Source organism: Acomys russatus, chromosome 16 (assembly GCF_903995435.1).
Source record: "Acomys russatus chromosome 16, mAcoRus1.1, whole genome shotgun sequence".
Lineage (NCBI taxonomy): Eukaryota > Metazoa > Chordata > Mammalia > Rodentia > Muridae > Acomys > Acomys russatus.
The window spans coordinates 24542594-24686772 of NC_067152.1; the positions used below are offsets into that span (position 1 = coordinate 24542594).

Consider the following 144179-nt stretch of genomic DNA (forward strand, 5'->3'; position numbering starts at 1 on the left):
TTGATTATGCCGCAGTACTGCTTCTGATTGTATATTCAACGCAGTTATTCATTTGTATGAGTTTGTCCTCACATTCTTTATAATTAGTTTCCATCAGAATCTGACCAACATGAACATTTAAGAGCAAAAAGTGCTGCAAACCTTGTGTATTGCCCTTAAAAGTACTTTCAATACAACCCCCCCCCCCATTTTGTGACAGGGTTTACATAGTCCCAGCTGTCCTGAAACTCTGGCTGGCCTCGAACTCAAGAGATACCCTTGCCTCTGCCTCCCCAGTTCTAGCATTAAAGACATTTGTATTATGTCTGGCCAAACTTTCTTTTTTTCCCTTAGAGGCAGCCCTAAACACACTAGAAGTTAGTTCTTGGACACACAAAAACGTAGGCCCACGTGTTACATCCTCTTTTGATTCTCACATGCTCTTAAGCATTTACCTCAACCTCTTAGAAAACAGCCAAGTTTAGTGGCATCCAAAAGCTGTTTTCTCCCCATCAAGAATTAATGAATTTGTAACAACTGCAAAAATCCAGGGAAGAGTGAGAAATCTGGCACACAGGGACAAATAAAATATGGAAAGGCAAAAGCAAAACCCACTGGCATGCGCCTACCAACTGTGCATTCCTGTGGACCCATTTAGAATAGTGCCCAGGGAAACTACTGTTTCTAATTAACTTGGCTTTTTGAGAAGCTTAACAAATAAAAACATCCAAAGGTTTTATGGTGTTGATTCATCCTGTAATCCTAACACTTAGGAGGCTGGGGCAGTATGGCTTACTTGAGTTCAGGATCATCCCGGGCTAGAGATACTGTCTCAAAGATACAAACCACAAACCAAAGCCCATAACCCCAGCACTTGGGAAGGGAAGGTAGGAAGACAAAGTTCAAGACCTAGTCTCAAAAATCAGGACAGCCATGTCTACACAGTGAGTTCCAGGACAACCAGGGCTGCACAGTGAGATCCTGTCTTAAACCAAAATGACAACAAAAACCTACACAGAGGCATATTACTTTTTATCAAAGAAGTTTATTTGCGTGTAAAGAAAGTTTTATTTTGTATTGTTTTAGGGGGGAAATCCCACAGATTTTTGTCCACTTTCAAAAAATGAAAAGAAAAATAAAAACAACCCAAAATATTTACAGAACAGTCATACATACAGAAAATCAAATTAAAAATACTTTTAGGAAAAGACCCTTCCCACTGCTCCTGATGTACATTTTTAGACTCAAACTTTAATTTCTCAGCTCTACAGTTGAGCATGTTTCCCAAACTAGTCTCTTAAGATAATACTTCCTGTCCCTCCAAAAGTTAACTTCAAGACACATAACTGAGGGGCAGGCTAAAGATGAATATAAAACAGAATATAAGATTACCAGGGATTGTAAATGTTGTCTATACTGATATCTGCTGTGATCAATGTGGATACTATGTGACTCACTGGCTCTTCTGAAAATTCATGAAATCGCTGTTCTAGATTTTCAGATCTTGGCCTGACAAAAGGAAAATCCGATTCAAAAGTTACCAACCTCAAGCTGGCTTTGGCAATTACATCAGGTCCCCTTCCTCACCTGGAAAACACTTGTTTTAAGATACTCTGAATGAGATTCTGAAATATTCTTGTACATCAGAGCAGACTTTGTCCAGAGACCCTTAACATGAAGCCGAAAGACGGACGAATCAGGTCAGACTAAAAATACATCAGCTCCAGCAGCAGCAGTGGGTAGCCGTTGACTTCATGTCCTTGCAGTCTTTTCAAACAGGAGAGTGAGTACACCTGGAGGGAAGGAGGTGTCCCAGGCGTGGTTTATGCTGCCTCTTCTCCTCCACCCTGTGGAGAAATGCAGTGCTCCCCGGTTCCCAGGCAGGGTGAAGCAGTTTAGCCCCGGCTCCCTGTTAAGCAAGTTCAGATGCTGGGTCATTGTGTGGGGTGTGCCCATCGACAATTCAGGGGCTTATCCTTCATCCAGATCCTAACTCGGGATTCTTTGATCTGGGATGAAGACAGAAAGAGAGAAAAAGCTTCCCAGTTTACTCATTTTGGTATTTGTTGGCTCTGCTTGGGGGGACTGAGCCCCTTATACTATGCAGTACATTTCCCCATGAGATCATCCCCGCCCAGAACAAACTCAAACACCATATAACTTTAATTTTCCTGCAGAAACTAAGAGGATTGGATTCAGAACCAGGTGGCAAACTTCTGAGAAAGCCAACCTGGCTGCATATCTGAGACAACGCACGGCTACTGTGTCAGCACCACAAGAGAAAGCACTCCATTGTCACCCTGCCTGTGTCCTCGATGGTGTCACCCAAGACACTGGGCTCTGATAGGGTAACAGATACTTTGCAATGTTTTGTTTCCTATTTATTGCCTTGGGACATGGAAATAGCAGAGTTGTTGAGAACCAATGACCAGAGAAGGGAGAACGCCAAAGGAAATGAGAAACAGTCAGGAAAGAAAGCCACAGTAGATTTTCCAAGTCTATGCTAACTCCAACGTGCAGTGTTGGATATAGAAATTGTCCATATCTGATGAAGTCATCCACTTGTAACACATACAAACATGAATCACCTGGCTTTTTTTTCTTTTTCTTTTTGTAATCCAGAAGAGTTGTGCTGGGGATTATGCCCCATCCCGCTGATACAGATCCTAAACGGAAGTGTCAGGAATGGCACAGTGCAGGTGGCAAAATCAAAGTAAGGCCGCGGATTTTTGAGAGGACCCTCCAAACACTGAGAACTTCTGTTGCACTCAAAATGGTCTCCTGGATTTCTGTATTTATGAGAAGGGCTCCTTTTGATGTCCCTCCGAATCCAGACTCAGACCTGTTTCTCCAAAAAGGTCCAATTGTGTGCTACATGGTAGCAAGGCTCATCTTCATGCTCACTTAGCAGTCCAGGCCCCTAATTACCTCAAGTGAGCTTGAAATTGTTTTAAGTGAACTATGGCTGCTTTTTCTTTTTAAACTATTTATCTTGGGGACACACAGTGGAGTGATTTAAGTCTGAACTCCTCCTCCTTGTGATGAAGAGAAACAAAGAGTCCAGCTCTTAGGAATGGCATCAGCTTTCCTGCAAACAAAATGCTGGGATGTAGACTTTTGGCACATTGTGGAACTAGGAGAACTATTAATTCTGTAATGGTTTTTGTACCATAGGGTATAGATTCTGAAATATATATATATACACCCCAAAGCCACCCTTCCTTTTTAATGAAAAAAGATACGTCTTTTAACTGCATAGGGAGGTTACTCCTAATAGTCCTATCACGTCTGAACCCTGTGAAAAACCTCCAAAGATAATAGTTTTGGTTTTTCTATTTAACTCCAAAGCTCTGATCAGTGCCTGTCGGCTTGATGCTACAGCATCAGCAAGAGCTGCAAGCTTCCCACCACCACACAAACCTTGCCCTTCCTGCCTCCTATCATTCTGAACATAACCTTCATAGATTTAGGAACAAACATTGCATAAAAACAAACATTAAGGATTAAAATATTACAAATAAATAGCTAAAATAATTTTCCCTCCCCCAATCACTCCTATGAAACAGACACCAAACATTGCTTTAAGTGTCCAAAACTGCCAAAGTCCTTCCCTTGCCCATGCTTCAAATGGACAACTACCAAAGGTGAACAACCTTCATGCGAACGCATCAAGGAATGTATTGCTTTTTTCATTTCTGCCCAGCCCTTCAAATACATGCACTAAAATGAGTTTAAAGCATGTCCTGAAAATGGAAGAAGGGAGAAAAAATATATATGAATATTTCCCACAACAGTTTCCCCACCCTTCCCTCTCTATACCCTCTCCCACCACCCCCTCCCTTTCTTAAGCAAGTATTTTTAAACATTTCTTTCTGGCAAAGAAATATGACTTGTTGGTGAACCACCAAGCCCATGGTCCCTGTAGCAGGGTCTAGATATACTTTTATAGATGTACCCAGCTTGGTGTAGAGGCCATGCCTGTTGGGTTCTTAAGCACAGATCAGGCCTGTCTGACTCACCCCTTTTGTTGGTTTACATGTAAATGTATCAATTTCTTCTGTGGACATGTCTGTTTGGAAAATAAGGTTAATTGCCAATCAGGGCCACATCCATAAGATCATCATCTTCCTCCCCAATCATAAAGTCAGGGCTGAGCCTGGAAGGCCTGTCTCCAGGTAAGATCGGGTTATTTGTCATAGACATTGTCTGGTCTGACGAAATGGGTGATTTAGACCAATTCTCTGGCTTGATATTGTGAGATTTTTTCTTGTCTCTGTCTTTGTCTCTGTCCCGGTCTCTGTCTTTGTCTTTGACTTTCTTCTTTTCCTTTTTGTGCTTCTTATGCTTCTCTGTGCTGTATTCTGGAAGTGGTCGGACGCCGTCATCTGAGCTAGGACTGTTCTGGTAGGATTTCTCTGCTATGGAGGATCCTGACTCACTTTCACTGTCCACATTCTGGGGTGTATATGCTGGTGACTTACTGTGGCTAGGAGAACCCCGTTCATGCTTTGGAGTGGAGCCACTTATCAGTGGAGACCCATAACTTTTTGAGGAGGCGATCTGCGGCCTGAGGCCTTCTGAGCTGTTTTCCCCAGGCTTCTGCAGGGTCACTTTGGCTTTGATGCTAGGGGAGCCCCCGTCATGCTTGCTGATGATAATTTTGGCCACACCCGTGCTCCCCACACTTTTTGACTCTGAGGTCTTCTTAGAGGACTCCACTGATCCTCCCGAAGTGGAGACCTTGGATTTGTCTTTATCGCTTTTCTCACGCTTGCTCTGGAATTCCCCCGACAGGTTATGTTTGGAGGACATGGGATGGCTAGAGGAGTTTGTGCTCACCCCCATCTGACTGTCTACTGCATCCTCACCCCCAGGCCCACTGGTAACAACCCCATGCTTTAGCTTATCTATGACCGCTGTCAAGGAAGGCTTCTTATTCCTACTGGGAGATTTTCCTTTGGAACTCCCATGCTGATTCTGAGAAGATGACATGGAAGAACCACTTGAGGAAAATGAGGAAGAGGATGGTGTACAAGAATTAGATGCTGGGGGAGTTTTCTGAGACAATGAGCCTGAGGATCCTGACCCTGAAGATGACTTCATACCAGAGCTTGAACTAGTTCCTGACATATGGGAACCACCAGAACCTGAACTGATAGGGGACTTAGCTTTTGAGGATGGGGGGGTGCCAGGAACAGGCTTCATTGGGGAGGCAAGCTTATCTGAGCCTCCAGGAGGCCTTGAATGAGAAGGGGATATGTTTGGTTTACTTATAGAAGGGTTCATAAGTGATGATGGCTTGCCTTGAGGCTTCATCTTGGTGCTACTAGAACCACTGCTCAGTCCATGTTTGGTAATGGGAGAGGAGCCTGGCTTCCCCCCGGTCTGAGATGAATTTTTGGACTGGCTGGATCCAGAAGACCCTTGGCTGGAATACATACTGCCACTTAGCTTGGAACTTGATGACCCTTCTGATTTACTGCTTTTCATCTTACCTGAGGTGGAAGCAGAAGATGAGGAAGAGGAAGAGGAAGAATGACTATGGTGGCTTTTGCTGCCAGAGGAAGACACAGAACCACTGCTGGTATACTGACTATGAGAGGAAGGCTTGCCCACCATTACTGTTCCTTTAGGAATCTGAATAGTGATTTTGGGGATGGGTGGTGTGGCAACACCTGGGGGAGTCTGAGATCTTCCTGAACTGCCTGGAGATTTGGACCCACCTGTACTGGTAGGTGGGGTGAAAGGCCTATTAGAACTGTGAGATGGGGACTTTCCCTCAGTGTCTGCCTTCTTTCGCTTTGGAGGCTTATCTTTGCTCTTCCCATCATTGGAAGGGGTACGGCTGCGCTTGCCTGGTTTGCTGTCTGACCCCGGGCCTGGTACACTGCCAGCACCAGTACCGTTGCCTTCCTTTAGCCTCTTTTGAGTTTTTTCTTTCCCTAATTCTCCAGTGGTCAGTAAAGGGCTCTGACTGCCGCTGTGACGCTCTATAAGATCTGTAGGACCCAAAGCCTTGCCAGCTACTGATATAATACTGAAGTCAACTGTGTCAGCTTGGCTGCTGCCTTTAAATTTTGACTCCCCATTATCACCTCCAAGCATTGGCATCCCCAAAGTATTTAATGCCTGAGATGCAAATCCTTTGAAATCATCATTATCCCCACTTTGACTACTTTCATCAAAGTATTCTTCTCCAAAACCACTTTGGCTTTGGCTGTTCAATAAATCAGGATTGAAATCTACTCCATCGGGGAAAAAATGATTGGTAGGAGAATCACTACTGGGGCTTCCAGCAGCATCTGCAATAAGGTCAGCTGGATCAGTATATGGATTTTCATTATTATTAGTTTGAAAGACATCAGAGTCAAAGAGGGCACTCTGAGAGTGCCCAGAACTTGAAGAATCTCGAACAGGGGTGCCAATGGGTGGGCAATCATCGCTAGTGCTGGGAAGCTTGGAGGCTTCTTCTGCAATGTCTGAAAGGATATCAGTTACATCTGGGCCAATGCTGTCTGAGCTGGATAGTCGGACCATCCTTTGAATACTGGGTTGGGGGTGAGGTACTGGTTGTGGATAAGTTGTTGGGGGAGTACTACACTGGCTGGGAGCTGGAGTGATATGAGGTGTATCCAGCGCGTCAGCTGTCATGCTGACATCAAACATGGGGTTCTGTGAGTCGACATCCATTGAAAAGAGCTCCCTCTGAAAATCGTCTTCGGTTTGGTGCTTGGGTTTGTCAGGTGGTACTCTTGATGACTTCTTCTTCTTGGTCTTGTTGCTTCCTGAGCACATTTCCATCCGGGGTGATCCGGAAGAGGAGTTCTGCCTTTCTAAAGGGCTGCTTCCATAAAGGGTTGAGAAATCCTGGGCAGGGTTATCTTTAAGAAGGTTCATGAGCATCGGGTGGTTCTTGGTGTTGCCGGCCATCGAAGAGACAGGTGGCGGCGTGTGATGAGGAGGGGTCGGACTCGAGCCAATGGTAGACCCCCCGTTCCCTGTGATTTGCAACAAACTGGTAAGAATTGGGTTCTGAGACACCTTGCTGAAGTCCTCCCCATGGCCCACCGACTCATGCCGATCTTTGATGCTCATGCTCATATTAAACAAGGTGGTAATGGGACCCCCCGGAAAGGTGTTGGTTGGTGTAGTGGTACCACTCATTGGGTTGTTGCCTGTGCTCATGCCATACCCTGGGCTGCTAGCCGGGGGCAGGTTCTTTTTCACCATGTCTTCAACTGTCTCTGCAATGAGGGACAGTGCTGGGGTGTCAGCCTGTATGGTTTCAGCCTTCCTCCGAATAGCCCTCATCGTCACAGGGATGGACATACATCTGTAAAAAAGTGGGAAAAAAAGCTAAGTTAACACTGCATTTACTTGGAACAAAGGGCTCTACTTTTTTCTGTGACTTAGCTAAGCTTTACAAGCTTGCAGTTAGCAGTTATCACATAAGGCAAGCAATCTGTAAGACAAGAGTAATTTACCAAATGCCAATGCTTTCTGAATACTGATTCTAAAATGAATTGTGATCCAACAGGTAATTAATAATTGCTTATGAATCACACAGAAACCAAATCAGAGTCCAAAAACATTTTACTCTGAACTAGAAGAAAGTCCTCAGGCTCAGGTGGCACAAAAACTATGAGTTTGGACTACAACAACCAGACCCTGTCTCCAAAACAAGGAACTTGGAAGAAACAAGGAAAGAAATGTAGTAATAATGGAACTTAGTAAGAAAACATATTGCTGGGTGTGGTGGCGCACGCCTTTAATCCCAGCACTCGGGAGGCAGAGGCAGGTGGATCAATGTGAGTTTGAGGCCAGCCTGGTCTACAAAGTGAGTCCAGGACAGCCAGGGCTACACAGAGAAACCCCATCTCAAAAAACAAACACACAGACACACACACACACACACAAATAAAAAATAAATAAAAAAAGAAAGAAAAGAAAACAAACTATAAACATACTTTTGAAAACATTTTGCTTTACTATGTATGCCAGCAAATTTTGTTCTTGGCCAAACAATTGCATTTTGGGCATGATCAACTGTTAAGTGTTCTATCTTAAAGACATTTTTACTTGGAAGCTGTCAGAGACTGTAAAATGAACAGAGTGCTCAATGAAATGAATGTGACTACATTAACAGCTACTTTGAGGCTCAGGATGTGATTCAGTTGTTACAGTGCTTGCCTACCACGCACTCCGCCCTGGGGTTCATCTCTAGCACCCATGAAGTTGAGGCAGAGTGAGTGTAAATTAAAGGTTATTCTTGGTTACATTATCAAGGCCAGCTTTGAATATACAAGGCCAGGTCTCAAAACTTAAACAAGGGGCCAGTCCCTCGAAATCAAAGCTTCAGGGGCTCCATGACACAGAGCAACAGCAGGCTATCTGAGAGGAGCACCAGTGAGGATCCAGTATTGATGGTGCAGCCAAAGACAGAGAGGCCTCAAACCAGACCAAGGACTCCTGGCAATGAACATTTTCAAGTGAAGCTGTTTGTGTAAAAGGGCATACATACTGTGTGACACGCCCGAATGTCACACAGTGACATGCTTTTTTTCCCCCTTAATATTATTTTTCTTTTTCTCTTTGTTTTTGTTTTACTTTTGGGGAGTAGGTTACAAGGGCAGACGGTGGGTGTCGAGGGATAGGGAGATGAGTAGGGTTGGGGTACATGATTTAAAGTCACAAAGAATCAATCAAAAGTTTTAAAATTTTCAAATAAATAAAATCTACTTTTTAGAAATAGGCTGTGAGCTCCCTACTTTAGAAAGAAAAATTTCAAAATTACATGTTAATGTTTACAGGAAGCTTCCTGGTTCAAATTTTAACTTCCCACATAGTACACATGAAGAGGACAGGCCAAAGAAAATAATAATTTAGGCAAGGCATGGTGAGGCTCACCCTCTCATCAGCACTCACAGGCAGAGGCAGGCCAGTCTCTGAATTCAAGGCTGACCTGGTCTAAACAGCGAGTTCTATGTCAGCAATAAAATTTGGATTTATCTATTTATTATGTATACAAGTGATCTGCTTGCATGTGTGCCTGCACACCGGAAGAGGACGCCAGATCTCATTATAGATGGCTGTGAGCCACCATGTGGTTGCTGGGAACTGAACTTGGGAACCTCTGGAAGAGCAGCCAGTGCTGCTCTCCCCCATGAGATCCCATCTTAAAAAAAAATAAATAAATAAAGTGCATTTTTCCAGCTCTCTCACATCTTAAAGTATAAAAAGGCTTAGAATTACCAGCCTAATCCCTATTGCTTTCATAGTGATATTTAAATAACAACTAATGTTCACATCTTTTTCTTTTTAACCCAAACCATAATGCAGAGAATTCAGATAAATGGCAATGTTTCTATTTTACTTTTAATTCATGTTAAAAATGAAAGCATATAACCGGGCATAGAGATGCACATGGCCAGCCTGATCTACAGTTAGTTCCAGGACAGCCAGAGAAATCTTGTCTTGAAAATAAACAAACAAGCAAACAAATAAATAAAAAGCATCCACACTTTGTACAAATCTTATGAGAAAAAGGTCACTACTACCTTTGAACAACTTTAGCAATGAAGTCATCTGTACAGATTAGTGCATCTGACAGCCCCTTGTAGAGTTTACAGCTCACATGTGTTGAGTCCTGTACATCCATCACCACTGAAAGACAAGATGTAGAAGAGACAGCTGTGAAACACTCAGGGTCTCATCTTAAAAAACAAAGATACACAGCCAGGTGCAGTAGTGCACGGCTATAATCCCAGCACTCGGGAGGCAGAGGCAGTCGGATCTCTGTGAGTTCAAGGCCATCCTGGTCTACAAAGTGAGTTCAGAACAGTCACAGCTACACAGAGAAATCCTATCTTGAAAAACAAACGAAAACCCAAGAGATGTTTGCCAGTCATACAACTCACCACACACAAGGGAGTCATTCACAGGGTGCTGAAAAGATACACTGAATCGAGATTCTGACAGAGGACACACTTCAAACTGGAGGAGTCCAGGAGAATCTAAAAAAACAAGAGAAAAGATCATAACCATGTTTAAGACATTAAACAAATAAACAATTGCCTTTATATAGACAGTGAAATAGCCAGTTAGGCACCAGGCACACACAAGTTACACATACACGAAGGCAGGCTAAACATTTGTGTATATAACATAAATAAAATGCAAAAAAAACTTAAACAAAAACAATAATAAACATACTACTTTGAGAGTCAAACCTGAATACAAAATTGGCCAAGAAAAGATTTTTGCTTTTTGCTTCATTCTGTAACTTATGATATGGTCTTGTTGCGTAGCTCAGGCTATCCTTGAACCCATAATCCTCCCATCGGAGCCTCTCTAGTACTGAGTCCAGGTACTCAACACCAGGCCCAGCTTTCAAGAAGAGTACCTTTTTTCTTTTCTTTTCTTTTTTTTTTTTTTTTAAAGACTTACTTATTATGTGTAAGGGGACATTAGATCACATTATAGATGGTTGTGAGCCATCATGTGGTTGCTAGGACTTGAACTCAGGACCTCTGGAAGAGCCATCAGTGCTCTTAACTGCTGAGCCATCTCCCCAGCCCAAGAAGAGTACTTTCAATCCATCTGAGAAGTAGCTACCGAGCACTACTACCATAAACTTTACTTTTTTTGGTTGGTTGTTTTTGGTTCTTTTTTTTTTTTTTTTTGAGAGTTTCACCACAATGCCCTGGCTGACCCCAAACTCAATCTGTAGATCTATATCTGCCTGTCTTTGCCTCCTAGTTCTAGGATTAAAGTAACACAAAACCTTAGCCAGAATAAAACCTACGTTCTTTTTTTGTTTTTTTTTGTTTTGTTTTGTTTTTCGAGACAGGGTTTCTCTGTGTAGCCTTGGTTGTCCTAGATTCACCTTGTAGACCAGGCTGGCCTCGGACTAACAGCAATCTGCCTGCTTCCACCTCCCAAATGCTGGGATTAAAGGCATGCGCTACCACGCTTGGCTAAAACCTACTTTCTTTTCTTTTTTTCTTTGTGACAGGGTTTCTCTGTTTAACAGCTCTGGCTGTCCTGGAATTCCGTCTGTAGTCCAGGTTGGCCTCGAACTCATGAAGATCCACCTGCCTCTGTCTCCCAAGTGCTGGGATTAAAGGCATGCGCCACCACTGCCCAGCTTAAAACCTATTTTCTATCAAGGTATTTAGCTGTCAGTTATGTAGCATTTTATGTAGTAAGCAGAGAGGGAAGGGCTACAATCTAAAATGATAAATTTAATTGGGCATGGTGACACACACTTTTAATTTCAGCACCTGGGAGGCAGACCTCTGTGAGTCTGAGACCAGCCTAGTCTATATAGCAAGTTCTGGGTCAACCAAGGATATACAGTAAGACCTTTTCTCAAACTAACAGCACACACGCACAAACACACACATATACTAGATACATGAAATCCTGCCATTAGAGGTTTTAGATTTTTTTTTTCTCTTTGTTTTTTTAACAGGGCTGACAACTGAACCCATGACCTTACCAATGGTAGGCAAGAACTACACCTACAAGATATCGCTTTAGCCTATTTTATCTTTATTTCTTTTGAGACAGGGTTTTACTGTGTAGCTCAGAGTTCCACCTACGTCTGCCTCCCAAGTGCTGTTAAAGGCATGTACCCCCCACCAGGCAACCTAGTTCTTAAGTCAAATATTCTAATGGTACAGGCCCAAATACCCCGCCCCCCCTCCAAACACATAGTAGTTTTTTATTTCCTTCTAATTCTCATTTTTAAATGGAAATGGTAGTACATACCCATTATCCCAGCATGTGAGACTTGGAGGCAGGAGGATGAGAAGTTTAAGAGCAGCTTTAACTGCATACTCAGCTCAAGCATGTCTGGGGCACCTGAGGGCCTGTCAGTAGCTCTCTATATTGAGCATGCCCATTTCTCGTTACCACAGCCTCCACTGACACCAGTCTAACACTAGACAGCTGTCACTAGAGTGCTGTGTGACCAAGGTGAAAAATGAACCGATCAACTGCAGTAACCAAAAGTGGCATCAAAGCGTCAAGTAGCCAATTATGTTTAAAAAAAACATTCTTTTAGGATCCAGGAAGAAAAAGAAAGGGTCACAGGTCTTAGATTTTTATAGTTATATGACTAAACTCTCCAAAGAATGGGGTGGGGTGGTATTTAAGGACTAGATCTAGCACTGATAACAGGGTGAATTTCAGTATCAAGAAACCATCTATCTCAGTGCAGCCAAACAGAAAGTAGAGACCACCGTGCAGTTATGTCTCTATTTAGAACAAGTGGACAGATGTAGTGGTACAGACTTTAATCTTACACATGAGAGGCTGAAGCAGGAGGATAACCTCAATTTCAAGGCTAGCCTGGAGAACATAGTGAGTTCAAGGCAAGCCTGGGCTACAAAATGTGCTCAATAAAAACAAAAGAAAAAATATTTTAAAAATATAGAAAATGCTAAGTCCGTCTGTCTCTGTGTCTCTCTCTCTTTCACACACACACAGAACGAGACAGTGAATTTTATTTTAAATGCCCATTATAACAAATTATTTTCCAAGTATTCCCTATTGTTTACATTGACACTAATTCTTTTTATGTGGGTTTGGAAAGCAAACATCTGTAGTCTTTAAAGCTACATGGGTATTTCAATGAACTACCAAATTCAAAAGAAGTTAGCAGCAATCTTTAAGTACGTTTATCACAAGGAGAGAGAGTACCTTCTTCTAAAATAGTTCTCTTGACACAGCTTCCAATTAAGGTGTTGTAGGCTACTTGATGTCTGATAATATTCAAGATAAGAGGAACCCGGCCAGGGTGCTGAAAGGTGATCTTGCTGACCAGTGTTCCCTGCAGGCTGTGGCCATCTGGAAGAGGAGCATCCTTATTGAGGAAATAGCAGTGCTGCTGACCTGGAAGAGCCTAGGCAAAGAAAAGAACATAAGTGAGTGATATTTGCTTACTCACTGTCCCAAGTCACACACTACCCTGGAGGGGCAGGAGGAACACTAAGGGGGAGAAAAGGGAAGTGGTAAACATCACCTAGATATAGACACATGGAACTCCTTCAGTAACTGATATTAGAATGCCAACTATTTCTCATTTAGCTAAAAGCTATCTGTTTCTAAGGGTACTGTTAAGGTGGATTCCTGAGGTACCTAACACAAAATTATCCCAAAAATTTACATCAGTGGTTCCTAAGAATTATAGAAACTGTATTTTAAATAAGGCATTCTATCTAGTAACAATCCAGCTAGAATTGAAGAGCTTCTATGTTGTATTAACTTAAAACATTCATATGAAAGCCAAGCCCAGATGAGGATCGGAGCCTTTCATAACTTACGTGTGTCAGCATTTGTTCTCCATATGTATTTAAAAGATCCTTTTCTCATTCTAGCACTTAAATGAGCAGGAGCTGAAGAGACAGCTCAGCAGTTAAAGCTCTTGCTGCTCTGACAACTGAGGTTTGGGTCACAGCACCCATTCAAATGACAGTTTACACAATCTGTAACTTGAATTCTAGAGGAAGCTAATACCCTCTTCTGGCCTTCATGGGTGCACAAATGTAGTACACTTAACACACGTGCAGGGGAAACACTCACAGACATAAAAATGGTGTGAGATAAGGTCTCTGTCTTCACACTTGGCCCAAGAAACAAGTCTTTTTAAAATTTTTTTATTTTCTGAGACAGGGTTTCTCTGTGTAGTCCTGGCTGTCCTGGAACTCACTCTGTAGACCAGGCCGGCCTAGAACTCAGAGATTCCCTGTCTCTGCTTCCTGAGTGCCAAGATCAAAGGTGTGTGGCACCATGCCCTCAAAAAACAATTCTTAACATCTTTTAACCTTCTAAAAGCTCAAGATAGCATTTTCAATTCTGATTAAAGCTTTAGTGGGTTTTTTTTTTCCTTTTTCTTTTTCCCGAGACACAGTTCTCTGTATAGACTTGGTTGTCCTAGACTCAATTTGTAGAACATGCTGGCCGCACAGAGATCTGGCTGCCTCTGCCTCCCTCAGTGCTGGGATTAAAGGTGTGCACTGTGGCCGAGCCCAGCTCAAGCTTGGTTGGTTGGTTTTTCCTTTTATTTTTTTGAGAAAAGGTTTTGCTAAATACACAGCCCAAGTTGGCCTCTTAAGTCAAGGGAATCCCTAAGCCTGTGCCACCAGTCCTGGCTTTCTCTGAAGACATCTCAGCATGCATAGTCATGGCAGTCTAAGAGGACTGGTTTAAGATGATGCTCTGCTAAGTTCAATATCAGCCTGGGTCACATGAGAATGTACCTAGAGAAAAAAGGAAGGAGGACAAAAGAGAATGCTCTTGGGCAACAGCCACTTGCTTCTCTTCCAGAGGACCCAGGTTCAGTTCCCAGCACCCACATGGCCACTTACAAGTGCCTACAACTCCAGTTCAGATGACTTCTTCAGCCACCAGGCATGCATGTGGTGCATATACTTACATACAGGCAAAACACTGGTGCACATAAACATAAATAAATAGGTATACACCGAAATGTACATGGTTGCATCTTAACGCAAAAGCTCATTCCCTTTTACTTTAGTATGTTTCAGGTGACTTTTTCCTCCAACTGAGGATGATTAAACAATCTGAAACCAAGTTATCAGACCTCACTAATGCTCTTAAGTGGCCAACATTGTTCTGATCCACGGGGCCTACTTACAGCATAAAATCGCATGTTGTGATTCAAGGGTAGTGGGTCAGGATCCTTTGACAGCTCAAATTGAGTGATGAGTTCATAGAGGGGTATATAAGTTGGTGGAGTCTCAAACACAGGGATTCCTAAAAATACAAAGACTGATTATAACGATCATGTTGAGTTCAAAATAGTGACAGCTCGCTTCTCCTTTTATGGTTTTTCTATTTATCCACCCACATATTCTAAAAGTACTTACAAAGTACTTAATAGTATTTACCTAGTATCTCTATTCATCTATACTTCTTTGAGGCCTAAAAGACTGCAAGTTGTTTAAGATAATCTGAAGTTTCTCAATCACATTTATTACAAGTAAGTTCTATCTTAGTGGCTAACACCTACCTTTATTACAGTTTATTACAAGTAAGTTTTATCTTCGTGGCTAACACCTACCTTTATTACAGTTTGGCAAACATTTTTAAAAAACAGAGCTTACCTGTGCAGTTCTGCAGTTTCTGAACAAATGCTTTAGACACTGGTATTGGCTGGGGAAATTTCAAGAAGAAACAAGCGGGAAGATCAACACTGTTGGCACTAGTGACTGCAGAGAAAGAAGGGGTCCTTAAAAAAAAGGAGGGGGGGGAAATTTTCTAAATTTTCTATTTTGAAAACTATGAACATCTTTTCTTAGGCATGTATATATTACATAGACCCATAAAGTCTATTAAAAGCTCATTTTTCTACTATGCTTATCACAATTTCAATATACATCATCTTGTTAATTATGAAGTACTTAATAAAATATCTGTAATCGGGCTCAGGGTCTAGGTCAGCATGAGGTTGCTTCTCGTGTGCAGCTCTAGGTTTAATCCCCAGTACCAAAGCCAGAAGCAAAATCCAGTTAGTTTATTAAGAGCAAAGAATGTGATTTATAGGAGATGCTGACACAGCTTGGTGGTTAGGAACACTATCTGGTATTCTAAAGGACCAGTATTTGACTCCCAGTACACACATGGCAGCTTATACCACTGTAACTTTAGCTCCAGGGGATCTGATGGGCTCTTCTAGTCTCCAAGGGCCCCAGGCACAAAGATGGTACACAGGCACACATGCAGGCAAAACACATGTATGCAGAATTTAAAAAGTAAATTAATTAAAAACAAGCTTATAAAAGTATGTGTTCTGTGAGCAGATGCTAAATAGACGATAAAAGAGGAATGAGTGGATAGAAGCAAAAGGACAATATAGAGAAACCCAAGTAAGAGGAAAAAGCCAAGCATGTTTCATACTGAGTTTGAGGCTAAACAACGAGCTTTGCTACTTTAAAACTATGCTTGACTTACCACTTGTTGTCAGCTGGGTGTGACCCCATAATTAATGGGGCAATTGGGAGTTTGTGCATAGCAGAGGTTCCTTCAATTGTTACTGATGCATTCATGCCCAAAGATCGAGGAACTGGGAATAGAGAAAAAAAACATTCTTCCTCATAATGCAGATGATAAGATTGCAACACTAAAGAACAAACAATAGACAGGAATGGTGGTCCTGTGTCTGTAAACCCAGCATTCTGGAGAAAGAGGAAAGAAAATGAATCTAAATTAGAGGCCTCTCTGAACTACTAGGTTAGACCTAGTCTCAAAAACAGAACAAAACACAAGGGGAAAGAGGCCAGCCAGAAGGCCGAGGGAAGATCACAAGTTCAGGACCAACAAGGGCTACAGGGTGAGTTAGACACCTGCCTGAGGAGCAAGACCTTACTACTTTTCAGAAGAACCAAAATAACACAACAACCAACAACTACAATGTTAAAACAAAACTAAATGAAACAAAAGAAAAGCCCTGTATTATCAATCACAGTTAATCCAGATATTCTAAATTCCACAAAATTTAGAAAGTCTGCAAGCTTGAGCTCAAGAGGGCCAGGGTTCAATTCCCAGCACCCACATAGCAGATAACAGCTGTTTGTAACTACAGTTCTAGGAGATGTGACAGGCTCATATAGACACACATGCAGGCAAAACATCAATGCACATGGAAAAAAAAGGAAAAAAGGCAGGTTGAGTAAACCATGAAGAGCAAGCCAGCAAGCATTCCTCCATGGTCACTGCATCAGTTCCTGAGCTCCCCAAAGAAAACCAATTAACAACCCCCCCCCCAATCCAAAAACACTATGTTCTACAGGCAATCAGCATTACTTTCTGCTAATGATTGAACCAATGTAGCAACCAATGTAGCCCAAGGTTTTGGGGGGCGGGGGGCTTAAAGAGCTCACTATCAATATTCACTTTCACTCACAACTTCACAATATATTTAAATGGCTTATAATTACAGGATAAAGACTATAACTGAAGTTATATGAGGTCAAATAAAGTGCTGGGCTAGTTCCTCTGCTCTTGGCTGTATTAGTCCAAACACAAGTCAAGCGTGGTGGTCCACACCCAGGAACCAAGAGGAACAGAAGTCCCAAGTCCACCATAGGTTACATAACAGGTCTGAGGCCAGTTGACTCCTCACCCCACCCAACCCCTGCCACCCCCCCGCTGGGGCTACATGACATCCTGTCTCAAAATAACAAAAACAACAAGTTAAACACAAAGTGCCATTTATTGCCACAGTTTTAGCCACATTTATTTATTTGTTTGTTGTTTTTTCATTTATTTATTTGATCACTGGGAGACTGTCACAACATAGCTTAAATTAGCCTTCAGGTAATAAGGAAATCTGGTTACTTTGTCTATAATCTGTATTTCATCATTAACTCACTTACTAAGCTACTATTGTGCACACACACACACACAGAGGCTTAAGTACATACACATGTATATATGTGAGGAACACACACATACACATATATGGATATGGGAATATGATATATGTTTGTGTTATATCTGGTACACAATATAAAAGAAAGGAAAATCATTTAAAAGTACCAAATTATGAATATTAGTGAAGGTGGTTGGGCACTCAAATTTTACAAATATTCTTAACACATTGGAGAAAGCTGAGCATAGCGATGAATACCTATAACACCAGCACTTAAAGAGGTTGAGGTCACCCTGTCACAACTCAACACAACTAGCTGAGTATGGCAGCTCACACCTATAACCTCCATTCTTGGAAGGCTGAAGTGGCGTGTATGCTCGAGCACTATGCTATAGGTTTGAGAGCCAGCCTGCCTTACATGACGAGTTCCCAGACAGCTAGGTGACAGAAAGAGAGCTGTCTCAAAGTAGAAGAAAAACAACAACAAACACTTACCATTCTTTTCATGCAAAATAATAGGAGATGCAGTCTTATCATCCAGCAGGTCAGAAGGAGAGGCATAGTATTTCAGATTCATTAAATGACCTACCATAAATGAAACTTATTAATTAATGCATCCTTATTAATAAATTCACATTTAAATAAACATTCACACAAGTTGTAGTGGTGCTCACCTATACTCTTGGCACTTGGAAGGGACAAAAAACAGCTAAGAGTCTTGACTATATGAAACTTTATCTCAAACTAACAAAAGGCTGGAGGTAGCTCAGTGGAGCGTGCTTAAATCCCTAATAACTCTCCCACAACTCACACCCAAACACACACACACAGTGTTTGGTAGCTCACACTAGCCTGGGATTACAGGAGGAATTCCAGGCTGTGTTATATAGTAAGTTCAAAACCACCTTGGGAGACAGTGAAACACTGACTCAACCGTAAAAAAAAAAAAAAAAAAAAAAGTGGGAGCCCAGTGTATTAGCGCACACCTTTAATCCCAGCACTTGGGAGGCAGAGGCAGGTGGATTGAGGCCAGCCTGGTCTACAAAGCCAAGGCTACACAGAGAAACCCTGTCTCAAAAAACCAAAAAAACCAAAAAGTGGGTAGAAATGTAATTCAGTCGATAGCGCATTTGCTGAGCACACCGGAGACCCTGGGTTTGAGCCCAACCACTGCAAAAAACCCAGAACATGGGGCTGGAGAGAAGGCTCAACAGTTAAAAGCACAGGCTATTTTCCAAGAGGACACAGGTTCAACTCCCAGCATCCATCAGGTGGCTCACAATCAAGTGCAATTCAAGCTCCAGGGGATGGAATGCCCTCTCCTGGCCTCTATGAAGACAGTATAACAGACATCCTATACAAAAAAAAAAAAAAAAAAAGCCCATACACATTTAAAAAAAAAGAAGAAAAGGCAGAAATGGTAGCCCACATCCATAAACCCTATGAGGTGGAGGCAAGAGAACCGGAAGTTCAGGACCACATGCACATAATGAGATTGAGATCAGCCTCAGCTACAGGAGAGTTCTTTTCTTTTTTTTTTTTTTTTAGACAGGGTTTCTCTTGTAGCCCTGGCCTCACTTTGTAGACCAGGCTGGCCTCAAACTTACAGAAATCGGCCAGCCTCTGCCTCCCAAGTGCTGAGATTACAGGTGTGCATCACTGTGCCCGACTGAGACTTTGTCTTTAAAAATCATGGGCTAGAGAGATGGCTCAGAGGTTAAGAGCACTACTGCTCTTTCAGAGAACTTGAGTTCAATTCCCAGCAACCACATGGTGGTTCAGAACCTTCTATAATGGGATCTGATGCCCTTCCGGGCATGCATGAGTACATGCAGACAAAGCACTCAAAAATAATTAAATTTTTTAAGTCACATTTTTAGGGGGTATGGTGGCACATACTTTTAATCCCAGCACACAGGAGGCAGAAGGCAGATCTCTGTGAGCTGAAGGCCAGCCTGGTCTACAAAGAAAGTTCCAGCACAGCCAGAACTGTCTGGAAAAACCAAAAAGGGAAGGGTGTTACATTTCTATAAGCCTATACGCAAGGAAAAAAAAAAATCAATAGGGCCAGTGAGCTAACTTAGCAGATAAGGACATTTGCCCCCAAGTCTGACAACTTGAGTTCTCAGGGACCTATTATCTCTAAGGACAGAACTGATTCCCATGAAGTGTCCTCTGAGGTCCCCATACTTAGCATACACAGATGTGCACCCATACCCACACACAAGTAAATGTAATAAAATAAATAAAAAAGAACTGCATAGGGGCTGGAGAGATGGCTCAGCAGTTAAGAGCACTGACTGCTCTTCCAGAGGTCATGAGTTCAATTTCCAGCAACCACATGGTGGCTCACAACCATCTATAATGTGATCTAATATCCTCTTCTGGTCTGCAGGTGTACATGCAGGCAGAGCTCTGTATACATAATAATAAATAAATAAATCTTAAAAAAAAAGAACTGCATAGATGTAAAAAGTCATGTTCTAAGCCAATTTATGAAATATGACAAATTGATTCTGGAATATTGATTCTGGAAACATATTTCACAAAAATAAAGGGAGAAAGCAAGTATTAACATCTTAGAAATCATTACACACTAATGGTAATTTTCTCATTGAGCTTATGTCTTCATAATGAATTCAAATGAATTCAAAATCAATTCCCTCGTGGCTGGGCAGGTGGTTCAGTGGTGGAATGCCTGGTCTAGCATGCACAAAGCTCTGGTTTTGATGCCCAGCACTATATAAGAACAACAAAAAGGCAGTAAGAGTGTGGGAGGGATGGGTGAGTGGGTGAGAGTATTTGCCATGCAAGCACAAACACCTGAGTTGGGATCCCATCACTCAGGTAAAAGTCAGGCATGGCACTGCACACAAGCACTCTCAGCACTGCGTAGGGTAGGAACTGGAAGGTGACTGGCACTTACTAGCTGCCAGTCCAGGTCCAAGAATAAGGCAGAGTGGGGAACAGGACACCTGTCATCCTCTGACCTCTACATAAAAAGTGCACACCACGCTCACATAGATCTTAAAAGTGACCTTTAAACTCAGTCTAGATGTTTTCTAAATAATAAAGATAGGATGACATACCCCCACTCCGAGGAGTAAGATAGCCAACACTTCCATGAAGAATCTTATCCAAGGGAGTAGCGTTAGTTGCTTTCCTACAAGACAAATATATGATCTGTGTGTGACTGAACTCAGCACCTGACAGTTGCAGTCAACCGTTTGATACTAAGTTAAGCTCACACAAGTTTTATAATACTATCAAAACGACTACCTTGTAATTGCACATGTGAAGTGCATTTCATCTTCAATAAAAGGGCTATTTTCCAGAAAACATCAGTATGTAATGTAGTAAAAAGTAAAGCTAACCCAGGTATGTACATTCCCATAATTCTGTATAGCCGGAAGGGTTGACAATGGTGCATCCCACATGTCAGCTAGCCTGGGTGTCCTAGAGACACTCTATTCCAAATTAATAAAAAAACACACTGTTTATCAGATAATGAATCCACATTTGAAAATATTTCAGATAAAGTCTATGGAATAACAACCAACAACTCAGTGATATTTGAGTTATCTTTCAATTATCAATGAATTTCTGAATAAACATACTCAGAAAAAGCATGTAATAATCATCTGGGAAGCAACAGCAAATGACAGGTGTGTATAATACAGACATACACTGCACAGTTATATGCAGACATACGTAATCACATGTACCCATAGCACACCTGTAAATGTAAAAATCAAGATGGTAAAAATGCCCTGGATGAGAAACTAAAGAGAGCACGGAATGGCTTCTTCAGCCAGTCTTACCAGTACATAATTGCCATTTTAGAAAGGTCCTGTTCTAAGGATTGGAGAGCCAAATACATTTTAGTCTTCAGTTTGCTAGAGTAGAAGAGGAGAAAATGAGCTAAACAGCTGAAAAATTAAGTACATACAAGTACTGCTAAGGGCCAGGCATGGTGGCGCACACCTTTAATCCCAGCACATGAGAAGCAGAGGAGGCAGATCTCTCTGAGGTCAGGGCAGCCTGAGATTACTCAGTGAGACCCTGTCTCAAAACAACAACAAAACCAGAAGGTATGACATAGAAGCCCTCAAGGGTTGGAAGCAAATAAAATGGTTTACACCTTTAAAAAAAGTTAAAAATCACAAAGCCACACCAGGCCTCTAGCAATCAGGAGGCAGATCTCTGTGAATTTGAGGCCAGCCTGTTTGGTCTACACAGTGAGTTCCAGGATAGCCAGGGCTACACAGTGAGACCCTGTTATAAAAAGCAAAACTAACTAAATAAAATAATACAGACAAACACACACACAGCTGGGCATTGCATCATATGCCTATTGTAATCATTCCATGTAGGATAAAACAATTCAGGTCTATCCTCAACTACATATTGAGGTCAAGGCTGGGCTACTATACTTTTTTCCCTCTTAAAAGCAAAGTTTATTTTAGAACTGCCATAGCTCATATTTATTTCCTTTTAAAAGGACCAAGCAGTTTAGTAGAATCCCAGGTAGGTTAAAATGAAAACGGGAAGCCAGCCCCATATCCTGGAAATCAACACAATGAAACTTCTCAATAATTGTATTCTGTCTTCTCAAATTTTAAGTCATTAAAAGCAGACAATGTACATTTCAGATGTATACCTTAGGAAATAGAAAAAATAAAATACTTTAGGGACTAGAGAGATGACTCCATGGAAAGAGTACTAACTGCTCTCCCAGAAAACACAAGTTCATTCCCAGCACCTACAAGGTCGCTCACAACCACCTGTTACTCCAATTCTAAGATATCTGGCCTATTTTGGCCTCCACAGGCACAGAGCTGATACATAGAAATACATATGGGTCAAAACAAACAAAAAGACAAAAATAACAAAAAAATCCATATACAAAAATTTAAAAATAAAAAATACTTAAAGTCAGAAGCTAAACTATAGATTATAGTATGAATGGAAACCAGGAGTAAACATACAGCAGAAAAATAAGAAAATGACTTATACTTTTTTCCAAAATGGAAAATATAAATGAATAAATGGTAAAATTACTTACTTGTCTCCTGGAAGGTTATACAGATTAACAAGACCCTTAAGGTGCTTAGAAAATTCATCAAAATTCTTGTCTCTATAGGAAGTTCAATAAGATGGGGGGAAATACAACAAGAAATTATTATTTTAATCTACAATAACAACAACAACAACAAAGATGGCTATATTAAACTGATTTTAATATTCCCATAAGTTTAGGGTTTTCTGGGGGGGGGGGCGGCGGCGGGGTTATGACAGGGTTTCTCTGTAGCTTTGGCTGTCCTAGAATTCGCTCTATAGACCAGGCTTGGCTTCAAACTCATAAAGCTCGGCCTGCCTCTGCCTCCCAAGTGCTGGGATTAAAGGTCTGTGCCACCACTGCTCAGCTCCCCTTTAGTTTTATAGTCAATTAAGAATAGAAAAAAGACAGGGAGGCAGACGCAAGTGGATCACTGTGAGTTCAAGGCCAGCCTGATTTACAAAGCCGGTGCAGAACAGCCAAGCCTACACAGAGAAACCCAGTCTCAGGGGGAAAAAAAAGAATAGACAAAAGAAAATGGGGCAGGAGAGATGGCTCAACAATTAAGAGTGTTGGCTGCTTGACCTGAGTTCTTAGCACTCCATCCTACAACTGTATGTAATTCTAGTTACAAGGCACCTGATACCCATCTTTTTTTTTTTTTGGTTTGGTTTTTCAAGATAGGATTTCTCTGTGTAGCCCTGGCTGTCCTGATGTGCTGGACTCATTTTGTAGACCTGGCTGGCCTCACGGATTAAAGGTGTGTGCCCTGATACCGTTTTTTGGACTCCACAAGCACTACCTGCTTATGGTGCAGACAAAACATGCACATGGTCCAGACAAATTCATACACATAAAATTTAAAGACTGAAAACAAGAGAGCTCAGTAGTTAAGAGCACTCGCTGATCTTCCAGAGACCTAAGTCCAATTCCCAGCACCCACATGATGCCTCACAACCATCTATAATGGAACCCAACGCCCTCTTCTGGCATGCAGGCATATATATATGCAGAAAGAGCACCCCTACACATAAAATACATAAATAAATCATTTCCTCAGGAAACAAACAAGTAGATCTCTCTGGATTTGAGGCTAAGCTGGTCTAGAGTGTGAGTTCCAGGACAAAGAAGCCAGGCGGTGGTGGCGCACGCCTTTAATCTCAGCACTCGGGAGGCAGAGGCAGGTGGATCTCTGTGAGTTTGAGGCCAGCCTGGTCTACAAAGTTAGTCCAGGATGGCCAAGGCTACACAGAGAAACCCTGTCTTGAAAAAACAAACAAACAAACAAACAAACAAACAGAAAAACCCAAAAGCAAATAAATAAATAAATAAATAAAATTTTAAAAAAAGAAAGAAAAAAAGAAAAAAGAAAAAGATGGAAACAAAAATTGTAAGTCAAAAGGCAGTGGAGTTTCGTGGTATATTCCTATCAACACTCTAGAACCTGAGGCAGGGGGACTGTGAGAGGAGGAAGCTGAGGCAGGGGACTGTGAGAGGAGGAATCAGCAAGAGGATTGAGGAGTGTGAGTCCATGACCAACCTGAGCTGTGGAGCAAAACATGGTGTCAAAGATAAAGAGGGAGTCGAAGGACGGAACCATGAACCTAATTTAAATGAATCATGGTTTTCTTTTTATCTTCCCCTCTTTTTAATATGTGACTAAGACTAGGTCCACATAAAACATATCTGATTAAAAATGTAATAATGAGAGTTACATGAACTGGAAAGACAGACGGCAGTCATATGCAACCTACAAGCAAGATGACAATACTGGTTATTCTAGAAGCTAATCACATACTACAAAATATTCCTGTGTTCAGCTATACCACAGAATAATGAATATATCAGTGTGTTGTTTGGTTGTTTCTTTAATCCCAATATTCAGGCTTAAAATTGCATCCAAATGAACTTTTGTGGATTAGAACTCAGAATGCAACACATGGTAAGAGCAGAAAGGAAAAAGGAATCGTCACATTTAACAACTCTCTGTTTTCCAACCTTATTTTGTTCGATTGTTTATTTTGTTTTTTGAGACAAGGTTTCTCTGTGTAGCCCTCGCTGCTTTTCAGTCTTAAAAGAAAATGGACCTATAACAAACTAAACATCACAGTGATGCTAGATACTTTATCCTCCTTGCTGTAAGCATTTAAGCTCAACAGCCCAGGGCCAGTAAAAATAAAGAAACAGGAATAGGAGCAAGATATATTCCTTAACGTGCCTCTTTTTTTTTTTTTTTTTTTTTTTTTTTTGGTTTTTCGAGCCAGGGTTTCTCTGTGTAGCCTTGGCCATCCTGGACTCACTTTGTACACCAGGCTGGCCTCAAACTCACAGCGATCCACCTGCCTCTGCCTCCCGAGTGCTAGGATTAAAGGCGTGAGCCACCACGCCCGGCTAAGATTTATTTATTATGTATACAGTATGCATCAGATCACATTATAGATGGTTGTGAGCCACCATGTGGTTGCTGGGAATTGAACTCAGGACCTCTGGAAGCACAGTCAGTGCTCTTAACCGCTGAGCCATCTCTCCAGCCCCTCTTTTTTTTTTTTTTTTAAAGATTTATTTATTAGCTGGGCATGGTGGCTCACGCCTTTAATCCCAGCCCTCGGGAGGCAGAGGCAGGCAGATTGCTGTGAGTTCGAGACCAGCCTGGTCTACAAAGCAAGTCTTGCTAACACAGAGAAACCCTGTCTCGAAAAACCAAAAAAGATTTATTTATTATTTATACAGTTTTCTGCCCGCCACAAGAAGGCACCAGATCTCATTACAGGTAGTTGTGAGCCACCATGTGGTTTCTGGGAATTGAACTCAGGATCTTTAGAAGAGCAGATAGTACTTTAACTTCTGAACCATCTGGCCAGCCTCTTTAACATGCTATTTTCCTTCTTTCTTTCTTTCTTTCTTTTTTAAAGATTTATTTATTTATTTATTAAGTATACAGTGTTTTTCCTGCATGTACACCTGCAGGCCAGAAGAGGGCACCAGATGTCATTATAGATGGTCGTGAGCCACCATGTGGTTGCTGGGAATTGAACTCAGGACCTCTGGGAGAACAGCCAGTGCTCTTAATCTCTGAGCCAGCTGTCCAGCCCCTAACATGCTATTTTCATGTGTACTGTGACTAAAAATATGAGGTAAAGGTAGCTTTCATTCTAAATTTAATGCTTCCAAACAGTTTACAAATTAACGCTAGAATACCACCAAGTCCTAAGTTAATACCATCTTCTACTCCAGGTGACAGCTGGAGATACTCTTTCATTCTGGAGTGTTTTGATTACACATTTTTTATTACAAATTCAGCGAAATCGTTACCTGTAATGAGAGTTGTGTAATTTTGTTTTCCTTAAAAACACAGTACTATTATGGGAATATGTTTTAGTTTTAATCCCAGGTATGAGGATAAAGGGCTGCCTTATGACAGCTGACTATGATTTGCCTCACACTCTAGCAGCAGGTTTTGCCAGCTGCAGATAGTTTCTGCAAGTGACATTTGGGACTCTGGAACTCTTCAGAGGGTATGAAAATGGTAGGGCCCTGAGAAAAGGGGTTGCTGTTGGTGGCTGGCTGATGGTTGGATGCTGTTGGTTGCAGTGTGTCAAGAAGAAATTAGATACCCTGACAGCAGAGATCAAACTTGCCCCAAGGAACTTGATGCCCCTAACCAGCAGGAAGCAGGCTAACGATACATTTGCCACTTTTCCCTCTATCCTTTCATCTAGTGCTGGGGAGTTGAAAGGGAAGAAGTAAAAGAGTGGGGAAGGGAGGAAGAGAGAAAGTAACCCACAAAGTAGCAAACAGCGATTACAGTTACATGCTATATTTTATATTACCACCTTTTGTTTTATTTAGTTATGTATTTACTTTTATTTTATTGCATTGGTATTTTGCTTGCATACATGTCTGTCTCTGTGAAGGTGTCAGATCCCCTAAAACTGGAATAACAAACAGCTGTGAGCTGCCATGTAGGTACTGGGAATTGAACCTTGTCTTCTGGAAGAGCAGCCAGTGCTCTTAACCATTCAACTGAGCCACCTCTCCAGCCCCGCAGTTTGTTTGAGATAGGGCAGTACTATGTAGCTCAGGCTAGTCTGATATCATGTAGCCCAAAGCTTAACTTGCAGCAATTCCCCAACATTGGTTGCTGGGAAGCTGGGAATGACTACAGATATATACTACCAACATGTCTGACCGTATTACAGGGTTTTTTTTTTTTTTTTGGTTTGGTTTGGTTTTGGTTTCTCAAGCAGAGTTTCTCTGGAAAGTCCTGGCTGCCCTGGAATTCGATCTGTAGACCAGGCTGGTCTCAAACACAGAGATCCACCTGCCTCTACCTCCCAAGTGCTGGGAATAAAGGTAAGCACAACTTCCCCCAAGGCTGCATTAGCTTTTAAAAGATGAGTGCAGACCTGGCTCAGCAGGTGAAAGCACTGGCTGTTCTTTTTTGTTGTTGGTTGGTTTGTTTTTTCAAGACAGGGTTTCCCTGTGTAACCATGGTTGTCTCGGACTCACTTTATAGACTATGCTAGCCTCGAACTCACGGAGATCCATCCGATTGCCTCTGCCTCCCAGAGTGCTAGGATTACAGGTGTGCACCCCAGTACTAGGTGACTGTTCTTATAGAGAACCCAGGTTTACTTCCCAGTACCTACATGGTGGCTCACAGACACATAGGTGGTGAACATTCATACATGTAGGCAAAAATACTCAAATACCTAAGATAAAATAAATCTAAAAAACAAACATTTCAAAAGTTGAAATTTGATATATTTAGCCATAAGTACAATAAACTGCTAATAGAGAGGCCTAAATATAAAACCTATTTCCTCAAAGTGAAAAATCTAATACATCCACAGGTAGCATCCATTATGTTCAGTGTTCAAAACAAAACTGAACTCCCACAAATTACCAGAAAGTCTTAAATCTGGGTTTAAATTTAAACATGTGAATCACACTCAATTCAAAGGGAAAAATCAAGATAGTAGGAAAGGCAACCAATGGATAAGACTGTCATCAAGCCTACTACTTTAATCTTAATTCTTTTTTTTTTTTTTTTAAGATTTATTTACTTGTTTTATGTATATAAGTACAATGTCTTCATGCACACCAGAAGAGGGCATCAGACCCTATTACAGATGGCTGTGAGCCACTATGTGGGTGCTGGGAATTGAACTCAGGACCTCTCCAAGAGCAGCCAGTGCTCTCAACCCCTGAGCCATCTCTCCAGCCATGTCTTAATTCTTAACTTGATGGGATATAGAATCACCACGGAGACAGTCTCTAGGCATATCTGTATGGGATTATCTAAGTTAGATCAACTGAAGTGGCAAGACCCATTCTAAGATATGGGTGGTACCATAGGGGGAAAAAAAAGAAAAGAAAAACCAAAGAAAGAAAAGAAAAAAGAAAGAATTACAAAGCAAAAGAGGGACTGTGGCGCAAATACCTTTAATGTCAACACTGGGGGAACAGAGACAAGGTTTCTCTGTATAGCCCTGGCTGTCCTCAAACTCCCTGCTCTGTAGATCAGGCTGGCAGCAAACTCAAGAGCTCTATTGGCTTCCTTAGTGACGGAATTAAAGCCAGGTGCTATATACCATGCCTAAAGTTCTATTTACTTTTGATCCACAAAGAATCCCTATTAGTACTTCTTTTTTCTGTTTCTGTTTTTGTTTTTCAAGACAGGGTTTTTCTGTGTAGCCTTGGCTGTCATGGACTCACTTTGTAGACCAGGCTGGCCTTGAACTCACAGCAATCCTCCTGCCTCTGCCTCCGGAGTGCTGGGATTAAAGGCGTGCGCCCCTGCCTATTAGTACTTCTAACCCAGTTGTGATTTTGTCCTGCAGGACATTTGACAATGTGTGTATGCATATGAATGTGTATGTGTGTATACACCTGCATATACACATAGATACATATATACAAAAATACACAATTATATATATGTGTGTGTATACAGTTTTCTTTGGTTTTTGTGGTGCTGGAAGAAACTGAACCCCAAGGTCTTAGACACTAGGCTCATGCCCCACTGCTAAGCTACTTCTCCAGTTCCTATACATAATACACAATTGAGTGGATACTACTGGCAACTACAAAGGGAGAGGCCAGGAATGCTGTTAAATATCCTACATTTAGCAAAGAAATGCCAGTAAGGATGGGCAAGTGATGCACACCTGTGATCTTAGTACTTAGGAGGAGGAGGAGGAGGCATGAGATCAGGAGTTCAAGATTATCTGAGCTACATAGTGAGTATGTGCCCAACATAGACTGCGTGAGACAGTCTCAAAAAGATCTCACACACACACACACACACACACACACACACACACACACACACACGGCATGGGTATTGGTACACGCCTATAATCATAACATTCCAGAGGCAGAGGCAGGTGGATCTATGTGTGAGTTTGAGGCCAGCCTGATCTAGCCAGCCTAGGCTACATGAAGCCATATCGCAAGTTACAAACAAACAAACAAAAAGCCATATGAACACAAACAGAAACAGACAGAAAAAGGCTAGTCAAGAAAATAAATTCATAACCGGGCAGTTGGCAGTATATGCCTTTAACCCCAGCACTCTAAAGGCAGAAGCAGGCAGAGCTCCGAATTTGAGGCCAGCCTGGTCTACAGAGTGAATTCCAGACAGCCAAGGCTACACAGAGAAAACTTGTCTCGGGGGAAAAAAAGATTCACAAGTGCACGTTATAAAGAACAGCAATGGCATATACCTTTAGGCTGAACTACTTAGGAAGCTGAAACACGATGATGCAGATTTCTGAGCCAGACTAGACTCTAAAACAAGACCCTCCACCCACTTCCCTCCAAAGAAAAACAGGTTATCTGTCAGTGCCAAGAAACATCAATATTATCTGCTTACCTTAACTGCTGTACAAGCTCTGGACAGCTCTGAAATCAAAGAATTTATGTTAAAGCATTAGACTAATGAACAGAATTGAAAACATCGAAAGTTTTGTATTAATAGCACATGCTTTAAAACAAAAACAGTAAAGCTACAGAAAGCCCTTATATGGAGATACTAAAAGCTGAGTGTGTACGTTCCTGGAGGCCATTTTGTCTTCCTCTATCACTCCCCTTCACATGTTCTAAGACAAGGTTGCTGTTGAACCTGGAGCTTAGTCTGGGACTTGGTTTCCGGAGGCTAGCTAGCCAGCAAGCACCCAGGGCCTGCCTGGCCCCGTCCCAGCAGCCTCTACCCAGTCCTGGGTTAGAAACACCCTTTACATGGAGCTAAGGGTCTGAACTGAGGTCCTGATGCTTGTACCGCAAGTACTTTACTCAGAGTCATAGTGCTAGCCGCTCAAAAAGCCCTTTTCTGTTTGTGAACCATGCACGTGAGTGAGATACTAAAAAATCAAAGCAAGTGAAACCATTTACAAAGGAGTCATTAGTAGTTTGTTTAAACATTAGGATCTCTCTTCAGCATCATCCCTGGAATCTATATGGAACTGCTTAGTTATACTTCACATCCATTTCTATTATAGGATTTTTCATATTATCTGTCTTGTTTATAATCACCTTTGATGGGAAGTCAAAGAGTGTTTCTGTGTCCTGAGCATTTATTGTTTAACCCAAGGTCTAGTTTGTCGGTATGAAATGAAAAGGGTTCCTATGGTGCTTCCACCCAACAAAACCCTTGCATGATGTCAGAGAAGAAGGACCCGTTCCTCTAACTGTATTCTAAAACTACCAAATGTAGGCCATCACATCACCTCTACAGTGGCTCACGAAAAAAACCTATAAGCCAAGCTATACAGACTCCAGTAATTCATGTTTAACCATGCTCCTATGTAAAGCCCAGAGACCCCAGTGAAACAGACACGTACCACAGGATTCTCCCCATGGTGAGCCACTTTTACATCACAAAGCTGTCCTGCAGGGTCTAACTGTGCTTCCACATAGAACATATCTGACGTGATGTAACATTCAGTGCCACTGGCACTGAGATGAGAGCCCAGTCTAGCAAGAACAAATCAAAACAAAAATTAATAAAAGACACATAATAAAGCTACCCAAAATTAGCACTGTATTGCACATTTCTGCCCATAGATAAGATTACATACCCATTCTGTCTGGCTATTGATTCCAAACGATCAGTCATTGCTGGCAAAGATGTTACTATGAAAAGATAGAGGGAGGAGGAGAAAAGAAATTCATAAAGAATATTCTAAATAAATGAGTGTATCTATCCTTCCAAATCCATAAACATATTAAATAGTTCAGATGCTTACAACCCACAGCAAGGTTGTTCTTAAGGCTTTCCTCTGACCTGGTGATCGGGTGAGGGACATGGTAACACGGTGCCAGGGTAAATAAGCAGTAAGAGCACAGGGAGACTGTGATGCTTACTCTTCATTGTCAGCTGGACTAGACTTACAAGCACTTGGGAGACGTGCTTTTGTGCATGTCTTTGAGGGTGTCTCTAAAGAGGGCTAACTGAGGAAGTAAGACACACTCTAGATATGGGTAATTAGGAGTCCTGGACTGAGCCAGGCCCTCTGGGTGCACGGCTAAAATCCCAGCACTTAGGGAGGCAGAGGCAGGAAGATCACTGTGAGTTCGAGGCCAGCCTGATTTACAAAGTGAGTCCTGACAACCAAGGCTACACATGGAAACTCTGTCTGGAAAAACCAAAATAATAATAACAAAATAATAATAATAATAATAACAACAACAATAATGGGGGGGGGGGCCGGCTAGAGAGATGGCTCAGAGGTTAAGAGCACTGGCTGGTCTTCCAGAGGTCCTGAGTTCAATTCCCAGCAAGCACATAGTAGCTCACAACCATCGATAATAGGATCTGATGCCCTCTTCTGATATGCATGTGATCTAGTGCCCTCTTCTGATCTTCTGGTATGCTGGCACACACGCAGGCAGAACACTGTTTACATCATCAATCAATCAATCATTTAAAAAAGAAAAAAAAGTCCTGGACTGAATACAAAGACAAAAGAGAGGTGAGCTGAACACCAGCACTCATCATGGAATCTGACTGCAGGCACAATGTGACCTGACCAGCTGCCTCACCTCTGACTGCCATGCCTTCACTCAAACTGTAAGGCAAAAACCAAACCTTCTTTCCTCCCTTGAATTGCTTTTACTGAGTATTTGATCACAGAAGTAAGAAAATCAGCCAATATAAACATCTACTTGAAAAATTATGCTGCCTGCTGTGGTAGCACCTGTTTTTAATCCCAGCATTCAGGAGGCAGAGGCAGACCTGAATCTGAACCCAAGAGTTTGAAGCCAGCCTGGTATACAGAGTGAGTTCTGGGACAGCAGGAACTATATAGAGAAACTGTCTCAAAACATAATAAACAAATAAAATAGAAAGAAAGAAATATTATGGGGCCAAGCCAGTTTTTCTAGCACACACCTATGAGGATCATTAACTAACACTTGGGGAACAGAGGCAGGAAGAACAAGAAGATTTCAAGGCTTTTGCTACATAGTGAAATCCTGTCTCAAAGCCCACACAAGGGGCGGGGGGCGGGGAATATAAACACCAGCCATGGCAATGCAGACCTACTAAGCCAGCTCTGGCCTTCATTATGTAATTTCCAAGTCAGACTCAAGCAAAAAACAAAACCAAAACCAACAAACCATCAAACATAAACCACAAAAAGCCCCATAAAAACTTAGAATAGCAACACTACTGACCTATGTTTTTCTCCTTTTTATTACTTATTAGGGACATTTTGGTCTGCCTGGATTATATGCAGCCCTGTCTCAAAAGGGGGATGGGGAGTAGCTAGAGAAATGACTCAGCAAGACTATCAGTTGCAAAAGGACCCAGGTTAAGTTCCCAGCACCCCCCCAGTTCCAGGGGATCTGACTCTCGTCTGACCTCCACTGGCACTGTACTCATACAGGCCACATACATACATGCAGGCAAAACATTCACACACATACAATAAAAAACTAAAACAATAGTATTATTCATCCGCTCTCCCCCAGTACTGATGGCCTTGCACATATCAAACATTATTATTTAATGTTTAAAAATAAGTTATAGTCCTATATAACAGCATACACTTGTAATACCAGAACTCAAAGATGAGACAAGAAAATCTTCAAACCAAATGAGACCCTATCTCAAGCCCAAAGTAAAAATAAATATATAAATGTGTCAAACCAGGCCTGGTGGCACTTATCTTTTTAATCTCATGGGTAGGGAGACAGAGGCAGGCAGCTCTCTGTGAGTTCAAGGTCTGCAAAGTGAGTTCCAGGCCAGCCAGGGCTACATAAATAAATACATAATAAATGCTTCCCAAAAAATGAGATAATTTAGCCAGGAGTGGTGGCATATGCCTTTAATCCCAGCACTCAGGAGGCAGAGCCTGTTCTATAGAGTGAGTCCAGGACAGCCAGGGTTCTGTTACACAGAGAAACCCTGTCTCAAAAAACAAACAAACAAGAGAGATAATTTTTGAATTGGAAAAAACACTTACCTTGCAGGCCTGACAAACTGAGCTCAATTCCCAGAACCCACAGCAGAAAGAAGAAACCAATTCATTAATGATTTCTGACCTCTATGAGCATTTTTCCCTATGCACATTTGCACCCCTCCATCCTCCCCCAGACACACACACACACACACACACACACACACACACACACACAAACACAAGACAAGAAGTCAATAAAAAATTTAAAAACACAGAACAAGCTCATTTCAACTCCATAAATGAAAACAAAAGGAACATCTACCATAGAAAGTTATCTGCCTTAATTTATATTTCTACTTAAGTTTGGAACTTGGCCTTTCAGCAAGAAATGCTCCTTCATGTGAATTCTAAGATCAACATATTGCAGGGCATGATGGCGCACTCGGGAGGCAGAGGCAGGAGGATCGCTGTGAGTTGGAGGACAGCCTGGTCTACAAAGTGAGTCCAGGACAGCCAAGGCTACACCTACACACACACACACACAGACACACACACACACAGACACACACACACACACAAAATCCACATATTTCACCTGGGCTACACACGAAAAAGCCCTGTCTGGGCGGTTGAGGGGGAATCAACATTTTTCACCTGGGCTCAGTGGTGCAGAGGCAGGTAGATTCCTATGAGTTCAAGACCAGCCTGGTCTACAAAGTGAGTCCAGGACAGCCAAGGCTACACAGAGAAACCCTGTCTCAAAAAATAAACAAATAAACAAAACCAACATATTTCAAAGGCGTGTACAAACCTTTGAGAGCCTTCTGTAGTGTCTCCAAACAGCTGACCAAATGCTGATGCCCTCCAGAACTCATGACGACCCTCTTCTCCTGTGTCAAATCAAAAATGATCGATGTTAAAACATGAACCATGCCAATGTTTCAGGTAAACATAAATGTAGTAAAATATATTAGTAGTAAAATTAAACTGCAAATCGACTACAGGTTGTTTTTTTTTCTTTTGAGACAAGGTCTCTAGCCCAGGCTGTAGTAAAGGTCTTCCTAGTTCTACCTCCCGAGAACTGTTTGTTTGTTTGTTTGTTTGTTTTGGAGGGGGAAGCATTTTCTAACATTTACTTATTTGCAGGCATAAGACAAAAAGGTGTGTGGACACTTGGAGGTCAGAATAAAATATCTAGGTTGAGTCTGTCCTTCCACTATGTAGGTTCTGGATATCAAATTCAGGCACTACTTTTGAGAACAAGTCTTTACCCGGTGGGCCATCCTACCAGCCCAAAGTATTTTAGCTTTCTTAGACAGGGTCTGGAACTTCTCGAATAGCCTAAAACGGCCATCGTGCTCCGGTTAGAGGTGTACACCACAAAGCCCAGCTAGTCTACAGACTCTTAACTGTTACCCTGCCCATCTACCTAAAGGAAGAAAAGTTCAAAAAGATGAATACATCTATGTGTGTGTGGTAGTTTTAAAAAAAAAAAAAGGTATTCTAGTATCTAATACAAGCTAAACTTTGGGGGGAAATTATTATTTTAATATTTTATTTATTTATTTTGGTTTTTGAGACAGGGTTTCTCTGTGTAGCCTTGACTGTCCTGGACTCACTTTGTAGATCAGGCTGGCCTTGAACTCACAGAGATCTGCTTGCCTCTGCCTCCCGAGTGCTGGGATTACAGGTGTGCGCCACCACACCTGGCTAGAGAGGGAAACTTAAGAATATAAATGTCACTGGTGAGTTCTACCTCCTACAGAAACGACAGCACCCACAGCTGTGGTGTCGCATTCCTTAAGCACAAGAGGATGGCAGCTATGAGTTTAATGCCAGACTGGTCTTCAGAATGAGCTCAAGGACAGCCAGCGCTACAGAGAAACCCTGCCTCAAAACAGTACATAGAAAAATGTGACAGCACCTTATAATATATCCCAGCAGAGAGCAAGAAGAGGGCCCAGAGCAAGACAACTCAAATATAATTTTTATCTAACTTCACCAGGGAGGAAGGTTCTCCAAATGTACCAGTCCCAAGAAATGTCAATGCTTTTAAGGTACAACTATAGTTTTAAAAGATTTTTTTCTATGCCTTACATAAAATCTAATACCTGGCCCTGCACTCCTGGCAATCCTCCTGTCTCTCCCAGTGAGTGCTGGGATTGCAAGTATGAGCCACCACACCCAGCAATTACTGATGAACCATATTTATAGGCCCAAATTTAGGTATCTGAATCTGCATATCTGGTGAAATACACACAGGAAGTCAAGGTAACCAAACTTCAAGATATTACCGTCCCGAGTAAAATAGCAGTGTAATGGCTACCCAACATTGCCCATCGTCACAGCTTGTCCCTAAGGACAGTGCATCTATGTGCAGTACTGAGAACTGAACATAGGGGCTCGTGTACAGTAAACTAGCACTCCGTGGCTGAGCTCTATTCCTAGCCTGACAACACCTACAGAACTTTCCACTAGGAGTGTGGTGCACGCCTTTAATCCCAGAGTTTGGGAGGCAGAGGCAGGATTTTGATTTTGTGGCCAGCCTGGTCTACAAAGAGTCCCAGTACAACCAGAACTGTTACAAGAGAAACTCTGTCTTGAAAAAAACGTCAAAACAACCAAATGAACACTTTTCAAATTAGATATGGTTTCTTTGGAGTGTCAAATGACCACCTTTGAATTTTCAGACTAGAAAAAAATGCCACATTCACTTCACATTTAAAAGACATGTTATTTACACCAGACGTGGTTGAGCACGCCTTTAATCCCAGCACTCGGGAGGCAGAGGCAGGTGGATCACTGTGAGTTTGAGGCCAGCCTGGTCTACAAAGTGGAGTCCAGGACAGCCAAGGCTGCCTCAAATAAATAAATAAGTCTCTTTTTGGTAACCTGCTATCCTTCCTCTGAGTGCCATCAGGTCTGAGCATATACAGGGGGAGGAAATCCCCCTCAGGAACAGTCATAGGGGAAGGGAATAAGGGGAAAATGGGAGGGAGGGAAGAATGGGAAGATACAAGGGATGGGATAACCTTGAGATGTAACAAGAATAAATTAATAAAAAAAAATTTTAAAATATTTAATAAATAAATAAATAATAGTTATTTACATGTTGGTATATACCTTTATGAATGTATACCATGTGTAAATGCCCAGAGAGTCCAGAAGAGGGCAGTGAACTTACAAGCATCAAGAGACAGAGATGTAAATATGTATTTTGTTTTGTTTTTCTTTTTAAATAGTTTTTTGAGATATGGTTTCTCTGTGTGTAGCCCTGGCTATCCTGGAATCACTCTGTAGACCAGGCTGGCCTCGAACTCACAGAGATCCACTTGCTTCTGCCTCTGGAGTCCTGGGATTAAAGGCGTGAGCCACCATCACCACCTGGCTTGTTTTGTTTTTCAAGACAGGGTTTCTCTGTGTAGTCCTGGCTGTCCTGGAGCTTGCTCTATAGACCAGGCTAGCCTTAAACTCAGAGATTTGTCTGCCTCTGTCTCCCAAGTGCTAGGATTATATGGGTGCACCACCCCTGCCTGGTTTAAAATCACTTTGAAGAGAGGGTTCAGTGGTTAAAAGCACTTGCTCTACTTGCAGAGGACCAGGGTTTAGTTCCTAGCACCCACATGGTAGTTCAAATCCTGTGACTGGTACCAGGATTTCCAACACAAAGACCAACACTCAGAAACAGAAATAATAACAAATAAATGCACAAGGCATGGTGGCACAAACCTTCAATCCCAGCATTTGGGAGGCAGAGGCAGGTGAATCATTTTAAGTTCAAAGCCAGCCTGGCCTACATATTACATTCCAGGCCAGCAAGGCAACATAGTGAGACCGTCTCAAAAACAAAAACAAAAACAGGCTGGAGGGGCTGAGAGCAATGGCTCGGTAACTAAGAGTACTTGCTCCTTTTTCAGAGGACCCGAGTTTGGTCCCCAGCACCCCAACGCCTCTCACAAGAGGACCCGAGTTTGGTCCCCAGCACCCCAAGGCCTCTCACAAGCATCTGTAACTTCAGTTCCAGGAGACCCAACAGTTTCCCTCTTCTGACCTCTGTGGCAACCAGGGGTGGTTCAGCCAGTGAACAAAGAAACAAAACACACCCATACGTTTAATAAGTAAGCCTAAAAAATAAAATAAAACAAAATAAAAATAGGGCTGGAGAGATGGCGCAGAGGTTAAGAGCACTGACTGTTCTTCCAAAGGTTCTGAGCTCAATTCCCAGCAACCACATGGTAATGTGATCTGATGCCTCTTCTGGCCTGAAGGTATATGTGCAGGCAGAGCACTGTATACATAATAAATAAGTAAATCTTTAAAAATAAATAAATAAATAAATATAGATAACCAAGCTGTGGTGGCAAACACCTTTAATGCCAGCACTCAAGAGGCAGAAGTAGGTACATTTCTGTAAGTTCAAGGACAGCCTAGTCTACAGAGATAGTTCAAGGAACATCAAGAACAGCTATACAGAGAAACCCTGTCTCAAAAAAGCAATCAATATATAGATAAACAGATATGAATTTAAAAAAAAAAAAAAAAAAAAACTTTTTTTTTTAAAGGAGGGGGTGGGCTAGAGAGATGGATCAGCACTTATGAGTCTGCTGTTCTTGTAGAAGACCTGAGTTTAGTTCCTACCAACCACATAAGGCTACACGGTAAGCCTGTCTTTTTGTTGTTGTTGTTTTTTGAGACAGGGTTTTCTCTGTGTAGCCTTGGCTGTCCTGCACTCTCTTTATAGACCTGGCTGGCTTCGAATTCACTGAGGTTCGTCTGCCTCTGCCTCCAGAGTGCTGGGATTAAAGGTGTGCGCCACCATACCCAGCTTAGTAAGCCGTCTTGAAAGTAAATAAATGTTTTTAAAATGGAACAAAAAAACAACTTAAAGGCAGGAGGCTTATAAAGTAGAGACCAGTTTTGGATATATGAGACCCTGTATCAAAACAGCAAATTATAAAACAAAAAGAAAAAAGATAAAACTAAAAAAAATTTTTTAAGATAATTTATTTACGGGGCTGGAGAGATGGCTCAAAGGTTAAGATCACTGGCAGCTTTTCCATAGGTTCGTGGTTCAATTCTAGGCAACCACATGGCAGTTCACAATTGTCTGTAACTCCTGCTCCAAGAGATCCAATGCCCTCACACAGACATACATGCAGGCAAGACACCAATGTACATAAAATACAAATTAATTAATTTTTAAAACAATAATTTATTTTCTATTTTATGTGCATTAGTGTGAGGCTGTCAGATCTCTCGGAATTGGAGTTACAGACAACTGTGAGCTGCCATGTAGGTGCTGGGAATCGAACTCAGGTCCTTTGGAAGAACAGAGAGTGCTCTTAATCACTAAGCCATCTCTCCAGCCCCTAAAAATATTTTTTAGTGAAAACTAAATGAGGTTGCACATGCATTCATCTATTGAATTATAGTTTCAGAGACCTTTTTACCAGGATGGAGATACAGCTCAGTTTGGAAAACAAACTAGAATGTACAAAGCCCTGGCTCCACTCTCCAGGAAGGTAGTGGCCAGTCATGGTGTTGTTCCAGGGAGCCCTAAGACCCTAACCAGCTGGAAGTAGTCAAAGAGAACACCACTCTCTCCCCACTAACCTTTCTCTCCTACCTAGTGTTTGGGAGTTGGTGGAAGGGAGGCAGAGGTAGAGGAAACCTAAATTAAAACAGATATTAAAAGTACACCAACACTACGCTTCCATGATGGAACAGAGATTCAGAGATTTCATAAGTTGCTCAAAGTCATACAGGTAGCAAGTAATGCAATGGAGCCTAAAATACCGCAGTTCTGGTTTCTTTTTCCTCTGTTGCTAATGAGTATATTGTATACCTTATACACGCTAGGCCAACACTCTACCACTGCAATAATTATATCCCTTGTCACTAAAATACGTTCTTTATTAATGAACTTAGTTCTACTAGTGATAGTCTGATGATTGATCAGATAAATGGTAGTAAGGATGTTGAACTAGACTTACCTTGAAACTAAAGTAAACTTTTGTGGGGAGAACAAAATATTTTTTTTAAAGCATAATTTATATATATATATATAAAGTTAAAACATGAGTGAAACAATCACGACATGACTCACTGTTCTCTGGCTATTCCTGAGGGGTGAGAATGAACAGTTAGCACATAGCTACCATGCTTTCCTAGTGTCCCGCCTCCCACTTAAGTAGCTCTGTATCACCACATTGGTCTACCACTCAGGGGGAAGTAACAGTACTACAGGCAAGGACATTAACAGTAAATGGGAAACAAATCAGAGTTAAGAAAAACAAAAAAAAAAAAACAAAACAAAACAAAACCTGGGCTAGAGAGATAGCTCAGTGGCTAAGAGCACCAACTGCTCTTCCAGAGGACTCAGGTTCAATTTCCAGCAAACACATGGCAGATCAGAACTGTCTGTAACTCCAGGATCCATCACCCTCACACAGACATACATGCAAGCAAAAGCAAAACAAAACAAAAAACAATAAATAAACAAATAAATGCGACCTTATTTCAAACAGACCAAAGAAAAACTGACTAGAGCAGGGGGCGGTGGCACACAGCCATAATCTCAGCCCCCGGGAAGCTAAGGTAGGATCTGGCTCTGACACACAGCACGGTCCAGGCCAACCTAAGCTACACAGAAGACCCTGACTAAATGGAGCATGTGATTCAGGTTACTTGGGAAGCTGAAGCAGAAGGGTGAGCTCTGGAAGCCTGCCTGAACCACAGAACAAATCCAATGCCAGCCTCACCAGATGGTGTTCAAGGCCGGAGAAGAATACTCTAGACTGCTTCTGAAACAGAAAACTATTGTTCTGTACTGACAGTGAGCACCACAGCATAACAAATATGTATGTGTTATTTGTGTTGGTTACGTATTGTAAGCAATGTAAAGATCAGATTAAAGTATACAGGGAAATGTTCATAAATAGAGTGCAAAAACAGTGGCTTTTTTTGTTTGTTTGTTTGTTTGTTTGAGACAAGGTGTCTCTGTGGATCACTGGCTTTCCTAGAATTCACTCTGTAGATCAGGCTAGTCTTGAACTCAAGAGACCTGCCTGTCTCAGACCTATGAGGAGTCCTGGAATGAATTCCCCATGGATATGGGAATTCAAGCTATTACCTCCGTAAGTTGGTCTCTGAAATCAATGCCCACCAGGTATTCAGCTGTTTTATGAGTAAAAATGAGGACATATCATTGTAACTACTAACAATACTTTTAAGGCAAGTGTGGTGGCACACACCTTTAATCCCAGCACTCTGGAGGCAATCACTCTAAGTTCAAGCTCAGCCTGGTCTACAAAGCCAGTCCAGGACAGCTATGACTAGACAGAGAAACCCTGTCTCGAAACACACAGACACACACAAAAACAACTAATTTAGAAAAGGGCTGGAGGGATAGCTCAGAAGTTAAGAGCACTGCTCTTCCAGAGATTCTGAGTTCAGTTCCCAGGAACCACATGGTGGCTCACAACCATCTATACTGGAATCTGATGCCCTCTTCTGGCCTGTAGATGTATACACATGCAGATAGAACACTCATGCATAAAATAAATAAATACACACACACAAAAAAATCTTTGGGCTGAAGAGATGGCTCAGTGGTTAAGAGCACTGTCTGCTCTTCCAAAGGACCTGGGTTCAATTCCCAGCACCCACATGGCAGCTCACAACTGTCTGTAATTCCAGTTCCAATGGCTCTGAGATCCTCACACCAATGCATATAAATTAAATAAATTAAAAAAAAAAAATTAAAAGCATTAGGTGCTATTTCAGAGGATCTACATTCAAGTCCTAGATCACACATGAGGAAGCTTGTTTATTAAACAATCCTCTTAGCCACAAGACTCACCATGACTTGACGCACAAGCTTGATGGTTTCACTCCAAGGTCTATTTTGGTTAAATTTTGCGTGGAGCCGTTCCAAGAGGGAACTCATCTTACTCAACTTTTCTGACTCTGCAACGTAAAGCAGAAAACATCATTAGACACTGACATCAGGCTTTACACCACAGCTCTTACTAAAGAAACCCCTGTGTTTCACTTACGAACTGTCAAAGTATTTTTTATATCATTTACTCCAAAACATAAGGAAAGGTAGGCACTACAACTGCCCACACCTTCAATCCCTACAATGGAGACACTGAGGTAGAAGGTCTGTGAATCCAGGGCCAGCCTGGGCTACAGAGGAAGACTATGTCTCAGACACATACAACAACACACAAAGCTTTCTAACAATTTTCTAAGAAACAGGATCTTACTATGCTGTCCATTTGGCTGGTCCTGAACTCTTAGGTCCCAACAATCCTCCTGCCCTAGTCTGCTGAGTAGCTGTGACTACATGTATACACTGTGTCCAGTTTAGACGATCGCCTTTACATTTTATTTTTATGCCAGGCATGGTGATGTACACCTTTCATCCCAGCACTGAGGAGGCAGAAGCAGTGGATCTGAGACGTCGAGACCAACCTAGTCTATATGATAAGATCCTGATCTCAAAACAAACAACAATACAAACAAGGAAGAGGTGGCTCAGTGGCTAAGAGCACTTGTCTCTCTTCTAGGGTACCTGGGTTAGTTTCTTAGCAGCTTACAAGCATCCCTAACTTTAGTTCCAGGGCATTAACAAGCAACGAAAACAAAACAGTTTTTATTATTTGTGTGTGGATATCTGTGTATGGCATATATGAGTGAATACAGGCATGAACCTACCACATTGCCTATGGAGATCAGAATCAATTTATCCAGGCTTTTCTTGCCTTTCACCCTGAGTCCATGGGATGTTCCAAGCCCAGATGTGTTTTGTGGTTTTGTTTGATTTTAGACAGGTTCTAAACAGTCTGACTTTGAACATATAGAGATCCACCTGCCTCTTCAGTACTGGGATCAAAGCAGTGTTCTACAATGCCCAACCTAGCCTTTTAAGAGCACTAGCTGCTCTTTAAGAGGATCTTGGTTCAAGTCCCAGCACCCACATATCAGCTCCCAGCCACATCTAACTCTAGTCTTAGGAGATCTACTGTCCTCTTCTGGCACCTCAGGACACCAGGAATGTACTTGATACACAGAAATATATGAAGAAAAAAGCCACCATACACATGAAATACATATTCTTTATTTTAAAAATTATGCTATATGTGAGAATTTTTGTTTTGATTCATGTATGTACGCCCTGTCTGTGCAGTACTCATGGATGCCAGAAGGCACTGGGACTCCTGGACCTAAAGTTACAAATAGTTGTGAGCTGCCATGTGGGCATGTGTTTTCTAGAAGCTTAACCCTGAACCTGTGCCAAGAGCAGTGAGGGCTCTTAACCACTCAGCCATGTTTTTAACCCTTCCCCATTCTTTTCTTCCATTTTGTCACAAAGCCCAGGTGTCTTCCAAGTCCATATGGCTGAGGATGACCTTAGAGGCTGACAAGACTGCTCAGTGAGTGTAAGTACCTGCTGCCAAACGTGACAACCTGAGTTCAACACCCAGCACCCACATAGCGGATGAAGATAATTGACTCCTACAAGTTGTCCTCTCACCACACTCGAATGCTGTTGTAGCTGGCCCACAAATAAATAAAAATAAAAAACAACCTCCTGAGGCTCCTACCTTTACCTCCAATGTGGTAGGATTATAAACACGAGCCAACTCCCAGGCTTGAGTTATAACTGTCTATAACTCCAAGATCTGGCATTGTCACATGGACATACCTGCAGGAATACCACCAGTGCACATAAAGGTAAAAAAAATTTTTTTAGCCAGGCGTGATGGCACACACCTTTAATCCCAGCACTAGGGAGGCAGAGGCAGGTGGATCGCTGTGAGTTCCAGGCCAGCCTGGTCTACAAAGCAAATCCAGGACAGCCAAGGGCACACAGAGAAACTCTGTCTCAAAAAATAAAATTTTTAAAATTGATTTCTTTAATTTTATTTTATGTGCATTGGTGTGAGCAAGTCAGATCCTCTGGAACTGGAATTACACACAGTTATGACTTACCATGTAGGTGCTGGGAATTGAATTCCGGGTCCTCTAAAAGAGCAGCCAGAGTGGGGCGGAGGTGGCGCATGCCTTTAATCCCAGCACTCGGGAGGCAGAGGTCAGCAGATTGCTTTGAGTTCAAGGCCAGCCTGGTCTACAAAGCAAGTCCAGGGCAGCCAAGGCTAAACAGAGAGATTCTGTCTCAAAAAACCAAAATAAATAAATAAATAAAATTTAAAAAGAAAAAGAAAAAGAAAGAAAGAAATCTTCTGGGGGCTGGAGAGATGGCTCAGAGGTTAAGAGCACTGGCTGCTCTTCCAAAGGTCCCTAAATTCCCAGCAACCACATGGTGGCTCACAACCATCTACAATGAGATCTGGTGCCTTCTTCTGGCCTGCAAGTGTACATGCAAGCAGAGCACTGTATACATAATAATAAATAAATAAGTATTTTTTAAAAACTTAGCAGCCAACTGTGTTCTTTAAGAAAAAAAAATATCTTCTCACATGGGCCTATATTTTCACATCCAACAAACACACAAATACATAAGTCTAGATTCTTCGTAAGAGAAAATGTGGCTATTTGTCTAAATATGGCTTACTTTGCTTATCATCCATTTTCCTACAAATTTCAAGACTTCACTTTAATAAGCCAGTCTATATGAGTTAAGGTACTGAGGGGGTGGTGGAGGTGTAAACCAAGTACCAAACTCTTAGCTGACCCAGATGGTGAAAGCAGGCACTTCGGAGGCTGAGCCTGAGTTGAAGGCTAAGTTGGGCTATACATGAAGACCTTGTCTCAAAACAAAACAAAAACATTCCATTTCTTCCTTTTTCTTCCCTCATTTGGGAAACTGGGTTTGGGGATTGTTCCTGCCAGCTTACAGTTCTGAACACCTTTCTGCCAATCTCGCTTTAAAGCCATTATTCAAGTGCCACGGAATAAGCAGTTTTTAAATACACAGGCCAGAATTTGAACTAGACATTCCAAGAAATTTCTGGCTTTTATTATAATAAAGACCTAACTATGTCACTCCCGCTGAAACACCCTCCATTGTTTGACACTTTGTTCTGTCCCTGTCTCTAGCGTTACATTCAGATATGTCTCTGAGAACAAAGCGTAAACAAGTTTCCGTTCTGCTGTCCCACCAGGCTAAGCTGCAAAGTACTCCGGGGTTCAACTAGTCGTTTCCAGTCCTGCAGAAACCCTTTCACCAAAGTGTAATGCCCTATATGTGTAAGAATGCCAAAATGACACCCACTACCTTGTATGTTAATTTAAAAACATAATTTAAAACAATTTAGTAGTTGGAACATCCGTGTTAGATGCACCAGTCAGCATCTAAAACACACATCCCACCAGGTTCCAGTTCCGTGCACAGAGGCCCGGGAGGGGCGTGGGTCCCCACCTCCACTCACAGATTGGCTCCCACCGCTGTGCCCCGCCCCTCCTTCCCCCTCAGTCACTCACCCTCGGTTTCCCCCTGAGCCTTCATCCTGACAGCGGTGAGGTCTTGGGTCGGCCACAAGAAGGTAAACCTTTCCCCGTCACTAAGAAGGGAACCAAGTAAGCTTGAGCTCCGGAAAGCAGCACGCTAGCGGCCCCGACTCTTCCGGGGAAGGCTCAGTCTGAGGTGCCCGGCGGCAAGAAGAGAAGGGCGCTCGCGGCCGCCGCCATCTTCCCCAACGGAACTTCCCAAAGATCGCGAGATTAATCGTGTTCCTGCGAGACAGAGGAAGAAGGGAGGGGGGGGGGGGAAGCACCAAAATCTCGCGAAAATTGGCTGATTCGTTCTTCCCGCGGGATTTCTAACAGGCTTCTCGCCAAGTGGCTCAGTGCTTTGCATTTTAAGGTGTTTGCTGGTAGAGTTGGCGTCTCTTAGAAACTTCATGCTTTCGTCTTGACAGATAAACAATTTGTAAATTAAAAGCCTTAGCTCTTCCGCTGGATGGTTGGTGGCGTTAGTCCCAGAACTGGGGAGGGAAAAGGATCTCAGTGAGTTCGAGGACAGCCTGGGCTACACAGAGCTATCCTGTTTCAAAAAGCAAATAAACAAACAGAATTTAGCCAGGCGTGGTGGCGCACGCCTTTAATCCCAGCACTCGGGAGGCAGAGACAGGTGGATCGCTGTGAGTTTGAGGCCAGCCTGGTCCACAAAGTGAGTCCAGGTCAGAAAAGGCTACACAGAGAAACCCTGTCTCGAAAAACCAAACAAAAAACCCCAGAACTTAAGCTCTTTAAACGCCCAGAGAGGTGACATCTTCCTACAGCCCCAGCATTCGAACGCTGAGGGAGGATCGCAAATTCATGGTCTGCTCGAGCTGCATAGTGAAAGCCTATCCTAAAAATAAATAAATTAAATATATATATTATAAAAGATAAGGTGCTGCCACATGTCTTTAATCCTAGCACTCGGGTGGCATAGGCAGGAGGATCTCTGAGGTCGAGGCCTGCCTGGTCTACAAAGCTAGTCTAGGACAGCCAAGGCTACACAACCCAGTCTCAATAAACCAAAAAAGTGCTGCTAGGAGCGTATACATAACAGAGTTGATAGGCTGCTTGCTTTGCAATGCAAAAACTGGGGTTGATCCTCAGGACAGCAGAAAACAAGCTTGGTGGCTTGTGCCTGTAACTCTACCAGAGAGGTTAGGCAGAAAGACCACAAATTCCAGGTCACTCACAGCTACATAGCAAGTCAAAACCTGCCTGAACTACAAGACGTTCCCAAAAAGGGGTAACAGGCTGCCAAGATGGTTCAGGAAGTAGAGGACCAGCTGCGAAGTGACCCGAATGTCACACCTGGGGCACACTGGGTGAGAGGTGAGAACTTGCTCCTGAAAGTTTTCTTCTGATAGCCACACGTGTGCCATAGCAAAGGCACTCAAAATAAGGACAATAGCTGGGCAGTGGTGGCACTCACCTTTAATCCCAGCACTCGGGAGGCAGAGGCAGGTGGATCGCTGTGAGTTTGAGGCCAGCCTGGTCTATAGAGTAAGTTCCAGGACAGCCAGAGTTGTAGGGCTGTTACACAGATAAACCCTGTCTCAAAAACAAACAAACAAAAAAAGATAGAATTGTTAAATGAAAGCTGGGCGTGGTGGCGCACGCCTTTAATCCCAGCACTCGGGAGGCAGAGGCAAGCGGATCGCTGTGAGTTCGAGGCCAGCCTGGTCTACAAAGTGAGTCCAGGATGGCCAAGGCTACACAGAGAAACCCTGTCTCGAAAAACCAAAAAAAAAAAAAAAAAAAAAAAAAAAAAAAAGAATTGTTAAATGAATCATTCTTTGGCTACATAGAAAGTCCAAGCAAACCAGGAGAGTAGCAAACATGAAACTCAGTCATCTTTCCTTAAAGTGGCTGACCTGAAGAGTGCTGTGCTGTTTGTTTTCATACACTGCTAACTGCCAGTGAAATGAAATGCATTACCATTTTGCCATTATCAAATTTTGCCCGTTAGCTACAATTGTCCCAGTTCCTTTTTGCCTGGAAGGCTGATTCCTTGTGATCATAAATGTTTGAGTGTTTCAATAATGTTTGGTGGTTTCTGATATTAGAGAATGATTTAAAATACCATAAATCTAAACTATTAAAAAATTAAGAAAGAAAACCACATGCCTTTAATCCCAGCACTTGGGAGGAAGAGGCAGGTGGAACGCTGTGAGGCAGCCTGGTCTACAAGCGAGTGAAGTGAGTCTAGGACAGCCAAGGCTACACAGAGAAACCCTGTCTCGAAAAAGCACAAAATAAAAGAATAATAATAATAATTAAAAAAAAAAGAAAGAAAGAAAAAGACATTTCAGGGCCAGCCTGAATATGTGAGACCTTTTCTCTTCCCAATTTTAGTGTGTGTGCTGCTGAAGCAGTGAGACCCTTCTCAAAAAAGTAAAAAAAGAAGAGGTTCAAGGTTGCTGGAGAGATGGGCAGCTACTGAAGAGCGCTTGTTCTTGAAGAAGGCCTGGGCTAGATTTCCAGCACCCACAAGGAGCTCACAGTCCCCCGTAGCTCCAGGCCTAAGCATTCAGCACCTTCTTCTGATCTCTGTGGGCACAGCTCTGGGGCCACATGCATACAGGCAGGCAAAACAGACATATAAACTTTTTAAATTTCATTAAAGGAGAAAGGAAGGGATATTGGTGCTATATCACTGATTTTTGTTTATTAATTTGGAGGTTGTGGGTGTGGGTTTTGTTTTATTGTTTGCAACATCTCCCCTTGTAGATTGAATCTTTAAGGCTACCACTGTTTGCCTATGCAACTTTTTTTCCCCATTTGGAGACAGGGTCTCTCTGTTAGCCTTGGCTGTCTTGGAACTCACAGTGATCCGCCTGCCTCTGCCTCCTGAGTGCTGGGATTAAAAGCGTGCGCCACCACGCCCAGCTCCTATACAACTTTTTATTTCTGTGATGTACCTAATACACTGTAGACATGTAAAGAATGACTTCACACACATGAAAAGATAACTTTGAAAAACAGTATTACTCCTGCTGGGCTTGGTGGCCCACCCCTATAATCCCAGCACTCGGGAGGCAGAGGCAGGCAGATCACTGTGAGCTTGAGGTCAGCCTGGTCTACAAAGTGAGTTGAGGACAGCCAGGATAACATGAAGAATGCTGGTTTTGAAAAATAAAAAAAAAAAAAAAAAGAAAGAAAGAAAGAAAGAAAAAGAAAAACTATTATTCCTGCCAGACAATGGTAGTGCACACTTTTAATCCCAGTACTCAGAAGGCAGAGTTTGGCAGATTGTTGTGAGTTCCAGGCCAGCCTGGTCTACAAGTAAGGCGAGTACAGCCAAGGCTACACAGCAAAACCCTGTCACCAAAAACCAAAAACCAAAAAAAAACAAAAACAAAAACAAAACCCACAAAAACAACAAACAAAAAAACCCAAAAAACCAAAATGAAACACACACACACACACAAATCACACTACACTATTCATAGTCATAAATTCATCCTCAGTATATGTTTACTTTTTTAAAGATTTATTTATTATTATGTCTACAGTGCTCTGCCTGCATGTCCATCTGCAGGCTAGAGGAGGGCATCAGATCTCATTATAGATGGCTGTGAGCCACCATGTGGGTGCTGGGAATTGAACTCAGGAGCTCTGGAAGAGCAGACAGTGCTCTTAACCGCTGAGCCATCTCTCCAGCCCCAGTATGTGTCCTTTCATGTTCTGAAAGACTATTGCAAAGTCTAAAGGCTTCCCACATTGTTAAGGCTCTAAAGGTTTTACACCTGAATTCTTTCACCTACTAGATGGCAATGTTTGCACACACAGTCTTTATCACATCATTAACATTGACATAGTTTGTCTCCAGTTTTATTTGGTTTTTGAGGACGACTGAGACATGCAAAGGCTTGTCTTTGATAACTTTCAAACAGTTTCTGGTTGTCATATTTCATACTATAAATATGAATCTAAGCCAGGTGTGGTGGTGCACGCCTTTGATCCTAGCACTCCAGAGGCAGAGGCAGAGGCGGCAGAGGCAGGCGCAGGTGGAGCTCTGTGAGTTCAAGGCCAGCCTCATCTACAGGTCTACACCAGTCTCTTGGTCTCCTAGCTATACCCTGGACTCTTGGCCTTTGGTTTCTCTCCTACTCCCCTCCCCTCATGGCCAGGTTCACTCTGAACTCTTCCAGATGTCTTTGCCTCCACCTATGTTTTCAAAAGTGAACATAAGCAGCCGACTGAACGGGCCATGTGAGGAGAGGGAGGAGGGGGGAGGGATAAGCCAGAGCCAGGAGGCCAGCAATGTGGGACCAAGAGTGGGCAGCCAAGAGGCAGAGACAAGAACTGTTGCCAAATGGAGAGGTTACATGGCAAGGAAGAGCTGGGAGACAGGCGGCGAAGCTCAAGGGCTGGAGGCGGTGAGCGAAAGGGGCGGGGTGAGACGTGCTTAGGAGCCAGGGCTCTGAGAGAGGTAGGCATTGAGGGAGAGGCCAGAGTCCCCTTCCACATATTAAATAGGCACCTCAGTTAGTTGTTTGTCCTTGGGTTTTCAACCTACCACTTTCTCTTGGAAAGTTTCTACACAAACAAAAACTAATGTCTATACCAAGAGTAGCTAGGAAAATGTATTTCTACTTTGTTTTCTTCATCCTTTGAAAGTGGGTGAAGACAGGCTGGAGAGATGGCTCGGAGGTTAAGAGCACTGGCTGCTGTTCCAAAAGACCCGGGTTCAATCCCCAGCACCCACATGGCAGCTTACACCTGTCCGTAACTCCAGTCCCAAGGGATCTGACACATTCATACTAATGCACATTAAAAAAGAAAGAAAGAAAGAAGGAAGGAAAGAAAGAAAAAGAAAGGAAGAAAGTGGGTGAAGAAAGGTTGGAAAGATGGCACAGAGGTTAAGAGCACTGGCTGCTGTTCCAAAAGACCTGGGTTCAATCCCAGCACCCACACACAGCTTCAGTTGTAGGAAATCCAGTGTCCCCTTCTGGCCTCCATGGTCACCAGGCACACAAGTGATGTACGTACATCCACCCAGGTAAAATATTCATATTCTTTAAAACAAAAAAAAAAAATGTATAAAAGCTACTGAGGAAAAAAAAAAGGAAACAGGCCTGGAGAGACGGCTCAGAGGTTAAGAGCACTGTGCTCTTCCAAAGGTCCTGAGTTCAATTCCCAACAACCACATGGTGGCTCAGAAGCATCTATGATTAGATCTGATGCCCTCTTCTGGTGTGCAGGTGTACATGCAGTCAGAGCACTGTATACATAAATAAATAAATAAATCTTTAAAAAAAAAAAAAAAAAAAAAAAAACCCAAAGCCTATAAACCTGTAAGTTTGAGGCCAGCTTCAGTAATATGGGACTTTGTGCAAGAATCTAAAATTTAGCTGGCTGCAATAGCACAAACCTTTCCATTCTACCACTTGAGAGGCAAAGGCAGGCAACTCTCTGTAGTTCTACATATATCCAATCTGCTTATTTATTGAATTCCAGCCTAGCCACGGTCCCATAGTAAGACTCTGTCTCAAAAAAAAAAAAAAAAGAAAAAGAAAAGCCCTCTAGAAAGAAATATAAACGTAGCAGGGCATGGTGGCACACGCCTTTAATCCCAGCACTTGAGAGGCAGAGGCAGGCGGATCACTATGAATTCCAGGCCAGCCTAGTCCAAAAAGCGAGTCCAGGACAGCTAAGATAACAATGAGAAAGCCTGCTTCGAAGGAAAATAAATACTTTAAAAAAATAAAAAAAAGATTTACTTATTTATTATTATGTATACAGTGCTCTGCCTGCAAGTACATCTACACTCCAGAAGAGGGCACCAGATCTCATTATAAATGGTTGTGAGCCACCATGTGGTTACTGGGAAATGAACTCAGGACCTCCAGAAGAACAGTCAGTGTGCTTAACCTCCAACCCGAAAACGTATACGTTTAATGTCACTGGAATAGAAAAGTATTCAAGCTGTAGAGAAAAAGTATGTTTTGCTGGCTTGGTTGTGTACACCTGTTATCTTAGCAGGTGGCAGAGGGAGACAAGAATGAGGAATGCCAAGGCCAGGCACTGCTGCGAGGCCGGGCGCTGCTACTTGAGATACTGTCCCCAAATGAAAACAAAGTAAGAGCTCGTGTGGTGGCAGGTCTTTAATCCCAGAACTGGGGAGGCAGAGGCAGGTGGATCTCTGAGTTCCTGTGCCACCCCACCAGGCTGAAGGGAACACTTTGAACCTAAAGTAATTGAGGCATGCTGACTCAGACCGGCAGTGCCAATCACTTTCAGAGAGCAGAGGACTTCCAGGAGGCTGCAGCCAGCCTTAGCGACTCAGGAAGCAGAGGCAGGCCAGCCTGGCCCACGGAGAGTTCTGTTGCAGGGTATTTGATCCCATTGTGATCCCTGAGACTGTGAACTGTCAAAACCTGTCTTTAGTTTGGCTGGTTGAGCCCTAACACACCTTTAATCCAAGAGCTTTCTGTACACAGGATTTAATAAAGTCTAGGTCAAGAGGTGGAGCAAGAAACCAGCTGACAGTGATTAAAGAATAGGAGAGACTTTAAGTTGAAAGGTATTTAAGACCACATGTAGCTGGGCGTGTTGGTGGACACCTTTAATTTCAACAACAAAAAGATTGTAGACAATTTAAAATAATGTAGAAATGCAGATGTAACTTCAAGGATTCAAGGCGCCGGGGGGGGGGGGCAGGGGGGGGGGAGATCTCCTGAAATGCCAGAAAATAGGCTGAGGCCGAATAGCCACAACTTTGAGGTCAGCCTGGGCTACAGAGAACCTGTTGCAAAACAGTTTGACTCTTGCTTGTAAAATCAGTGACGATAGTGTCCCGTGGTGAGGTCAGAGAAAATGGATGGAAAAGCCTAACCGTTGGTATATACCATTAGTAGCAAGATTTGTTTAAACATTCAGACTTGAGGGGGCTGGAGAGATGGTTCAGTGGTTAGGAGCACTGTCTATTCTTCCAGAAGTCCTGAGTTCAATTCCCAGCAACCACATAATGGCTTACAACCATCTACAATGTGACCTGATGCCCTCCTCTGGCCTGCAGGGGTACGGGCAGATAGAGCACTCATCTATCTACATTAAATAAATAAAATCTTTAGGAAACAAAAACAAAAAACCATTCAGACTTGAAGCCAGGATGTGGTGGCCTATGCATTTAATCCCAGCACCCGGGAGGCAGAAACAGGTGGATGTCTACATTAGAGAGCAGCCTGGTCCACAGAGTGAGTTCTAGGACAGTCAGGGCTACACAGAGAAATTGTTTCAAAAAGCCAGCCCACCCAGCTGGGCACATATTACAAGAGAGATTTTGAAAATGGCTAGTCTTAACAAGCTAAGTCAACAGTGCTGTGTTAAAAATAACTCAACAAGACAGGAGGTGCTGGCGCACGCCTTTAACCCCAGCACTCAGGAGGCAGAGACAGGTGGGTTGATGTGAGTTCGAGGCCAGCCTGGTCTACAAAGTGAGTCCAGGACAGCCAAGGCTACACAGAGAAACCCTGTCTTGAAAAACCAAAACCAACCAAACAAAATCCCCCAAACAAGACAACATTCAAACTTGGCTTGTAGTGTTCGCAATGTTCCTCTGTCCCCTGTTTTGTTTTGAATTGTGAGGCCCGGCGCTTGGTGGCGCACGCCTGCAATCCCAGCACTTGGGAGGCAGAGAAGGCAGGAGGATCTCCGTGAGTTCGAGGCCAGCCAGGAATACAAGAGGAAACCCTGTCTCAAAAAAAACCAAACAGGGCCGGGCGTGGTGGCGCACGCCTTTAATCCCAGCACTTGGGAGGCAGAGGCAGGCAGATCGCTGTGAGTTCGAGGCCAGCCTGGTCTACAGAGTGAGTCCAGGATGGCCAAGGCTACACAGAGAAACCCTGTCTCGAAAAACCAAAAAAAAAACAAAAAACAAAAAAAAAAATTGTGATAATCAAAAGACTTCTTACATGCTGTGCTAAATGAGCCTCCACCGGAACCTGGGATTATTTACTCAGACTTTTCAGTTAAGTTTAAGTTTTAAAGGTAATCTCCGCAACTTCCGGCTCTACAGAGCTCTCAGAAAGGGAGTTGGAAACTTATCGCGAGAGTCTAACGGGACGCGTTTGTGGCTTTGGGTCCCGTTCTCGCGTTGTCTCGTGGAAGTTAATGGGCAGAGGCGAAAAAGGAAGCACGAAGTATCGCGGGAGTCCGGCGACATCTCGCGATACTTTTGGAGTTCGCCCCTCCCCCCTCCTCCCCTCAAGTGCCGTTTCGGTTTAATCTAGTGTGTGACTGAGTCTGTGTGAGGGAGCGAAAATGTGTATGTGAGGTATTGGGGTGAGGCGGAGGCTAGAGAAAGGGCTCTCTCTGGAACCAGGGACAAAGGGGGGGAGGTGAGGCCACCTAGGCCGCGGAGCCCCGGCGACAGAAAGCCTCCCCGAGCCGGGCTACCGGGTAGGGGTAGGGCCCGCGCAGTTCTCCCAGGGCCCCAGAGCCGGAGTCGGCCCCACAGGCTCGGGCGGGCGGCTTCCTACTTCCTTGACCTCCGGGGCTCGCGGGCCTGAAGACTGGTTCAGCGAGGGGGGGCGGCCGTGAGGGACAGACTCGAGCAGCCGCCGGCGTCTCGCTACTCCACCGCTGAGGAACTCTCATTTCTTCCCTCGCTCCGTCAACCCCCCCACCTCATGTAGGAGGGTGCTGAGGAGGCGAGAGGGAGGAGGAGCCTGGCCTACGGGTCCCTTCCCTACCCACCCCCTTTTTAGGGGCGCTTCGGTGGGCGTGGAGTTGGGGCTGGGGGGGAGGGTGGGGCTTTTTGGAGTGCTGGGGAACTTTCTCCCCGTCTTCAGGCTCGGGGAAAGGGAATGCCAAATTCAGAGAGACATGGGGGCAAGAAGGACGGGAGTGGAGGAGCTTCTGGAACTTCGCAGCCGTCATCGGGAGGTGGCAGCTCCAACAGCAGGGAGCGTCACCGCTTGGTGTCGAAGCACAAGCGGCATAAATCCAAGCACTCCAAAGACATGGGGCCGGTAACCCCCGAAGCAGCATCTTTGGGTACAATGATCAAACCTTTGGTGGAGTACGATGACATCAGCTCTGATTCAGACACCTTCTCAGATGACATGGCCTTCAAATTAGACAGGAGGGAGAATGATGAACGTCGTGGAACGGATCGGAGCGACCGCCTGCACAGACATCGTCACCACCAGCACCGGCGGTCCCGAGACTTGCTAAAAACTAAACAGACCGAAAAAGAAAAAAGCCAGGAAGTCTCCAAATCTGCATCTATGAAGGACCGGATATCAGGAAGTTCAAAACGTTCAATGGAGGGGAGTGATGATTATGGGAAGACACAAATATCCAAAAGCAGCAGCAAGGAATCCAGGTCGTCCAAACTCCACAAGGAGAAGACCCGGAAAGAACGTGAGTTAAAGTCTGGACATAAAGACCGGAGTAAAAGTCATCGGAAAAGGGAAACACCCAAAAGTTACAAAACGGTGGATAGTCCTAAACGGAGATCCAGGAGTCCCCACAGGAAATGGTCTGACAGTTCCAAGCAAGATGACAGCCCTTCAGGAGCTTCTTATGGCCAAGACTATGACCTTAGCCCCCCAAGGTCTCACACTTCGAGCAATTATGACTCCTACAAGAAGAGTCCTGGAAGTACCTCAAGAAGGCAGTCAATCAGCCCACCTTACAAAGAGCCTTCTGCTTACCAGTCCAGCACTCGGTCACCCAGTCCGTACAGCAGGCGACAGAGGTCCATGAGTCCATATAGCCGGAGACGGTCATCCAGCTATGAAAGGAGTGGCTCTTACAGTGGGAGATCACCCAGCCCCTATGGTCGAAGGCGATCTAGCAGCCCTTTCTTGAGCAAGAGGTCTCTGAGTCGGAGTCCAATCCCCAGGTGAGCTGTGGTCTGTCCTTCCTAAGGTCGGGTGGGTTAGGAGGAATTGGCAATTAAATCCTTATAAAAACATTTTTTGTTAAAGCTTGCAGTGTTCGTCATTGACTAGGTTGGCTAGTCTTTTAGGTAAGTAAGTCTGGCTTTCCCCTAACCCAAAATTGAGAAGGAAAGATATCACGTGCCCAGCTGCTCAAGCAAGGTAGGTAGGTACTTTTCAATAATGGGGAATCTTCAGTTGTGAGAAATCATGTTTCTGCCTAGGGAATGCATAATCTCCCCAGCTTGTTCAGTTATTTGTTGGGCTGTCCTAAAAATTTGCAAGTCATATTGTTTCCAGTGCTTAACCCTTATTGGAACTCACAAGAGAAGTGAGAAATTACAAATTTTCGTTTTTGTTTGAGTCTTTTTACCAAAGTTATCTTACCAATTTTGCCTATTATGTCCCCAAATCTATAGTTATCCAGGACTCACTTTGTAGACCAGGCTGGCCTCGACCTCACCGTGAATCACCTGCCTGTGCCTCCCGAGTGCTGGGATTAAAGGCATGGGCCACTCCGCCCGGGTCATTGTTTTAATTTACAGAAAAGTCCTATCTTGTAACTGTTGAGTGACATTGAGCTAATGAAATGTCTTTTTGACATATAGCCTAACAAAAAGCAGTTACAAGGACAGTTTGTCAGTTTGTTGAGGTTTTTTGTTGTTGTTGTTTTTCGAGACAGGTTTCTCTGTGTAGCCTTGGGCCGTCCTGGACTCATTTTGTAGACCAGGCTGGCCTCAAACTCACATCAGTCTGCCCGCCTCTGCCTCCCGAGTGCTGGATTGCAGGCGTGCGCTGCCACCTCCTCCTGGCTTGCTGAGGTTTTGTTTTGTTTGCAGACATCACGGTTGACTTGTCTTGTTAACACGAGCCATTTTCAAATCTCCCTTGTAATATGTGCTAACAATGCCTTCAGTTTCATGCTTCTGTAAGAAGTACCTATTAATTTAAAATTATGGAAAATTGTGTTCTTTCCTGTGTGGACCCACAAAACCAGAACAGGAGCTTTAGTTTTTTCTGAGTGGAATCTTAGTATTTCTTTGTGACCTTTGGCAAATGATTTAATTTGTCCACACCTGAGTTTCTTTATGTGGAAAATACTGATAAAAATTACCTACTTCAAGGCTATTGTGAAGATTAATAAATATTAAGCATGTTACTGTGCCTTGAACATAATATGACCCACTTGTAGAGAAATTAACTCATGCATGTGCTTTATAAGTCATTGTATATTTCACTGACTTAAAGTTACTTACAACTAAAGTGTATTTACCTAACGGCAGTGCTTTAAGTTTCCTTAGTGTTTTCTCATTATAGTAATTAAAAAAAATTCAGACTTAGGTTGAATTATAATGAACATGCATGTACTAACACCTAAGTTCTGTAATTGTGGTGTATTTTTTGTTTATCTCCATTAGTTCATCTTTAGAGTTATCTCAAAGTTGTAGCAATCAGCATACTTTTGTAAACATTTAGCATGTATACCATTTCTTTTTTTAAAGATTTTTTTTTTTTACTATGTGTACAGTATTCTGCCTGCATGTATGGCTACAGGCCAGAAGGGGGCATCAGATCTCAGTATAGATGGTTATGAGCCACCATGTGGTTGCTGGGAATTGAACTCAGGACCTCTGGAAGAGCAGCCAGTGCTTTTAACCTATGAGCCATCTCTCTGGCCTATATACCATTTCTTAAGAGTTCAATATTCTAGCTGGGCGTGGTGGCAAGAGGCAGGTGGATCGCTGTGAGTTCGAGGCCGGCTTGGTCTACAAAGCAAGCCCAGGATAGCCAAGACTACACAGAGAGACCCTGTCTTGAAAAACCAAAAAAAGAAAAGAGAAAGTTCAGTATTCTTAGCAGAGGTAAGATTTATGTATAGTGGAATGCATAATTCATAAATATGTCAATTATAATGTACAGTTTTAAAGAGAATCAAAGAAGTATTCTCAGAATTTTATTTGTGTTTTTTAGACTATAATGAGAAAACACTAAGAAACTTAAAGCGCTATTGTTAGGTAAATACACTTTAGTTGTAAGTAACCTAGGGAGGCCTGAAATTTACTATGTAGCCTATGCTGGCCTCAGACTGCCTTGAAATTTCCAGCAATCCTCCCTTAACCTCTTGACTGCTGGGATTACAGACATGACCTATCAGGCAGAATATTTGTTTTCTTACGAGTATCAACATTGAGCCATAATCCCAGCACTGAGGAAGCAGAGGCCGGTGGATCTCTGTGAGTTTAAGGCCACCCTGGTCTACAAAGTAAGTCCAGGATAGCCAAGAGAAAAAAAACCTGTCTCAAAGCCAAAAATTAAAAGAAAAGAAAAGAAAAAAAAAAGTTTCAACATTAAGATTATTTGAAAATGTTTACTGTTAAGTTTAGAAATATAAAAGGCTAAAACTGAATTTTCAGTGAGAACTTTTATTATTTTGTTTTGTTTTTTGAGACAGGGTTTCTCGGTGTAGCCTTGGCTGTCCTGGACTCAGACCAGGCTGGCCTTGAACTCACAGAGAGCCCCCTGCCTCTGCCTCCTGAGTGCTGGGATTAAAGGGAGAACTTTTAGTTTGAAATGATTCTTTTTAATAGCAGATATTTCGCTTAAGTGAATTGAAAATTTGTGTTCCTTAGTTGAAATTAGTCCAGTAATGGCAGATATAAACACTAGGGGACAATATGGTAGTGGGGATACAAATATAAACATAAATATTATTGGAAAAAATGAACATTTTTGTTGGCTTGTAGAGAGCATTATTTATATGTGTACATTGCATATTTTTATTTATTGGACTTCTCAACAGTAAATAACATGAGCAACATGGTACACACGTAAGCCCAGTGTTTGAAAAACTGTAGCAAGTGGATTTTGATTTTTGAGGCCAGCCGTGGCTGCTTGAAACCTTCAAAAAGGCCAAAATAATGGACCTTAGTTTGATCTGAGTTCTGAGGAAGTCGTGTAAAGTGGAAGGAGAAAGCTGACTTCAGAGTTATCCTCTAACCTCCATAGATCATATAAATGCACAGAAAGAACAAAAATTATCTTTTATTTATCATCCATCCATCCATCTATCTGCGTTTCTCCAGACAAGTTTCTCTGTGTAGCCCTGGCTGTCCTGGAACTCACTCAGTAGGTAGACCAGGCTTGCCTTAAACTCAGATCTGCCTGCTGCTGCCACCCTAGTGCTGGATTAAAAGCATTCACCACCACCTGATGAAATTTATTAATGAAAGAAGGTCTCCCTAGCCATGGGTCTCCATGTTGAGAGAGAACTCTGTATGTAGACCGTGCTGGCAGAACTCACAGATTCAACTGTCTTCTGCCTCTCAAGTGCTGGAATTAAAGGTGTTTGCTACCATACCCAGGTCCAGACAGGTCCAGTACCTTTTCTTCTTTTTTTCCTTCTTTTTTTTTTTTTTTTTTTTTGAGACAGGGTCTCATTGTACAGCCCTGGCTGTCCTAAAACTCACTATGTAGACTAGATTGGCTCAAATGCAGTTGCCTATCTCTTCTTCCCAATTGTTGAAATTAAAGGCATGGAGTACCCCATCATGCATGGCTCTAGTCAGAGTTTTAATGGTTTGGATTGTTGTTTGTTTGCTTTTTGCTTTTTTTTAATTTTTGTTTTTTGTTTGTTTGTTTGCTTTGAGACAGGGTTTCTCAGTGTAACCTTGGCTTTCCTGGACTCTTTCTGTAGACCAGAGAGATTACGTAGACCAGGCTGGCCTCGAATTCATGGTGATCCACCTGCCTTTGCCTACTGAGTGCTGGGCTTAAAAGCTTGCGCCACCGCTGCCTGGCTGGATTGTTGGTTTTTTACACACTGATTCTTAAGCAGGGCTATAGTAAAAAAGTAATCAATTAATGAGACTTTAGAATTATCTGTTCTATTGATTCCCAGATTTTGTGTCACAGTCATTCCTCATGAAAATTTTATTTGTTGGACTGAAAAAATGGCTCAGCAGTTAAGAAGTTGACTAAAGCCAGGCATAGTTTGAGGCCAGCCTGGTCTACATATCAATTTCAGGCCAGCCAGAGCCACCGATCCCTTTACAAAGTAAGATCCCACTTCAAAACCAAAACAAGTTTATTTGTGAAGTAATTTTTGTCCTATGTGTCCTAAAAAGTTGATTTGAAATCATTTTTCTTTTAAAGGAGCTGAGTAAGACCTTTAATATCAACACTCAGTAGACTTAAGACTATTAGGACAGCTTAGTCTATGTAGTAAGACTAAAAAAATAAAGATATGAAGTATCAGGGCAGGTAATATAGATCAGTAGTAGGCTGTTCCTTTAGCAAATCGAAGGTTCAGCCCTCAGTACCTAAAAATTAAAAAGATACCAAGAATTGTTTAAATTTTTGTAATTTTAATATAAAAAGTTTATGTGCTTATAAATTCTAAATTTTGTATATGGGCATTTGTTTACTATAAGCACAGCTTTATGGTAAGCTGATGCTGTAAAGTAGTACCCTAGTTAAAAAGTTCGAAGTTGAGCTGAAGGATTGGTTAAGTGGTTATGACTTCTGGAGGAAGATTTCCAGCACAGTGACTCATAAACATCTCTAAATCCAGTCCCAGGGATTCCAATGCCTCTCCTGACTTCTGTGGACACTGGGCACAGACATGATACACTTACATAAATGCATGTATGCAAAGCATCCTTCACATAAAATTATACATCTTAAAGAAAAGAGTAAAAATAAGTTATTGAGGCATATTCCTTCCTGATGCTTTCAAATTATCAAATATAAAAGTTTCTCAAAGTAATCATTATGAATGTGGCTACATTCTGATTTTGCCTTCTTCCTTTTAAATAAGTAGTGGGCAAGCTGGGTGGTGGTGTTGCACAACTTTAATTCCATCACTCAAGAGGCAGAGGCAGGTACATCTCTGAGTTCAAGGCCAGCCTGTTCTACAGTGAGTTCCAGGACAGCCAGGGCAGAGAAACCCTGTCTGGAAAAACAACAACAAAAACCAACTAAAGAAAACATAAATAAGTAGTGGACAATTTTTGGTGCTTTTCTGTTTTTGTTTGGTTATTTCCCCTAGAGAGTTGTGCTCCCTCTTCCCCTCCCCCCTGTTTCTCTGTGTAACAACCCTGGCTGTCCAAGACTTTCTTGTAGACCAGGCTGGCTTCCAGCTCACAGAGATCTGCCTGCCCCTGCCCCTGCCCCTGCCCTCCAAGTGCTAGGATTAAAGGCATGCACCACCACCTGGCTTCCAAGAGAGTTTGTGTAGCCTTGGCTGTCCTAGAACTTCATCTGTAGACCAGGCTGGCCTCAGATTTAGAGATCTGCCTGCCAAGTGTTGGGATTAAAGGTGTGTGTCACCACAGCCCAGCTTATTTTTATTTTAATTTTCTTAATTACAACAATTCTGCCTCTGCCTCCTTACTTAATACTGTGATCACAAGTAGTGCTGTTACCATGCCAGCTCTGTTTTTTGTTTGCTTTTTTTCTTTTCTTTCTTTCTTTCTTTTTTTTTTTTTTTTTTGGTGTGTGTGTGTCATCCTTGTGCAGGGGCCATGCTAATCTTCTCTGTATCATTCCAATTTTAGTATATGTGCTGCCGAAGCAAACACTTTTAGTTTTTGGAGACAGAATCTTAGGCTGGTTTGGAATTTCCTTTGTAGAGCAAACAGAATTCAGGAAGATCCTAAAGGCATGCATGATCTTACCACACCAAGATGGGTAGTTCTTTTTTCTTTTTTTTAAGATTTATTTTTATGGGGCTGGAGAGATGGCTCAGCGGTAAAGAGAACTGACTGCTCTTCTAGAGGTCCTGAGTTCAATTTCCAGCAACCACATGGTGGCTCACAACCATCTATAATGTGATCTGATGCCCTGTTCTGGCCTGCAGGTGTACATGCAAATGGAACACTGTATACATAATAATAAATAAATAAATCTTTTTTTAAAAGGATTTATTTTTATCATTTTAAATTATGTATGTATGGGGCTGGACAGATGGCTCAGAGGTTAAGAGCACTGTCTGCTCTTCCAGAGATCCTGAGTTCAATTCCCAGCAACCACATGGTAGCTCACAACCATCTATAATAGGATTTGATGCCCTCTTCTGTCATACATGCAAAAAGAATACACATATAAATAAATAAAAATTTAAAAATTATGTATGTATTTGTGTGCATACATGTACATGAATGCAGGTGCCTCTGAAGACCAGAGGTTCTAGATCCTCAGATTTGGAGTTACAGGTGGATGTGCCCACTGTGGATGCTGGGAAATAAACGTGAACCTTTTGTTAGATCAGTTCACAGTCAACCACTGAGCCATCTCTTCAACCCCTTATTTTTTTTTCTTTTTTATTGTTTGGTTTTGAACAAGGTCTGAATATAGCCCAAGCTAGCAGGAACTTAATGGCTTCTCAGGCTAAGTAATCCCTTTGCCTTGGTTCCTAAATGCTGGGATTATAAACAGGATTGATAACTCAAAATAGAATTAAATTTGAGCCGGGTGTGGTGGCGCAAGCCTTTAATCCCAGCACTGGGGAGGCAGGGGCAGGCGGATGGCTGTGAGTTCAAGACCAGCCTGGTCTACAAAGTGAGTCCAGGACAGCCAAGGCTACACAGAGAAACCCTGTCTCGAAAAACCAAACCAAAACAAAAAATGGAATTAAATTTGCAGTTCTAGATTCTGTTTGTTGACCAATTTCGTTTTTCGTATCTCTGTATATTATGTATTTTAAACTGACTTTTTTTTTTTTTTTTAGTAGGAAATCCATGAAGTCCAGAAGTAGAAGTCCTGCATATTCAAGACACTCATCTTCTCATAGTAAAAAGAAGCGATCCGGGTCACGCAGCCGACATTCCAGTATCTCACCTGTCAGGCTTCCATTGAATTCTAGCCTGGGAGCTGAACTCAGTAGAAAAAAGAAGGAAAGAGCAGCAGCTGCTGCAGCAGCAAAAATGGATGGAAAAGAATCCAAGAGTTCACCTATAATTTTGCCTAAAAAAGAAAAACTTGAGATGAAGGAGTCAGGGTTAGAGTCTAAAAAATTACCCAAAAGTATAAAGTCAGAAAAATCTACCCGAGACCCTGAACTGGTAAATACAGCACATTCAAATACAGAGGTGAAAAATTGTTTAGATGCAGGGAAAGCAAAGCTGGATGAGACCTTGCAGAAGCACCCTGCTGTTAAGGATTTGAAAACACAGGGAACCAAGGACGCTAACCCTGTAGCACTGAAGGAGGTGATTGTTACTTCCAAGGAAACAGAGACATCAGAAAAGGAGGCCCTTCCGCCTCTCCCCACAGTTACATCCCCACCCCCTTTACCATCTGCTACCCCTCCACCTCAGACACCCCCTTTACCACCTTTGCCTCCACTACCAGCTGTTCCACTGCAGCCACCTCTACCTCCTCCCCAACCACTCTTTAGTCAAGTTCCTGTTTCCAGTACTTCAACTTTGCCCTCTTCCCCTCACCTAAGGACATCTACTCTGTCCTCTCAGACAAATCCTCAGCCCCCTGTACAGGTTTCTGTGAAGACTCAAGTGTCCGTAGCAGCTGCTATCCCACACCTGAAAACTTCAACATTGCCTCCTCTGCCTCTCCCTCCCCTGTTACCTGGAGATGATGACATGGATAGGTAAGTTCCATAATAGGACGAAAGAGGTCAGTCTTCCTGATAGATAGTTTCTTTTTAAGTCTCTTGAAACCATTAGAATACCTTTTAATTATGTGTTTATGATTAAGATATGCTTTTTGTTTTTTAGTGGAAAACTCTATTCTTGGAGTCCTTGAGAATAGAGATTAGAACTTTGTGGGGTTTTCTTTTCTTCATTTTTTAAGATTACATTTGTTTGTATATTTTTTAGTTGTATTTATTTTGTCTTAGTTTGGAGGCCAGATGAGAATTTGTAGAAGTGAAATCTCTTCTGTACTGTGGATCTCAGATAACAGTCATCAGGCTTGGTGGCAAGTGCCTTGACTTGCTGGATGGTGATGATGATGGTGATGATGATGATGACTATTATTAATGTATGTGAGTGCTCTAGCTGCTTGTACACCTGCAGGCCAGAAGAGAGCATCAGATCTAATTATAGGTGGTTGTGAGCCGCCATGTGGTGCTGAGAATTGAACTCAAGACCTCTTGAAGAGCAGTCAGTGCTCTTAGACTCTCAGCCATCTCTCCAGCCCCTAACTGTTAGATTATCTTGATGGCCACCTTTTTAGGGTCTGACCATGGATAGGGTCTTGGTAATACTCACTATATCATCTCAGGTAGTGTTAAGCTCACAGCAGTCCTGACTCAGTATCCTGGATGCTGGGATTATAGACATGTACCACTATGCCTGACAGGAATTAAAATGTATAGCTTGTTAAAATGTTTTTGATGTAAATTTAATTTTTAGTCTTTTTAGGTAGGTTTTGAGACAGAGTTTCATCTTGTAGTCCTGGCTATCCTGGAACTCACCCTGTAGACCAGGCTGTCCTCGAACTCAGTGATTAAAGGCATACACCACCACTGCCTAACCTAGATTTATTTTTTTTGTGTGTTGTGCATGTATGACTATTTTGCCTGCACATATGTATGTGTACCATGTAAGGTCAGAAGGTGGTGATGGATTTCATGGGATAAGAAAATGAATGGTGCACGCCTTTAATCCCAGCACTCGGGAGGCAGGTGGATCACTGTGAGTTCAAGTCCAGCCTGGTCTACAAAGTGAGTCCAGAACAGTCAAGGTTACACAGAGAAACCCTGTCTCAAACAAACAAAAAGAATATGATGGTTCAAGCCAGGTGTGGTGGCACACATCTGTGATCCCAGCACTCAGAGAGGCAGAGGTAGGTGGATCTCTTGAGTTTGAGGCCAGCCTCGTCTACAAAGCAAATCCAGGACAGCCAAGGCTACACAGAGAAACCCTGTCCTGAAACAAAAACAAAAACAAAAACAAACATCTGAGCTATCATGTGAGTTTTGGAACTCGCTAGAAGAGTAGCAAGTGTTCTTAATTACTCAGCCATCTCTCCAGCCCCAACTTTACTGTATTTGAATATTTTTTATATATGTGCATGTGTGTGAGCATACATGAACATATGTGTACCACATGAATGCCAGAGATTTTTAGAGTCCCCTGAAAATAGAGTTACAGTGTTTGTGAGCTGCTATGTGAGTACTAAGAACCAAACCAGGTTCTCTGGAAGAGCAATTAGCACTCTCAAACTTCTGATCCCAGTGTACTAATTTTGTGTGTGTGTGTGTGCGCGCGCGCACGCACACATGTGTTTAGTGGAGCCCAGAGGGCACTCTCATACTTCAGGTTTTAGATAACTACATGTTGCCCCGTGTCTTTATTTTAATTTTAATGTTTATGGTACGCGTGCGCATACTATGTTGTACTTGTGGAAATCGGGGCCATTTTGTTGAGTTGGTTTTTGTTTTGCATAGTTGCAAATGGTAGTCAGGTCAACAAGGTTTCATGGCAAGCATCTTTACAAACTAAGCCCATTTGTCAGCTGTTTTCTTTTCTAATATTTTAATATCTATAGAGAATTTGTAGAGTGATATAATTTTTAAAAATCACTTATCCTGCTGGGTTACAGTGGCACACGCCTCTAATCCTATCACTTGGGAGGCAGAGAGAGGCAGGTGGATCTCTGAGTTCCAGGTCAGCCTAGTCTACAGATCCAGTTCCAGGACAGTCAAGCCTATGTGGAGAAGTCCCCTGTCTCAAACTCGTCCACTCACCCACCCACCCACCCCCAATCACTTATTCTACAGTGAAAAAAGAGTAATATGAGGAATCTTGGCTAATTAGACTATAACTCACAGTGGGATGGTGGAAAGAGCTTACGGGGTTTTTTTTGTTTGTTTGCTTTTGTTGTTGGAGTTTGTTTGTTTTTTCCTGAGACATGGTTTCTCTAAGTAGCCTTGGCTGTCCTGGACTTGCTTTGTAGACGAGACTGGCCTTGAACTCACAGAGATCCACCTGCCTCTGCATTCTAATGGATACTTTGAATGTTGATTATTCAAAGGTGGTATTATGAAAGATTTTTAATCTGTAGGCCACACCAGCCGAACAAGACTTACAAACAGATGCTTTAGCCAGGGATATGGTATGGAAGTGTAGTTTTACTGGTTTTTCTGTTGAGATCCTGCCCTCTTATTCTCTAGGGGATGAGTTGCATTTTCTGTTGTAAAAAAGAAAATAAGTACCTCTTATCTTGCATTGCAAACCAGTTTTGAAACTTACTACTTTCTAGGTGACAGCAGTAGTTTGAGTGATGGTTCTTTGTGTGAGAGTGCAGGTGTACAAACGGAAGTAAACTTTGGTTGTTGTTCCCTCAAGAGTCATTCACCTTTTTTGTTTTGTTTTAATTTTTAAATATATTTTACCCAGCTGAGTGTAGGCCTTTAATACCAACACTTTGGAGGCAGAAGCAGACAGAACTCTTTAGTTGTAGGCCAGTTTGATCTACATAGTGAAGCACTGTCTTAAAAAAAAAAAGAAAGAAAGAAAGAAAGAAAAAGAGAAAGCTAGGTGGTGGTGGTGGACTCCTTTAATCCTAGCACTTAGGAGGCTGTGGCAGGCAATCTCTGTGAGTTCAAGGCCAGCCCGGTCTACAGAGTGAGTTCCAGGAAAAGCAGGGTAACACAGAAAAACCCTATTTCAAACAAACAAAGATATTTTATCTATAAGTGTTTGCCTGCATATTTGTTTGTGCATCAGAAGGTAGCAGATCCCTTGGAATGGCTGCTTGTAAGCCACCGTGTAGGTTGTAGGAATTTAAATTCTGCTACTCTGGAAGAGAAACAAATGCTTTTAACAACACCTCCCTAGAGGTAGAAGTGCTGGGATTACAAGCCTGTGCCACCAGGCCCGTTTTTTTTTTTTTTTTTTTTTTTTTTTTTTAATGTTGGTGTTAAAGTTCGAACTCAAATCCTCTTGGTTGGGTAGCAAATAGATTACTGGCTAAACTATTCCCCCAGTCCTGTTTATTTTTTTTAATTAGTAAGATCTGTATTTTTTCAGACTACCCTCTGTGTGCCTTAAAAATGTTCTACTGTAATAATGGGTGGTGGAAGAGGTAGGGAGAGGAGAGGTGATTGTTTTCCTTCTGAGGCAAGGTTGCTGTCTAGTCTGTTCTTGAACTCCTAGGATTCAGTCATTCTTCTTTAGGTGCCCATGAGATAGTACTGGATGTATTCACCACCAAAGCCAATTCTCTTGTTTTTAATTTTAAGTATTTGTGTATTTGGGGATTTTTGGAGACAGGGTCTCACTGTGTAGCCCTTGCTGGCCTGGAATTCATCAATCTGCCTGTTTCTGCCTCCAGAATGCTGGGATCCTTCTGCTTCTAATTCCAAAGTGCCAGGATTAAAAGTGGGGCAGCTATGCCTCACCCAGTGTCATTATTAAATGTCTGATAACTACTTGTTTTCTATTTATAAATTATTAAATATAGTAAATGGAAATGCAGACTTTGTCTTTTATTTTTGAGACTGAGGCAAGAGAGAGATCAGTTTCTGTAGTCAGACTCCACAAATTGATGAGATTCAGGTTCATTGAGAGATATTGTCCCAGATGTGCGCTGCTAGGTAACAATAGAGAGGCAGAGGCAGGAGGATCACTGAGTTTGAGGCTAGCCTGGTCTACAAAGTGAGTTCAGGGAAGTCAGGGTTCTATTACACAGAGAACCCACTCTCCAAAAACCAGAAGAAGACAAAGAAAAAAAGACAAAAGACAAGACACTGTCTCAAAAATAAAATTTGAGAGTAAACAAATAAAGACCTTTAATGATTACCTCTGGCTTACACACACACACACACACACACACACACACACACACCCCTTTTACACATGTGTAGAGGCTTACACTAGCATGTACATTACATTATACACATAACAATACAAGAGACAGAGAAGGATAGAGACAGACACATCCTGACTGAGACCTTTAAGCTGAGCTTGGTCGCCACTTGCCATCTCAGCATTCAGGAGGCTGATGTAGAGGCGTTGAGTAGGATCCAATGAACCGATTGTGCATATAGTTAAAAAGGTAGTTGGGAAATTGGAGCAGTACATTAGTGGTAAAGGACACTAGCTGCTCTTTCAGAGGAGCAGTGTTCAACCTCCAGCACTCACATATTAGTTCATAACTTTCTGTCACTTCTGCAGGTCCAAATGCATATGGTATAATGAAATGGATACACTCATATACACAAAATAATAAAATATTTGAAATAACTAGAATAAAACAAAATAGTATTCTGATAACATAAAGCTTATATTGGTGACAAAGCAACTTAGTTAATGATAATTCAAAAGCCTTTTTTTTTTTTTTTTTTTTTTTTAAAGTTTTCGAGACAAGATTTCTCTGTGTAGCCTTGGCTGTCCTGGACTCGCTTTGTAGACCAGGCTGGCCTTGAACTCACAGCGATCAGCCTGCCTCTGCCTCCCGAGTGCTGGGATTAAAGGGGTGCGTCATGACGCCTGGCTGAGAACAGTCATCACTATGTAGAGAAACCCTATCTCAAAACAACAACAAAACATGTAGTACTTGGCTAGCCTGAATTTTGCTTATAGATCCACTTGCTTCTCCCTCTTGTCTGCCTTGATTAAAGGCATGCGGTCACATATTAAATGAGAAATGTTTACAGATTAATTTAAATTTAATCTCCAGAAAATTTAAGATTATAGAATTTAGGTAGGAGCCAACTGTTTCTTATACACAGAGTTAGGGCAACTTAATTACCACATATGAACCTGTAAAAAAGTGTGAGTGAGCCAGCCTTGGTAGTGCACACCTTTAATCCCAGCACTGGTAAGGCAGAGGCTGGTGGATCTCTGTGAGTTCCAGGCTAGCCTGGTCTACAAAGAGAGCTCCAGGACTGTCAGGGCTACACAGAAAAACCCTGTCTTGGAAAAACAAACAAACAAACAAACGTGAATGAGAAACTGGGTGAAGGCATCAGTATTTCCTGGTAATTGTTTTGGCATATAGTATCTCTTGTTATGTCAGGCTTTCCATATTTGCCACAGTTAGTGTCTTATAGTAAAAACAATGATACTTGAACATTGGATTCATATGGGTCCTCATTCTACCTTCTCTTATGTTTTCAAGGTTTTAAATATATTGTAAAAAAAAAAAAACCTTTATTATTATTATTTATTGTTGTTGTTATTGACAAGGTTTCTCTGTGTAATAACCCTGGCTGTCCTAGACTCTTTGTAGACCTAGCTGGCCTTGAACTCACAGAGATCCACCTGTCTCTGCTTCTGGGATTAGATGGCATGTGCCACCATGCCTGGCTGCTATCTCTGTTTTTTAAATCAAAATCTTACTCTGTGCCCATACTATCCTGGAACTCATTCTGGCAACCAGGCTGGCTGATGACAAATCTCCTGCCTCAGCTTCCATGCCCAGCTCTGAGGTATCTTGTTTTCAACATTTGAAACCACTCTTCTCAGTGGTTCAGATTTCATTGGTTGGAGCGACTTGGCTATAAATTTGCAGAAATTCTTAAAATCTTAAGAACTGACATATCCCTTTAAAGAAGACTGCTAAAGAGCCAGGTATGGTGGCATACACCTTTAATCCCAGCACTAGGGAGGCAGAGGCAGGCGGATCACTGTGAGTTCAAGGCCAGCCTGGTGTACAGAGTGAGTCTAAGACAGCCAGGGCTGCACAGAGAAACCTTGTCTCTGAGGGTGGGAGGGGGGAAGAAGACTGCTAAAGCCTGTGCTGGTACTACATGCTTTTCATTCCAGCACTCTAGAGGAGGTTGCAAACAGACCTCTGTGAGTTCAAGGCTAGCTTGGCCTACATAGTGAGTTACAAAACTATGTACAGGAACCCTGTCTGAAAACAACAAGTCATTACTACCTGCCCCCTAGAATGTGATTTTAAGAGGTAATGCTTCTTACTTAATTTATATCATTTTGATTCTAAATGAGACAGAGTAAGGAATCTACTCAGTTTATACCACACAAGCCACAGTTGAGAAGCCTCTGAAGTACGATAACTTTAAACTTCCTATTTAAATACTTCCCGCTAAAGAAAGATATGCACTCAGAGTTTTCTACCAAAGAAAGTTTTGTTTTGTTTTTTTTTTTTTCTTTGTTTTTGTTTTTTGTTGCTGTTTTTCAAGACAGGGGCTTCTCTGTGTAACCTTGGTTGTCTTGGACTCACTTTGTAGACCAGGCTGGCCTCAAACTCACAGTCTCTGCTGCCACCACGCCCATGTTTTTTCTTTGTTTTTAAGACAGGGTTTCTTATTGTAACCATGGCTGACCTGAAAGTAGTTCTGTAGACCAGGCTGGCCTTGAATTTAGACTAGCGTGCCTCTGCTTCCCAAGGACTGGGATTAAAGGCGTGCACCACCACTGACTGACCCGAAGGAAGTTTATTAATGAAAACTGAGATAGAGTAAAATATAAGCCTTTAAATTTTCTCTAATTGTTAAATACTCTAAGAAGGAATTACATGAATACTATCAAATATTCTTTACAAATCTTATTTCTTAGGAATTAAAAGATTTTCCTAAATTTGGCAGTTGTGGTACATGCGTTAAATCCTAGCATTCAGGAGACAGAGGTGGGAGGATTTCTCTGAGTTTGAAGCCAGCCTGGTCTGCAGAGCAAATTCTAGGACAGCCAGGGTTACACAGAGAAACCTTGTCAGGAGAGAGTGAGCAAGAGAGAGATGTTGATTGATTTTGTTTGTTGGTTTGTTTGTTTTGTTTTGTTTTTGTTTTTAGTTCTCTTTACTACAGGAGAAAAACTCAGTATCTGAACTATCTCATGAATATTACTTAAGTCTATTGTTTTACATTTAGGTTTTTTCCCTCAAAGATTTACTTCATGGCTTCAAATATAGTTAGATTATTATCATTGAAAAAGTTACATGATGCCAAGCATGGTGGCCCTTGCCTTTAGTCCCAGAGGCAGAGGCAGGAGGCTCTCTCTGGGTTTAAGGCCAGCTTGGTCCACACAGCGAGTTCTGGGACAGGCAGGACTACACAGAGAGTCTTGGAAAGGGGGGGAAAAAGAAAGTTCTATGAAAGATTCAATTATAAGAAAGTTTTAAAGAATCTTTACTAGGACGTGTTCTATCAGTTCAGGCCAAGTTAATCTGAAGAGGTCAAAATCTTGCGTCAATAAATTTCAATATATTAGTCAGAATGGTGGTGCACGCCTTTAATCCCAGCGCTCAGGAGGCAGAGGCAGGCGGATCTCTGAGTTTGAAGCCGGCTTTGTTTACTGAGTGAGTTCTAGAACAGCCAAGGCTACACAGAAATCCTCTCTCAAAAACACAAAATAAAAAAAAGGGTCGGGGGAGGAGTGTGTGGTGGTTGGAGAGTTAGCTCAGTGGTTAAGGGCATTTGTTGTTCTTGAGAAGGACCCAGCCATGTGTGGTGGTGCACACCTTTAATCCCAGCTCTTGGGAGGCAGAGGCAGGTGGATCTCTGAGTTCGAGCCCAGTCTGGTCTACAGAGTGAGTACAGGATAGCCAAGGCTCCACAGAGAAACTCTGTCTCAAAAGAAAAAGAAAAAGAGAGGGAGAGGGAGAGAGAGAGGAGGACTTGGGATCAATTCCCAGCACCCACATGGAGGATTGCCTCTTCCTTAGGCACCAGGCATGCATGTAGTACACATGTATACATATGTGGGCGAAGAACTCATACAAATAAAAATAATGGGGGGGGGGTGCTGAAGAATCGAATTGGCAGTTGGAGGTAGTTGCTGCTCTTGCTGATGACCCAAGTTCAGTCCCAGCACCCATGTCTAGTGGTTCATAATCTGTTGTAACTCCAGTTCTAGGGAACCTGATACTTGGCTTGCTTGAGCATCCACTCTTATATGTACATACCCACATACATGCATATATACATATACACGTGTGCATAAGCCACATATACAATTTTTAAAAAAGAATTACTTATTTAGAGTGCGTTCTCTGCATGTATGCCTGCACACCAGAAGAGGGCATCAGATCTAATTATATATAGATGGTTGTGAGCCACCATGTGGTTGCTGGGAATTGAACTCAGGACCTCTTGGAAGAGCAGACAGTGCTCTTAACTTCTGAGCCACCTCTCCAGCCCCCACATACACAATTTTAAAATCTACTTTTAAATTTTGTATTTACCAGGCCTTGTGGCACATATCTGTAATTCCAGTACACAGGAGGCTAAGATGGGAGGATTTCTGTGAATTCCAGGCCAGGCAGGAGTACATAGTGAGACCTTGTTGCAAGAAACCAAAAAGGTCCAAAATTTGACTAGTTTTCCAGTTTCTAGAAACTGTCTTTATTTTTTTTTTTCACATTGACTACTATAATTTGCTGGTTATGTGACTCCTGTCAAGGCCTTAATAAGTCTGAAATTGGGGCTGGAGAGATGGCTCAGAGGTTAAGAGCACTGGCTGCTCTTCCAAAAGTCCTGAGTTCAATTCCCAGCAACCACATGGTGGCTCATGACCATCTATAATGAGATCTGGTCCCCTCTTCTGGTACAAAACACTGTATACATAGTAAATAAATACATCTTTTTAAAAAAGTCTGAAATTGCTTCTTGAACTTTCTTACCTTTTTAGTTGGAGAGTTTTTAGTTTGTGTGGTCACAGATGATTGTAGTTTATTTCCAAACATCTAAACTACTTAATGCCTATTTTTTCAGGAGGTTTGATTTCAGACTTAGCTGTAAAACACTTTGATATAGAATTTCCTTTTCTTAGGTTCTTTTTAAATCTTGTAAATAGTGTTAATGACCTTTCATTTAAATCTTTTGTTACAAAGTACGTTTCATGAATTGTATGAGCTTTAGTCATATGTTATAACTTTTCAAACTTGCTTTTTACATTTTATTTCAGGTGTGCCATTAGGGAGAGTTTTTGTATTATTTTAACTTTTGGATTTTTGAAATGAAATCACATACAGTTACTAGCCTTAAAGCTGACTGTGTAGTTGAGGCTGGCCTCTTAATTTCTGACCATCCTGCCTATAAATTACCAAGTTTTAGTCCTTCCTGTTCCTTTTTCACCAGGTATTGACTATTTAACCCAGGGTCTGGCACCTGCTAGGCAAGAATTTTACCATGATGGGCTAGAGAGATGGCTTACTGTTTCTGAGCAGTGCCTGCTCCTCTAGAGGACCTGCATTCAGTTCTCAGCTCCACATAGCATTTCACACTCATCTGTAGCAACAGTCCCAAGCTGTCTTATGCCCTCGTCTAGCCACCACAGTCATCATTACATGCATGTAGTGCACAGACACACACTAATTTTTTTCAAAAATAAATTTTAAATTAGAAGTATATCCCCAGTATTAATATTTAGATTTTAAGCACATTCAAGTTCTAACTTTTTTTTTTTTTTAGATTTATTGTTATTTGCGGGTATAACTGTTTTGCCTACACTTATGTATGTGCACCATGTGTGCGCTTGCTCCCCACGGAGGTCAAAGGTGTGCATGTAAACCAGGTGTGGTGGCATACACTTTTAATCCCAGCACTAAGGGAAGCAGAGGCAGGCGGATCTCTCTGAGTTTGAGACCCGTCCAGGACAGCCAGCACTACACAGAAACTGTCTTGTCGGCGGGCGGGGGGGCGGGGGGAGAGGGCATGTAACTACTTGGGACTGGAGTTACAGACAATTGTGAGCTGTCATATGTGCTCTTAACCACTGAACCGTCTATCTAGCTCTTACAAGTAAAACCTGAGTAATCTTTTTGATAGTTAGCCATTATAATGTTCTTTGAAAGTTCTTTGGAAAGTCTCTGAATAATCTTTTATTCTTACCTTTATTTAGTCCAAAAGAAATACTTCCTTCAAAGCCTGTAAAGAAAGAGAAGGAGCAGAGGACCCGCCACTTGCTTACAGACTTGCCTCTTCCTCCCGAGCTACCGGGTGGGGATCCATCTCCTCCAGATTCTCCAGAGCCAAAGTCGATTACACCACCTCAACAACCATATAAAAAGAGACCAAAGTAAGTTTTACAGGGATGTGTAATTTTTATGTTTTATGAACATGGGTGTTTTGTATTTATGTATGTCTGTGCCTTACGTGCATGCTTTGTATCCCAGGAGACGATAAGAGAATGCTGATCCCCTGGGACTGCAGTTAGAGTTGGTTGTAAGCCACCACTTTTATGTGTTGGAAATTGAACTCTGATTCATGGCTTTAACTGCTGAGCCATTTTACCAGCACCTTAGGTGCTTTAATTTAAGAATATTTCAGGACAGACAGAGAAAAAGCTACATAGTAAGATCATGCCTCTCAAAAACACAAAACAAAACAACAAAAAAACCAAAAATGGCAGACTCCACCACGCCCAGCCCTAACCATATTTTTTTCTTTCTTTCTTTTTTTTTTTTTTTGGTTTTTCGAGACAGGGTTTCTCTGTGTAGCCTTGGCCATCCTGGGCTCACTTTGTAGACCAGGCTGGCCTCGAACTCACAGCGATCCGCCTGCCTCTGCCTCCCGAGTGCTGGGATTAAAGGTGTGCGCCACCACGCCCGGCTCCATATTTTTTTCTTGAAAAGCAGTCCATGTGTTTAGTGAACACTCACACACCCTACCACTACTTTATACCTTTTGAAGCCAGAATTCCTTAATAACTACTGACAAATACTGTTTTCTTAATTTCTGCCATTTAAATTTTATAAACAGCTGTCACTTGATGGCAGAAAGTAACTTTTACTGGCTTTCTTCTTAGAATTTGTTGTCCTCGTTATGGAGAAAGACGACAAACAGAAAGTGATTGGGGGAAGCGCTGTGTGGACAAATTTGACATCATTGGGATCATTGGAGAAGGAACCTATGGCCAAGTATATAAAGCCAAGGACAAAGACACAGGTATTTTCATACAATTCTTTTTCTTTCTTTCTTTTTTTAAAGATTTATTTATTATTTATACAATATTCTGCCCGCACACCAGAAGAGGGCACCAGATCTCATTATAGATGGTTGGTTGTGAACCACCATGTGGTTGTTAGGAATTGAACTCAGGATCTTTGGAAGAACAGACAGTGCACTTAACCTTTAAGCCATCTTTCCAGCCTTTTCATAAAATTGTTGGTGTCAGAAGCATAATAATTTAACAATTACTAATATGTTAATAGATTTTCTAAAGTAAGTTTTAGGTTCTATTTTGTTATTATTAAGTAGATTAAAGTGTTCCAAAAGAATAGTTTAGCCCTCGCTAGTGTGTTTGCTCCAGGACATCCCTGTACCAGTTCCCTTACATAAAATACCATGATATTTCCATATAGCCTATGTCTACACTCCTATGTAGTTTATATCATCTCTAGAATACTTACAGTACCAATAAAAGCAAATTCTGTATACTGTTACCATTCAAGGATTAATGACAAAGAAAAGGATGTCTGAGCATGCATAGTTTAGAATAACTCCTACCACCTATTTTTAGTCTATAGTTCTTTGATGCCATGAATGACCATCAAGCTGACTATATGGCAGTATTGTGTTAAAGTTTTCCTTTTGGACTAGGGGTATAGTTCAGATATAGACTGCTTGCGTATATTTATGAAGTCCTGGATTATAGTCTCAAAGCTTAAATCCTCTACTTTTTGTTGTCTGTTTTAAATATTTATTATGGGTTTGTGTTATGTTTTGGCGCTGGGAGTTGAACCTACAGCTTGCACTAGCACTCTATCAAAAAGCGTGTATGTATAATCCCAGCTTTCTGGGTTTTTTTTGTTTTGTTTTTTGTTTTTTTGTTTTTGTTTTTTTTTTTTTGAGATAAGGTTTCTCTGTGTAGCCTTGCTTGACCTGGACTCTCTTTGTAGACCAGGCTGGCCTCGAATTCACAGCGATCTGCCTGCCTCTGCCTTCCCGAGTGGTGGGATTGAAGGTGTGTGCCACCATGCCTGTCCATAATCTCCGCTTTTTTGTTGTCTATTATATAGTTTTTATTGCTTGCTGTAAAGTTTTGTGTGTTTTTTAGGTGGAGAGTATTGCATGTTATTTATTAGTGAATATGGGTGTATCCATCAGTTCTGTCTTGCAGCATATTTGTATCATGCACACATTGGGAGGTTAGAAGACAACTTGGAAGGAATCCAATCTCTCCTCCTACCATGTGAGATCACTAGGGAGGCAGAGGCAGGAACATAGCAAGTTAGAGACAGCTCAGTCTACTTACCAGTACCCTGTCTCAGAAGTGAGAAAGCCAGGGAAGAAAAGAATGATTTTGGTTGACTGGTTGATTGGTTGCTTAGTTGGTTTGTTTTTTGAGGCAGGGTTTCTCTCTGTAACAGCCCTGGCTGTCCTAGATTGACTTTGTAGGCCGGACTGGCCTCAAACTCACAGAGATCTGTCTACCTGCCTCTCCCTCTGCCTCCTAAGTCCTGGGGCTAAAGGCATGCACCACCACACCTGGGCCAAGAATGAGATTATAAATCAGCATGAATCTATATGAAAACTTCAGAAAATAGGAATAGGGCTGGTTGTGTATCCCAGTGGCAGAAGGCATACCACATAGGCTCTAAATTCAATCTCAGTTCCCTAAATAAAAAAGAGACACAGAGGTTTTATGTATAAATATATAAATGCTTAAGTCTGTATGGTGAGGACATGTAATGCTAATTTATGACTATAACTAAGAAGTACAAGTTGATCACAGTGACAGTTTGCGTCCTCACCCCTTCCCCACCCCCCAGGAGAACTAGTAGCTCTGAAGAAGGTTCGGCTAGACAACGAGAAAGAGGGCTTCCCAATCACAGCCATCCGGGAGATCAAGATTCTTCGACAGTTAGTTCATCGAAGTGTTGTTAACATGAAGGAAATTGTCACAGATAAACAAGATGCACTGGATTTCAAGAAGGACAAAGGTAATAGCAGAAATTTGTTCTTTAATTTCACGTGTATGAGGTTTTATCTGAATGTATATGTGTACTGTATGCCTTAAGAGCAATAAGTTCTCTTAACCACAAGCCATTTTTCTATCTCCTTTTTAAAAACTTTTTTTTCTTTCTTTCACAGTGCTTGGGGTAGGCAGGGTTTCTACACAGTACTGACCGTTCTGTAATTCACTCTGTAGACTAGACTGGCCTCAAACTCAGAGATATATCTGCTTCTGCCTCCTGAGGGTTGGGATTAAGGGCATGTACCACTGCACCCAACATTTTTTTTGAGACCAGAGTCTTTTTGTAGCCCTAGATCCCCTGGAAATTTCTATGTAGACCAGGATAGCCTCAAACTTTAACTCAAATAGCTGACTGCTTCTGACTCCAGGATGCTGTTGTACATTTTTCTTTTTTAAAGATTTATCTGTTTTTATGTATATAAATGTTTTTGCCTGCATGGAGGCCAGAAGAGGCACTGGATGCCCAGAAACTGGTGTTTAGTAGTGGTTCTTAGTGGCCATGTGAGTGCTCATATTTACTGAACCATACAGCTTCAGTTTTTATATTTATTTACTTTTATAGACTAGGACTTTCAAGTCCTGGCTGTTCTGGAACTTGTATGTAGACCACACTGGATCTCCTACAACTGGTTACAGGTGGTTGTTAGCCACCCATTGTGATTGCAGAGAACTAAGTTCATTTCCTCTGAAAAAACATGATGTGCTCTTAAGTGCTTGGCTGTCTCTCTAGCTTGTATTTTATTTTTTGAGGCAGAGTCTTATGTAGTTCAGGCTGGCTTCCAATTTTTGCAGACCTCTTTGTTCAGCAGCCTCCCAAATAATAAGACTATAAGTATATAGCACCACGCCATTTTACTTGTTTTTTCCTTAGCTTGTTTGCCTATGTTGACTTTTTAGGCTGTTGCCTCAGATAGTCAGGCCAGCTTTAATCTTGCTAGATGGCTACAAATGGCATTTATCTTCCGAGGGCTGGGACTAAAGTGACGCACCACCATGTGTAGTTCTGCCTGTATGAAGTTTTTTGACAGGTTGACCTCAGCCTTGATTTTTGTCTTATTAAAGATTTAGTCAAAAAAAAAAAAAAAAAAGATTTAGTCATTCTATTTATGTATACAGGTGTTTTCCTGCGTGTATTTAAGCATACCACATGCATGCAGTGGCCACAGAGATCAGAATTGGGCCTCTGATTCCTGGAACTGAAGGTATAAGTGGTTATGAGCCACTATGTGGGTGCTAGGAATTGAACTTAGTTTCTCTGCAAGACAAGTGCTCTTAACTACGGAGCCATTTCTCCAGCTCCACAGTGTGTTTTGTTTTTTGTTTTTGGTATTTCAAGAAAGGGTTTCTCGGCCGGGTGTGGTGGCGCACGCCTTTAATCCCAGCACTCGGGAGGCAGAGGCAGGTGGATCGCTGTGATTTCGAGGCCAGCCTGGTCTACAAAGTGAGTCCAGGACAGCCAAGGCTACACAGAGATACCCTGTCTCGGGGGAGAAAAAAGTTTCTCTTTTTGTTTTGTTTTTTCTTGTTTTTCAAGGCAGGGTTTCTCTGTGTAGTCCTGGCTGTCCTAGACTTACTTTATAGACCAGGCTGGCTTGAACTCACAGCGATCCACCTGCCTCTGCCTCCCAAGTGCTGGGACTAAAGGCATGTGCCTCCATGCCCAATTCTTTTTCTTTTCTTTTTTTAAATCTATAACAATAATTTGAGGTAAGACCTTTGCTTGGGACTTGGGAGGTAGCTCAGTCATTAAATTTATTGCTGAACAAATGTGAGGACCTGAATTAAATCCCTAGAACCCACACCAACACCTCCTCGCCCCCCCCCCCTCCCAATCTCAAACAAAACCAGGTAGGGTGGAGTACATATACAATCTCCGTGCCAGGAAATCAAGCAGGCAAATCCCTTGGGACTTGTTTCTCAGTCATCCCATTGGCCTTGGTGAGTGTCATATGAAATGAGAGACCCTGTCCTAAAACAATATAGGGCTGTTTAGATGGCTCAGCAGGTAGAGAGGTGTTTTTGTTCAGAATTGGCAACCTAGAGTTTTCCTCTCACTTCCATATGCATGCTGCGCGCGCACACACACACACACACACACAAACAAGAAAAAGACAAAGTGACAACCTACAAGCCCGGGTTATGATAGTTTTAGATTGATTTTAAGAAACGTAGGGAAAATTTATATGGCCTTAATTTGAACACCTCCCAGCAAATATTCCCCAATCTTGAACCTAGTTATGCAGTGTGCAGCTAAGTAGGCTGTATGTGACTACCGTTAGAGGTATATAATGAACTGCGGCATTTACGTTTGCGTAAGTACAGTCTGTGCTGGTCATAAATTTGAGAAACTGCCTACAGTGTATATTTTAAAATGTATTCGCTGCAGTCAGTGATGGGATTTCTATATTCTTTTGTTGTTTCTTTAAATTTTGAGACAAAGTCTCACAGTGTAGTTCAGACCAATCTGAAGCTGTTGTCAAAGTTCCTGTCTCAGTTTCTTGAGTGCTGGGATTACAGGTGTGAGCCAGCATGCCTGGTTTATACATCCTTTTAAAAATTGTTTTCCAGGGGCAGGAGAGTGAATACTGGTCTGGTAGAAGATGTTAGGTCACTTCCCAAAACCTTCATCAGGCAGTTTACAACCACCTGTGACTCTAGCTCCAGGGAGATCTGATACCCTTTTCTGGCCTCCAAACACACTTTTAATCAGTGTATACACTATCACATAGATATATACAATTAACAAATAAACAGACAAAATAGTCTACAGCTAAACCATCTCTAGCTCTTTCTAAGAAAAGTCACAGATGTGAGTAAACTACAAATCAGTAGACAGCAGTGTGAGTCTTGGAACTGATCATCTCCTGGTCTTCTGGTGAGGCAGCCAGTGCTCTGTGCCATCTCTGTATCCCGTATGTGTTTTTCTTAAGTTATCAGGTTTACTTGAAGATACTCCTTTAATGTAATCCTTCTTTAATGGAACTGTGGGGTGTTTTCAAAATTTCAGGGAAGCTGTGACAATGTTTGTGTCCCCATCCTGTTCCCTATCTCCCACCTCCACCTCAGATGAAGAAGAAAGAGGAAAAAAAAAAAAAAAAAAAAATCCCAGGGGCTGAGGAGATAGCTCAGTTGCTAAAGTGCTTACCATGCAACCACAAGGACCTAAATATTAAAGGAAAGCTGACTGTATCAGTGCATGCCTCTGACCATGTACTGTGCAAGGCAGAGACAGATGGATCTCTGGGATTCACTGGCCAGCCAAAACAGTAAGCTCTAAGTTTAGTGAGACCTGTCTCAAAAAATGCAGTAGAGAGCCTGGCCTGGTGGTGCATGCCTGTAATCGCAGTATTCTGGGAGGCAGAGGCAGGCAAATCTCTGTGAGTTCGAGGCCTGCCTGGTCTACAAAGTGAGTCAAGACAGGGAAGGCTACACAGAGAAACCCTGTCTTGAAAAATCAATTAGTCAATCAATAAAATGAGAGATAGAGAATGATAGAAGAAGATGACCTGAAGTCAGCCTTTAGCCTTCACACACTATATGTGCCTATGAGCCAGAATACCTATGTGCACACACATACATGTGTGTGTTCTCGGCCTACGTCTCAAAAAAAAAAAAAAAAAACATACCAGTTGGGAAATGTAAGAGAGTTCTTGAAGCCTTCCCTCTATATTAAGAGTCCCCACTCTGTGCTGGGGATGTAGCTAAGTTATGGAGTACTTGTCTAGTATCCTTGAGACCATGCTTTGGATTTTTTTTTATGCTACTAGTGAACAGAGTTACAAACCTGAAAGGTTTTGTTTCATTTTGAGACAGAGTTTCATATAGCCCAAGCTGTTCTATAACTCTGTAGGTAAGGACAGCCTTTAATTTCTCTACCATACATGGTTTATGTGGTGCTAGGGATTCGACTCAAACCCAGCGTTGTGCTAGGCATGGTGATGTGTTTACTTGTGAGACTAGGCAGTTTCAGAGCCAGCCTGCTCTACATAATAGGTTCTAGGCCAGCCAGGGCTATATAATACAAGCCCATGGTCTTATACATGCTAGGCAAGCACTCTCCCAAGTAAAAGCTACATCCTTAACTTGAAGGTCTAAAATTTCCTGTTATAATATCGGTATGATAAATTCCAAATTACAACTGTTTTTAGTGTGTTTTTCACTACTGTTATCTATGTATGAATTTAGAAGCTTTGATTTGTACTTCTGAATTATTTTTGTAAATTATTATTATCATCAGATGAGTGCAAATGCATATGTACCATTGTGTACGTGTAGAGTTCAGAGGACAGTTTAAATGGTAAGACCCTGTCTCAAAAAATGAGTAGGGAAGGCAGAGCTGGAGACATGGCTCAAAGTACCCTTGTTTGCGTCCTGCACTCACATGTCAGCTTACCGCCACCTGTAACTCCAGTTCCAGTGGATTCAGGAACATCTTCTGGCATCTGCAGGCACCGGGCAAGGATGTTATGCAGATATACATCAGACGAAACTTGTACATGTAAGATAAGGAAAGAAAAAAGGATTCATAATTTATAACAAATGGTGATGGTTGTCTTAAAATAAAACTAGAAAAGAACTATAGTAGGCAGCTTATTGGATTTGGATTTGTCCCAGGGTCTATAATTGTTAGCAGACTTTGATCATGAAGTATAGTAATATAAACTAATGGTGGCAGTTCTCTCAAAATGTAAATAGTCGACATAACAGTCATGTAGGAATTAAGATTAACTTCCAGTAGTGTTATTTATCATTAGGACAAATTATTTTCTTAGTTTGTTTTAGGTCATTCACCTATAAAACTAGTAGGTTGTTCTAGACTCTAGTTAAATTCAAATTATATTCAAATTTGAGGATTGTTATTTCAACCTTAAAAAAATTTTTTTTTCATATTATATAGGTGCCTTTTACCTTGTGTTTGAATATATGGACCATGACTTAATGGGACTGCTAGAATCAGGTTTGGTGCACTTTTCTGAGGACCATATCAAGTCATTCATGAAACAGCTAATGGAAGGATTGGATTACTGTCACAAAAAGAATTTTCTCCATCGGGATATTAAATGCTCTAACATTTTGCTGAATAACAGGTAACATAGTAACTAAATAAGGCTAATCACCTTTTCCCTTTTTTTTGGATTTTGTCTAGATAACTAGGATTATAAACATAGAATTTTTTCTCTTTGCATACATATTTAATGTTTTTATTTTTGTTGTCTCCCTTTTTACCTCCCTCTTCTATTGTCTTTCCAGATTTACAAATATTTTTTAATTGCTGACATTCTAGAGGATTGCTCTAGTAGAGAATATACCATATAGTCAATGAATAGTGTTACCCAGAACAAACTTAAATATACATTGGGTTCTTAATGTAATATTCTTTAGTGGAAAGAAGCGTTTGTCTCTTAAGCTTCACTTAAGACTTCCTTAAAGTCAGTTACTTCCTTTTAAGGAAGATTTACCTCAACACACATAAACACACATGCATGCATGCACACAGGTGGTTGTGCTAGGAGATGGAATAAGCAGCCGTATGGGATTACCTGAGATTGTTCAGATTTTAACACTAAAAGCCTGGTAGTGCACAATTTACCATTGAGTATAGTAGTAGAGCTAACCAACTTATTAATTGTTCAATTCAGTAAACATTTTTAGTTATTTGTTTTAGACAGAGTATCTGTCTGTAGCTCAGGTGGCTTTGACCTATGATTTTTCTTTCTAAGCCACCCAGATGCTAGGATTAAAGGCATACACAACCACACTAGACCCATGTTTGTTTGATTTAAAATTGCATGGAAAGATGCAGCTTTCAGGGTTAAATAGAAATTTATCAGAAAGACTGACAGTGAAGAATCAAAATCTCTATAGAAGCCATTGCGTATACAAAAGCACATTGCATGTAGAAAACATGCCTGTTACCCCAGCTCGTGAGAAGCTGGAGGAGGAGGAGCTAGGGCTTAAAGTAAGACTGGGAGTGTATCGCCAATGGTAGACTACTTGCCATGTGCACTGAGACCTGGGTTTGATTCCTAGCACTTCATAGCACTTTCATGGCCAGCCTGAAACTTTTATCTTAAAAAAAAAAAAAAAAAAAAAAAAAGCAAACAGTATATTATGTCTAGAAAACTATTAATATAACATTGCTAGAGCAAAAAGTAAAGTACATTATGGTGAAAGATGAAGGTGAATTGTTATTAGGAACCAACTTAAGATATTGTATATCCTACTAAGGAGCTTACTTTTTAAAAAAATATTTATATTATGTATACAGTGTTCTGTATAGTGATTAGCTTCGTTGCCTTCTCATTTCTTTCTTTTTTTTTTTTAAGATGTATTTATTATATATACAATGTTTTGCCTGCATGTCCTTCTGTAGGCTAGAAGGGGACGTTAGGTCACATTATAGATGCTTGTGTACCACCATGTGGTTGCTGGGAATTGAACTCAGGACCTCTGGAAGAACAGACAGTGTTCTTAAACTCTGAGCTATCTCTCTAGCCCAGGAGCTAGCTTTTATTTACAGTTCAAGCAGGGATGGTTTTCAAAGGTTTAAAACACTACTTATTTAAAAGTATATGCCTTTATTGTGAGGCAAACATGATGTAAAAAGATTAGTTCTTAAATTGGAATTCGGGAAATGGTCTTACAGTCCCAGCTACTCGGGAAGGTGATGTGGGAGTTGTCGGGAGTTTGATGCCAGCTTGAACACTATTTTCCTCTTGCTATCTCTGCAACTCAGAATCTCTTATTAAAGGTAAAGGTTCATTCTTTTAAGTCTACATCTATAATTACATTTGTAGTCTCAGCTACTTGGGAAGTTGGCAGGAGAACCATGCATTCAAGTTCATCTCAGGCTACTAGCCCTAGTGACACATACCTTTAATTACAGCCCTTAGGGTGCTGGGCCAGGTGGAGCTATGAGTTCAAGGCCAGCCTGGTTACATAGTAAGTTCCAGGCCAGTCAGAGCTATATAGCAAGACCTTGTTTCCAAAAATAGACTTTATGAAAAGCTTTTTGTTTTTTGTTTTTTGTGTCCTGGATCTTGCTCTTAGACCAGGCTGGCCTCAGACTCTAAAAGAGCCTCCTGCCTCTGCCTCCTATGTGCTGGGGTTAAAGGCATGCACCATCACACTTTGCTCCTTTTTTTTTTTTTTTTTTACATTTTTATTGGGTGCCACAGAAAACGAGACCTCTTCCATCAGAATTACTCACCAGTTCTTTAACCATTTCATCTTTGCCCTGTGAATGGCTATGCATATTGGGCATATTTCCATTGTTTAGCACAGTCACACTAGGTGCTTGTTGGGTGTGGCCTAGTTGACCATGGCTGCACACTTGTAATAGGGGCTTAGTGAGGGCATAATTATAGTGAGGCTCCAAAGCTGATGCACACTACCAGCATTGGTTCCTTTGTCTAGTCATTCTTAAGGAAGGTGAAGAGTCTTCTGGCCATGTTGGTTTCCAGAGTGGGAGTTGGTGGGATGGCCAGGAGAGGTTATCAGCAGAAAGAGATGAGCTAAGTTGGGTTCCATGATATTCACTATATAAATGTAAAAGGACTAAATTGCTCATTTTTTGGTTTTGTTTTTATTTATCAACAATTGTCTTACTCTGTGGCCTAGGGTGCTCTCTAACTCACAGTAATCCTGCTTAAGCCTCCCAAGTGCTGAGATGTAAACTTTCATTCCAAACTTGAGCCCATATTGTTTTGGAGAGATGTTGCATGTTAGTCTCATTTAAAACAACTGACAGACCAGGTTTTCTGTTTTAGAAGGCCACTAATACCATATGGTGAGAGACTAAAGGCCTTTTAAAAGTGCCATAGGGGCCAGGCCGATGGCTTAGTGCTTAAGAGTACTTACTGCTCTTGCAGATGGCTGGGGTTTGGCTCCTAGTACCCACAAAAGAGCTAACAACCAGCTATAATTCCAGTTCTAAGGGATCCAGTGCCCTTTTTGAACCTCCAAGGGTTCTTGCATATATGTAGTGTGCATAAACTCATGCTGGCACACACAGCTACACATAAAAATAATATGTGTACTTATAATGAGATGCCCTCAATATGTAACCTGCTGGCCTGGAAGCATTCCACCTACCTCTGCTTCCCAGAGGATTAAAGGTGTGTACCACTATAGTTGGCGTTGCAGGGGAGGAAGTGTATCTTTAGGTTAGGCATAATGGCAGAGGCAGGTGGATCTCTGAGGCTGAAGCTAGCCTGGTCTACATAATAAGATCCTGTCTGAATAATAAAATTATCAGAATCTAAGAGAAATAGCTAAAAAGATAGGAATAAGGCAAATGTTGTCTATAACATAGTCATATTTACAAAGGAAGTAGTCATAGATTTCAGATTACAAATTATAACACTTAAGAAAGTCTGCCAAGTAAAAGGTCAGAGGTGACATTAGTGTAGTGTGAGGTGTAAGTGAGTATGCAGCACAGTCAAGGGATAGAAGGATAATGTGACAGACACTTGAATTTAAAAAAAATAAAACCATTGAGTACTTAAAGAGTAAGTTAAAAGATGTTTTAAAATCAGTATCAGGAAGGATTCTCTGCTACTTCTGTGTGCGTGTATTTTGCTTCTGTCATGGGGATATAATAAAACAAGAGTAGGTTTTTTTGTTCTGTTGCATATGCTAAGGTACTTCCACATTAGAGAGTCAGGCTAGCCTAGCCTATTAGACCTTACCTTTGCCTGGTGGTGGTGGGGCACGGGAGGCAGAAGCAGGTGGATATATGAGTTTGAGGCCAGCCTGGTCTACAGAGTAAGTTCCAAGACAGCCAAGGCTACACAGAGAAACCCTGTCTAGAGAGGAGAGAGAGACGGAGACCTTTAAGTGATTAAATAGTAAGCAATTAAATGTGCTAGGTATATAGCTTAATGTTAGACTTCTTGCCTGGCTTTACATGAGGTTCTAAGTTCAATTTCCAGCACCACAAAAAGTAAACAAGGGACAGTGAGATGGCACTTGCTTTCAAGAATGATAAGAGTTCAGTCTCCAGAAGTTACAAGGTGGAAGGAGTGAACTGACTCCTGCAACTTGTTCTCTGATCTACACACACACACACACACACACACACACACACACACACACACACACACACACACCCACACACCCACCCACCCACCCACCCACCACCAACACCACCACATGCACATAGAGAAGTAAAGGATAATAACCAAACAAGTGAAGAAATACTTTACTTTCTTGCCATTTTAATTTTCAGATCTACTTTTAATCATCTGGTCAAGAAATTTCAGAAACTATTTTTCTTGATATTGGATAAATATTCCTTTACATTTTTGGTTCCTGTTTGTTTCTGGAATTTGTTTAGCGATTAAAATTTTAAATGTAATGATCCAGATAAAGTGGCTCATGCTTATATAACCTTTGCGTTTAGGAAGCTAAAACTCAAGGATTATGAATTCAGAGCAAGGCAGGGTTATATAGCGAGATCTTTCACACAGAAAAAAAGGAATGATATTTTGGACAAGTGGATAAAGGTGTCTATAGACTCCTTACTAAGAATGATAGCGGCTGGTTTCATGTAAAATTTCATTGCTCTTCTTGTTTTTATTGTCCCTTTGCTCATATGTTTGAGGAATATCTCCTAGAACAGCCTTTTCTCTTCACTATCTGAGTTTTGTTTTACTTGAGCCATCAGGCACCTCAGATGCCATCAGTCCTTTCTAAAAAACTTTCATTAGCATTTCATTCTCCAAATGTAGCAAGGCTATAAATATCAAAATAGGATACATAAGTTTAGTTAGATAAACATAATTCTGAGTAGTTCATAATTTACGAGTAATTACCCTGATTTTGTGTTTAATTTTCTTAAAATATAACCTGACATCACTGTACTGAGGGGTGGGAATGTGGTTCACTAGGGGAGCGCTTAGCATGCACGTATACATGAGTCTGATACCTAGAGTGCTCTAAGAGATGGGAAGGAGGAGGAGGGAGAGCAGGGTCAAAGGTGACTGTGACTCCTTAAAGGAGGCATAATACTTATGCCTCTCGAGCTGAGGCATAAATATTATAAGCCTGTAGTCCATAACAACATATAGTTTGAAAATAACAATAATAAATAAAGGGTGATTATAGAATTACAGTTCTCTACCAGTTTTACTGGCATTATGTATGATCTTGTTAGAAATGCACATTCAGAGCTATGTGTTTGTCCCTATAATTCAGCAATTGGGAAACTGGCACTGGAGACCAGCCCAAATTCAAGTTCTAGGCCTCCCTGGATTTTGAGGGAGACCTTTCCTCAGAGAAAAGAAAAGAAAAAGAAATACAGACTCGGAACTGGGGTTGGCAGAGTACTTGTTTAGTATGTGTGAGGATCTGGCCTCAGTTGCCAGCACTGTGGGGGCAAAAGTATAGATTTATAAACTGAGGCCTATTATTGGATTTATCACTTATGAGAGCAAAACACTGGCAAGTTTATTTTTTGTTTGTTTGGTTTTTATTTTTGTGTAGTGTTAGGGATTAAAGTCAGGGACTTATGTGCACCCAGTCGTTGGTGCTTGGAGTCAGGATCTCACCCTGAAGCCCGTACTGGCCATGAACCCGGATCTCTTCCCTCGGCTTCTTTAGTGCTAGGATTAAAGGTGTGTGCCACCATGCCCGCCTTCACTGTTCCTTTCATGTCTATGTCGTTAGGTATCACTTTAACAGGTACTAGGAACAATGGCTACCACAGAATACATATTTAAAGGCCAAGTGTGGTGGTGTACACCGTTAATCTCAGCACAAGGAGGCAGAGGCAGGTGGATCTTTGAGTTCAAGTCCAGCATGGTCTACGAGTAAGGTTGAACCAGGGCTATGACTCAAAATTTAAATAAATAAATAAATGTTAATAGCTGGCGTGGGAGATGTATGCATACAGTCCCAGTTCTTGGTGCTGTTAAGGTGGGATGACTGCCTAAATTTAGGAGTTAAAAGACCAAGCTGTTTCATGTATGCAAACTCCATGACAAAAAGAAAAATTAGAAATCAAATCCAAAAATGTAATAATAGCTAAAGGAAAAATACTGCAAAACATGATTTGGTCAGGAGAGGCAAAATTGGGGTGGGTAGCCATTAATAGTAGAAACAAGATCAGGCGTTAATATTCATTTTTATAATTGTTTTAGCCCCTTAATTGGCACTTAAATTTCCAAGTGTAGTTTGAGGGCTACTGCTTTTACTTATGAAAGTGATTGTTTGCTTGTTTGTTTTACAGCGGGCAAATCAAACTGGCAGATTTTGGACTTGCTCGGCTCTATAATTCTGAAGAGAGGTGAGGCATTCATCAGAACTACAAAGGGGAAGGTTTACCTGTGTCCCATGGTTCGTGGCCCAACTTTGGCATAGCAAAAAACACTGTCTCAGAAATTGTTTTAAAGGGCTGGAGAGATGGCTCAGTAGTTAAGAGCACTGCCTGTTCTTCCAAAGGACCCGGGTTCAATTCCCAGCACTCACATGGCAGCTCACAACTGTTTTTGACTCCAAGATATGACACCCTCCCACCAGCACACATAAATTAAATAAAATATTTTTAGGAAAAAAAAAGAAAAAAGAAATTGTTTTAAAAAAGTAAAACTGATTGTGGGAATTGGAGAAGAATCCTTTTAATTTAATTTTCTGATACTCTGAAATTCTACAAATTATAATGACTGTTAGAATTCCCTAATTATTTTAATGTGTCACCACCGAGATCCTTTATATTTGTTTGTTTTTCACACAGGGTTTCTACATTGTACTGTTTGTCCTAGAACTCCCTGTACTGAAGTCAGGCTGGCCTTGAACTCAAAGAAATATACCTGCCTCTGCCTATAGAGTGTTGGAATTAAAAGGCATGAGCCACCATGCCCAGCCTTTATTATTATTTTAGTTTTTCGAGACAAGGTTTCTCTGTGTAGCCTTGGTTGTCCTGCTTCAAACTCACAGCAATCTGCCTTCTCTGCTGGGATTTTTTGTAAAGACTTTTTTTTCCCTCCTAGTTTTGTGTGCATGTGTTGCTCTCACACACACTTGACTGCAGAGGCATCATATCCCCCTGAAGCTGAAGTTGTGTGTATTTGTGTTCTTCCACACATGTGGATACTGACATTAGAGGCATGTGCCACCATGCCATGGAACACCTAAATCTCAAACACCATCAGTCAGCCCTCTATTGAAGTATGTTAACCCAAGTTGGTCTGCGAGTGATTTCTTCATGTTTCACTTCTGTCCAGCTTACTTTTGACCTGTTAATTTGCTTTTGGAATTGTTTTAACAATCTCCTTGTCAGTTGACAGCCATTTTGTTTGTGTCAGTTACATTTTTTTATCAAAGATATAAAAAAAATGCAAAAAAATATTATATTCTGATCATTGTATATTTCAGTCGCCCTTACACAAACAAAGTCATTACTCTGTGGTATCGACCTCCAGAGCTGCTTCTGGGAGAGGAAAGATACACACCAGCCATTGATGTTTGGAGCTGTGGGTAAGGCCTTTTGCTTTGTCTATAATTCACATGGTATTAGCATGTGCCATTTCCTCTCATATTAGCTATTTGTCTTGCTTTCTAAGCATATGCATACTTACATACACATACATGAATATAAAGAGAAGAAAAACAACTTCTTTCAGTTCCCTAAGCTTTCTTGAAAATGGTAATGCTTTTGTCCCAGCCCCACTTAGCTGGGATAACAAACTCAAGTCTTTAATTAACATTCCCCGTATATCCCTTGATTTTCATTTGTTTACTTGTCTCCTTGGAAAAAGCGAGATCATTTATTCTGTAGACTTCTCGTAGTTTGGGTTTTTATTATTGTTGTCACTATTATGAAAACAAAAACACAATCTAGTGTGGTGGTGCATGCCTTTAATCCCAGCACTCAGGAGGCAAAGGAAGATGCATGGGTCTCTGTAAGTTGGAGGCCAGCCTGCTCTACAAGTCCAGGGCAGCCAAGGCTACATAGAAAAACCCTGTCTAAAAAATCAAAACAAAACCCATGAAAATCCTAGGATTAAGGATAGGGAATATAGCTCAAAGTCCTGGGTTTGATCCTTAGTATTGCAGGAAAGCTAATTCTCTTTGTTTACCAATTTTGAAAGTAGTGAGGTATTTTCTCTACCTTCTCTTAAAAATGACCCGTGAGAAGATATAGTTTATTGGTCGTCTTGTTTATTTGGTTCATTAGGAACTGATAGACTTACATATTTGATATGTTTTGGTTCATTGTTATTATTGTACTCTTTTAAAAAAAAATATATATATATATATATATTGTGTGTGTGTGTATGTAAGAGAGAGAAGAGGAAAGTGCATAAGCAAGTGCCAAGTGTGTGGAAGTGCCCACATAACCCAGAAGAGAGAGAGCCCCCAGAGCCAGAAGAAGTAACAGGTAGTTGTGAGCTGCCAGACATGGGTGCTGGGAACCAAACTCTGGTCCTTTTCAAGAAGAGCAAGTGCTCATAACATTCTAACCATCTCTCCAGTGTTTATTGTACTAGTTCTTGTTCAAACTTCTCTAATCTTGGCCAAGTGTGGTGGTGGATGTCTTTAATCCCAGCACTTGGGAGGCAGAGGCAGGTGGATCACTGTGAGTTTGAGGCCAGCCTGGTCTACAAAAGGAATCTAGAACAGCCAGGGTCACACATAGAATCTTTGTCTTGAAAAGCCAAAACCAGGGCTGAGGGATGGCTCAGTGGTTTAAGAGTGTTCCTTGTTCTTCCAGAGGTCCTCAGTTCAGTTCCCAGCAACACTTGATGATTCAAGGCCATCTATAATGGAATCTGATGTTCTCATTGTCATATGGACATACAGGCAAATAGAGTACTCAGATACATATATAAATAAATCTTTAAAAAACCAAAACAACCCAAAACTGAAACAAACTTCCTAATCTTTGTGTAGTGTAAACTTTTTTTTTTTAATTTTAACATTTTTCTTTTTTTTTTTTTTTTTTTAATATTTTATTTAATTTTAATTTATGTGCATTGGTGTGAGGGTGTCAGATCTTGGAGTTACAGACAGTTGCGAGCTGCCATGTGGTTGCTGGGAATTGAAGCCAGGTCCTTTGGAAGAGCAGGCAGTGCTCTTAACCACTGAGCCATCTCTCCAGCCCCGTGTAGTGTAAACTTGATTGGGTTAGTTCTTGAAAGTTCTTGATACATTGTTAATAATTTTTAACATTCTTCCTTGTTTTCTTGTTCCAGTCCTCTATGTGCAGTCAGCCATTTCTCTTAAGGAGCATTTTTGATGTTTCCTCCCACCTCCTTCTCTTTTCTTCTTCCTTCCTTCCTTTTGATTTTTCTACTCAGGACCTCTCTAGCCCTGACTGTCTTTGTTTCCTATATACACCATGTTGCCTTTACATTGTGGCAATCTTCCTGCCTCTTCTCCCAAATGCTGGGTTGTAAGTGTGCACCAACTTGGCTACTCTGAAAAATATTTTTCTTTTCTTTAGACAAGGTCATATTTTGCCCAGGCTACCATCGAATTCATTGTATAGGCCAAGAAAACCTTCAACTCCTAATTCTCCTGTATCTAATTGCTAAGCGTTGGGATTATAGACAGTTACACTATTTCTGACTTGAAAATGAAATTTAAAAGCCACATTTTGTGTGTTAAGGATTAAAGTGTGTATTTATTTATTTATTTATTTGGTTTTTGATGACACCCTATAACCAACAAAGGTCAAGGGCAGTTTGTTACACCATATACAAACAAATAACAGATATGGCTCATTTAAAATATTTAAGTTCCTGGCTGAGTGGTACATGCTGTTAAGCCCAACACCTGAGGGGGAGGTTGGCTGAGCCAGGTGGATGCTTGTGTGTTGTTCAAAGTCAGCCTAGTCTACATATCAACTTCCAGGTCAGCTAGGGCTACATAACAAGACCTTGTCTCAAAAGAATTAATAAAATAAAAACACACAGCCGGGCGTGGTGGCGCACGCCTTTAATCTCAGCACTCGGGAGGCAGAGGCAGGCAGATTGCTGTGAGTTTGAGGCCAGCCTGGTCTACAAAGTGAGTCCAGGACAGCCAAGGCTACATAGAGAAACCCTGTCTTGAAAAACAAAAACAAAAAAATATTTTCTCAATTAGTAAAAATATTCTATTTAAATGAACGTGTGTATAGAGCCCAGGGTGGTGGCAGAGGCCTGAAATCCTGACATTTTGGAGGTACAGGCTGGAGAAAGTTCAGGACCAGCCTAGGCTATATGAGACCATATGTTCTCAAGACCCAACAAAAAGTACATTAAAATAATTAGTGTCACTCTGTTAGCATTTAAAAAAAAACAAAAAACAAAAAAAACCCCGCTTTTTTCAACACAGGATCTCTTTATGTATTCCCTGGCTATCTAGCCTGGCCTCCAACTCAGAGAGATCCAACATCTCTGCCTGTTAAGAATTGGGATTGAAGGTTTTGTTTTGTTTTGTTTTTTGAGACAGGGTTTCTCTGTGTAGCCTTAGCTGTCCTGGACTCGCTTTGTAGACTAGGCTAGCCTTGAACTCACAGTGATCCACCTCCCTCTGCCTCCCGAGTGCTGGGATTAAAGGCGTGTGCCACCATGCCCAGCCAGCTTATTTTTATTTAGGTGTGTGTCTGTATGTGGATATGTAAGCCAATGCAGATGCCCCTGGAGACCAGAGGCTGAATTCAGATCCTCTAGAGCTACAGATTGTTTTAGACAGATGAAGTGTTTGGAGTATTTATACACTTTTCCCCCTTTTCATTGGTCTGAAATACTTTTAAACAATATTCTCTTATATAACCATAATTGTCAAATTTAAGAAATTTAACATAGCCGCGCAGGGTGGTGCAGAGGTGCCTCTACCTGTACTGTAAATTGTTTGCTTTGAAAACCATTTCTTCTTTTTTATTGTTGTTTTGGTTTGTTTGTTTGTTTTTTTGTGACAGAGTATCTATAATATAGCCCTAGGTATCCTAGACCTCACCATATAGACCAAATTGGCCTTGAACTTTGAGATCTGTTTGGGATCAAAGGCATGCACCATTATACCTGGCTTCTTTTTCTTTAATATCTATTTTATTATGTGTGTAAATATTTTGTCCGTGTGTATGTATGTAATGTATGTATGCATGCATGCATGCATTCATGCATGCCTGGTGTCTTTGGAGCTCAGAAGAATGTATGAAATTACCTGGAATTGGAAATATAGATTGTTGTGAGCTACGATGTAGTACTAGGAATTGAACCCAATTTGTCAAAAAAGAGGCAAGGGCTCTTAACCACTGATATATCTCTTTATTTCTGATGTTCCTTTTTTTCTAAAGTTTTATTTTACTCATATTTTGTTACATACATGAATGAAGGAATGTGTGTCCCTTTTGTATTCATTGCTAGTCCAACTTTTAGGGATTCTCCTGCCTTTGTCTCCTGTCTTGCTACAGGATAACTAGGACTATGGGCATACACAACCACACTCAGTTATGTATGGCTTCTGTAGATTCACACATAGGACCTCAGTACTTGCTTTACTCATTGAACCATCTTCTGTCCCTGAATGTTCATTTCAAAATAACAAAGGTGTTTAGACAATTTATTTAAAATTCTTGATGAAACTGGTTTTAGCTGATAATACGTTGTTTTCTTTGCAAATATATTGCCAGATGGTTTATGATAGTATACTATAGTTCTACAGAGCAAGTTAATGAAAGAAAAGTTAATAATCCCTTTGTAGAAACTGCTATGCATCCTTGTGAAACTGTATTCCCTTAGATCACTGTGGTGTGACCGTAGAACTCCTAACTTTTTTTGCTTATAAAGGACTGTTGTCTAAAGGCAGCAGAGTTTGATCTGCTTGCAAATTTAAATCCTTTATAACGTCTGCTTTCACTACAAGTTGTTTTTATCATTTAGGAAACCAGAAATTGAAGTTCTGTGCTAGTTTACCACACGATATAGTTAGTACATGTAACTCAGGATATTATAAAAGATTATTGAGACACACTTTAGATTCGCTCAAGTGATCTCTTTCTAACCTCTGAAATGTACTCCTTTTAGATGCATCCTTGGGGAACTGTTCACAAAGAAACCTATTTTTCAAGCCAATTTGGAACTGGCTCAACTAGAGCTGATCAGGTATAGTTGTGCATATGCTCTTAAGTGCCTGTGTATGATGAATAAGTATTTCTTAAACTTTTTTCACTCATCTCGTTTTACCTGAGAAGTTTTTACATAACCCTGGGGAATATTAATCAAACACTTACTGATGATAAATATAATTTATTTTATGGTAATCTTTGACATATACTAATTTATTAAACATGAAATTAAATTTGCATATTAAGGTAGACATGCTTCTTTATCTTCACATAAAAATTTTATTTAAATATTTAACTTACTTTATGTTTTTGGTATTTTCAAGATAGGGTGTCTCTGTAGTCTTGGCTGTCCAGGACTATATTTGTAGACCAGGCTGGCCTCAAACTCATAGATCTGCCCTCCTCTGCCTCCTTGAGTCCTGGCATTACAGGTGTGTGCTACTGTTCCCAGCTTTATTTTAATTTTAAATTTATGTGTGTGCATATGGATGTCAGCCTTGCAGCCTTTCCATCCCTGGACCCCATGGTAGGAGAGAACCAATCACCAGTACTTGTCTGATGACTTCCGTACACAGTCATATGCAACAGATATACAGATAAATAAGTGAAGAACCCCAGTATTTAAAAAGACTAGGCATGGTGGCACATAGCTGGTCTACATAGTGAGTTCTAGATAAGTCAGAATTTATCAAAGTATTGAGACTTCATCTCAGCATAAATGATATAAATAATTGGAAATTCGTTTTTTAAAACATTTATTTATTTGTTTGTCTATTACTTATACAGTATTCTGCCCTCATGTGTACCTGCAGGACAGAAGAGGGCACCAGATCTCATCATAGATGGTTGTGAGCCACCATGTGGTTGCTGGGAATTGAACTCAGGACCTTTGGACAAACAGCCAGTGCTCTTAATCTTTGAACCATCTGTCCAGCCTGATTTATTTTTTCAATGAAGCTCAAGTGATTAACTCAAATAGTTTCTATAATACAGTCTAAAAGTAGACTAATTTGATACTTATATCCTGAAGATTGATGGTCGGAAAATATTGAAAAATTTTTTTATTTATTTTTATTTTATGTACACTGGTGTTTTGATTCTGTGTAAGGGTGTTAGATCCCCTAGAACAGGAATTGTGAGCTGCCGTGTGGATGCTGGGAATTGAACCTGGGTCCTCTGGAAGAGCAGCCACTGCTCTTAACCCCTGAGCCATCACTCCAACCTACCTTTTTTTTTTTCACCCATCCATCCATCTATTCTTCTATCTACCTACCCACCTACTGAGGCAGGGTCTCTAGTCCTGACTATCCTAGAGCTTGCTGTGTAGACCAGAATGGTCTGGAACTCACAGAGATCCTTCTGAGTGCTGGGATTAAAGGTGTACACCACCGTGCTTTGCTAAAGCTCCTGCCTGTCTTTTTTTCTTTCCTTTCTTACTTTTTTCAAGATAGGATTTATCTGTGTAACAAAGCCCTGGCTGACCTGGAACTCATTTTGTAGACCAGACTGGCCTCAACACTCAGAGCTCCGCCTGCCTCTGCCTCCTAAAGTGCTGAGATTAAAGGCACCCAGATCACTACCCAGATACCCTTTGTCTTTTATAATTAAGCCAGTATGTTTCTAAAAGAACTAAACATGGGCTAGAGAGATAGCTCTCAGAGGTTAAAAGAACTGACTGTTCTCCCAAAGATCCTGAGTTCAGTTCCCAACAACCACATGGTGGCTCACAACCACATATAATGAGATCTGGTGCTGTCTTGTGGAGTGCAGGTGTACATGCAGGCAAAACACTGTATACATAATAAAACCAAAACTGCAGTTCAGAATATGACTGTGTAAATCTGAACTGAGATACAGGGCAGTGTTCATCAGCATTTATGTGATTATACAACTCATAATGCAAGGTTGTTGTATGTTCACAATCAAGATTTCAGTGAAGTAAGCCAGGTGTGGTGGTGCACGCCTTTAATCCTAGCACTCGAGAGGCAGAGGCAGGTGGCTGATGTAAGTTCGAGGCCAGCCTGATCTACAAAGTGAGTCCAGGACAGCGGACAGCCAAGGCTACACAGAGAAACCCTGTTTTGAAAAAAAAAAAAAAAGATTTTCGACACAACACTGGGGGTCACTGACAGAAATCATCTCAGACTTATTGCACATTTGATTTTTCATTTACTGTTGCCAAATTCATCATGACACAGTTATGCAGGCCTTAGTCATGACCCACACTTTGAAAACTAGATAATGAATGGGTAATGAAATCCTCCAGTTTCTGTAACACTCTTCAGTTACTCCACCAATTGATATTTTAGTATATGTCTCTTTGCTCGGTTCAGCTTACAGTATCTTCTGTGGGAACATGTGGACATAGAAATTATGTTTTAGGGGGCTAGAGAGATGGCTCAGAAGTTGAGCTCTTGCAATTCTTGTAGAGAATTTAGGGTCTGTTGCTAGTTACCTCATGGTAGCTCATATCCACACATATTTTTGTAATTTTATGTATTTGAGTGTTTGCTTGCCTGTATGTAATTGCACCACATGTGTACTTGGTGCCCTTGGAAGCCAGAAGAGGGTGTTGGATCACCTGGAGCTGGAGCTGTAGAGGTTGTCAGCTGCCATGTGGGTGGGGAAACTGAGTCTGGATCCTGTTTAACCTTGAAGCCACCACTCCAGCTCTATTATGTCTTAAGTCTTACAAAGAAGAAAAGAAAACAAAAAACTGGCAAGATGGGTTAACAGCTAAAGGCACTTGTTCTCAAGCTTGACCTTAGTTCAATTGCTGGTACTCATGTTGTAGAAAGAGATATTCCTGAAAGCTGTCCACTGACTGATGTGTGTGTGTGCATTTACACACTAATTAAGTAAATGTAGAAAAAAGGGCTGGAAAAAGATGTAAGGAGCCTCAGCTCTTCACATGTGGCCTGATGGTGTCTGTAGAGCCAGGCTGCAGCGGACCAGGGAGATGGCTTCTCAGCTACAGGTGCTTACCATGTGACCTGACAGGACACATTCCGTCTACATGAGAGAATTGACTCTTGGAAATTATTTGCTGATCTCCACTAGTGTGGTATGTCATATGCCCCACTTCCCATAAAAACAGACAAAAACTAAATAAATGTAATTGAATTTTTTTCTTTCCAGGACAGGGTTTTTCTCTGTAGCCTTGCCTGATTGGGACTCGCTTTGTAGACCAGGCTGACCTTGAACTCACAGAGATCTACCTGCCTCTGCCTCCCAAGTGCTGGAATTACAGACATGTTCCACCATGCCCAGCGTAATTGAAATCTTTAAAACAATAAAAAGTAAAATGGGAGCTAGGTAAATGGTTCAGTTGTAAAGTACTTGCCTTGTAGTCATGATAAGCTGACTTTGATTCCCAGAACCAGTATACCAAAAAAAAAAAAAAAATCCAGCCGTGTAATGTTACAAATCAGTGCTGGTGAGGCAGAAGAAATAGGTGATCTTGGCCAATTTAACACCCTCAGCAAGCTTCAGACCACGTGAGAAAGCCTATCTCAAAAACAAGGTGGATAACACCTCCACATGCATATGTATGTAAATACACATACATTATAAATAAAGGATACACAGGGCTCAGGAGGCAACGGTTGAGGATCTCTGGTCTACAGATCAAGTTACAGGACTGCCAAGGTTACACAGAAACCCTGTCCCAAAACAAAACACAACAAAAACTGAAACCAACTGAACAAAAACCAAAAATACAATAATAAGTGTGTACCGTGAATAAAGCTTGGTTTTTCTTTGAATTTTAGAAGAGATAAAAATCACAGCTTGCTTTCAAAGAACGTGAAGCCTAATTAACTATATAGGATGTGAATAGAATGTTTGGTTGTTTGTTTTTCTGTATTTAATTCTTTGTGGAGTACATATTTTCTTTTTCCTTTTACCATGAGGGTCATGAGGATTGAACACAGGTCATTAGGTGTGGCAGGAGTAATCTTTTCCCACTGAGCTGTTTCTTTAGCCATAGTTAAAAATGTAACCCATAATAAGCAATTTAGGGAAAGCTGGAAACTAGAATAGGATTTGGGCCCTCTTGCTATACTTTGCTTTGTTCCTTTTTCCTTTTCTTTTTCTCTGTTCGTTTCCCTTGTTCTTTCTCTTTTGGTTTGTTTTTGTTTATTTGTTCATTTTGAGACCACAAACTACTAAATTTTTACCATATGAAATTTATTCTGTAAAGTATGGTTGCACATGCCTTTAATCTCAGCCTCTTGGAAGAAATAGGATCATCTCTCTAAGTTCAAGGCCATCCTGATCTACACAATGAGTCCAGGATAGCCCAGGGTACATAATAGAGAGACCTGGTCCAAAGAAAGAAAGATAAATTAATTCTAAAAATGAAAAAAGAAAGAAATTAATTCTAGCCTAATTCAATAGAATTGATAATGAGAACATTTGTAGGTTAAAAACATTTTTTATAAAATAAATGAATCATTTTGAGTGTATTTTCAGTATTTTTTCTCTTGCTAGCTTTTAGTATTTCCAGTATGTTTTCTTTTATATTGCTCCTCTTTAGACCAAGTAAGGTTATGCTTTGCTTTTTTTTATTTTCTTTTGTTTCAATACCTACTAGTGTAATAATGTAATATGTGAGAGTGTCCAGACCTCAGAAGATGGTAATTTTTTCTTGAAGAACCTCTAGAAGTAATGGCGCTAATGACTGACGTGATTGCACTTACATTTTGGCTTTCTTTTCAGTCGTCTCTGTGGTAGCCCTTGTCCAGCAGTGTGGCCTGATGTTATCAAGCTGCCCTACTTCAACACTATGAAACCCAAGAAGCAATATAGGAGACGCCTAAGAGAAGAATTCTCTTTGTGAGTTTAGCAAAGTCCTTTTGTATCTCTTTTTGTTTCTAGCTTCTTTTGGAATTTGACTTTTACAGTTAATCCCAATTTACTACAACATTTTAATTACATTTTTGTTGTCATTTTGTTTTGCTTTTCTGAGTTGGACTCACTATGCACCCCTGGTTGGCCTGGAATTCACTACATAGACCAGGCTGGCCTCAAACTCATAGAGATACACTTGCCTCTATCTTAAAGGTGTACACCACTAAGCCAAGCCACATTCATATATTCATTCATATATTTGTATACGGGTCTGGATGTAGAGGTAAAAAAAAACAATTTTCAGGAGTCCACTCTCCTCCTACCATATGGGTTTCACAGATATAACACTGGTCATAAGGCTTGGTAACAGATTCCTTTACCAGATGAGCCACTTCAGCTAGCCCATTTTTATTTTACATGGATTAATGTTTTTCCTGCCTGCGTGTATGTGTCCGGTAACTGCAGAGGCCAGATGACGGTGTTGGCTCCCTGGAACTGGAGTTTGGAAGATTATGAGCTGGCATGTGGGTACTGGAAACCCAGGTCCTCTGCAAGAGTAGCCAGTGTTCTTAACCTGTGAGCCATCTCTCTAGCCTTAGACATTTTACTTTTGAAGAGTTTGTTTGATCAGACCCTATTTCTAATTTTTTTCTCCTGAAGGCCATGGACAAATAAAAAAGCCATTTTATTTTGAACAATATGTGGATTTCCTGTATTCTTTTGATCTTCCTATGGAAAGAGAACAGAATTGTTGGTTTCATTAGTTTTCATCTGCGTTGTAGTATTTCTTAAATCATGACTGAGATCTGTTGCTTACATAAGCCAATTTACAATTTTCTTTGCTCAGTTTTACATGGAGAATTAAATTCTTTTAGTTTTTCGTAACAAGATGTCTCTGTGTAGCCTTAGCTGTCCTGGACTCACTTTGTAGACCAGACAAGCATCAAACTCACAGAGATCTGCCTGCCTCTGTTTCCCCAAGTGCTTGGATTATAAGCGTAGGCCACTGTACCTGGCTATGAGATGGAAATTCAAATAACTTTTGATACGCACTTCTTGGTTTGAGAACATGGAGTTGTGAGTTTTGATTTCTCTGTTCTTTCTATAGCATTCCTGCAGCAGCACTTGATTTATTGGACCACATGCTGACACTTGATCCTAGCAAGCGTTGCACAGCGGAACAGACCCTACAGAGTGACTTCCTTAAAGATGTGGAACTCAGCAAAATGGCACCTCCAGAGTAAGTTTTGGTGGCTGTATAATGATTCTAAACTTCCTGCTTGACTCAGAAGAAGAGAAACTGAAAAAGATAGGCTTATCAAAATAACTGCAAATGATTGTCAGTCCAGATGGAGTGTTACTGTGGATAAGGTCAGATATATTAAATAAGCAATAAATTTAACTATATTTGATTCAAGTTATTTTCTTTTCTTTCTTTTTTTTTAAATTTATTTTTTATTAGTTTATTCATATTACATCTCAATTGTTAGCCCTTCCCGTTTCCTCCCATTCTTCCCTCCCTCCCATTTCTCCCCTTCTCCCCTCCCCTATGTCTGTGACTGAGGGAGACCTCCTCCCCCTATATATGCTCTCAGAATATCAAGTCTCTTCTTGGTAACTAGCTATCCTTCCTCTGAGTGCCACCAGGTCTCCCCATCTGGGGGACATGGTCAGAGATTCAAGTTATTTTCATTTCTGAATCTCTAGTACATTTTATGCTAAACAATATCTTTGAAAATATTCCTTGTAGTTTTTGCTCTTAACCATTCCTTCCGGTATAATCATTTTAATATGTATTTCTCACACTGCCAGAACAGTTCTAATTTTAAATAGTTTGCATCAGTGTCAGGTTATTAAGGTGGTTGTGGTTTTTGTTTTTTTCTGCTTTGTTTTTGGGTTTTTGAGACAGGTTTCTCTGTGTGTATCCTTGCCTGTCCTGGACTTGCTTTGTAGACCTGGCTAGCCTCAAACTCTCAAGAGACCTGCCTGCCTCTGTATCCTGAGCACTTGGCTGTCATTCTGTGTTGACCAGGCTGGCCTTGAACTCACAGAGATCTGTCTGCCTTTGTCTCCATGACTTTTTATGTAAATACAGTCTTGGTGTGGATCTCTTTCATCATAATTTATTTTTAATCCTTTTTTTTTAACTTACATATTTGTGTATGTATGTGCATGTATGAGTGTACGTGCACACACATGTACATTATACGACACTTGCATAGAGGTCAGAGGACAAAGTGCTCCCATTCTTCCTTTATCTATCCACTGAATTCTGGTGGTAAGGCTTCTGCTACAAGGGCCTTGGCTATCTGGGCTATATCTGTGACCCTCTTTCATTACAATTTTATGAATATCCTGTACACTATAGGATCTTCAGAGATTCCATAGCCACGTTTAACTTTATGGCACATAAAAGATCTTTTTTTGCTTTTGTTTTTCGAGTCAGGGTTTCTCTTGTAGTCCTGGCTGTCCTGGACTCATTTTGTAGACAAGGCTGGCCTCAAACTCATGGAGATCAGCCTGCCTATACCTCCCGAGTGACATAAAAAAATCTTTCTTCATTTTATACCACCCAAACCAGTATTTGACTATATAGGAGCTGCTTCTAGTATTAGTAAGATTCTTATTTCTTACTCCATAAATCTTTGGGTCTCTTTCTATGAGCTACCACCTGCCGTTATTCTTTTTATACTGCATTCTAACATTTCTTTGTTTCCCTTGCTTTTTAATTTAGTTCATTATTCTACCATTTCCTCACTACCTACTCTTCTTTGTTTTGTGTTTTCCAGCCTACCTCACTGGCAGGACTGCCATGAATTGTGGAGTAAGAAACGTCGACGGCAACGGCAGAGTGGTGTTGTGATAGAAGAGCCACCTCCATCCAAAGCTCCTCGAAAAGAAACTACCTCAGGAACAACAGCTGAGCCTGTGAAGAGCAGTAGCCCAGTACCACCTCAGCCTGCTCCTGTCAAGGCGGAGCCTGGTCCTGGGGATGCAGTAGGTCAGTGGTGAGATGCAGCCTTCTGTTTTTATTAAGTGTGCTTGAGTAGATTTTGAGGATAGAATGCATATATGCTCATATTCCTGTGTTTTTGTCCAGTTGAGCATTAGAAAAGAGATTGATGTCTCCATTTCTGAGGAGAAGTAAGTCTTAATTATTGCACATTGTTCAGAAAGCTTACAGTAGGAATATTATATTTCATGTAAATTATTGTGGAAGAAACCAGCCAATTAAGTAAGTGAAACTTAGGTTAGTTTACTCATGGATTTTTAAAATTAATTTTATTTATGTATATGGGTGTTTGTCAGGATGTACATCTGTGCACCTTTTATGCTTAATGCATGCAGAGGCCAACAAAGGATGTCGAATCTTCTGGGAGAGACAATGGTTAACTGTGATGTGGGTGCTGGGAATAGAACTCAAGTTCTCTGGCCCATTAATCACTGAGCTAGCAATAATTTAAAATCATCATGTTAGGTTTGATAAGACTTTAGAATCAAGTCATGTCAAATCACAATTGCTAAATGTAGTTGATTCTGTAGACTGCTACTTGACCTATTATACTAAAACAGTGTCAAAATAATCATTACAACCAAGAATTTCTCCTATAATATCACAGAGGTTTTTTGTTGTTTTTGTTTGTTTAACTGCAGAACTTTTTCATTTTCCCTTCTCTATTGACCCAATGGCCAGAACGTATGATCTTCCTGCCTCAGCCTCCAAAGTAACTGAGATCACAGTTTTTTTTTGTTTGTTTAGTTTTGGTTTTTGGTTTTTGGAGACAGGGTTGCTCTGTTTAGCCTTGGCCATCCTGGACTCACTTTGTAGACCAGGCCGGCCTCGAACTCACAGCGATCCACCTGCCTCTGCCTCCCAAGTGCTGGGATTAAAGGCGTGTGCCACCACGCCCAGCTACAGTATTATTTTTAACATTTATTTGGTACATATTAGACTCATCCAGAAAACCTTAAAAAATAAATGCCCTCAGGTCAATGTTGTGGCAAATAATTGCTACATAGCACTCAGGTGGTAGAATCTGGAGGATCAGAAATTCAACGTTATCTTCTACTACACACCAACTTTGAGGGCACTCTGGGATATACAAGATAAAAAGCCTTGAATAAATGCCAAATCTTGTGGCACATTAGGCACCTGAAATTTTTCTTTCTTTTTTTCTTTCTTTCTTTCTTTCTTTGGCACCTGGGTTTTTAAATCCATCTTTACAGTGTTTACATATAATAATGGCTGAAAATCACTGACCCATTTTGTTTGTTTTATGTATATGGGTGCTTTATCTACATGTACATTGTAATCTGTATACCAGAAGTGAGAGTTAGATGGTTGTAAGCTGCCGTGTGGGTGTTGGGAATTTACTCAGTGCCTTCGGAAGAGCAGTGAGTGCTCTTAACCATTGGGCCATGTTTCTGCCCCAAAATGTCACTTTTATATATAGTGCAGAGATACTTTAGTTAGTCCTTGTATTTTATTTGTTGTTTATTAATTTTATTGAAGGTGCCACATAATCTGTGCAGACATCAGAAGACAACTTGTAGGAATTGGTTCTCTCTAGCATATGAGTCCTGTGCTTTATAATAACACTTGTCATTCCTAGTGTCAAATGCCTTTTACCTATTGTGCCATCTCACCAGTCCAAGTCCCTACATTTTTATACGAAAATAAAGATTAAACTGTAGTGCAATAATCTGAGTAATTATGAGGCATTCAAAATGAAACTATAGCTTTGGGTACTATAAATTGCTTTTGTCAGATGAAGTCAAACGGCCTTGCCCTTCCTTGTCATCTTATATTGGCTCCACTCTCATCCCACAGGCCTTGGTGACATCACACAGCAGCTGAATCAAAGTGAATTGGCAGTGTTATTAAACCTGCTACAGAGCCAAACTGACCTGAGCATCCCTCAGATGGCACAGCTGCTTAATATCCACTCCAATCCAGAGATGCAACAGCAGCTGGAAGCCTTGAATCAATCTATTAGTGCACTGACTGAAGCCAATTCCCAGCAGCAGGACTCAGAATCCATAGCCCCAGAAGAATCACTGAAGGAGGTGCCCTCTGTGCCTGTGGTCCTACCTTCAGCAGAACAGACAACTCCTGAAGCTTCAAACACACCAGCTGACATGCAGAATATGTTGGCAGTTCTCTTGAGTCAGCTGATGAAAACCCAAGAGCCAGCAGGTAATCTGGAGGAAAATACCAGTGACAAGAATAGTGGGCCCCAGGGGCCCCGAAGAACCCCTACAATGCCACAGGAGGAGGCAGCAGGTAAACAGACCGGTCATGAATCTCATTGAGCTCAGGTGCTGTTGATCCTCTTAAAAATCTCTTAATAGTTTCTTTTTTACATCATTGGTCTAGGTTTCAGTTTTCTGTAATCAGGAGAACATAGAACCAAATGATGTATATCTTGTCCAGCTTTTTCATTTAAGTCTCAAAGCACCTTTCATATGCTGATAAATTTTCCAATTAATAAGTTACTGGTAAGTAAAGCCCCTATGTTCTAATCAAGAAAACCAAAGTTATAGGTATTGAAGTATCTTGAACCGCTATGTATGTGGTACTAGCCCTAGAAAATCTGAAATAAACATCAAATTGTTCTTTACATCTAGTAGAGTGGATCCTGGAAACTAGAATCTTATTTGGAAGACACAGTCAAGAAAGTCCTACCTAATAAAAAGTCATTTCGGGTCCTGAATATAATTGAGGAATTGTTCTGAGCAGATAAACACATTACATTTTCTTTCCAGAAAGTAATAGTACCTAAAATTGATTGTTTTAAGTCTGTGTTTCTGAAAGTTGACAGTGGAATCAGGAAGTAAGCATTATGAAAAGAAAAAACAAAATCTGAAGGGGAAAAAATTTTTGTGTCACATGACCACACTATACAGCTTATTAGAGGGAAACACTTTGTAAATTCTCCATCAGTTCTGATCCACAATCTGTTTGCAAAACCTTACTATCTGAAAGTGTTTTCAACTCCTTGGAAATTTTCATTCTCCCTGAAGATCCCATGAATTGGGGAACAAGAAGAGGCACAGAGGCTGAAGAGGTATACTTACTTTGAACTTTAGGATCCTGCATTTATGTTTCATCTGGGTTGGTACAGAAAATATATTCTTTATTTTCATTAGTAGAAGGTCAACTACGTACCCTGTTTTTTCGCATGTTATTAAAAATTGTTAAAACTGAAAGACAATAAAATTAACCTTTTGTGAATAGGAAAATTGCAGCCTAAGAAATTTAAGTAAGTCTGTGCTTCTAATTATTGGCAGACAAAACTAGAATTTACACACTGATATGTCTTGATTCACTTGTTATTTTCAGTCATGATTACGGTGGTTTTAGTAGACAGAGTAATACAAAAGGCTAATGCTGGGGCTGGAGAGATGGCTCAGAGGTTAAGAGCGTTGGCTGTTCTTACAAAGGACTTGGGTTTAATTCCTAGCACCTATACAGTGGCTCACAGCTGCCTGTAACGCCTGTTCCAGAGGATCTGATGCCATCTTCTGACCACTACAGGGACCAAGTACACATGTGGCAAACAGACATATATGGAGGCAAAACATTAATACAATGAAAATAAATAAATATTTACATTTAAATAAAGAAAAGGCTGTGTAGAACTAAAGCAGGCATTTTATCTCCTGTCTCAAATTCCAGTCCTACATAGTCATCCCTCAAAAAATAAATAACAATTTTCAACTCAGAAAGTACCTGAAAGATCTTGGTCAAATTAAATAATATCCTGTTTGGAAAATATTCACCGAATAATTAACTCAGCAATCTATCCAGTCCGTGATGAAGTTGAACAGAAGACAAGTCATGACATAGAGCCAGAAATTAGATAAGCTTCTTAGAGGAGTATGTGAACAGGGCACACCTAAGGAGGAGCACAGAGGTTGGGTACGGCTCGACATACTTCTATCCCTGCACGCAAGAGGCCTACCCGATCCTACATGGTAAGGCCCTAGCTCAAAAAATACAAAACAAAAACAAACAAACAAAAAGACCAACCACCAAAATTCACAACTAATTATTATAGTCATCCCTGGATTATCTTGTATATCTACAGTTTTTGTAGCACAAACTGACCTCAAAACTGTGATCCTCCTCTGCCTCTTGCCTCCCACCACACCTGGTACCTTTTCTTTGGCCATTTCACTCTTCATGAGCACTTCCACCAGAGGGCAGACTGTATAAAGCAGAAAGGGGATGATCTTAGTTTGGCAATTTTGTTTTTCTATTCTTGTTAAGAAAGGATACTGATTGAAACCTAATAAAAGAAAAATTTTAACTATTTTTTACATTTATTTACCTCCTTCCATTAGTATAAAACTGTTATGGAGTGACAATATCAGCACTTTAAATCTGAGGGCAATATGATTCATAGTTTCTATTTTTAGTTTTAGTTCCTTTAAGAAACCCTATTGACCTTAGTAGCTCTTTAATGAAAAAATGGTTTAACTAGAAAAATATAAACTTTAATTGCTACTTTTACAGCCATGCTTTTTAAAATTAGAGGTTGTTGTGGGGTTTTTTTTTTTGTTTGCTTTGTTTTGTTTTTTCAGTATTAAAAAACCTGGTGTTTTCTTTTTTTCTTTTAATGTCTCTGGTACTTGGATATCTTTATAAAGAGAGATAACTTGTATTGACAGTAAAAGGGTATGAAATAGAATACATGGTTATACTTTAATTTTCCTATTCTTTCAGATTATTTAGATTTTGTAAGTATTGTAAATTATTAGTAGCTGATTTCTTCTGCCTTAAATTAATTTTTTCCTTGCTACTCAGCTGACCAGCCAATCAACAAGTAATGTAGACTTACATATTACAGTTGTACTATTTCATTTCAGAACTGAAGGTTGATACCCTGTTGCCTGCCTGTTTTGTGCCTTCAATCCCAGAAACTCTAGGCTGTTTGCCCTATTTGTTGTTTTATAATAGCACCTGGCCTCATTTTTCACTGCACAACGTTCATTTGGGTTTCTTTTTTTGCGGGGGGGGGGGGGGGGGGGGTTGGGGATTGTTGTATTTTGTTGTTTGCTTTTTTTGGGGGGCTTGGGGGGTTGGTTTTTTGTTTTTTTTTTTTTTGAGACAGGGTTTCTCTGTGTAACCCTGACTGGCCTAGAGTAGCTTTGTGGAACAGGCTGGCCTTGAACTCACAGTGACCCTCCTGCCTCTGCCTCCTGAGTGCTGGGATTAAAGGTGTGCCAACATGCCCGTCTCTTGTTGGTTTTTCGAGACAGGGTTTCTCTCGATAGCTCTGGCTATACTGGAACTCACTCTGTACACCAGGCTGGCCTCAAACTCAGAGTTGCCTGCCTTTGCCTCCCTGAATGCTGGGATTTAAGGCATGCGTTACAGGCCTGACTTGTCTACTGTTTTTAGAGTGCTTTCATTTGTATACTTGGGGAGTATTATTTATTGTAACTACTTATCTTACAAAGTACACTTATTATACTACAGAAATGTCAAGTTGTAACCAAAACTGGTTTGGGCTTGACTAAGTAATGACATTATATCATTAACTAACAAAATAGAAGAATGATCATGTAGATGTTTCAAAATGGTCCCATTGGGAAAAGAAAAATTGGTCCTTTGGAAGATAAAGCCAAAACATTAAACCTTTTCTTTATCAGGTTGAGGGCATTAATCTTACTATGTTTTTGTTCTACTAATTGTGTGTAACGTAAAGTCATTTTATCTCTCTCATGTCCTGCCTTGGTAAAAGTGCGTTTTTAGGCAAATTTAAACAACAGTGAATAAGGAAAATCTGGGACATGTTTCAAGTAAGAGCTCTTAGTAATAATTGAGTTCAGTAGTAGTTCAGTATATTCTTAACATAGGATGAACACATTTTTTTTTTTTGTTTGGTTTTGGTTTTTGAGACAGGGTTTCTCTGTGTAGCCTTAGCTGTCCTGGACTTGGTTTGAAGACCAAAGTGGCCTCAAACTCACAGAGATCCGCCTGCCTCTGCCTCCCTGAGTGCTGGGATTAAAGGTGTCCACCACCATGCCCTGCATGCACACAGTCCAGTTCTGCGTAACACGGCTAGAATGATTTTTTTCATAGCATTAAAAAAACACGCAGAAGGTAAGAAAACACAATTGGAAATTACAATAGGATTACTTTGGTCTTTGCAATTATTACAATTATTCAGGAAGCTGAATAACAATGTGGTTGATTAATACTCTTTTCTTGAGGATACGGTTTATAGAGAGAAATGACAATTTGGAGAAACAAAGAATCTTTATGTATTAAGAAGTTTTTTTTTTTTTTTAATTGCATCTCTCCTATATATTTAGTTGTATTTCAGATTAATCTTATATCATCAAACATTGTATAAATGTGTTAGCCATATTTTCACGTTGTACAGAAAGATCATGTCCTTAAAATGTGACTACAACGTGTATATTGTTGCTTCTCATCTTTCTTCTTTCTGCTTTATTTTCAATAATGTTTTGATCTAACATCAGAAGAGATGGAGAGGTTCCCAACAGCCCGCTAAATCTCAGACAGAAACATTCAGGACAGTCATTTCAAACATAACATCTTTTTATACCAGCCGTCAGATCCAGAACACAGCTGTTTTACTTCTAATGGCTTAATTATTTTATTTATAAATTTCAGTTTGCTGATCCCAAGATTTTTTTCTTTAATATATCTGATTGCTTGTATTGGTATTTATTTATGTTGGGCAGTATGTGTTTGTGTTTATAATCACATGTGATTTTTAAGATCGTGTTTAAAAGAAGTAACCCTTCCACAGCATGTCCTCCTCACATTCTTCCACCAGAGAAGAGGCCCCCTGAGCCCCCTGGACCTCCACCGCCGCCACCTCCACCCCCTCTGGTTGAAGGCGATCTTTCCAGCGCCCCCCAGGAGTTGAATCCCGCCGTGACAGCCGCCTTGCTGCAACTTTTATCCCAGCCTGAAGCAGAGCCTCCTGGCCACCTGCCACATGAGCACCAGGCCTTGAGATCAATGGAGTACTCCACCCGATCCCATCCAAACAGGACTTACGGAAACACTGATGGGCCTGAAACAGGGTTCAGTGCCACCGACACTGATGAACGCAGTTCTGGTCCAGCCTTGACAGAATCTTTGGTCCAGACCCTGGTGAAGAACAGGACCTTCTCAGGCTCTGTGAGCCACCTTGGGGAATCCAACAGTTACCAGGGCACAGGGTCAGTTCAGTTCCCAGGGGACCAGGACCTCCGTTTTACCAGGGTCCCCTTAGCATTACACTCAGTAGTTGGGCAACCATTCCTGAAGTCTGAGGGAAATAGTAACTCTGTGGTACATGCAGAGACCAAATTGCAAAACTATGGGGAGCTGGGACCAGGAGCCACTGGGGCCAACAGCTCAGGAACAACTCTTCAGTGGGGGGGCCCAGCTCAGTCTTCTGCTTATGGAAAACTCTACCGGGGGGCTGCAAGAGTCCCACCACGAGGGGGAAGAGGGAGAGGAGTTCCTTATTAACACAGAAACATCAATGCCCTCAAAGATTCCTTCCCAACCCGTCTGTCCATCTAGTCCTCTGAACCTTTAATGAAATACTTGCCAGAGCAAGGTAATCATCTGCATTTGGCTACTGCAACACGGTCTGTTGTTTTCCATGCTCACTTGCTACTAGGAGGCAAGTCAGTGATGTTGGCACCAGTCCCTCTTGGATGGGCAATAGCCAGAATGTTTACTTCTGCTCTGTGTAGGAGCTATACTAGAAAATAACAGAGAAGAAGAGACATTCAATCTTAAAGTACTTGTTGCATTAGCTTATTGCCTACACTTGGGCAGAAGAGAGTTTTGAGATGGCTCTGGAGAGGCTTTGGTTTTTAAAGTAGTATTTTTTTTTTTCTCGTGTGTGTGTGTGTGTGTGTGTGTGCGTGCTTGCACACATTGTGTGTGTGTGTGTGTGGTTTCTTTTGAATATTTAGTTCCCCTCCAACATCCCCACAAGAGAGTAGTGTTCACAGATCTGAGTGCCTCTTAGGCCTTTGCTAGAAGGGAAGCAGTGGACTGGCTGGCTAAGTGTTTCCTTCCTCTACCATCTCACATTTTTGCTTCAGTGAGCACTCCCTCTATCCCTGTTAAGCATCTTGTACATACCTTTTTCCAAATAAATCATCCTTAAGTTTGCTCAGCTTTGGCAAAATTTATGTCCCTCTCCCTGCACATATAGCAGGCTGTAAAAGGGGGCATTTTTGGGCAAGTAGGTAGATTTTACCCAATCTTTGCTTTTCACTTGTTTACTTCCCCTTCCCCTCTCTCCTGTCCCTCTCTCCCTCTGTCCCCCTTTTATTTTTCCTTTGTCCTCCTTTGTATGTCCACCCCTATTCTCTCCCTGTATCTTTTTGAGCTATTTGGGGGGAAAACATATAGTAGAGATGCCCAAGAACCTGGAATAATTACTTTTCTTTTTTCTTTTTCTTTCTTTCTTTTTTCTTTTTTTTAATAAAGGAAAGGAAATTCAAACTCCTACATTGTTCTCCGTAACTCTTCAATTCTAAGATTTTTGTTTTGTTTTTGTTTTTAAGCCACGATCTGATGGGGAAGTTGATTTGTAAATGGACAGCCTAGGACATTGCTGCTGAGCTCTGGTTAGAGAGTCCTTCATACCTAGAGGGGTAACAAGATCAGTAAGCATGTTTGTTTACATGTATATTTTATGTTAAAAAAGAAAAAACTTTAAAACAGAGCTTTGTGTTATTATCAGAGGAAAAAAAACATGAAAATACATAGACATGTAACCTAGTTTAGGGTATATATCTGAAGGTACGTCAGTCCCTGATACCTTTAAAGAAAAAAAATTTAAACCATGTACCATGAGAAAGAACAGTATTGATAAGTATACATCATAGGATGTATAGCCTACCATTTCTTGTAGGTATTATTTTGTGGTAAAGGGTATAGAGTATGACTTCCCAACAAGAACTTTGCCATATCAAAACAGGAAATAGAAGAGAAAAAGGATCTCAGAGTGGGGTAACTTGGGAGGCTTCTCATGGCTTCCATTTCTGAGTACCAACATCTGGAGTATTATAAACAAAGACCTGTGTCATATAATTGATCTGCACAGTCTTAGGCATATGTGAAATGTAGGTTAAGTTCCCTTTTACTAAGAAAGGCAAATATACTTCATCTTGGAGAATAGTTTTCATAACTCAAATGAAATTTCGTGTTTCAATACCAAGTTCTTATGTTAAACAATATATTTAGAAAGGTGTATTTAAAAAAATTTGAGGCGAATAAACCCTCTTGAGCTACATAAAATTATTTTCCCATGTTACTGAAATAGATACCAGTGTGTGTACTTCTTTATTTTCTGGGTTTTGGTCTGGCTTTGCCGTAGGCCAAACACTAGTAGTAAGTGAACCTTCTAGCCATTTGGCTTTAATAGCTTTTTATACTGGGATATCTCGTTAGATATCCTAGGCACACTGACATGCATTAAAGTTTATCTGTCTGTACCTTCAGTCTGCTGACTAGTCCTCAGACATGGGCCTTATTTTAGAATATTTTAATGTAAGGTATTGGGCCCCAGTCCCCTATTTTTGATTAAAGAAACTGAACTAGGATGCTTAAGTATCAGTTCAGTGAAAAAGAATTGTTTTCCCATCAAATATGAATAAATTTCTCTATATATTTTCATTGTATTTTGGTTATCGACAGTCACCAATAATGCTTTCCCTTCCTCTCTGTCACACTATATTTTTAATTATGCCAAATAGTCTAAATAATTTACATAAGCTTCCATTCCCCCATCCCTGCTAGGGAAGGAGATGAGTGTATGTGAACGTGTGTATATGTGTTTATGATCCCATTTCATCCCACCCCATTTTGGGAATCTAGCCTTTAAAAAATATTTTTATAATAATTTTGACTACTTCTGAACACAGAAAAACTCATCTAAATATCCTGAAATCTGTGGAGGGAGAAAAGACATTTGGCCATTTTCCAGCTATATTATCTATAAACATAATGGAAGTAAAAAATTGGCTTAATTTTCAACCTAAGTGTTTGGAAAGTAGAAAACGAGTTAATTCCATTCAAAAGTGCTGACTAGTGGTTTGAATGTTAGCTATTGTACCATTATTAAATACATTATTTTGAACAGATGAGGAATCTGATTCTGTTCATAAGTAAGAGGCAAAACTGGCTTGACCATGATCATTTTTTGTATGTGGTTTAAAAAGCAGATTTGCTTAATCCAGTTTCCTTAGTTTTCATCTGTCTATAGGGATAAGAGTTTCAAATAACATCAGATCTATGTGTTTAAAACAGAGCGGCTAGCACAAATTTGTATGTAGGACTTTAGTTTATACCATAATCATCACCCAACACTTTTGTGTCTGACTGTGTGTTCAAGTGTGTTCGTGTGTTTGTGTGTGTGTGTGTGTGTGTGTGTGTGTGTGTGTGTGTGTATAATATGCATATATAGGTACACTGCTAAAGTGGTTACCAGCAGGTTTTGAGAGAGAATGGTGCATTGGAAAAGTGTCAGTTGCCACCTCATTATCCCTGATTTATAGGTTCCTGACACTGTATTCCTTTCTCTCTCTTGTTTTTGACCCCCATTGGGTGTACCTTGTCTATGTACAGATATTTTGTAATATATTAAATTTTTTTCTTTCAGTTTATAAAGATGGAAAGTGGAGATTGGAAAATTAAATATTTCCTGTTAATATACCACTTTTGCTCCATTGCATTTACTTCTAATTTCTGTACCTTTTGAGCATATCTAATCATGCATGAAGGACATTTTTTTCCTTTATCTTGTGGGTTCTCTATTTCAGAAATACTATAGTCTCATAAACTACCAAAACAAAAGAAAATTTCTCAGGGTTTGGAGAGTCACTTGAAAATTCTAGAGTAGAAATAGAGAATTAAAAATTGAGTTAGGGGAATCCATAAGAACATAATCTTAAAAAGGGAAAAAAGTAGAAAACTGATGGATGGTAGTATGAAGCCATCGAGAGTTGAGCTTCATGTACCCTGACTTGACTCCTCCTGACAGGAGAGGTAAGTGGGTTTGAGCTCAACATCATCAAAAAAAAAGTTGGTAAGAAGTTGTTTAGCCCCAAAGGGCACTCTGAAACCAGGCTCCCCACCGTTCCACCCAGTTTGGTTCCTACAGTGTTACAGAAGAGGGTCAGCATGGGGATCTGCATCCGGCTCCCTTTAAGATTTCCTAACAGTACTAAGCCAAGAAGTGAAGCAGAGTTGTTTAACTGTTAAAGTCTGTATTGCTCCTAAAATCTTTCCCAACTCTACCAGAAGAGAGTTGTTTAGAGCACTAGAGAGTCCTTGACAATGTGCACTACAGTCTAGCTAGGAAGAAGGCAAATAAAATCCATCAGGAGAAAGAAAGAAAAAAATGTTTGAACTTTCTGTGTGGGATGAGCAAGTTGTAGAAGCCTAAGAGGCACCCAGGATATGGAAAATGAAGGATTAGAAAGCTGCTGCTTGAGGTTGCTGACCTGGGCAAAATCATAGCCCTTCTTACCCTGAAGGAGAATGGGGAGCTCAAGATCATTCCGGTTCCAGGAGTGTTGTTACAGGTCCTTTCAGGGACAGTGAATTGGTTTTAGGTCATTATGCATTGCATGTTTGTGACTAGGTGTGAATTTCAAGCTATCAAAGAGTGTTGTTTCCCCTTTGTAACAGTATCTGCAGTAATTCTGAGTCTAAAGACTAAGCCTGAACTTTTTTTTTTTTTTTTTTTTTTTTGTACACAAAGCCATTTCCCTATAGAAGCCTTTTCACTTCCCACATTTCTCCAGCATTCTTTTGTCAGGTACACACTCTTAATTTTAAAAGGCTAATGCTTATGGTGAGTTAACAGTGTTTTTTGTGGCAAACTGGAGTTTCTACGATTAAAGATTGCCGCCGGCCCCACCCCCGTTGAATTTTTGAAGTTAGCGAGTTTTCTTTTCACAGTTAAGTAACTCTAAGAGGCTAGGTAGAGTGAGAATGAGAAGTTCCTTGGTGAAAACAATACCATTTCAAGCGAGAGGCTTTTTAGTTGGCCTGAGAAGTGCAGTGAGCATTCTTGGACACTAGTTGATTTTTTTTTTTTTTTAAATTGTGCAGGTTTTCTCATATGCAGGAGCACCTCCAAAGTTTTTCTACAACCTCAGGATACTTAAGTGGAAGGTTCCTTCATCTCAGGTTGAAAGACGCCTGTGGCAGTCATTGGTGTTATCTATCCTGCCCTCCTCACTGGGCTGTCACTCCCCGTTCTACCTACTTTCCTTTCATTTTCTTACTTCTTCCACCCACCTTTTTCTTTCCTGTCCCACTCAGGATCATGCTAGGATGGTTTGAGTCTACCATAGTTACTGATGACTTAACTCTGCTGAGTGTTTAGAGTTACTACTGTTTCATAGTCTTCAAAAATTTTACAGGCAATTCAGAAAGTGAGTATCTGGGTCTTTAACTTCTGGAGTGGGAGGTAAAGAACAAAAAATACCCATGTTTTGTTATTGCTAAGGTATGAAAGGAGCTTCTGAGTTATATATTCCTGCTTCCACTCTTTTGACCTTCATCTCTACCTTCTCCCTTGTCTTAAGGGTGTTACTTTTGCTAGTGACATTTCTAAGTTATGTATATAGGGAATAAAGGTTGATGAGGAAAAGGTTATATGGTATGGAGTAGAAAGATACAGGCTGTTTTGATGCTTTGCTGATTATCACTATGGTGCCAAACTGTTTTGGCCACTAGGTTGCTCTCCTCTTTAAAAAATTAGTGATCCGCTACTGAGAAAAACAGATGTGGAGTTGCTCTCTCATAATTTTTAGACAGTTGTTGGTGAAGCTTTCCTATTACTCAGTCCTCAGCTTCAGCTTACTTCTTTGAAGTAAGGGTATAGGCATAACGTTCTCTTAGATGTGTTCTTAGGACCTGGAAATAAATGGATTTTTAAAAAAATATTTATTAGTTTTCTGTGTGCATACACACCATATTGTGTGCAGGTGCCCAAGAATGCCAGAAATAGGTGGGTCCAGATCCTCTGGAGCTGGAATTACTAAGTAATTGTGCACTACATGATATGTGTACTGGGAACTGAACTCAAGTCTTGTGGAAGAGTAACATGTGCTCTTTACCTGTGAGCCATCTCTCCAGCCCTCGTAAGTCAATTTTTTGGTGTTTTGATCTAAGGTAGCTATACATTCTAGTTGTTAGTTGTGAAGGAATACAATGTATTCTAGCTAAACTATCCCCAAGAGTAAAGGAAAACAATGCATCCAAACTAAACTATCCTGGAGAGAGCCTGAAGTAGTGGTTTTGGTGGGCTTTTGGTTATTTTTGGGTTTTTTGTTTTGGCTTTTTGGAGACAGGGTTGTAACCTTGGCTGTCCAGAAACTCATTTTGTAGATCAGGCTAGCCTCAAACTCAGAAATCCACCGGTTTCCACCTCCCAAGTGCTGGGGTTAAAGGTTTGGGCCATCGCTGACTGGCTGAAGTAGTGTTTTTAGAGGATACAGTGTAGCAGTCAGTGCTAAATGAAGAACAAAGCCTGCATCTTGGAGGCTCTTTTCTCTACAGAAGGGGCTATTTCAGAACCTCGAGGTCACCTAATGAGGGATCACCATTAACACTGCACCAGGCTAATGCAAGTTTGGTTATCGATGAACAAGCTAAATTCAAAGACTTAACAGATACTTAGGAACCTAATGGCCCTAAATTTAATTCAGGAACTTGTAGCTTTTGCTTCAGACCAGTATTTGCAACTTCTCTTAGGACTCAAAGTCCTATAGATTTTTGTCCAAAGTTCAAAGAACAGTATAAAGAGATGGTAGATATAGGACAGGGAGGACGACAGCTATCTGGCAATGGTTTGTGAGAACGGGAAATTGTGACTGGCCTAATAAAAGTTAAGGGATGTTTGTTTAGAGCTTCACTATTTTAGAGTGACCATTGAGGCAGTTCTGTCAGTAAAGAGTTGGTAGACCTAGAACCACCTAGACTACTGAAAGACTATTCAGCTATTGACCAGGGAGTCTAAAGGCCATCTACAAAAATAAGTGCATAGTTTTTTTTTGTTGTGATTTTTGAGACAGTCTTATCATGTAACTCTGGCTGCCCTGAAACTCACACCAGTGTAGCCTCAAACTCAACAGTCCATCTGCCTCTGGAGTGCAGGGATTAAAGGCACATGCCACCATGCCCACCCTATAAATGAAAGTATTACATAGTATGTGATATTTGCACAGCAATGCTGTCTGTATGGTTCAGGAATGAGTTTGTATTTTCCAAGCTTTTTATTTTGAGACTCTGTAGTCCTGCTTGTAGATCACACTGGCCTGGAACTCAAAGCTTCATTTGTCCCTGCCTCCCAAGTGCTGGGATTGAAGGCATGTGCCACCACACCTGGCACACATTTTTAAATTGCAAATAGTTTTGTATATTTTAGGTCAGCCTTCAAACTGTTCTTGGTTTAGATGAGCAGTGTATAGAAGAGCAGAATATATGAATTAATAGACTCAGGGTGAATGGGCTTCGAAAGGACATAGCCTGATTACTTCAGTGCCATCTCTGACAAGTGAAAAGAGACCCAGAAATGCATAGAAAACTATGGTGCTGGAAGAAAGGTGAGAAAAAGGCAACTCATATTAAGATACCTACTATGTGTTAGGCACTGTGCTAAGTGCTTTACACTGACACAAGTAAGTATAATACCAGCAGGAAGCCAGGGAAAAAAAATAGAAAAGGCTGAGTTAATTAAAGTGACTCTTTGAAAGTCAAGATGGCAGGACATAGCACATAGCTCCAATTAGTTTTTAGGACTCCAAGTAGCTCCTGTCCTAGAGTTGAGCTGATAATGAAAGTTAGGTGAGAGGTGGCTGGGTTGTTTTTGTTTTTGTTTTGGGGTTGTATGGTTTGGTTTGGTTTGCTTCTTTTGGGTGTTTTTCTCAAGACAGGGTTTCTCTCTGGAATAGCCCTGGCTGACCTTGAACTCACAGTGATCCGCCTGCCTCTGCTTCCCAAGTGCTGGGATTAAAGGCATATGCCACTGCACCCAGCGGCTGTTTTCGTTTTTTTAAGAAGCAGGATTCACTATGTAGTCCTAGCTGGCCTGGAACCCACAATGTTAATCAGGTTGGCCTTGAACTCTGTATCTCAAGTGCTGGGATTAAAGGTGTGCACCCTTACCCACGACTGCTTTAGTATCTTAATTTTTGGGTACCTTGATACCAAAGGCTGGAAGAAATAAAAGGGAAATCTCTTTAAAGATCTTGAGCTATATCCAAGAGATAAGGGGAATGGTAGATTACTTTTTCCTCTCAACCACAAAGCTAATCTGGAAGAAGTGAAGATTCAGCATTTTAGAATGAGGTTAGGCTGATGAGATAATCACTGGACATTTGAAAGGAGCATAACTTCACTATTCTAAAATGATGATCAGAGACAGGTCTGTAGGGAGCAAGGTTACTCTTTATTGGAATTGATTTTCATCCTGAAAATTCAGGTTGTTATCTGGGAATACGGGATTAATTTTAGCTGTAGTAGGGAATAGGAAGATAGGCAGGAGGGTCAGGAGTTTAAAGACATACTAGGCTCCATAGCAAGTTCAAGGCTAGTCTGAGATAGATGAGATCTTGTTCTGTTTACTTTTGTTTTTTGAGACAGAATGTCATTATGTAGCTCTAGCTGTCCTAAAATACCATGTAGACCAGGATCTCACAAGGAGATCTGCCTGCCTCTGCCTCCTAGGTGCTGGGATTAAAGGTATCTGCCACCAAGACATCCTGCTTAAAAAAAAAAAGAAGTAATAAAATTTTCATCCTTAAGGTGTCCTTAAAATGTTTATTATGGGTCAAGGAGGTAATTATTTCTAGTGTATGTATGAGTATTTTGCCTGCATGTATGTCTGCACCATGTGTGTTTCCTGGTGCTCATTGCCTACTATATGGCCAGAAGAAGGCATCTGATCCCTGGGACTGGAGTTACAGGCAGTTGTGAGCCATCTTGTGGGTACTGGAAATTAAACCCAGGTTCTCTGGAAGAATAGCTAGTGTTCTTAACCACCGAGCCATCTCTCCAGCCCCTTGTTTTTTTGTTTTTGTTTTGTTTGGTTTTTGTGTTTTTAACTCTTTGAAATCATGAAACTGACTTTGTAATTTTTAAATTATTGTTACTTGGTTTTTCGAGACAGGATTTCTCTGTGTAACAGCCCTGGCTGCCCTGGGACTCATTGTAGACCAGGCTGCCCTCAAACTCAGAGCAGTCCACCTGCCTCTGCCTCTCAAGTGCTGGGATTAAAGGTGTCTACCACCACCACTTAGGCTAAATTTGTTATTTTGGAAAGATTCCATGTCCTTTGGAACAGGTGGCAGCCCAGAAGTTGACACGATGAAATATTGTATCCAAAGAGTTATGCCATGAGAACACCTTCATTGAGGAGCAGGGATATCATTAGTCACATTGTAAATACAGGACATGACCAGCAGGAACACTGAGAGAGGGTCCTACCTTTAGGAAGCTTCTGGGCCTAGTAAGAGAGGTGAGTCTTGGCTGAGGTGTGGGGAACTGATATTTTTGTTGTGCTTTTCCATTTGAGACAAAGTCTTAACTGTAGTCCAGAATGGCCTCAATTTTGCCTTGAGGGCTTGGGGGCTATGGGCATGTACTGACTTAAGAATTTGTATTTTATAAGTCTGTACATGGATGTGCAGGTTATGAAGTAAGTGTAACCTCAGCAGGAAGCCAAAGCAAAGAAATAAGCCAAAAAGGCTAAGTTAATTAGTGACTCTTTGGAAGTAAGCACATAGCCCCAAGTAATTTTTAGGAACCCAAGTAGCTAGCTCCTGTCTTGTTACCTCTTTCCTTGTCACTTTAGGGAGAGAGAAGACCGCGGGTCTGTGCCCCACATAAGAAGAGCTGCTCACTAGCTAGCATCAAGGGCCTAAAATAGGAAACATGGGGAGAGGAGGGCATATGTGTGTTCTGTGCAGAGGGCTGTGAATTGGCTGGCTAGAACAGGACAGATGTATTAGGAAATGCAATTGGAGAACCAATCTTAGTGGCCTGAAGTAGGATTTGAAACTTGGTTTGTTAAGTAGCAATAGGGAGCAAAGTGGGGCGGGCTTAATGCTGAAGCCTTTTGTAACTTTACTGGGCCCAGGAAACAGTTCTTTAGGGTACGGTTCTTGCTCAGACTTGAGGCAATAAGGACTCACACTAGAGTGAGACTAGGCCAATCCAAAGAAAAGGGGCGGGAGGGGGCTGCTCAGGAGTTAGGCCTGCTGACAGCATGAGTTTGAATGGGGTGTAGAGTGAAAGGTTTCCAGATGAAAGTTAGATAAGAGGTGGCCACTTTGTTTTTAAGAAGCAGGTGCTTATTAGCCATGTGCAATGTACCTTTGTCCAGTATTACAGGTGGTAGGAACAGGCCTTGCCAGTAGAGGACTGGAGCATTGTGTCCATATGCACTGAGCCCAGACCTTTTCCAGTTTGGAGAAGCAAGTAAGAAAGTCTGTCTCTTGGGTGTAGCAAAGACATCAAGAATGCTAGCTCATCCTGCGTCTGGAAAAGAAAATAGAGGAGTTTTTTGCTTGTTGGCTGGTTTTTGTTTGGGTTTGTTTTGTTTTTGTCAGTTTCTTCCCCTTTAATGCTTTGAAAATGGGAAATGACTAGCCTGTGGCAATTGTGCCACAATTCTCTGGCTTGATTCTTGGAAGGCCTTTTTCTGTCCCTCCCTGGGGGTCATTTGTATCTCTGGTTCCTGCTCCCAGAGCCATAAAGTGGGAGCCCCCATTTATTAATTGGGTTGGGACTGGGGAGGGGGTCGGCGGGGGACTCTTTAGTACAGCAGGCGGGGGTCTTCCCGAATGAGCCCATTAGCCAGCCCCAATGGCAGCTGAATCGGGGCCTCAGCCAAGTCCTCTCCGTTTCAAAAACCCTCCATTGCCTGCAGCAGATCAGAACAAGGCCTGCGGGAGCCCTTAGCTTCTGATTGCAGCTGTGAGGAAGGACAGAACAATTTATAGGAAGCCAAGTAGCTCTTGTCTCACTGTCTCTTCCTTTCTGTCTTTGGGGAGAGTGAAGTCTGGTATGCTATGTCCCTCTTACTAAGGCTTCTTGCAGGCATATACAGGCTCAAAGTAGGAGAAGACAGGAGTGTGTGGGGTTTGATATTTATGTCTCTTCTGTGGGTGTATTTACAGGTCATTTCTTTCCATCTACTCATAGCTGTGTTGGACTAACAGCCACAACTTCTATGAGGCTCCTCAGGGCAAAGTCAAGTGTGTGTTCAGTCTGGCAATCTGAGGTTGAGGAGAGGTGTTCTCCTGTTTGCTTTATCAAGATCAGAATTAGATCCCTTAACTTTTCCTCTAAGGAGAAAGGGCTTGGTACTTAAAGGGAAAACTCTTAGGATTCATTTGCCCCTTTAGTTAAAATGTACTAAAAAGACATACACTACAGGGGTACTTCTTTCTACAGTGCATAGAGAAGGATGACAAGCCCAAATATCACAGGGAGGAAGGAACATTTGGGTCTCAATTTTACAGAATCATAAATTGCTAAAGGTAGAAAAGAGGTCATGTAATCCAGCCTCTCATTAGAGCAAGGTGCCAAGGCTTTCAAGAAGGAAAGTGTCTCATCCACAGTCACACAGTCAGACTATTGAGCCTTCTAGGACTAGCTCCCAGAAGCAAAATATTAACCTACATGAGTCAACTTTTAGATTATTCATTCCTGATAACTCCAAGTTACTTTAAGAAGGAAAAAACTCTGAGACCCTAAAGGGTGACAGAATTTGAGGAGGAAAGTAGATTCAAAGTTATTAGTATAAAACCATATTTCTACCTTCAAGAATAATCTTAGTGACCAGTTATGGTAGCATACGCCTTTAACCCCAGGGATCAGCGGGTGGAGACAAGCAGATCTTGAGGATAGGCAGAACTACATAGTGAGACCCTGTCTTAAAGAAGTTAAACTCATCAGGACCAGTAAGATAGCTCGTAAAGGTGCCTGCTGCCAAGCCAAGCAAACTGAGATCCATCCCTAGGACACATAGGATGGAAGGAGAGAACCAATTCCTGCAACCAATTCCTCCACAAACACACTATGGCATAGACACCCTTCACATACACATAAAAGAGATGAATGTGATTTTTCTAAAAAATAACACATTTTATAATTTTTTTGTAGATAAGGACTCTGATTTGTTGGGAAGGTAGCCACAGCCAAAGAAGACCCTAATGCCCTTAAAGTTACCCCAAGTTTTTAAAGGATCTTTAGCCATTCATACTAAATCCCAGCTTAGGTTCTTTGACATTACAACAAAGCTATGTTGGAAAGAATCAAAATAGAACACTTTGTTGTTGTTTTGAGACAGGGTTTCTCTTTGTAGCCCTGGCTGTCCTGGGCTTGCTTTGTAGACCAGGCTGGCCTTCAGTTCACAGAGATCTGCCTGCCTCTGCCTCCCAAGTGCTGGGAGGCATAGGCATGCGTCACATGGAGCAGGTTGCTCCCAGATTCAAGGAAATTGGTGGAGGACCTTCTACCCTTCTCTTGTCTGTGGGGAGGAGGGAGCAGTATTTGGTGTTCTTGGACTATGCATCAGAAAGTGTTTCACGGTGGTCAGAACACAAAATAACCTCACCAGGTGGCTGGCCTACTGCTCTTTCTCTGGATATTAAAAAAAAAGATGCTGAAAGAAGGAGGGAAACACTAGGCAACTTGGAGATTGTTATGGTCTATGTTAGGAGATCTGTCAAATGCATAACAAAGGGGCAGATCCCATTATGATTCATTTTACAGCTTGTCCATTGCACTATAGTTGACAGAATACAGGAATATGCAGTTGATCTCTATGCTAAGACTTTGTTCTTACCTAGGAAATGTATGATAGACCTACTTGGCCAAATTGTAACAAGTCTGCTCTCCTGAGAACCTTTCTGCTTCATAATTAGGGCCATTTTCTGCCTCAGAACTTCTCTTAAAGAAGCTTTGATAGGGGTAGGAGGAGCTGGAGAGATGACTCAGAGGTTAAAAGCACTGCCTGCTCTTCTAAAGGTCCTAAGTTCAATTCCCAGCAATCACATGGTGGTCCATAACCATCTATAATCATATCTGGTGCCTCCTTCTGCTGGGCAGGCATACATGTGGGCAGAACATTGTATATATACTAAATAAATATATAAATAATAATTTTTAAAAAAGCTTTGATGGACAAGAGAACCTCAGTTCGAAGCTGGTGATCTGGTCTAAAATTAGGATGCCTCCTCCAAATTAGAATCTTGCCGTAACCTTGCATAGACACTAACACACATTACCCTTTATAATATTCCCATGTTCCACAGCTTCTATTCTATTGAACTTCCTGGGATATGTCTACATGTCAGGGCCATAGTTTCACACTTATCAGTCTGGAAGCTAGTTCCTTGGAGGTAGAAATCTGGAACAGTCAACTCTTCCCTGGAAGGATTCTTAAGATTCATTTGATACTTGGGAAATTCAGGTTTAAGAGATTTGGAGAAACAGCAGTTATCACACTGTCACTGGTACCTGTCAACACTGTAATCTCCTATGCATGACCAAAGCAGACCTATGCTGTTTGGTCCCTTGCCTTGTGTCTGATGTAGCCTCTTTTCTTTACAGACGGCAGCAGCAGGCATGGCCCCTGAAGAACGTGAGGACATCCATCAGTTACCTTGCGTCCAGAGCCTGTCAGTCTCATCCACAATACTTGAAGGCAGGTAGGAACTTAAAGCCAGTCAGAAGCTACTGGCCTTGATTGTACATGAAGTAGCACCCCACTCATGGCCAGGAAAGTTTTTTATCCTTTTCCAAAATCTCCAGCAGAGTTTCCTGAGCTTTATATTAGGCCGTATTCTGGAATCCTGCCTTCTAATTAACAAACTATCTTCCAGCTAGAATGAGTGAGCCCCTCTGTAGCACTAGCAGGCACTTCCTTCCTGTGTTAATGGATTTTCCTCTGCGATGGAGTATTGACATTATTATTCAGTTACTTTCAGCCACCTTTAGAATGAATATCTCACTTGCCCACACCCCTTCATACACAAATCACCCACCCCCAAAAAGCTGTGTTTAATTTGTTTTGTTTTCTATTTCTTAAGTTTAAGATAGGGCAATACTATCTCTTTTCATTGCCTCTGACCTCTAACTGCCTTCTTTCTAGATTCAATGGAAGATTCTACCTATCCAAACAGTGCATGAGACACCAGAAGCAGAGGCCTGCAGCCTGCTTCCTCTGTCTTCAATACCCAGAGCTGGCACCTCCACCGTCCTTTCCTGCTAGCGGGTATGCTGGTTCACCCACCTTACAAGTGATGCCCTCTATCTCTTGTGTTTGCCTCTCTCCCTGCCCCGCCCTCGGGTGAGCTAGGAAGGACTACAGGCTCTGCACCTAGCTTCTCAGGGGATATGTGTGGTGTGGAGTGTCTCCAAAGAGGGAAGGCATTTGTGACTCAGCTCAGTCTCACTATTTCCAAGTCCTAGTCTTGAGAGATGCCCTTCTAATGTCCATCAGGTGTCCTTTTCTGTAGTTCAGAACGACAAATAGCCTCTCTCTTGAAAGCTGAAAATCTCAAGACCTAAATAGGAAAATACCGGATCTTTTGAGATTGTTTATCTAGTGTCTGTTCTACACACACACACACACACACACACACACACACACACACACACACACACACGGCTGTGTAGCCCTGGCTATCCTGGAACTTGCTCTGTAGATCGCGCTGGCCTTGAACTCCTAGAGATCTGCCTGCTTCTGCCTGCGCCACCACCCAGCTTAGTGTCTTTTCCTTGGGACCAGCATCTTACCTCTGCCCCTAGCTTCCACATACCCCAGGGAGTGTAAAAGGTATGGCTTTAGGGTAGAATCAACCACTAGATGTTATTCTTTTAAGTACCGTGTCAGCTTTATCCTGAAGACTCTGGAGAGTTGTCAGGGCGTTAGAGCATCTTCCTGCCTCCTGGATGCTAGCAGTGACAGTACTTTATCCTTTCAACTTGCTGGCCCCTGTCTTGGCATTGCCTCTCTCACTTCTGCAGCACAGACAGCAGAAGCAGGAGGCCTAGATACATGCCTGTCTGAGCCAGGTGCTACTTCTCTGGGAGCATGTGTGACAGAGTCAGTAAGAAAGATAAATCAGATGTTAGGAAGCAGGAAATGTCCCAGGAAGTGGTCAGGTAGTACATATGCATGAAGTTCCTTGATGGCATAGAGAGCACCAACATTTACAACTGCTACTTGTTTGTCAGCCAAGGCTACCTGGCCAGTGAAGCAACTGCAGTCCTGATTTCTACCACACGGGGGCACTGCTGGCCAATTAAAACCCAAGCCCCTTAGGAATGGTTAGACGAGGGCACTCTTTCCAGGGATAGGCTCAGAAACATACCCAGAGAGCCAGAGAACCTGGCCCAGAAGCCAGAAAAATCACTGATACCACTTGTTATTCCTTTAAAATGGCCTAAGGCCTAAGCACTTGGCCTCCAGGCCTACTGATTGAAAGGGCGCCCAGCTGAACTTGGAAGCCCCATGTGCTCTCTCTTCAAGGTATGCCTGATTCCTGCTGTCCAGCCCCCTATCCCCTAGCCTCCAAAATGTTGTGTTCCAGTCCAGGAGGGTAGGGTTAGGTGGATTTCAGAAGGGAAAACATTTCCTACATGCATTCAAAGAAAAGTGTCTTTGTTGATGAGAAAGTATTGAGAAACTGGAGACTGAGAAAGTAGGTTACCTCATCTCCCCTCCAGTGCCCCCCCACCCCCAACAAAACCTACAGAATTCAAGTCTAATAGATCTTTGTGTCCTACTGGGCAAAGCACACCCAGAGCTCCAGAGAGCTCTAGCCAAAGAATGTGTCAGGAAACAGCATGATGGGGGACTGGACTGCTCTGGCTGTGAGCCTCGTGTCTACCCTATGCCATGTCATGGCTCTGCTGGGCATGCCACATGGCTTAGGGCCCTATGGGACTGAGCACCCCACAGTTTACCCTCAGTCAGAATGAACAGGCTCAGGGAGATGACAGGGTCTTTCTCCTTTTCCTCCTTCCCCCATGCCTGAAGGCCCCTCCCCAGGAGGACAGCTTGATTAAACAGTCGGTGCTGCTGGAATTACTGCACAGCTGGTGCTCCCCCCAGCACCCCGAGCAGAGCAGCAGTGCAGATTAAAATCTCCAATTAGCGTTAAAGTGAAGTGAGGAGGTGCTGAGGCTGCCAAGGCAGCCAGGCCGAAACCCTGAGTTGGCACCCTTGCTCCTTCCTGAATCTGAGTGCCACCCTTAGTCACTCCTTTGCTAGCTCCTTTCTAACAGTGCTCAGTGTCCATTAGACTTGTATCACTTGGGGCCAGAGGAGGAACTTGGATTGGAGGCAGATGCCATACCTGGCAAAATGCTGGGACTCTATAAGAATGGAAGAAAATGAAATCACTCGATGATTGTGAAGGAGATGCACTGTGCACAGCCTACTAGACAGCCAGGCCATGGTGACATGATGCTACTGCTATTGGGTTTTGTTTATAGAAGGAGCATTAGGTGCTCAGGGACATGGTCTCCACGTGAAAATCCGTCTGTGTGTATTTAATCCTATTGACCCATATACTCCCACCCAAATTATGGCTCTGTCCTTCCTCTCTCAGCTTTCTTGTAGGCATGGGTGGGCAATAGCCAACCTCCAGAATGTCACCATGCCTTGCCACCTGGGTCCCAGCCAGTTGCGCTTTATCTTCCTAGTTTGAGGAATAGCAGAAGTAGGTTTACCAAGATGACTCAGACCCCTGGATATCTTACTCCAAAGATCCCTCTACCATTTACACTGTTGTTCCATACTTACCAAGTTCAGAAGCAGGGCAGTACAGCTATCCACACCCTCTGGCTGCCCTCTGTTTCTTTAAGAGAAATGGAGGTGGGTACCCAGCTGACTTAACCTACTCACACCTCTAGAAATTAGACACCAGGGCATGATGCCACCCTCCCAGATTGGCACATGCTGCCCTGGCAGAAGTTCAAGTACCCCCATGTCATACTCCTACTGTCTGTCTTCCTCTGCTCTCTCCCTCTCCCCACATCTTTTTTTTTCCCCTCAGCTCAAAGCACAGCTGAGCCTTAAAAGGGGGGTGGGGTGGAAAGACCAAGCTGGGGCAGGGGGGTGTAGAGCGCCAATAGCACGTTTTCACCTGCCATTTAATTGGATGTATTTTTAATTAATGGGACCTCAGGGACCAACATGAGACAATCTGATCTCTGAATAGGGACAGGGGAGGGATTGGGTAAGGGAGGAGGATTGGGCCACTGGGTGCGGTTACCAGGAACCCAGGCCCATCAATCACTGGCCACTTTGCGTTCTGGCATGGAGAATAGTGAGTTGGAGGAGGAGGGGAGGCACTGGGGAAAGGTGCCAGGATTTCCCCCCAACTGCCAGGACCTCCAAAAGAGATGGAATTGTGCTGATTGAATCAGGTCTGCAGCCTAAATTTGCAGTCACAAGAGTAGGTAATGCTGTTTTCTTGCTCCTGCAATTTTGTCTCCATGGGTTGATCTCAGAGAGTATAAGATTATGAAAACGAAGCCTGGTGTGGTGGCACACGCCTGTAATCCAAGCACTTGGGGAGGCAGAGGCAGGCGGATCTCTGTGAGTCCGAGGCCAGCCTGGTCTACAAAGTGAGTCCAGGACAGCCAAGGCTACACAGAGAAACCCTGTCTTGAAAAAAGAAGGAAGAAAAAAGGTTATGAAAGAGAAGTGAAGTGGAACTTTGAAGTCCCTGAAGAGGGAGGATAAGAGGTAGGAACCATGGACCTGGGGCTGTGGTAAGGGGGATTTGAAAAGGGCAGTGTTTGGGGCCATTTCTATGGGAAATAAGTGTCCTTACATGCAAAATGGCATGCAAATGAGATCTGGTGACTTTGGATCTGAATCTTAGAACCTTAATGTTGTAGAGAAGGGAACTTGGAGCTCATCTTGCCTCACCCCTTCATTATACAGATGTGGAAACCAAGACCCAGAGCAGAGAAACCAATTGAATCCAGCCCTGGAGATACTTGATGTTCTGGATTTGGAAAGTTCTTGGAACATGGGGCAAGAAAGGTAGGTATGTGAGGAGAGAAAGTATAATCAAAAGCATAAACAGGATTCAACTGCCTGAAGTTTCATGTCACTGTCTCCTGAGTGTTGGAAGCAGTTTAGGAAAGCCTAGCAGGTGCAGCTTATAAGAGACACGATAGGGAATGTCCCCTTTGTGCAGCCTGTTCCAGAGATCACTATTAGTTCTTTTCCTCCAGCCCCTCTCTGTAGAAGCTTGCCATGTTTTTTAAGGTCTAAAGGAAGGAAATGTCCTAGCTACCTCAATTATTTAACCAAAAGGCAAATGTCCCAAGTAAGAATTTTTTTTTTCGAGACAGAGTTTTTCTGTTTAGCCTTGGCTATTCTGGACTCGCTTTGTAGACCAGGTTGGCCTCAAAGTCACAGAGATTGGACTGCCTCTGCCTCCTGAATTCTGGGATTAAAGGTGTGCTGGGGTTACAGGTATGCTCTACTGGGCCGGTCAAGGCTAAAGTTTTACATGGAAATCTTATTACGCTATTCTGGACTCGCTTTGTAGACCAGGTTGGCCTCAAAGTCACAGAGATTGGACTGCCTCTGCCTCCTGAATTCTGGGATTAAAGGTGTGCTGGGGTTACAGGTATGCTCTACTGGGCCGGTCAAGGCTAAAGTTTTACATGGAAATCTTATTACAAGTTTCCATGATAGAATATAAGCAATTGGAAATAGTTGTTCCAAAATATCAATGGTAGTTTATACTTCTTGACCCATGACTACAATAGAGACAGTGCAAGGTTCTGAAAAATAAATTAGAAGTGTTCCCAAATTCATGTAGTAGCCTGGTCTTAGAGCCTTAGCTCCCTTCTGGCTCTTGCAGGGATGGTTTATCTTGGAGAGTGGGCATATTGCCAGCCATCTATATCTCCGTTTCCTCTTCTTCTTCACTGCTCATATGCTAGGGCCAGGAAGAGAAGGACAGATGACTGGAATGGAGGGATTTCCTACCAGATTGCCAAAGGTGGCATTTCTCAGCATTCTCCTCTTTTCTCAAAATCTTCTGCATTCTTTGACTGTGCTTCACGAGGCTGTGTTGAGTGGTGGCAGGACAGGATGCAGGGTTAGAAGGCAACACCACCAGAGCTGACACGCTCTCCAGTCCTCATCCTTACGTCCCTCCACCTTCTTCTCCTTCCACAGTCTTCTACCTTGTTAACCTGTTTTTACCTTCAGGTCCTTGAGAAAAGTAGGATCTGCCTTTGCAGCTTCCAACCTTATCTTGATCTGCCTTAGACTGTCAGGGGCTGTCATGGTCTGTTACTCACAGACGGGGTGAAAGGCCCTCGTATCCCCCCTAGGACAGTCTGGAAAAAAAATCCTTCTAGGCCCCTTCCTGCTTCCAGGGGCCTTGGGACTGTTGGTGTCAGGAAACTGTGCCAAACGCTTTCCTGTCAGGAAGATGAGGAAGAAAAGAAGATAAGAGTGTTGACATTTTAGAACTGATACCTATAGTTACACCTGAGGGGCTGGCTAGCTGCCTAGTATAGTTCAAGATGGTCATAGTGAATATTGTTAGGGGATGGGAGGCTGCTGTTCACAGAGCTGCTGTCTCCATTATGGACCACAGAGCACACAGCAAAGGAGGGAAGGTAGCCACTTTCTATATGCACTTTTTTTCTCTTGGTAATTGATTCGTCTCTACTCCAATGTATTGAAGGCATAGGGAAGCGTTTTCTCTACATTCTGGATGTTCTCTAATACTATATACTAATAACTTGAAAGCTATTGTGCAGATCCCTGCATCTTCCAGAGCTTTAGGCAGAAAGGAAAGCAGAGAAAGACAAGGATAGAGGTAGCAGTGCCTTGGTGCCTACTGGCCCCAAAAGAAGAAAACAGGCCAGAGATGAAACAAAGAGATGTCTGCTTTTGAAACAGTATTCTTACCGCTCCTGCAACCCCACCATCTTCTTCCTTTTACATGCTGATGGATATATGCCCAAGTGTGCTAGCTCGACTGGCTGCTGATCCTGTGTCTCTACGTAGGCAGCTTGCTTTCTGCCCCAGCACAGAACACTTGCTAGGATTTCATACTCTTCGCTCACTCATCTCTGTGTCTGTGTTCGGATGCCTAGGAAGGAAGCAGACTGCTGTAGCCCTGTGGTGGGAAATTGGTGGGCACTGGGGCTCACTGGGTACATATCTGCCTGTCTGCGAGAGGGGGAGGAAGAAGACTGCCGGCAGCTCGGCAGAGCTTGAGGTTCTGGTGACTCACAGCAATGGGGGTGGTTCATGAAAACAACAGAGGGGAAGGGGGATCAAGTCTGTTAGAGTTTTCTTTTGCCCTAGTCCTGCCCACTCTGAGCTCTGTAGAGAAAAATCTCTCATTTAGATTAGGAGATATCCCAGCTATGAAAAGAAAGGGAGAGGTGTGAAAGAAGTGAGCAGGAGAGGCTGAGCTTTCCCAGTGAGGCTTCTCATGAGGAAAGATTGACACATTGCCTTGCCATCTTCATGGACAACACAGAGAATATTAGGCACTGATGTGTGGCAGGGTGGCCCAGGAGTCCTAAGCACCTTCCAAAAGAGGTTTTTCTGGTAAACAGTTATTACTATTATCCCTGAGTTACATGCCTAAAACTCTGTACCCAGTTAACACAAAAGGGTTTTTTTTTGGGGGGGGGGGGAGTAACGGGGATTGTTGCTTGGTATTGAGACAGACTCTCATATAACCCAAACTGGCCTCCAAGTCTCAATCCTCTTTCCTCATCTTCTGAAGTGCTGCACGTATAAGTATGCACTGCCATGTCTAGTGTCAGAAATTTCTTTTTTGAATAATATATATTATATATATATATATAAAAGTCTGTGTGTGTGTGTGTGTGTGTGTGTGTGTTTTGCCTGGATGTATGTCTATGCTTACTGTACTATGGAGACCAGAAAGCAACAAATCCCCTGAAACTGGAATTACAGATGATTGTGAGCTGCCATGTGGGTGTTGAAAATTGAACCTGAGTCTCTGCAAGAGCAGCAAGTGCTCTTAACCACTAAGCCACCTCTCCACCACCAATACAAATTTAATAAGAAAAGCAAAAACAAGACAATACTACTACAAGACCAGAACCAGGAAGGATTGTGCTCAGTGCTCTTCTCCCTGAATCAGGCCCCTGGGACCAAAGAGGTGCAGCTAGGGACACTAAACTATTGAACAGGGTATTGGTACAAAGTGGGAAATGGCTGCAGTCACAGATGTTCAGAAGTGGTGGTGTTCTCTCTCAGAGGTCAGGTAAGCAATATGTATCTCCCTCCATCCTTTCTCAGTCGGTGACTGGAACTGGCAAAGAGAGAAATGATAGTGACTTTGGATACTAGTATTCAGGCGCATGATAATAAATACCCAGACTTGTGGTCTCCTCAAAGAGAGAGAGAGTTGTGTGGGTGTTTGGTGATAGATCATGAGTTCTTATTTGTCTCTTTCTGTTCCTTTTATTGCTGGAAGCTTTGCTTTCTAGCCAGAGTGAGGGTCGTCTTCCTATTTATTCCTGGTGATCCAAAGATGGCTTTAGTCGGAGAAAGACAGATTAACTAACTGTTCTTCATTCAGGAAGATAGGATCAGTTTTCCTCTTCCTCCTTCCTGGCAGTATAAGGAGCTCTGGGACCCTGTATGAAAGCTCAGTCCTGAACTAAGCCAACACATCATCTGCCCTTGGATATAAAACTTGAATTATGAGGGGAGCCTAGATATACAGTGAGGTTGTAGGCAGGTATGGGGACCTTAGCCCCAGGAAGAGATACCATATTGTCCATTCGTGATCCTCTTCCTTCTCAAAGTCCTTCCTTTCTCTGCTTTTCTTTCACCTCTACTGGCCAGCTCAATTCTTGGCCACCTGATTACCTCCAATCTGACCAGACATGTTAAGTAATTATCTCTCACTACACCACCACCCTGTCTCATTCTCTCTCTCTCCCTCCCTCCCTCTCTCTTCCTTTTATCCCAGCTGAGAGTTACCTGAATTTGAATTGTTTCTACCACTGAACATCGAAAATCTGAATTGTATTCCTAGCCTCTGCTGCCCAACCTGTCTCCACGAACGAATGCCTTTGGATTGGGAAGCACTTACCATTATCAACTTCATCCTTCCCTGCAAGTACACCCAGGACCGGACTGCTATGTCTGTGGCAGCAAGGACCCTGCTCTGGAGCAGAGGGTAGCCCTAAAGATGCAACTAGGCTTTGGCCCTAAGAGTATGTATGCCTGTGCATTGGGCACACTGGTTTATTAGTGTTATTTCAGCATTGTGATGCAGAGAGAGTAAGTGTAACAGCTGCTCCTTGCTTGCAGTGTTTATTGTTACCTAGAGACAACCTCCTGGCTTTTTCCCAGATCCCCCCCAGCCCAGCCCCCTCCCTGCCAACAATCCTGTTCTCTCCACACTGATGGGAAATTTATAGCTTACCCATATCATGCCATTAACTCTATCCTGTCCGTAGAGTAGATGGGTCACAGGAAGCTAAGGTGAAGGGTGGGCATGCTTTGCGCCCAGAGTGGAGTAATATATGGAGAATAGGAGGAATGAGACATGTTCTTCTACTCTGTGTCCAACCTCAGGCCTCAGTTGTTCTACAATCCAAGTACTAACTAGGCCTGACCCTCTTTAGTTTTTGAGTTCATATGAGGCCAGTGTATGGCCACAGACCAGTCGTCCTATGAGAAGAAAAGAAGAGCTTGGGATTTGGCCTTGAGATCCTAGAAGAGCTCCTCTGGTGCTAGCCTTGGGATCGTGATATCTTCCTGCCAAAATTATCTTCTTCCCTGGCCATCTCTGTAGTTCCTCATTGGATTATCTAGACTTGAGCAAATCCAGCAAGATAATATTGAGTGGAAGAGGAATAGTGTGGCAGAGTCCATAGCCCTTTCTTCTTGACTGAGTGAGGCAGCCCTTTCTTCTTGACTGAGTGAGGCGACTGTAGATGTCATGTGGAGACAGGAGGTCCTAGCTTGGGAGACACTGGCTAGACCACCACAACAGAGTTGATGTCAGACATGAGGCCTGCTGCTGAGCCTGTTGGGAAAACCGTCCCAAGAGATTTTCCCAGCTGGCCTTTTTGATTGGTTGGGGTTCTCCTTTCTGCTTGTCTCTCATGGTCATTTTCTCCTTCATTCCTCTTGGTTTGATAACTTGGGTAGATGCAAGTGACTGAAGAGAGAGAAGCAGCCTAGTCATAATCTCAGTAGAGCTAGAGAGAGAAAACACCCCTTTCCCTGCTGCCATCTCCTTAGGCCTTAGGAAGAGAGGAAAAGGGATTGGATTTTAGCAGAAAGGGTTTAGTTACATATATGAAAAAGTCACTCATGGAATGAAATGTTTCTCTTCAGATAACTGTCCTTCTGCCTGTGCTGAGTTTAAGTCTTGTGCTTACCCAAGGAACATTGGGTAAATATGGTTTTCCACAGAACTCCTCCACATAGCCCCAGCACAATTTCCACACAGTGTAGCCACTTGAGACTTTGAAATACGGTTTTTATGGGGGTTAGATGACAAGTTTCAGAGGCAGTCCTGGCCTCTGCTGCCAGTTCCACCACTTATCTGATACCCTTTGGAAGCTGCTGTGAGCCATACTTTCCCAGTCCAAAATGCAAATAAAACAACAATCCTTTAGAAGCCTGCATTCTTCGGCATGTCTTACTTTTTCATCCAAGTGCCTTTGTTTTGATTCTAATGCTTAAAAATCTACATTAAAATCTATCTCTTAATTCCATTGTTTTAAGGCAAATGAAAAAATAAAAACAAACTAATATTCTTCAAGGTTGTGAGAATTTCATCAAAGAGTATGTCTTGAGCCTGGTCCTCAAGAGCATTTGATACAGAAGTATACTGTTGGGTTTTTGTTTGTTTTTATTTTTATGTGTATGGATATTTCAGTTACATGTCTGCCTGTATACCATGTCTGTCCCTGGGGCCCACAGAGATCAGAAGCTGTGATCAGATTTCCTGGAGCTGAAGTTATAGATAGATGTTTATAAGGTGCCATGTGAGTGCTAGGATTTAACCCAGGTCCTCTGCAAGAGTTGGAAGTGCTCTTAATCACTGAGCCATCTCTCCAGTCCCAAATTCTGTTGTTTTTGGAACCAGAAAAACTGACATTGCTTCAAAGATTCCATGATTCCCTGAAGACTGTTTTCATGTTGCATCTGTGTGTACAAGCTTGGGAGATTGTCCAGGGGCTCTTTATGATGTGAAGGAAGGTGCCAGTTCCCTGGACGAAGAAGCAGCCACAATCTCTTTTCAGACAACCTAAGAAATCAGTTCCCCAATTGTGTCTCGCTAGCCAAAAGAAGAGCCACTGATGGAGAGCAAGTGTAAGTCACTGTCTTCTTGCAAGTATATCGTCATCCAGGATAGATCTGAGAGCACAGCCACTGAAGTATGGCGCCCAACACTTAGAAGGCATAGCAGTTTGTCACATATACTTAATTTACCTACATTGTCCTGCTGTGCACCAGGCTTTGCACTGTGTGTATTTTGTATATATTTTTAGTTCTACACAGTATTGTGTTACCTAGACATTGAAATATAGGGCTCATTTCCTATTTATTTTAAAGATTTATTTGTTTTATGTGTATGAGTGTTTTCTTGCATGCCTGGTGCCCACAGAGGCCAGAAGGAAGTTTTGGATCCCCTAGAACTCAAGTTATATGGTTGTGAGCTGCCATGTGGGTGCTCGGAAACAAACCTGAGACTTCTGGTTTTTGTTTTGTTTTGTTTTTTTGTTCTTTGGATTTTTGCTTTTGGAATCTTTGGGGGCAGTGGTTTGGTTTTAGTTTTTCAAGACAGGGTCTCTCTGTGTAGCCCTGGCTGTTCTGGAACTTACTCTGTAGACCAGACTGGCCTCAAACTCATCGAGATCTGCCTGCTTCTGCCTCCAGAGTGGGGTGAAAGTCTTGCACCATCATGCCTGGGTTTAATTAATTAAAAAAAAAAAAAAAAACCTGAAGAAATGGCTTTGTGGTTAGGAGTACTTACTACCAAAATAAGTTTTTTGTTTTTGTTTTGGCTTTTTCTTTTTGCTTTTTCAAGACAGGGTCTCTCTGTGTAGCCTTGGCTGTCCTGGACTCACTTTGTAGACCAGGCTGGCCTCGAACTCACAGCGATCCACCTGCCTCTGCCTCCCGAGTGCTGGGATTAAAGGTGTGCGCCACCATGCCCAGCCGGCTTTGGCTTTTTCGAGACAAGGTTTCTCTGTGTAGCCCTGGCTGTCCTGGACTTCCTTTGTAGATCAGGCTGGCCTCGAACTCACAGCCATCCACCTGCCTCTGCCTACCAAGTGCTGGGATAAAGGTGGGTGCCACCATGCCTGGCTGTTTTGTTTTGTTTTGTTTTTGAATTACTTATACAGTATGCTGCCTGCATGTGCACCTTCCCGCCACAAGAAGGCACTGGATCTCATTACAGATGGTCGCATGTGATTGCTGGGAATTGAACTCGGGACCTTTGGAAGAGCAGATGGTGCTCTTAACCTCTGAGCCATCTCTCTAGCCCCAAAATAAGTTTATGAATGTTTTGACTGTGTGTGTGTGTGTGTGTGCACCAAGTGTGTACCAGGTCCCCCTGGAGGCCAGAAGAGGACATTGGATCACCTAGAACTGGAGTTTCATGGTTGTAAGCTGCCATGTGGGTGCTGGGAACTGAACCTGGGTCTTTTAAGAGCAACAAGTGTTCTTATCTGTGAAGCCATCTCTCCAGCCCACATGATCTTTTTCTTTTCCTTAGCTGTAGATTAAAAACAGGACCTTGCACAGCACATGCAATCATTCTACTGCTGAGCTACATGCCTAGCACTCCGTAACTTTTCTTTTCTTTCTTTCTTTCTTTTTTTATTTTCCGAGACAAGGTTTCTCTGTGTAGCTTTGGCTGTCCTAGACTCACTTTGTAGACCAGGCTGGCCTCGAATTCACAGGGATCCACCTGCCTCTGCCTCCCAAGTGCTGGGATTAAAGGCGTGCGCCACCACGCCCGGCTCTGTAACTTTTCATTTTCATCTTTTTTTTTAGATAGGGTCTCATTGAGCTGAAGGTGACCTTGAACTTTTTTAGGGGGTGGGGGACATGCGCACACTTGGTTACATGTGGAGGTAAGAGGACAACTTGTGGGACTAGGCTCTCTTCTTCCACCATGTAGGTTTCAGGGACTGAACTAAGGTCCTTGTACTTGGCAACAAGCACCTTTGTCAGCTGAATTATCTTGTAGTACCTCCCTCCTCTTTTTTCACATAGAGATTCAAGCATCCCAGGTTGGTTTCAAACTCACTATAGGTCAAGATGACCTTGAATTTGTAATTCTCCTGCCTCTACCTCCTGAACATTGGGATTACTGGTGCAAGCATGTTAAAACTACATTTGATTTATCTCGGTGTATCTGTGCATGCAGGTGCCACTGAATGCATATTTTGGGGGAATTAGTTCTTTCACCATGTGGGTTCTGGGAGTTGAACTCAGGTTACTAGGCTTTTGAGGCAGGTGCCTTTAAATCACTGGTTCATCTTGCCTACCCACCTGATACATGTTTATGTTTTTTTTTGAAGATTTATTTTTATTTGTGTGTGTGTGTGTGTGTATGTGAGAGAGGGAGAGAGGGAGAAAGAGAGAGTTGGGGGGAGAGAGAGAGTGGGAGGGGGGAGAGAGATATGCCCTAGAGCCAGAAGAGAGCATTTTGGCTCTTTTGGAGCTGGAATTACAGGTAGTTGGAGCTTCCCAATGTGGACGCTGGCAGCTAAACTTAGATTCTCTAGAAGAGCAGCAAGCAAACCTCCAAGCTATCTCCAGTCCTGTTCATTTATTTTTAATTTATTTTATTATTTTATGTGTACAGGTGTTTTGCCTGAATGTGTGTCTACACACCACTTGGGTACTTGATGCCAGTCACAGAGGCCAGAAGCAGGCATGGATCCCCTGGAACTGGAATTACAGTACGTGGGTACTATGAAATCAACCCAAGTCCTCTAGAAAAGCAACTATTTCTCTGAACCACAAGCAATCTCTCCAGTCTCCTTTTTATTTTATAATTGTGTGTGTGTATCTGTGTCTACCTGTAGGTATGTGCAAATGAGTGCCCTTGCCTTCAGTGGTCAGAAGAGGGCACTGGATACCCTGGACCTGGTGTTACAAGCAGAGTCAGCCACCTAGCGTGGGTGCTAGGAACCAAACCCAGATCTTCAACAAGAACAAATGCTCTTAACCACTGAGCCATCTTGTCAGCCCCTATCCTATGCACTTTTAGTAGTAGAATTATTGGGCCAACATAAAAATATCTACTCTCCATGGTTATGAATATTTTACTGATGGACTCTAATGAGAATAATATTTATTATTAATCATCTTTCTAATGAGATTATTTCCTACTCTTTTTGTGTCTGTCTTGAGGCAGGTTCTCTGTATGAGTTCTTGTTGTTCTAGAGCGTACTATTCTGGATGGCCTAAAGCTCACAGAGCTCTTCCTGCCTCTGCTTCCCAAGTGCTGAAATTAAAGGCATGCACTACCATGCCTGGCCTTCATCTTCCTATTTTGAATTCTACAATGGCGATGCAAGGGCAAGCCACTATGAAGACATTCTTTATTGTAGTAGGTAGCTTGTTAATTCTTTCCTTCCTTTCTTTGTTTTGGTTGGTTGGTTTGTTTTATTTGGTTTGGGATTATTTGTTGTTTTTTCAAGACAAGGTTTCTCTGTAGCCCTGGCTGTCCTGTTCTGGAGCTTTCTCTATATACCAGGCTCACATTGAACTTGGAGATCTGTCTGCCTCTGCCTCCCAAGTTCCTTTGTTGAGATAAGCTCTCCTGTATACCTGGCTATTTCAAACCTGTTATGTTCTTGAAGATGATATTGAACTTGTGATCTTCTTGTCTCTTTACCTCCCAGGTGCTGAAGTTAGAGGTGTGTTTTACCATATCTTGTTTTTATAGATTTTTTAAAGATTTTTTTAAGGGTGAAATCATTTTCTGATTAATTCACTAAATAATATTTCACTAAATAATAAACTGAATAAATAATACCAAGATCTGGGTGTAGTGGTTCATGGCTGAATCCCAGCACACAAGAGGATAAAATAAGAGAATTGCCTAAATTTGGGACCAGTTTACCCTACAGAATGATTTCCAGATCAGCCGTGGGTAAAGTGAAACCCTGCCATTACAAAAAACAAAGCAGGCTGGGTATGGTGCTACATGTCTTTAATCACAACTAGTCATAGCTACATAGCAGACCCTGTCTCAGAAAAACAAAGGCTGGGGAAATGGCTCATTCAGTAAATGGGTCTGCCACATAAACACAAAGGCCTGAGTCCACATCCCCACAAACGCACTTATAATCCCAGCACTAGGGCTAGGGTAGAAACAGATGTGTCCCCGGAATTGCTGAGCAGCCATCCTGACCAATTGGTGATTCTTTGGTTCAGTGAAAAATACTGTGTCAAAAAATTAGGTGAAGAGTGATAAGACTCATCAACCTCTAGGATTTACCTACATGTGTGATTACACATGTACCCACATATATACATATATACATATAAAAACCCAAGAGGCCCCTGAATTGTATTAATTTGTAAAACTAATAAAATATATCTAGAATATTGATCTTGATGCAGTCTATTAATTTTGTAAAGATTTCTGTCATTTTCAGTTGCAGTGTGTGTGTGTGTGTGTGTGTTTGTGTGTATTGGGGTGGGGTATGCAGCATGCCTATGGAAATAGATTTTTTTTCTTTCTACCATGTGGGTCCTGGTAATGGAACTCAGGTTGTCAGACTTGGTGGCAAAGAGACTTGACTTGCTGAGATACCTCACTAGTCCCAAGATACCTGTAGTTTTACTAACCCACATTTATTTCCTGTTACATTTGTTTACCCACCTCTACAGGGAAACTGCTGAGCTGAGAAGCTGGAATGTAGCTTGGTGGTAGAGGCACTTGCCTAGCATGCACAAGGCTCTGGATTCTGTCTCCAGTACCCACAGAAAGGAAGGGAAGAATGAAGGAATGGATGCTCTGTAGTTCTAGCACCACATGATTCCCTGTGATTATTTTATTTTATTTTGATTTTTTGAGACAGGTTTTCTGTGTAATAGCCCTGGCTGTCCTGGAACTCTCTTTGTAAATCAGGCTGACCTCAAACTCAGAGATCTGCCTGCTCTGCCTCCTGAGTGCTGGGATTAAAGGCATGCGCTACCACACCCAGCTCCTGTGATTTATTTATTTTGGCTTTTCAGGGCAGGGTTTCTCTGTAACCTTGGACTCACTTTGTAGACTAGGCTGGCCTCAGACTCAGAATGATCTGCCTGCCTCTGCCTCCCAAGTGCTGAGATTAAAGGCCACCATGTGCCACCATGCCTGGCCCCCTGTGATTTTTTTTTTTAAAATCACACCTATCCCCTCAGTTTTTTTTTCCAAATTGTATGTATAAGATGGAGTCCATTTTTTTTTTTTAAATCTTTATATGATTTCCAGGAATCAAACTCAGATCATCAGGCTTACATTGTTTGTCAGCAAGAGCCTTTATCCACTGAACCATTTTGCCAGCCCATCTACCTATGTTTTTTGGTTTGTTTGTTTGTTTGTTTGTTTGAGACAGGGTTTCTCTATAGCCCTGACTGTCCTGGAACTCACTCTGTAGACCAGGCTGGCCTCGAACTCATTGAGATTCACCTGTGTCTGCCTCCCCAGTGCTGGGTCTAAAAGCATGTATCACCACTGCCCAGAGCATCTACGTATGTCTAACTCTTGGTACCATTAACCTTCCCTCTTCTAAAACTTTACCACTTCAAAGATGGAACCAAAGAGTCTGTAACATTTTAGGATTGGCTTTTTTATGCAGCATAATTCTTGGATATCCATCTGAATTTTTGTGTGTAGTAATGGTTTATTTCTTTTATTTAGTCCATGGTATAGATAGACCACCATTACTTTTATCTATTCTGTTCTAGTCTAGTCTAGTCAATTTTTGAGACAGAGTCTCATATATCCCATTTCTGGCCTTGAACTTCCTGTACAGCCAGGGGTAACATTGAAATTCTTAGGGATGGGAGTACAAGTGTGCACCCCCACTGCTATTTTATACCATTGTTAATTTATCCATTCATCTGTTGTTAGACATCTGGGCTAATTCTACTTTTTGAGCTACAAATAAGCTCTCAGAACATTTGTGTCCCAGGGTTTTCACTGAGCATTTCTCCCCTTTTTGAGACAGGGTCTCACTGTGTAGTTTTGGCTGGCCTAGAACTTGCTATGTAGAGCAAGCTAGATTTGAATTCACAGTAATCCACCTGCTTCTGCCTCCCAAGTGCTGGGATCAAAGGTATACACCACTATGCCCAGTAATCAAACATTTGTAACATTACCAAGTTTTACCCATCAATAAAATTTATTTTCTACTCAATAGCAATGAATGAAATAGCCCATTTCTCTTGGTAGAGTATTTTATAGTCACACTTACTAAACTTCCTAACCCTTTGGGCATGGCATTATTATCTTCATTTTGTAAATGAAGAAACTGGAGGCTCATAATTTCCCCAATACTGCATGCTGTTAAGAGGCAAAAAAGAATGTGTTTCCCAAGACACTGCCACACCAGACGTTCTCAGACTAAGAGGCCTCTCCACACTTAACTCAGGTTTCTGGGAAGAGTATGGATAGTACTGGCAAAGCAAGGAGATTCTTGGAATAATCTCGGTCCAGTTTGGACAACATTGGTTCATAGATAGAGCAGTTGTGCTGCAGAGTGACGACACCATGACATATACCCTTGAGGTTATTTCCCCTTTAGCAGAGGCTGAAATAAATGTAGCCCTTGAGCAATGTCCTTACAGACTTGAGACCTGAAATGGGAGAGGAGTTAGCCTTTGAATGTCTCTCAGAGGTCCTCAGAACTAGAGGGAGTCGAGTGTGTCTCTGAGGTCTAAGGAAGTGGAAGCGCATAGCAAGTGAACTCAGTTCCATAGGGGTAGCACTCTGTTGTTGCTTTTAATGACAAGGGAACCACGGTTCCTTTACACAGGCATACACTCTCCGTGGGCACTATGGAGAGGCCAAGCAACAATGATCTATCTCATAGTCTTGACTTTACCCTTGTGCTTTTCTTCCAATATCATGAGTATCTAGGTCCAGAGCAGCTGGAGAAATCACCTGCCCCTCATCCTCTAGACAAAGATTGAAGATGGCAAATGGAAAGAAAAGATGCCAACTTGTAGCTGGGTGCTGGTGCCACATTACTTTAATCTCAGCACTCAGAAGGCAGAGGTAGGTGGATCTCTGATGGCAGCCTTGTCTTCAGAGAGAGTTCCCAGACAGCCAGGGCTTCACAGAGAAACCCAGTGTACAAAAACAAAACGAGATGTCAACTTGCAGAAAAGGAAGTTTGGCTTCTGAAAGCTCCTATCTAGACCAATGCTGCCACCTCTCACTTCCTACTGGTGATGGCTCTCATATAGGTAGGGATGTTATCATTGCTTCCTTGTCCTTTCCAGTATGTGAACCCATAACATCCGCCATTACAGCTCCCTCTTTCCCCTTACTCTTCTTTGACTTAACTGGAACAGCCATTCTCCCAAGGGTGCACCATCCCCACCCAGTAATTCCAGCCATGAGAGACAAGCATGGAGGCCAGAACCAGGGATTAAAAGGGATCTATGGGACCCAGGCTGCAATACTGAAATGACTAGCATCCGTTCTGAGCTTTTTGTCTTGTGGTTGGAAGTTTCTTAGCAAAACCAGATCACTGTTGGCTCCTGCCTCCTCCCCCTGCACTGAGATGTCCTGAGTCTCAGACATACTGAATGCAGCAGAGGAGGCAAGTCTTCTTGAAGCCTGCGCGTGCTGCCTCACTGAGCGATTTCAAAATCCTGCTGTTCCTCTCTTTTGGTGGATCCTCTCGTCCACATTCCTCCTCTCCTGGCACCTCTCCCTTCCCATTCCTCCTTTCTCTTCTCTCTCTCTCTCTCTCAGCAAGTTTTTTATGTGATTACAGGCACTGCATGGTAATTAGTGCTAAACTCATTTGCACAACTACAGTTAATTGGCTACAACAATTAATTAATGTGTTGGAAATTTGGCACAGGAAAAAAAAAGTTTGTCATAAAAAAAAAGGACAAAAATTGTAGAGTGAGATACCCATAAAAATCGAGGGCAGGCTTCAAAAGCCCAGCTGGGCCTTCAACTTCAGGCCAGCCTTAGATGCTTCCCCTCTCAACTTGAACGAATTTTCCTCTTTCATTTTTATCTCTTTTTTTTTCTTCCTTCTTTTTTCTTTCTTTTTTCTTTTTTTACAACTTAAGCAAACTCATTTCCCTGATAAAATATAGCATGACTAATGGCTAGAGCATGTAAAAATCATTGGGAAAATGTCCTTGGAAGACGAATGCATTTTCAGCAGAATAATTAACTTAATTAACAAATTCACATGCATATTCATCAGGCTATTAATGTCTTCTCGGCTCAGCTTGATGAACATTGCGGTAATAACCATCTCATTTACATACTGCATTCTACTGCGATCCAAAACAGATACAACATACAGGCATACACACACACACACACACACACACACACACACACAGGAATACACACAACATGCCTGGGCTGCTCTTCTAGGTTGACTTAGGGTGTGTGTGTGTGTGTGTGTGTGTGTGTGGGAGAGAGAGAGAGAGAGGGAGAGAGAGGGAGAGGAGAGAGGATGTGTGTGAGTGCACAGACTATCTACAGAGGGTCATGACTCAGGGGGCTAGGCATACCCACATGTGGATGCCTGAGAGAACTTCATATTCCCCTCTCTCTCTCTCTCTCTCTCTCTCTCTCTCTCTCTCTCCCCCTCCCTCCCTTCTATCCTCCCTCTCCCTCCCCCCCTCGCTGTCTCTCCCCCCCCCCATCCTCCTTCTTTTTTCTTGTTTCCTTTTCTCTATGTCATTTTCTCTCTTCTCTCGCTCACCTCCCCCCCCCCAACCTCTCTAGGGAAAAACTTGGTATCGGTGCCAACTTTTCTCCCCTCCCCTCCTCCCTCTCTTCTCCTTCCCCTCTCCCAACTGCTGCCAGCCGGCATCAGTGCCGAATTGCCATCTCCTTGAGCTCTCTGTGGAGCAATCTCAGAGAGCAGTAAGGTGTGACGCGGAGCTCTGCCGGCTCCGCAGCACCGCCTGCGGAAAGAGCGCAGGATGGCGGAGGAAGATTAAGAGAAATCGCGAGCAAGGCTCGGCTGCCATTGGTGTGTGCAAACGCTGAGGAGGAAGGGAGAGGGAGAGTGAGGAGGGGGGAGAGAAAGGGGGAAAACCAGCAGCTGTCGGCCTAATTCTTCTAACACTCTGCTTGTGGTCATATTAGAAAAACAGATTATGCCCCTCGGTGCCACTCACTTATACTTGACATACGTTAATGTTCTATATCTCCATTCTCAGTTCTTCACAATGATGGACTTGGATCTGGGAGGATGGGCTGGGTGACCAAGAGGTACAAGAAGAGTCAGTCCTTTTATTCTTTGCTGACCTCAAGCCCCAGTCTCTTCTGACCCTTTAGAGACAAGCGTGGGTCTCTGAGTAGTCTAAGGCTAGCTTCGTCTACAGAGTTAGTTCCAAGGTAACCAGAGCTATGGGGTGGGTGTGGGGAGAAACAAACAGAAGCCCAGTTTGCAGCTAACATACACCATTTACCCTGGCTATTGCAGCCCCTTAGGAGGTGCAGAGGTCAGGACATCCAGCAGCCCTTTCCCCTAAAACCTGTCTCCCCTAACCTTTATGTGAGCCCTCCCTCCACACTCAGGAATTGGGATTCAAATACAGGGGTCTATATAGTCCAGCTTTAAGAGGGCCTTTACTAAGAAGCCTTAAGCCAAAAAACAAACAAAAAACTGAGGCCGGGATTGTTTCTAGGTTGCTATGGAAACCAGGTTTCCTCTTCCTGGTAAGGAAGGAAGAGTGCCTGAGTCCTCTCTTCTACCACCAATCCTGAAGGTTATACAAGGAGAGGTTGCCAAGGCCTGGGGAAGGCCTCATCTTAGAAGACAAACCAACCATTGCTCTCAGCTGGCCCACCAATTCGGTTCTTTTGACTCTTACTTTCCCTACCTTCCCACCCCAATGCTCAAAGAAGGCTTTTTTCTCTCTGGTGTCTTGTCCTCTGTGGAGACCTGTTGCTTAGCAACCACTACTGTCTTCCTAATAACTCACAGGGACTGAGGGATAGAATGTGTCTCTATATTCAGTTCCTCTCCCCTGCCTATTTATATTTAATAACTGAAGTACTGTCTTGGGTTCCCTTGGCACCTGTTTTAAGGGCTCTTAGAAAGGATTAGGCTGCAGCCTGCAGAAGGTTACACCGGAGTGAGAAAAAGAAGGAAGCTGTGGGATGTATTCTCCTAAGCAGAGTTGGAAAGAAGGAAAGCAGCTCTGTATAGGCCATGGGAAGGAAGCATCCATTTCTAGGGTCAATGCAAGGACCTAGAGTGGACTCCAGCTAGGGTCCCAGGCTGGCACTTTTTCACTTTCCACCCCCTCCACTGCTGCTTGACCATTTCCAGTCCAAGTGCCTCTTACATTTATTTTTGTTGTTTTGGTTTTTGAGACAGGGTCTCTCTGTGTAGCCTTGGAACTCACTCTGTGGACCAGGCTGGCCTTAGACTACTCAGAGATCTGCCTGTCTCTGCCTCCCAAGTGCTGGAATTAAAGGTGTGCATCACCACGCCTGGTAATATTTCTGAGAGACTCATCATAGTGTCTGGATGTTGGTATACCAGAGGTGCTGTACTGAAGGAAAAGGGTCTGGGTGTCGCCCAGAGCTTTATGGTCACTAGGAAAGAATTCCGATCTTGATCTCTTTTCAGAAAGTCTTCACCTGATATGGCAGTGGAAGCTATATAATGTCACCAAAAATGTGGCTAAAGGGGAGTTATATTAGAAGTCAGGCCTGCAGCCACGTGTGGTGGCGCATGCCTTTAATCCCAGCACTCTGGAGGCGACAGCCAAGGCTACACAAAGAGACCCTGTTTCAAAAACACGGAAAAAAAGGAGTTGGGCCTGGACACAGTGGTGGCCATCTCTGACCTTGCACTCAAGAGGCTAAGGCAGTGCACTGCCATGAATGCAAGGCACCAGGCCAGCCAAGGGTACATAGCAAAATCCTGTCTCCGAAAAGAAAAGGAAACACCCTGAAAGCTGGCTAATTTAACTTAAATATTATTTTGAGGTAGAAAGGATACCTGGTTACTGGGAAGAGGGTGGTGTATTGAATTGATCCCACTGGACTTAGGAAGAGCTCTTTTTGGTTTTGGTGTTTTGTTTGTTTGGTTTTTTTATTTTTTTGGCTTTGTTTTGTTTTTTTGAGACAGGGTTTCTCTGTGTAGCCTTGGCTGTCCTGGACTTGCTTTGTAGACCAGGCTGGCCTCAGACTCACAGTGATCTGCCTGCCTCTGCCTCCCAAGTGCTAGGATTAAAGGCGTGCGCCACCATGCCCGGTTAGGAAGAGCTCTTTATACAGCCCTCCAAACTACCTAGCTTCCATTACTTTGTTGACATTGAGGGTACAACTCTTTGCCTTCTGGTCAGTGGCACTAAATCCAAATTAAACACAGGGAAAGTCATGTGGTATCCTTTTTATCTTCCTCACCTCCCAGTCTCAACCTTAGACCTCTAGTCCAAGGTGACTAATACAACATCAATAATAGTGTTCTCTCTGTCTCTCTGTCTCTCTGTCTCTCTCTCCCTCTCTCTCTCCCTCTCTTCCTTCTCCCTCTCCCTCTCTCTTTCATAATAGTGTTGTGCTTTCTCTGTCTCTCTCTCTCTTTCTCTCTGTCTGTCTGTCTGTCTCTCTCTCTCTCTCTCTCACATACACACACACACACACACACACACACACACACACACACACACACACACACACACACACACACACACACACACACACACACACACACACACACCCTCCTTTCCCTGGCCAGCACCTTCCATGCCATCATGCTAGCTCACAGACATACAGTTTTACCCACCATACCCCCCTTCACCAAACCTCTTCCAACCCGAGCCTTCTGTAGGAGACAGATGGGGTGTCTGCAATGGAAAAGGCTCTGGGCTCTACGCCGCCTTGGTAGGCAGCCCCCTCCCACCTCCCCCCTGTTCCCTCTCCCCACCTAGGACACTCAGATTCACCCTGGGCAGCCGGGTTAAAGCTGAGTGTTCCATGCCTCTTCTTAAGCCCAGTCTCAGAAGCAGAACTAGGATAACATTTCCTCTTGAGGCCTAGACCCCAGCCTCTCCTCATGGAAGTCAGTCTCTGTGATAGGATTAGTGTAGAGGACCTACGGCCTTTCATGAGAACTTGATGGCTAGGGTTTAGGGTCCGAGTTGACAGAAGAAGCTAAGCCTGTGTAGCATCTTTGTTCTAGAAACCTAGGGTCCCTAGAGGGAAGCTCAGCTTGGGGAAGGGAAAGAGAACTAACATTACAGAGTACCAACTGTGAGCCAGGCACAGTGCCAGAGCATTTCCATACCTGCACTCCACTAGTAAGGGAGGAGTCAGAAGATCTGTCTCAGGGGCCCTCAGCAGCACAGCACAGTTGACCACCTTCCCTTTACTTTTGTGATACCCCCACCACTCTTCTATCCCCAGGCTGGTTCTTTTTTCTGTCTCCTCTGTATGCTTGCTTTACCCCCTCAGATTCAATCAGGTCTCACTCCCCCTCCTATTATGCTTTTTCATGGTGCTATATGCCTTGTTTTATGAATATAGTTCACACACTTGTTTGTGCACCCATTTGATTTTTTTTTGTTTTTTGTTGTTGTTTTGTTTTGTTTTCTGAGAGAGGGTTTCTCATGTAGTCTTGGCTGTCCTGGACTCACTTTATAGACCAGGCTGGCCTCGAACTCACAGAGATCCACCTGCCTCTGCCTCCTGAGTGCTGAGATTAAAGGCATGCTCCACCACACCTGGCCACTTGAATTTTTAAAAACTGTATGTATGTGGGTGGGTTTGTGCATATAATAAGTACAGGTACCAGAAGATTCAGAAGAGGGTGTCAGATTCCCTGGAACTGGAGTTAACTGATCAGCTTTGAACCACCTGATGTGGATGCCGGGGACTGAGTTCAAGTACATGGTAAAGGCAGTATGCACAATCAACCACTAAGCTATCTCTCTAGTCCTTTGTGTAGCCATTTGAGTGACAAT

The 144179-nt window shown here is 41.9% G+C and overlaps 2 protein-coding genes and 1 non-coding gene across 7 annotated transcripts; 1 reads left to right on the plus strand and 2 right to left on the minus strand.

Annotated features, from left to right (window-relative positions):
- Positions 1-1750: 1750 nt before the first annotated feature.
- Med1 (mediator complex subunit 1) lies at positions 1751-44536 on the minus strand. Of its 4 annotated transcripts, none has more exons than XM_051158474.1 (18): positions 44294-44535; positions 40704-40810; positions 33654-33732; positions 30518-30572; positions 30281-30413; positions 29314-29342; positions 22443-22514; positions 21199-21273; positions 20467-20540; positions 17873-17962; positions 15958-16069; positions 15111-15235; positions 14642-14760; positions 12685-12886; positions 9897-9992; positions 9537-9642; positions 7172-7312; positions 1751-1988 (listed from the first exon to the last, which is right to left on the minus strand). In XM_051158474.1, the coding sequence occupies exons 1-18, from the start codon at positions 44316-44318 to the stop codon at positions 1958-1960; spliced, it is 1671 nt and encodes a 556-aa protein (XP_051014431.1). In that variant the 5' UTR covers positions 44319-44535; the 3' UTR covers positions 1751-1957. The 4 variants fall into 4 exon arrangements, with proteins under 4 accessions (XP_051014431.1, XP_051014429.1, XP_051014427.1 ...); XM_051158473.1 differs by lacking the exon at positions 1751-1988 and adding an exon at positions 6718-6977; XM_051158470.1 differs by lacking the exon at positions 1751-1988 and having other exon boundaries at positions 3791-7312; positions 44294-44536.
- An 8527-nt stretch (positions 44537-53063) lies between these two features.
- Positions 53064-107853, plus strand: Cdk12 (cyclin dependent kinase 12). Of its 2 annotated transcripts, none has more exons than XM_051158475.1 (14): positions 53064-54167; positions 60932-61810; positions 71976-72152; positions 72882-73021; positions 74848-75018; positions 79951-80140; positions 86284-86340; positions 87429-87530; positions 92066-92143; positions 96826-96942; positions 98066-98197; positions 99747-99958; positions 101789-102241; positions 106746-107853. In XM_051158475.1, exons 1-14 carry the CDS (start codon positions 53125-53127, stop codon positions 107456-107458), a joined length of 4464 nt encoding a protein of 1487 aa, XP_051014432.1. In that variant the 5' UTR covers positions 53064-53124; the 3' UTR covers positions 107459-107853. The 2 variants fall into 2 exon arrangements, with proteins under 2 accessions (XP_051014432.1, XP_051014434.1); XM_051158477.1 differs by having other exon boundaries at positions 106773-107853.
- Positions 59677-59783, minus strand: LOC127200940 (U6 spliceosomal RNA). The gene has a single exon (XR_007832156.1). It is a non-coding gene; the product is annotated as a U6 spliceosomal RNA (small nuclear RNA).
- Positions 107854-144179: the final 36326 nt, after the last annotated feature.

Coding starts and splice junctions, on each gene's coding strand:
- Med1 (XM_051158470.1), bottom strand. CDS start 44,318: ATGAAGGCTCAGGGGGAAACCGAGG. Junction 30,414..30,517: donor TCAATAGCCAGACAGAATGG/GTATGTAATCTT, acceptor TGTTCTTGCTAG/ACTGGGCTCTCATCTCAGTG. Junction 17,963..20,466: donor TCTTACTCCTCGGAGTGGGG/GTATGTCATCCT, acceptor CATTTATGGTAG/GTCATTTAATGAATCTGAAA.
- Cdk12 (XM_051158475.1), top strand. CDS start 53,125: ATGCCAAATTCAGAGAGACATGGGGGCAAGAAGGACGGGAGTGGAGGA. Junction 73,022..74,847: donor AGCCAAGGACAAAGACACAG/GTATTTTCATAC, acceptor CCCACCCCCCAG/GAGAACTAGTAGCTCTGAAG. Junction 98,198..99,746: donor AGCAAAATGGCACCTCCAGA/GTAAGTTTTGGT, acceptor TGTGTTTTCCAG/CCTACCTCACTGGCAGGACT.